General features: G+C 45.8%; 3 protein-coding genes across 6 annotated transcripts; 2 read left to right on the top strand and 1 right to left on the bottom strand.

Annotated features, from left to right (window-relative positions):
* Window positions 1–2781: 2781 nt before the first annotated feature.
* Window positions 2782–22266, bottom strand: DNAJC8 (DnaJ heat shock protein family (Hsp40) member C8). The gene is made up of 9 exons (XM_039511899.1): window positions 22111–22266; window positions 18908–19009; window positions 17072–17128; window positions 15899–15965; window positions 11953–12047; window positions 10785–10856; window positions 6545–6636; window positions 5879–5954; window positions 2782–3562 (listed from the first exon to the last, which is right to left on the bottom strand). Exons 1-9 carry the CDS (start codon window positions 22177–22179, stop codon window positions 3440–3442), a joined length of 753 nt encoding a protein of 250 aa, XP_039367833.1. The 5' UTR covers window positions 22180–22266; the 3' UTR covers window positions 2782–3439.
* A 28486-nt stretch (window positions 22267–50752) lies between these two features.
* On the top strand, window positions 50753–52550 carry ATP5IF1 (ATP synthase inhibitory factor subunit 1). Its single transcript, XM_039511151.1, has 3 exons — window positions 50753–50980; window positions 51129–51241; window positions 52260–52550. The coding sequence occupies exons 1-3, from the start codon at window positions 50891–50893 to the stop codon at window positions 52402–52404; spliced, it is 348 nt and encodes a 115-aa protein (XP_039367085.1). The 5' UTR covers window positions 50753–50890; the 3' UTR covers window positions 52405–52550.
* A 19582-nt stretch (window positions 52551–72132) lies between these two features.
* On the top strand, window positions 72133–134372 carry HNRNPR (heterogeneous nuclear ribonucleoprotein R). 4 transcript variants are annotated; one of them, XM_039511618.1, is made up of 12 exons: window positions 72256–72362; window positions 78751–78861; window positions 84167–84332; window positions 86724–86842; window positions 87252–87359; window positions 88841–88954; window positions 106474–106650; window positions 115952–116087; window positions 121470–121675; window positions 129618–129767; window positions 132795–132916; window positions 133097–134372. In XM_039511618.1, the coding sequence occupies exons 2-12, from the start codon at window positions 78820–78822 to the stop codon at window positions 133704–133706; spliced, it is 1950 nt and encodes a 649-aa protein (XP_039367552.1). In that variant the 5' UTR covers window positions 72256–72362; window positions 78751–78819; the 3' UTR covers window positions 133707–134372. The 4 variants fall into 4 exon arrangements, with proteins under 4 accessions (XP_039367549.1, XP_039367550.1, XP_039367552.1 ...); XM_039511615.1 differs by lacking the exon at window positions 78751–78861 and having other exon boundaries at window positions 72133–72362; window positions 84164–84332; XM_039511616.1 differs by lacking the exon at window positions 78751–78861 and having other exon boundaries at window positions 72134–72362.
* The last annotated feature ends 9807 nt before the right edge of the window (window positions 134373–144179 follow it).

Raw genomic sequence — 144179 nt, 5'->3', positions numbered from 1 at the left:
CATGGAGCAGCAGCAACTGCATTTGCTCAGCTCTTCACCAGTCTGACTCTGCACATTAATGCCCATTGCGTCTGCTTATGGAATGAAGTGCCAAAGCAGTGACTTAGAGAAGGGATCTTCATTCTCCAGAGCAGGGTTTGGCAACCTTTCAGAAGTGCTGTGCTGAGTCTTCATTTATTCACTCTAATTTACAGTTTCGCGTGCCGGTAATACATTTTAATGTTTTTTTTAGAAAGTCTCTATAAGTCTATATATTATATAAATAAATTAGTGTTGTATTGTAAAATAAACAAGGTTTTCAAAATGTTTAAGAAGCTTCATTTAAAATTAAATTAAAAATGTCGATCTTACACTGCTGGCCCGCTCAGCCCATTGCTGGTCTGGGGTTCTGTTCCACTAGGCCGGCAGTGGGCTGAGCGGGGCCTGCAGCCGGGACCCCGCTGGCAAGGGTCTGGCAGCCAGAACCCCAGACCGGCAGCGGGCTTCTGCGGGGCTGGCGGCCAGGACCCCAGACCGGCAGTGGGCTGAGCGGGGCCTGCAGCCGGGACCCCGGCTGGCAAGGGTCTGGCAGCCAGGACCCCAGACCGGCAGCGGGCTGTGCGGGGCTGGCGGCCAGGACCCCAGACCCGCAGTGGGCTGAGCGGGGCCTGCAGCCAGGACCCCAGACCGGCAGCGGGCTGTGCGGGGCTGGCAGCCAGGACCCCAGACTGGCAGCAGGCTGTGCGGGGCTGGCAGCCAGGACCCCGGACCCGCAGTGGGCTGAGCGGGGCCTGCAGCCAGGACCCCGGCTGGCAAGGGTCTGGCAGCCAGGACCCCAGACCGGCAGCGGGCTGTGGCTCAGCCCACTGCCGCTCAGGGGTTCCATGTGCCGGCTCCTGCCAGCTGGGATCCCGGCTGCCGGACCCGCTCAGCCTGCTGCCGGTCTAGGGTCCGTGCCCACATACAGTGGGTACCTACCTTCTCCCTGGTTCTGGCCCATTCTCTTCCTCTCTCTGCACTGAGCTGAGGGTGGGAGTGCACTGAGCACAGGGCTGGGGGTGAAGGGTCTGGCCAGGAGCTACAATAAGGGAGGGGGCTCAGGGTTGGGGCAGGAGGTTTGGGTGTAGGGCACTTACCTGGCAGCTCCCATTTGATGCGAGCGGTGCAGGTGGGAATGTGGGGGAGCGGGGTGCAGGAGCTCCCATTTGGTGTTCTGGGTGGGGGTGGAGAGGTGGGGACTGGAGATGTGGGGGTGCAAGAGTCAGGGCAGAGGGCTGGGGGCATGTGAGGGGGTGCAGGTGTTAGGGCAGGGGGGGGCTGGGTATGTGTGGGGGTGCCAGAGTCAGGGCTGGAGTTGTGGGGAGGTGAAGGAGTCAAGCAGAGATCTGGGTGTGTATGAGGGAGGTACAGTGCTCAGGGCAGGGAGTGTGCGGGGCTGCAGGGCTCAGGGCAGAGGACTGGGTGTGGGGGGGGCGGGGTCAGTGACTGCCCTCTTCAGAACCCCCAACTCCCCTGCTCCTTGTCCCCTGACTACCCCCTCCTGGGACCCCTGCCCCTACCTGCCCCCCAAGACCCCATCCCCTATCTAAGCCTCTCTGCTCCTTGTCCCCGGACTGCCCCCCAGGACCCTACCCCCTACCTGTCCCCTGACTGCCCCAACCCTTATCCACACCTCCACCCCCAGACAAACTCCCAGGACTCCCATGCCTATCCAACTGCTCCCCACCCCCTGACAGGACCCCCAGAACTCCCGACCCATCCAACCCTCCCCCTGCTCCCTGCCTGCCCCAACCCCTCTCCACACCCCTGCCTTCTGACAGGACCCCGAGAACTCCTGACTCATCCAATCTCCCCAGCTCCTTGTCCCCTGACCACTCCCTCCAGACACCCCCCCACCCTAACTGCCCCCCCCCAGGACCCTCCTTGCTCCCTGTCCCGACTGCCCTGACCTCTATCCACCCCGCCCCTGACAGACCCGGGACTCCCATGCCCCATCCAACCCCGCCTCCCTGACCACCCCGAGACCCCACCACCCCTAACCACCCTACTCGGGGTCCCACCCCCATCCAACCCATCCTGCCTTCTGTCCCTTGACTGCCCTCACCCCTTATCCAACCCCCCCAACCCCAGACCCCTTCCCATGAAGCTCCAAGCAGAGCCAGATACGCTGCCCTGCGGAAGCGCACAGCCTCACCCCTGAGCACTGCGCGTGCGGCAGCAGGGCTCCGGTTGAGCGGGGAGTATGTCTGCCTCCCCGTGGAGCCAAACACTGCCCCGCAGGAGCGCGCAGCCCCGGCCCCCAGAGGACTGCGCGTGTGGCAGCAGGGCTCATGGGGAGGGAGGAATGCAGGGGAGGAGCTGGCAGCTTGCTGCGCTCAGCCGGGGACTCGGACCCCGTAGCTTGCTGCGCTGGGAGAGTGGGGCAATTTGCCCACCCCGTGCGCACGGCTATGCTTCTGCTCCCTGCCCCCACAGGGGAAGTGGAGGGCAGAGGAAAGCGAGCCGGGCTGAGCAGGATTTTTAATGGTATGCTGGAGTCCCGGCAGGCAGCAGCGTGCCATTAAAAATCGGCTCACGTGCTGTCTTTGGCATGTGTGCTATAGGTTGCTGACCTCTGCTCCAGAGTCAAGTCATAGCAATTTCTATAGTGACCATCTAATGAGTTTGCAAGCAGATGGGGGAGCAGAAGCTGGCCTGAGGAAGCATTCACACCAAGCAAAGAAGTGCCAAGTACCAGAGGCTGATGTTCTCCCTCAACAGCTCAAATTTGCATCTTTGAAATAATTCTGCGCAAGAATCAAATAACTTGGGTAAAAATTTATTTTACATACAGAACAGATTATTTTCTTTACAGGTGACTAGCAAGTCTGAGATTCCCAGAGCTCTGAACTGGAGAGCCAGGAGATTGCAGTTTAGGAATCAGACACAGGGGGTGGCTTTCAGCGCCACGCACTTTGATGGGGAACTGCAGAAGGTTTAACTGCCCAACTCCAAGTCAGGCTCAAGCCCCCACCACCTGTGTCGGGCTGACAAATGACCCCCGGCTGGTAGAGATCTTTCCAAAGTTTGACTCGCTGAGAAGGACGAAGCCTGGGAAGGTGCCAGGCACCATTTCAAGCATCTTGTTTAATTCGACTCTCACAAAACTATACATGAAGGTGGTGGAACAACACAATCTCTGTGAAGTACAAAACATTAAGTTACGGGGCTGCAAACAAACAGGACAGCAACAACAGCAGGACCCTCCTAAGCCGGTTATTCTATGAGCAGCTGGTTCATGACTGATTTTATACCACGATCCTAATTCAAATGTACAGAGTACAAAAAATACTTTGACCAATATTCAGTTGTACCGGAACCAAGCAATCTACTAAAAGCAAGTATTACTCTAGAGGCCAATAAGTCCTTAAAAGCAGGGATGGGGCTGAGGAGACTTGCTCGTGCATAGCTGCCGCCAGACTTATTCGCGCTGCTCCATTTTTACTTTGGGAGGTCTCAGGAAGGTCCTGTTTTTTTTTTCTTTCTTCCCTTTTGTATTTGCCTGGAAGTTTCTCCAGCTGTCCACACGGCCATCCCGACTCTCCTGAACAGGACAAAAGAGGAGGAAGGGTTAACAAGAGCCAAGAATGGGTCATCTCCTACCAACTCCAGCAGATTGCTGGCATTTTCCTCTTTGCCCAGCAGAGGGCACTCCCCACGGAGATCACCTAGCACAGTGGTCCCCAAACTGTGGGGTACACCCCCCCAAAGGGGGCATGGAGGAACTGTCACAGGGCACCGGGGGGTCCTTGGCCAGCCCCCACAGGGAGTGGGGAGGGAGCACCACCCGGCCCTGCTCTTGGCCCCGACTCCTGACCGTGCCTCTGGCCCCGCTCTCGGCCCCGGCTCCTGACCACAGCTTCCGAGCTGGCAAGAAGAAGGCTGCTAATTGGACGTATACACCTACCTAAAAGGTATCAAGCACTAATAGTATAAACAGGTGCCAGGATGGCACCAGAACAGTCCGGTATGAACACATTCCACAGAGATAAGGAGGTACAGGCGGACCCATCCTAAACAACAGGGTCAAAAGGATAATACGATGGATAGACTTGTTTGTTCAAACCAACATGTACCAGGAGAGAGGCAGCATCCCAACACGCAGAGGGGTTGGACCTCGATGCATCCGGAGGGCTGTGTAACTTGTTTGTACTTGTGTATAAGAATACATCCCTGGGGCGGTGTCTTTGTCCGGCCTAGGGTGCAGTGGAGTGTCCCACCACTGACTGAGCCGGTCCATTGTCAGGGGCACATATTCGTAGTATGTCCTGTAGAGTCTGTGGGAAACTATTACTGTGCTTCATTTGACAATAAACCTGGCCGGGTGCCTTTATACCTTATGTCTGGGTCACTGAGGGTTCTCTCAGGGTTTGCTGTGTCAGCGATCTGCAGAGCCGGGCCAGCACACAGAGGGAACACACACACACGCAGCCGACTGTTATCATCATTGAACAGTGCAGAGCACCACACCACTGGCGTCTGACGACATAGGAAACCATTTCTCACTGTCCAGGGACAGACAAGGCACTAACTGATCCTTTCCTGACACCTAGAATTCTAGGCAGCAGACTCAGACTGGAGCATGATGCAGCAGAGAGGAAAGCAAAACGTACATGAACAAACACTAGCGAGTCACATGGAGATGCAGCAGGAGCATTACTAGAAAAATTAATCCATCCTAAAATACAAATGTGGGTCCAGTTTACATATAAAGTGCAGTTATTGTCTGGAACGCAACTGAATAAACGCAGTTCCTACTCCGGAGACCTGCTCCCTATGTGAAGCTGTCAGTGCTACTGGCTTCTGTAACACAAAATGAGGTTAAATTACCCTGCAGAGCCTCTCAGCTCTGGGAGGGAAGCTGGATTCCCCTTTGGCTCTCAGGCCAGAATGGTTCACTACATTCTGATTACCAAACTTTTGTTGCTGGTGTTGATGCACTTGCCAGAAAGAGCCTCGAGTGACCAGCCGGAGCGTATACCACTGGCTGACAGAAAGAGCTTTTTATTTGTGAACTCGGTGGGTTTGAAATGGAATCAGAGGAACATGGAACTTTAGGGTGCCATTTTCAGGGTCACTTTCCAGGTCCGAATCCCATTTGAAGCAAAAACATTTGTCTTGCAGCACTGAGAACTCAGAGGAGAACCTCTCCTAGAAACAAGAAACCTGAAACAACCTCAGCAAGGGTCTCCCCTCCAACAACACACACAGGCTCTGACCAAGAATTCACATGCTCTTCTGTCTCAAAACCTTCTCTCCCAGCTAGAGAGGGGTGTGTGTGTGGGGGGGTGTCAATTACTCCAGTTCCAAACATTAGCACATCTAGAGGGGAGCTCCACCTCTGCCCCCATTTGGTCTTTGATACTCTGCGCCTCTGGCAATCTCAGCAAACTGAGATGGCAATTTTTGTGATGCGAGCACCTGACCACCTGAAACTAGCCTGGGACCCACCAACTAATTCCACACTGGTTGTTGAACAGCCATCAGAGGTTAACTGTTATTGGTCACCAATGACCTGGGCTCAGAGGCAACCCAATCTCCTGGCTTGGGGTAGATATCAGTCGGTGACCTGGAGGTGAAAGACACTGGACTGCAATTCACCAGACACCTACTCTCCGAAGGGGCAGTGAGACACCCTTCAGTACTCATGAGATACGCATGGGTCTGGTTCCTGCCCATCAAGAAGGCAGAAAACAGGTTCCTGTAGGATTCTTCACTAAAATGTGCCTACTTGGAGTGCCTCGTGCCTTTAGCAGATGGGGTGATCTTCCTTGTTCTTCATGTACATGCTCTGCAGCCTACCCAAGAGCGGATATGACTTTCTAAATGCAGGTGGCAACTGGTTATGCTTGCAGATTACCTCAAAGTTCTTCTGCCATTCTCGCTCTCGCTTGGCTTTCTCTTGAGCCTCGATTTCCTCCTCTCTCTGTCGCTTCCTGTACAACAGGCCATAAAGCAATAGTTATGGACCCACCAGCACCTACATTAAAAAGACACACAAAACCCCTCACCACAGAGACATCTGCTCTGATTGTAAAGGGGAGACTAACTGCTTATCAGAACAGATGGATGAAATACTCACTTCTAAGCATCTAGTAGAAGAAAAGTGCAATCTAATGTAGCATTATTGATACAAGACCCTACTTGCAAACCATACAGATGAAAAAAAAAAATTACACACACACACACTCACTCACTCACTCTAGACCATATAAAAAACTGACTGGTGAGCCACCAGGACATGGATGTCACCAAATGACATCACACAACACCCAAAAGATTTCAGGCACATAATTAACATTAGGAATTTAGTCTTTTGCACACAAACATACATGCCATTTTATTTAATTGTTCCTCTGGGAAATGCCAGTATCCTCAGTTTAAAATAACATTGTCTTTACAAACCAAGTCTCCACACCATAAATTTACACACACAGAATTCTGCAGTCATGACACAGTCTCTCTTCTCAGTATACTTGAAAAAAGATCCTCTTTCACACAGACAGAACTCCGGTGTTGCTCATACCTTTCATGCATCTCTTTAGCTTCTCTCTCTTTCCTTTTAATTTCCAGTTCAGCAAAGAGCTTCATTGTTTGTTTGTACACAGCCTGTTTGAACTGTAAGCAACAGAACTTTAGTTCAACAACATAATGTATCGTAATGTGGTTACATAAGCCTCTGTTCTACACTAGCCCTTCAGGTCTACAGTCTAGCATCCAGGGGTTATTAGGGACAAGTAAGAAGCTCCATATTAGGGACAAGTCAAAGGGCATTAATCATAATCATAGAATCATAGAACTTAAGATCAGAAGGGACCATTATGATCATCTAGTCTGACCTCCCGCAAGATGCAGGCCACAAAAGCTGACCCACCCACTCCTGAAATAATTCTCTCCCTTGACTCAGCTGTTGAAGTCCCCAAATCCTGATTTAAAGACTTCAAGTAGCAGATAATCCTCCAGCAAGCGACCCGTGCCCCATGCTGCGGAGGAAGGCGAAAAACCTCCAGGGCCACTGCCAATCTACCCTGGAGGAAAATTCCTTCCCGACCCCAAATATGGCGATCAGCTGAACCCCGAGCATGCGGGCAAGACTCTCCAGCCAGACACTCAGGAAAAAGACTTTCAATATCCCAACATTGACCCTCGGTACTAATTACCAGTGGTCGCACGTTATTGACCTATTGACTAAATCACGTTATCCTATCAAACCATGCCCTCCATAAACTTATCAAGCTTAATCTTAAAGCCAGAGAGGTCCTTCGCCCCCACTGTTTCCCTCGGTAGGCTGTTCCAGAATTTCACTCCCCTGATGGTTAGAAACCTTCATCTAATTTCAAGCCTAAACTTCCCGACTGCCAATTTATATCCATTTGTTCTCGTGTCCACATTAGTACTGAGATGAAATAATTCCTCTCCCTCCCTGGTATTTATCCCTCTGATATATTTAAAGAGAGCAATCATATCTCCTCTCAACCTTCTTTTGGTTAAGAAAAACAAACCGAGCTCCTCAAGTCTCCTTTCATACAACAGGCTTTCCATTCCTCGGATCATTCTAGTGGCCCTTCTTTGTACCCGTTCCAGTTTGAATTCATCCTTCTTAAACATGGGAGACCAAAACTGCACACAGTACTCCAAATGAGGTCTCACCAACGCCTTGTATAACGGGACTAGCACCTCCTTATCTCTACTAGAAATACCTCGCCTAATGCATCCCAAGACCGCATTAGCTTTTTTAACGGCCACATCACATTGCCGACTCATAGTCATCCTGCGATCAACCAGGTCAGCGAGGTCCTTCTCCTCTTCCGTTACTTCCAACTGGTGCGTCCCCAGCTTATAACTAAAATTCCTGTTAGTCATCCCTAAATGCATAACCTTACACTTCTCACTATTGAATTTCATCCTATTACTAATACTCCAGTTTACAAGGTCATCCAAATCTCCCTGGAGGATATCCCGATCCTTCTCCGAATTGGCAATACCTCCCAACTTCGTGTCATCCGCAAACTTTATCAGCCCACTCCTACTTTTGGTTCCAAGGTCAGTGATAAATAGATTGAATAAGATCGGACCCAAAACCGAACCTTGAGGAACTCCACTGGTAACCTCCCTCCAACCCGACAGATCACCTTTCAATACGACCCGCTGCAGTCTCCCCTTTAACCAGTTCCTTATCCACCTCTGGATTTTCATTTTGATCCCCATCTTTTCCAATTTAACCAGTAATTCTTCATGCGGTACCGTATCTAACGCCTTACTGAAATCAAGATATATTAGATCCACCGCATTTCCCTTGTCTAAAAAATCTGTTACTTTCTAATGTCGTGTGGCACAAAAGCTCAACTCTTGGCATCCAAGTTAATGCATTTCCATTGACCTCCACAGGAGCTGACAAGTCAGCAGGCCACTCCAGCCTTCCCTTGCTAGGGGGACAATTACCCTTTACCTCAGGATCCCTGTTACTAGCAACTGCAGAGCCAGAGGAACGGGATAATGCTGCACAGAAACACTCTGGTCACACAGCCTATTGGGTATGGATGGCTGGAGTGAAGAAGTGCACCCCACTTCAGTTCTGCCATTAGTGGGAAAGGAAGGGGAAAGCATGCAAGAGGGGGTACTTCCCCACAACGCCACTCTGCCCACAATCCCTACCCAGCACCTCCTTCCACTGCAAGAGTCAAGTATCACCCAAGGTCAGAATCATGTACCTTTTGGAGGCCCACAGGACAGAATTTTAATGCTCAAAAAATTGTAATGCTCTCTTATTTACAAGGCAGCCAGCCTTAATAGCAACCCAACCTAACGGGAGGCATTGAGGAGCCATCTCACATTATGGCCTGCATCAGAAAAGAGCTTTGTTAGCCTGCCATAGTCTTTTTTCCCCCACTTTATTACTAAAGCAGAGTCGGAATCAAAGCTCTCACTGACAAGCCCTGCTACCCTTCTGTTGAGTCCTGCAATGTAGCCTTGTCTGCTGCTACAGAAAGAACATGAGGTCACTACCCAGGTATTATGGACTTCACTGCAAAATCATACACTAAAAAACATGCTGAAAAATGGGAAACCTGGGTTTAAATAAAATAACCTTTAATAACTAACATATATAACAAGGAACTTCTAGAAACAAATGGAAAGTAAACAATGGTACTTCCAGGGGTGAAAGTAACTGACAGGACTTTACCCGTACTGCTGGAGTCCTGAGGGGGCGTGGCCTCATCCAGAAGGGGCGTGGCCTCTCAAGGTTTAAAGGCCCTGGGGCACCAGCTGTGGCTAGGATACCCAGGGCCTTTAAATCAACCAGGGTCTCCCAGCTGCAGAGGTAGCTGGGAGGCCCCCAGAGCTCAGGGGCAAATTAAAGGGCCCAGGGCTCCGGCTGCCACGGGGAATCCTGAGCTTTGCGGGGCTGGGGCAGGTATTTAAAGGGCCAAGAGCTCCTGCCGCTAAGGGGAGCTCCAAGCCCTTTAAATCCTGGCCCCAGCCCGGCCACCGGAACCGCGGCTGGGATTCAAAGGGCTCTGGGCTGCCCACAGTGGCAGGGAGCTCTGAGCCCTTTAAATCTCAGCTGCGGTGGGGGGTTTAAAGGGCTCTGGGCTGACCGCAGCCGTGGCAGCCCACAGCCCTTTAAATCCGGCCCCAGCCCAGCCGCCGGAGCCGCGGGCGGGGGGGGGGGGGGGGTTAAAGGGCTCTGGGCTGCCAGCTGCGGCAGGGAGCCCAGAGCCCTTTAAATCCCCGCAGTTAAAGCCAGTGCAGTCCGGCACGGCATACTGGCTTGTACCGGCTTACTTTCACCTCTGGGTACTTCACTAAGGGCTCTTTATTAGCTGTCAAAAGAAAGTCCCTTTGTAAGAACAAGAGACTGAAACTAGAAGAACATCCTTTCGTTTCTAAATACCTATTGAAACATACGCTCTTCCAAGTCACAGACAAGTGTTTCTGTATCATTGTAGAAATAAAAACTGCTTAATAGTCCTAGATTCCAAGGTCAGAAGGGACCACTGTGCTCACCTAGTTGACCTCTAGTCTGGAGTCATTGTGGATAGTTCTCTGAAAACATCCACTTAATGTGCAGAAGCAGTCACACAAGCTAACAATGTTAGGAACCATTAGGACAGAGATAGATAATAAGACAAAAAACATCTTCACATACTATATAAATCCATGGTATGCCCACACCTTGAATACTGAAAGGAGTTCTTGTCGCCCCATCTCAAAGAACAGATATTAGAATTGGAAATGGTATAGAGACAAAAATGATTAGAAGAACAGCTTCCATACAAGGAGAGATTAAAAAGCCTGGGACTGTTCAGTTTAGAAGAGATGACTAAGGGCTGATATGACAGAGGTCTTCAAAATCATGAACGGTAAGGAGAAAGTGAATGAGGATGTGTTATTTATCCCTTCACATAACAACAACAACTAGGGTCACCTGATAAAATGAACAGCCAACAGGTTTAAAACTAACAAAATGAAGTACTTCTTCACACAATGCACAGTTGCCATGGGATGTTGTGAAGGCCAAATATAACTGGATTAAAAAAAGAATTAGATAAGTTCATGGAGGATAGGTCCATCAATGGCTGTTAGCCAAGATGGTCACAGATGCAACCCCTGTTCCAGGTGTCCCTAAACCTCCAAGTGCCAGAAACTGGGATGGGACGACTGGGAAGGGATCACTCAAAACTGCAGAGGGCCAAGAACAGATTCCTCTTTGACTTTCAGCCCCTTTAAACAGTCCCAAAAATATCTGCTCTCATGCAACTTACTACTTCTGGATCATCCTCCTCTACGTTGGTTGGCTTTCCTTCCTTCTTTAACAACTTCTTTTTTTCTTTCACCTAAAGAGCGTCATACATCAGAACAAAAAGAGCATTTTATTGGTGTTAGGTTAGGGGTGTCCAACTAATTCTGCAACCCCGACAAACCATGTAACTAAGTGTTTTGCAGAGAGACCTTAACCTGGATTTGTGTTTTACATTACATCCAAGTGTTAAGTATCAGAGGGATAGCCGTGTTAGTTTGTACCCACAGAAACAACGAAGAGTCCGGTAGCATCTTAAAGACTAACAGATTTATTTGGGCATAAGCTTTCATGGGGAAAAAGCCCCACTTCTTCAGATGCATGGAGTGAAAATTACAGATACAGGCATAAATATATATTGGCACATCAAGAGAAGGGAGTTACCTTACAAGTGAAGAACCAGTGTTGAAGGCCAATTCTTCACATGCCAATATATATTTATGCCTGTATCTAATTTTCACTCTATGTATCTGAAAAAGTGGAGTTTTTTTACCCAGGAAAGCTTATGCCCAAATAAATCTGTTAGTCTTTAAGGTGCCACTGGACTCCTTGCTATCCAAGTGTTGTGGCTCTATATATACACACATACACATACACACACACACACTTACTTTGTACCAGTCTACTGAGAAGTTTCCCCCAATCGCTATCAGAACAGATGAGTTTCTTGGTTTTGAGAGCCACTGAGGTTCCCCTTATCAGCCTCTCTCTCCAGTTTAGTGTGTGTATGACTAAGCCTACCTTTCAGCTTCCTCCCTCACTTTAAACAGGGCTTCTTCCCAAAACAAACCTGCCCCACTACACATCCAGTCCTAACCACCCTCTGCCTCCCTGTGTTTGTTCAGTATCATTCATTCTTAGAGTTTAAGGCCAAATGGGAACATTAGACCATCTAGTCTAACCTTGAGTATATCGCAGGCCATTACATTTCACCCAGTTACCCCTGCACTGAGCCCAATTATTTGTGTTTAAGTTCATTCTCGCTCATGCAACTGGACTGTAGCTCCTTGGGGCACAGATCTGTTCTGGGTTTTGGACAGCTCACCTATTCTGCCTTTAGCATACACTGTGCTGTACAACTAAATGACAACAATTCTCTAAGCACCAAGGGCTGTCACACATGAAGTACTTACAGTATGTTCCACATATTCTTTCCCTGCCTGTATCACATCCAAGGCCCTCTTCTTTTGCTCCTGGTCCAGTAGCAACTTGTATGCTTTGTCCACAGCTGACAAGAACATAAAAACATAAGAGTGCCCATACTGGGTCAGAACAAAGGTCCATCTAGCCCAGTATCCTGTCTTCCAACAGTGGCCAATGTCAGGTGCCCCAGAGGGAATGACCAGAACAGGTAATCATGAAGTGATCCATCCCCGTTGCCCATTCCCATCTTCTGGAAAACAGAGGCTAGGGACACCATCCCTGCCCATCCTGGCTAATAGCCACTGATGGACCTATCCTCCATGAACTTATCTAGCTCTTTTTTTAACTCTGTTATAGTCTTGGGGTTCATAATGTCTCTGGTAAAGAGTTTCACAGGTTGACTGTGCATTGTGTGAAAAAAATAATTCCTTGTGTTTGTTTTAAACCTGCTGCCTATTAATTTCATTGGGTGACCCCTAGTTCTTGTGCTATGAGGAGGAGTAAATAACACTTCCTTATTTACTTTCTCCACACCAGTCATGATTTTATAGACCTCAATCATATCCCCCCTTAGCTGTCTCTTTTCCAAGCTGAAAAGTCCCAGTCTTATTAATCTCTCCTCATATGGCAGCCCTTCCATATCCCTAATCATTTTTGCTGCCCTTCTCTGAATCTTTTCCAATTCTAATATATCTTTTTTGAGATGGGGCGACCACATCTGCATGTAGTATTCAAGGTGTGGGCGTACCATGGATTTATATAGAGGCAACATGATATTTTTCTGTCTTATTATCTATCCCTTTCTTAATGATTCCCAATATTCTGTTTGCCTTTCTGACTGCCGCTGCACACTTAATGGATATTTTCAGAGTACTATCAATAATGACTCCAAGATCTCTCTCTTGAGTGGCAACATCATTTTATATCTATAGTTGAGATTATGTTTTCCAATGTACATTACTTTGCATTTATCAACATTGAATGTCACCTGCCATTTTGCTGCCCAGTCACCCAGTTTTGAGAGATCCTTTTGTAGTGCTTCGCAGTCTGCCTGGGACTTAACTATCTTGAGTAGTTTTGTATCATCTGCAAATTTTGCGACCTCACTGTTTACCCCTTTTTCCAGATCATTTATGAGTATGTTGAATAGAACTGGGCCCAGTACAGACCCCTGGGGGACACTACTATTTACCTCTCTCCATTCTGAAAACTGACCATTTATTCCTACCCTTTGTTTCCTATCTTTTAACCAGTTACCAATCCATGAGAGGATCTTCCCTCTTATCCCACGACAGCTTACTTTGCTTAAGAGCCTTTGGTGAGGGACCATGTCAAAAGCTTTCTGAAAATCTAAGTACACTATGTCCACTGGATCCCCCTTGTCCACATGCTCAGTGAGCCCCTCAGAGAATTCCAGTAGATTGGTGAGGCATGATTTCCCTTTACAAAACACACGTTGACTCTTCCCCAACAAATTATGTTCATCTGTGTCTGACAATTTTGTTCTTTACTAATATAACAATAAAATAAATAATAATAATAATTGGAGATATACCTATCTCCTAGAACTGGAAGGGACCTTGAAAAGTCATTGAGTCCAGCCCCCTGCCTTCACTAGCAGGACTGATTTTTGCCTCAGATCCCTAAGTGGCCCCCTCAAGGATTGAGCTCACAACCCTGGGTTTAGCAGGCCAATGCTCAAACCACTGAGCTAGTTTCAACCAGTTTCCTGGTACTGAAGTCAGGCTTACTGGCATGTAATTGCCGGGGTCACCTCTGGAGCCCTTTTTAAAAACTGGCATCACATTAGCTATCCTCCAGTCATTTGGTACTGATTTAAATGATAGGTGACAGACTACAGTTAGTAATTCTGCAACTTCACATTTGAGTTACTTCACAACTCTTGGCTGAATACCATCTGGCCCTGGTGACTTATTACTGTTAATTTATCAATTTGTTCCAAAACCTCCTCTAATGACACCTCAATCTGGGACAGTTTCTCAGATTTGTCACCTAAAAAGAATGGCTCAGGTTTGGAAATCTCCCTCACATCCTCAGCCGTGAAGACCGAGGCAAAGAATTCATTTAGTTTCTCCGCAATGGCCTTCTTGTCCTTGAGTGCTCCTTTAGCTTCAAGATCGTCCAGTGGCCCCACTGGTTGTTTCGCAGGCTTCCTGCTTCTGATATACTTAAAAAAAAAAAATTTGCTATGACTGAGTCTTCAGCTAGCCCTTCTTCAAATTATTTTTTGGCCTTCCCAATTATATTTTTACACTTCATTTGCAAGAGTTTGTGCTCCTTTCTATCTTCCTCACTAGGATTTAACTTCCACTTTTTAAAGGATGCCTTTTTGCCTCTCACTGCTTCTTTTACTTCGTTGTTTAACCACAGTGGCACTTTTTTGGTTCTCTTACTATATTTTTTTAATTTGTGGTACATATTTAAGTTGGGCCTCTATGGTGTCTTTAAAAAGTTTCCATGCAGCTTGCAGGGATTTGACTTTTTGCACTGTACCTTTTAATTTCTGTTTCACTAACTTCCTCATTTTTGTGCAGTCCCCCTTTTTGAAATTAAATGCTGTAGTGTTGGGCTGCTGAGGTGTTTTCCCTGCCACAGAGATGTTAAATTGAATTATATTTTTTCACTATTACCAAGCGATCCAGCTATATTCACCTCTTGGACCAGATCCTGTGCTCCACTTAGGACTAAATCAAGAACTGCCTCTCCTCTTGTGGATTCCAGGACTAGCTGCTCCAAGAAGCAGTCATTTAAGGTGTCAAAAAACTCTCTCTGCATGCTGTCCTGAAGTGACAAGTACCCAGTCAACGTGGGGATAGTTGAAATCCCCATTGAGTTTTTTATTTTAATAGCTTCTCTAATGTCCCTGAGCATTTCAAAGTCACTATCACCATCCTAGTCAGGTGCTCGGTAGTATATACCTACTTCTATATTCTTATTATTAGAGCATGGAATTACTATCCATAGAGATTCTATGGTACAGTATGGTTCATTTAAGATTTTTACTTCATTTGATTCTATCCTTTTTTCACATAGTGCCACTCCCCCACCAGCATGACCTGTTCTGTCCTTCCAATATATTTTGTACCTTGTTATTACTGTGTCCCATTGATTATCCTCATTCCACCAAGTTTCTGTGATGTCTATTATACCAATGCCCTCATTTAATACGAGGCACTCTAGTTCACCCATCTTATTAGACTTCTATCATTTGTATATAAGCACTTTAAAAACGTGTCACTTTTTAGCTGTCTGCCATTACGTGATGTAATGGAATGGGACTTTAATTTGACAAAAAACACATTCACAAAACACTACGAGTCTTAGTTACTACGTGACTTTTGTATACCGTTTCCAGGGATCTCCTAGGTCAGTCACAACTTGACTAGCTAGAAGAACTTATCATCAATACAGACTCCAATGGCAAAGACTTTCCTTGGGCCACATTTAGGATTCATTAGGCTTGAAATTGTCAGTCCCAGTAGGTGGTGGGGTTTTAGAGCACCAGGCAGTTAGTTTTATGCTGCATGACTCCTACTGGCTTTAGTGCAAAGTGTGTGGCTAAAACCCACAAAACACTGCCCTCACACTGTGCACATGTTTTTCTACTCCAGTTAGAGAAGTCCCACTAGATCTATACAGCCACTTGAGTTTCAATTTGTCTGTTATCAGACTGTAACAAAGCAACTGCTGCCACCTAGAGGAATTCTGCAGCTATAAGAGAAAGTAATCATACTGAATATCTGTATTTCTCTCTCTCTCTCCAAACGCATCTACACTCAAGGCCCAGTTTGCAGTCCCTCACCATCCAGGGAAGAGAACAAGTTCTCTCCTGATCTAATAAATTAAAGCATCAAAACCAGCTAAGGAGAAACACCAGTACAATAGCACCAGATGTGACACTGTCAGGGATATTACCTTCAAAGGCCTTCTGGGCTCTTTCAGCATCATCTTGATTTTTGTCAGGATGTACCAATATGGATAACTACAAAGAACGAGAAAGTATTGCAAGATTAGAATAGTTTTTACAGATAATGGATATTTCATAGATGCCTCCATGGAAAAAAGCACTCTCTCTGAGGTAAGCGACATCCGACAGGAGAAAAGCATCAGCTAAAACGGTATCACACTGCTTATATAGTACAGGATTCTCTCCTAGTGAAGAGAAAATTGACTCACTGGAGCTTCCCCACTTAGTGTAGTATCAGTAAAGGTCTGAAAAGGACATTCTAACCAGTGGCAGCTTTATGGCTAAATTTAGGTGGGCATCATGATTCCACAGATCCACATGGACTCAATAAAAGCACTTCTGACAGAACACTCAGTCCTTAGCTTGTGCTGATTACAGTGTAGAACAAACACCCTTCCTTAAGTCCCGCTGCTCCAGAGGCCCCTGTCCACTGCCTAGCTCAAAACTCTGCTGCACACAGATATGGCCTGCTTCTCAGTGAGGTTATTTCTAGGGCACAGGATATTTCAGTTGAAAGGCCTGAACACCCTCACTATGCAAGGGATGCGAAGTGCAGAGAATTAAGATCAGCAAGTCATAGACATTGAGAAATAACTCCAGGCATCCTGACTCCCAGCCCCATACTCATTTCCTCAGGCCATAGGTGTATTTGGGGGAGATGCAATGCAACCGTTGGGAGTAGAATCCCCTTCACCACATCCTGTTCTCCCACAATACCGGGAAGTTCCCTGGCAGGGTACGAGAGTTGTTCTGCAAAAGTCAAGTGCTCACTGGACTCCTTAGCTACACATACAATCCATCATTGGGGCAGGGTCATGGACTTTGCTAACATAAATATGCACTGGGCACTTCAACACTCTCTTGGTCAAACCAAGACCAGTTTCTTCTCAGACCAGGCCACGCACTGCTCTGCAGCAAAGGCTATTTCCCCGCCAACATGCAGCCTTCATACCTCGGCCATTACAGATAACGAGAGCTGCTCCAAAAAAGTGCAAGAGCTAGTCCCTAATGGGCATTCTCCTTATGCTCATACACAGCTGACCCAGCTTTGCTCAAGTTCTCAAGGTCCCTCCAGAGACATTCGGCACTACCAGAGCTAGACCAACACAATGGCCACATACCTGCCGGAATCTCTTCTTTATTTCTTCATCTGTGACATCAGGATCCATCTGTAGTACCTAGAAGTACCCACAGCAGAGAGAGTTTCATGACAGGCACCAATTGTCAGGTTCCCTGCGGCCCAGCCCTGTAACACCTGTTTCACTGGCATACAGGGACAAAAAGTCAGTCAGAGGGGGCATGGCTGGAGCATGTTGCTGTTCCAGTCTCCAGCTGGCCCCAGTATCTCAATGATGCAAAGGTGCCAGGAAGCCACCTTTAGCTGCTAACTCAATTTCAGCCTTGCAGTACAGCTCAACTTGTCTAGAATAGAAAATTGGAGTGGGTAGTATTTAGTGAAATACTGGCAGGTTAAGTCATTTTTAACAACCTGTTTCCTGCCCAAAATTACTAATATCACTTTTGATTATTGATCTGATGGAATAACTATGACAGTCTCTACCATTAATACTGTTTGTTTAATGTACGCATTTTTCTCATCTTGAAATGAAAACAGACTGGTGAGTTTCACTGCCTGGTTCTAGAGCAGCAGTCGGCAACCTTTCGGAAGTGCTGTGCCGAGTCTTCATTTATTCACTCTAATTTAAGGTTTCGCGTGCCAACAATACATTTACGGTTTGTAGAAGGTCTCTTTTTATAAGTCTATAATCTATAACTAAACTATTGTTGTATGTAAAGTAAATAAGGTTTTTAAAACGTTTAAGAAGCTTCATTTAAAATTAAATTAAAATGCAGAGCCCCCCGGACCGATGGCCAGGACCCGGGCAGTATGAGTGCCACTGAAAATCAGCTTGTGCGCCGCCTTCGGCACTCGTGCCATAGGTTGCCTACCCCTGTTCTAGAGTGACAGCCTTGCGGTCCAGAGTTTGGAAATTTGTCAGAGGAAGTTCCCACTACGGTGTATTTGAATTTAGGAAATCTCTCTTATGAACTAGTCTGCTGAATGAAAGATCTGGGGAATTTCTGTGCTAGCTCAACTCTTGAGTCTATAGGGACTGCCATGGATGATGTTAATTAAAGAAATTGGAAATTAACTTTAATTCCAGGAAGAAAGCCTTTGTGTAGCTGTTGGATTTCACAGGGTTTTCTGAAAAAAAAAATGTGTCCACTTTCTAACCAAGTGTCAGGATTCTGTGCAGAACTATTCTGCAGACTCACCCTGGCAGACAGAGCAATTGGGCTCCTCTTTAGCTCAAACTCAGGAACATGGAAGGCTGAGAGTTTCTCAGGCTAGAGACAGGAACAGGAGATCCTGCACAAAGGCACCCTCAGAAGAGCCAATTCAGGCTAATGTTTGTTATATGTACAGTACAGCTTCAATGCTTTGCTACACCATGAATGCATGATGCAGTGCCCAAGGGGGCACACCCTCATTTCACATATCTTGTTGATCCTCTAAAGTGCCACAGCTGACTTGAATTTGCTTACTGCCCTGAAAATTACATAAAACTTTATTCCAAGAAGCAATCTGTTCTAAAGCTTTGCTTCAGACATCCAAAATAAAATGCACAAGCAGTAAATACCAATGGAGTCAAGAGTCTGATAAGACCAAAAGCTGGTGAGACAGTCGTGTTATACCCTCACCCAAAAGATGCCAGCCATAAACCTGCCAAGTCTCCCAGTGATACAGCATACCAGTGAAACCTGCCAACAGGAGGTGTGTGTACAGCTTGTGCCTCCTATTGGCTGAGCAGGGAATGTGAGGACACAATCCGTCTGGTGAACCCTTGCTATCTGGAACTATGCCTGGATGTATTTTTCAACGGTTATTAAATATCCAGTAGGTACACAAGGATCTCTAAGAAGGAATCAGTAATACGGAGAGGGCTCAAACTTACTTCAAATGGATTCAAGTTGAAATAGGAGGATCCAGGTCGGGTCAGTCTCTCAATCTGGTTTTTTGGCGTTAAAACAGAGTCACGCTTCTCGATCTGCTTCACCTGGAGAGGACACTTCATTAACTGAGTGATCACCACATAATGTGTTGCATTCTCATATGACCACCATGACAGAGGGTTTCATTCAAAGGCAACCTACACAACATCCCACCCAGACTCAGGTCTGCAGCCACCAGCTCAGTGGGGACCTTCCTTGCTCAGGTATTTGCTAAGCTCACTTTATTCTTTTGCTGCATAATGCTATAGAACAATGCTCTCTCTTCACCTTCTCTATCTCCTCAGCCACAACAGTCCAGATACTGCTTTTGCTTCTTCCTGCACTAACCTGTTCAGCAGCTGTGCCCTAAACCCCAGACCACCTGATTCCTGACATCCTAACAATGCTGCTCACCTTCAGCCTTCACCATTCTCTAAGCTATATAAACTGCCCCTTAAGGTCTTTCTACACACAAACCTTCATGGGTTTAACTAGAGGTGTGGTTTTAAACTGATTTAATTAAGCTGGCACAAATGTGTGTGCATATTTATTTATTTAAGAGTGGACTAATTTTGGTTCATCTTACTATTTTTTTCTTCTCCATAGGCTTAAGCTAAACTGAAATAAGAGTGTCCACATACATACATTGGTTCAAATGAACCAGTTTAAAAGTCAATTTAAGTTAAACCAACACAACATAAGAACAGCCATACTGGGTCAGACCAAAGGTCCATCTAGCCCACTATCCTGTCTTCTATTCAATTTATTCATAAATGATCTGGAGAAAGGGGTAAACAGTGAGGTGGCAAAGTTTGCAGATGATACTAAACTACTCAAGATAGTTAAGACCAAAGCAGATTGTGAAGAACTTCAAAAAGATCTCACAAAACTAAGTGATAGGGCAACAAAATGGCAAATGAAATTTAATGTGGATAAATGTAAAGTAATGCACATTGGAAAAAATAACCCCAACTATACATACAACATGATGGGGGCTAATTTAGCTACAACGAGTCAGGAAAAAGATCTTGGAGTCATCGTGGATAGTTCTCTGAAGATGTCCACGCAGGTGTGCAGAGGCAGTCAAAAAAGCAAACAGGATATTAGGAATCATTAAAAAGGGGATAGAGAATAAGACTGATAATATATTATTGCCCTTATATAAATCCATGGTACACCCACATCTCGAATACTGTGTACAGATGTGGTCTCCTCAACTCAAAAAATATATTCTAGCACTAGAAAAGGTTCAGAAAAGGGCAACTAAAATGATTAGGGGTTTAGTGAGGGTCCCATACGAGGAAAGATTAAAGAGGCTAGGACTTTTCAGCTTGGAAAAAAGAAGACTAAGGGGGGATATGATAGAGGTATATAAAATTATGAGTGATGTGGAGAAAGTGGATAAGGAAAAGTTATTTGCTTGTTCCCATAATACAAGAACTAGGGGTCACCAAATGAAATTAATAGGCAGCAGGTTTAAAACAAATAAAAGGAAGTTCTTCTTCATGCAGCACACAGTCAACTTGTGGAACTCCTTACCTGAGGAGGTTGTGAAGGCTAGGACTATAACAATGTTTAAAAGGGGACTGGATAAATTCATGGTGGCTAAGTCCATAAATGGCTATCAGCTAGGATGGGTAAGAATGGTGTCCCTAGCCTCTGTTTGTCAGAGGATGGAGATGGATGGCAGGAGAGAGATCACTTGATCATTGCCTGTTAGGTTCACTCCCTCTGGGGCACCTGGCTTTGGCCACTGTCGGTAGACAGATACTGGGCTAGATGGACCTTTGGTCTCACCCGATACGGCCATTCTTATGTTCTTATGTTCTCACCGTGGCCAATGCCATGTGCTTCAGAGGCAATGAACAGAACAGGTAATCAAGTGATCCATCCCATCACCCATTCTGGCAAACAGTGGCTAAGGACACCACTCATATGTAGACAGCACTCATGTTAAACTGATGCAAGTTTATGTGAAGATAAAGCTTAACAGTCAGGAAAAAGAAAAGAAAATCCTCTGCACTTGAGTGGGATGGCAGATTGTCTAAGAGGCCAAGTGATGAGGTGGAACAGGTTCAGCAATGGTGCAGTGCTCAGCGTGCACACACGAAGCCGCTTTCAGTGCAGGTATAATGAAAAAGAGGAGCTGCCTGAAGTGTACATTTCCCACTGAGTGTGATCCTCAAAATACAGTGTGCTGTATGTACAACTAAAATATCCCCTTCGTTTGCAACAAGGGTAGTGAGATGAGCCCCCTCTTGACAAGGAAGGGAAAGACCCCTCTGACCGGCAGCTTTTAGGTCACCTTGAGAGCTTGGAACAGAGATTCAGCACCCTTCATCTGTCCTCATCATTTACACTCTTCACTCTGCTACCCTATAACATGCACTCTGCTGATTGATCTCCTACTTCGTTACAGTGGCCAGTATACACTGGAATCTAATAAATGTCTTATCCAGTATCATGTTACTCGGACATAGGTAACTTGTTAGTTACCTTCCTTTGGGGTTTTGTTGGGGGTTTTTTGTTTGTTTTTTTTTTGGGGGGGGGGTAGCATAAGGATGTAGTCCACTTTAAAAAAACAAACAATCCATTCTTATGCCAGAAAAAAGTAAGTGGTGCATTTGGGCTGCTGGTTGGTCTCACTGGCTGAAACACTGTAGATAAATGTATAGTCGGATAGTTGCTGCCATTGACACTAATGCTGCCTCTCTCCACTTTGCTTCTCTTCTAGGGGTCTGTCTTTATGACCGAAGTCAGCGGGAGAAGGCGAAGAGAAGCTTCCCACAGTGATTCCAGCCTCATCCTCTGCAGGATCCAGGTTTGCATTGAAAAGAAAAACGAAGCTTTCGAGGCTGCAGGCGCCTGGAGCTGGAGGCCCAGGCCTGCGTCCAGGGGCCCGAACACCCGCAGCAGCAGCAGCAGCCCGCCGGCAGTGGGGGCGGGGCTGACAGACCCCACCAGCCCAGCGGGGCCAACGCGGGCCATGCCCCTGCGCCGCGCGGGGGAGGGGGCAGCGCGCGCCCAGCTCGCGGCTCGCAGCGGCTCTGCCCCAGCGGCGGCTTGCCCGGGAGGGGCGGGGGGGGAGAGGCGCGGGCCGAGCAGAGCCTCGCCACGGGCGGGGCCGCCCAGCCCGGTGAGCCCCCGACGGCCCGCGCGCAGGTACCTCGCTGTAGAAGGTGAGAAACGCCTCCTCGGCGGTGCCCCCGGCCCCGCGCTCCCCCGGAGCCGCCATCGCCCGCGCCACGTGACACAGACACCGTGCCCAACTGGGGCCGGCAGCCGTCACGTGATCGGAGCTCAGCGTACGCAAACAGGCCCCGCCCTAGCCGGGCCCCGCCTCCTGCTCGCGGCGGGGGGAGGGCGAAAGGCCCCGCCCAGCCCGAGACCCGGCCCCGCTTCCTCCGCCGTGGTCCCGTTCTGGGCGGGGACCAGTGATCTCCCCCGCTGCCCCCCGTTTTGTGAGCTAGTTACCTGCCAATGTAGGGGCTGTTCGGACATTTGCGTTGGAAGATGGATACACGCGTTAAACCGGCCGCCCCGAGCAGTCCCGGGTGTGAAGTGCTTCCGTTGGTGTTTTTTTAAAACCTGCTGCCCGTTAATGTCATGGGGTGACTGCTGGTTCTTGTGTTATGTGAAGGATTAAGTAACATTTCCTTATTCACTTTCTTCACACCAGTCAAGATTTTATAGACCTCTATCATATCCCCCCTTAGTCATCTCTTTTCTAAGCTGAAAATTCCCAGTCATTTTAATTTCTCCTCCTGTTTCATACCCCTAATCATCTCTGTATCTTTTCCAATTCCAATATATTTTTTTGCGGATGGGGTGACCAGATCTGCACACAGTATTCAATTCTATTTATATAGTGGCAATATGATATTTTCTGTCTTATTATCTATCCTTTTCTTAATGATTTCCAACATTCTGTTTGCTTTTTTGACTGCCGCTGCACATTGAGTGGATGTTTTCAGAGGCCTGTGTTGGTGAGTATCTGAGGGTACGTCTACACTACGGGATTATTCCGATTTTACATAAACCGGTTTAGTAAAACAGATTCTATAAAGTTGAGTGCACGCGGCCACACTAAGCACATTAATTCGGTGGTGTGCGTCCACAGTCCGAGGCTAGCATCGATTTCTGGAGCGTTGCACTATGGGTAGCTATTCCATAGCTATCCCATAGTTCCCACAGTCTCCCCCGCCCCTTGGAATTCTGGGTTGAGATCCCAGTGCCTGATGGGGCAAAAATCATTGTCGCAGGTGGTTCTGGGTAAATGTCGTCAGTCATTCCTTCCTCTGGGAAAGCAACGGCAGACAATCATTTCGCGCCCTTTTTCCCTGGATTGCCCTGGCAGACGCCATAGCATGGCAACCATGGAGCCTGTTTTGCCTTTTGTCACTGTCACCGTATGTGTACTGGATGCCGCTGACAGAGGCGATACAGCAGCGCTACACAGCAGCATTCATTTGCTTTTGCATGATAGCAGAGACGGTTATCAGTCGTTCTGTACTGTCTGCTGCCATTGTAAATTGGCAATGAGATGACGGTTACCAGTCCTTCTGTACTGTACTGTCTGCTGCTGTCATGGGTGCCCCTGGCTGAGGTCGGCCGGGGGCGCAAAAGACAAAAATGGGAATGACTCCCCGAGTCAATCCCTCCTTTATGGTATCTAAAAATAGAATCAGTCCTGCCTAGAATATGGGGCAAGTGTACTAGAGAACCAGTGTATCAGAGAACCAGAGAGCACAGCCGCTCCGTGTCAGATCCCATAGAAATGATGAGCTGCATGCCATTCATGGGGGGTGCCCCTGCAACAACCCCACCTGTTTGAAGAACGGCTAGCCAAAAACTCTAAAGGTAATAACAAAATGTTTTTTAAGTACATCAGAAGCAGGAAGCCTGCTAAACAACCAGTGGGGCCCCTTGACGATCAAAATACAAAAGGAGCGCTTAAAGACGATAGTCATTGCGGAGAAACTAAATGGATTCTTTGCTTCAGTCTTCACGGCTGAGGATGTTAGGGAGATTCCCAAACCTGAGCTGGCTTTTGTAGGTGACAAATCTGAGGAACTGTCACAGATTGAAGTGTCACTAGAGGAGGTTTTGGAATTAATTGATAAACTCAACATTAACAAGTCACCAGGACCAGATGGCATTCACCCAAGAGTTCTGAAAGAACTCAAATGTGAAGTTGTGGAACTATTAACTAAGGGTATGTCTACACTACCAGAGTAGTTCGATTCTACTTAAATCGAATTTGTGGAACCGATATTACAAAGTCGAACGTATGTATCCACACTAAAGACAGTAATTCGACTTTGTGAGTCCACACTAACGGGGCAAGCATTGACATTGGAAGCGGTGCACTGTAGGCAGCTATCCCACAGTTCCCGCAGTCCCCGCTGCCCATTGGAATTCTGGGTCGAGCCCCCAATGCATGCTGGGGGAGTTTTGGGTAACTGTCGTCATTCAACCGTCACTCCCGCCTTCCCTCCCTGAGAGCGCCGGTGGGCAATCAGTTCGCGCACTTTTCTGGTGAGTGACAGCGCAGACGCCACAGCACTGTGAGCATGGAGCCCGCTGCAATCATCGCTGCAGTTATGGCCGTTGTCAACTCCTCGCACCTTATCGTCCACCTTTTTCACAGTCAGATGCTGAGAAATCGGGAGAGGAGGCTACGGCAGCGCGGTGAGGACATGAAGTCTGAGAGTGGCACAGACCTCTCACAAAGCACGGGATCCCGCGCCATGGACATCATGGTGGCAATGGGTCATGTTCATGCTGTGGAATGGCGATTCTGGGCCTGGGAAACAAGCACGGACTGGTGGGACCGCATAGTGCTGCAGGTCTGGGATGAATCACAGTGGCTGCGAAACTTTAGGATGCGTAAGGGAACTTTCCTTGAAGTGTGCGAGTTGCTGTCCCCTGCCCTGAAGCGCAAGGACACCCGGATGCGAGCAGCCCTGACTGTGCAGAAGTGAGTGGCCATAGCCCTCTGGAAACTTGCAACGCCAGACAGCTACCGGTCAGTAGCGAACCACTTTGGCGTGGGCAAATCTACCATGGGGGTTGCTGTGATGCAAGTAGCCAACGCAATTGTTGAGCTACTGCTCTCAAAGGTAGTGACCCTGGGAAACGTTCAGGTCATCATAGATGGCTTCGCCGCGATGGGATTCCCAAACTGCGGTGGAGCTATAGATGGAACTCACATCCCTATCCTGGGACCGGACCACCAGGCCAGCCAGTATATTAACCGAAAGGGCTACTTTTCAATGGTGCTGCAAGCACTGGTGGACCATAAGGGACGTTTTACCAACATCAACGTCGGATGGCCGGGCAAGGTTCATGACGCGCATGTTTTCAGGAACTCTGGTCTGTTTAGATGCCTGCAGGAAGGTATTTTCTTCCCGGACCACAAAATAACTGTTGGGGATGTGGAGATGCCTATAGTGATCCTCGGGGACCCAGCCTACCCACTAATGCCCTGGCTCATGAAGCCCTATACAGGTGCCATGGACAGTGACAAAGAACTCTTCAACTACTGGCTGAGCAAGTGCAGAATGGTGGTGGAGTGTGATTTTGGACGTCTCAAGGGGAGATGGAGAAGCTTACTGACTCGCTCAGATCTCAGCGAAACCAATATCCCCATTGTTATTGCAGCTTGCTGTGTGCTCCACAATCTCTGTGAGAGCAAGGGGGAGACCTTTATGGCGGGGTGGGAGGTTGAGGCAAATAGCCTGGCTGCTGATTACGCCCAGCCAGACAGCCGTGCGATTAGAAGAGCCCAGCGGGAAGCGCTGTGCATCCGGGAGGCTTTGAAAGCTAGGTTCCTCGGTGAGCAGGGTAACCTGTGACTATTAAGTTTGTTTACAGAGAAGCTGAACCTGCCCCCGTTTCTTTACCCAGTTAATGTTGACTATCCTCTGCAGTTACATACCCCGTTCACCCCGTTTCCCCCCCTTCCAACACACGTTTAAAAATAAAATACATGGAACTTTGTTAATTAACACCGTTTTCTTTATTACTGATTTTGCGGTAAAGGGTTGAAACTGAGACGCTGACTGTGGTGGGTAGGGTGTGAAGTGATGTAAAGACCGCTTCTAAACTCGGGGAATGACAGGCTCCTGCTCCTAGAGCGGTCCGCAGTGGCGGACTGGTTGTTTCAACGGAGCCTGCCACCCCTCCTTTTCGGGACTCTGTGTGTGGTGGCTATGTGACTTTGTGGCGGGGGAGGATGGTTACAGGTCCCCTGCTGCGTGGCTCTGTGATCCAGGATAAGGACCGCTGCATAAGATCTCTAACCGCCCTCCCCTGCCACAAAGTCACATATCCCCCCCCCCACACACACAAAACATGAAAACCACCTCCCAGACTGACCAGGGTGCCTAGAGACTGCACTGTGTGTGTGACCTGCTGCTGAACCTGCCCCCGTGTCTGTACCCTGGTAAAGGTGACTGTCCTGTCCAATTACCAACCCCCTTCCCCCCCTTCAAACACAGTCTCCTCTAAAAGAACATGACGGAAACAGTAATTAACAGAAAAGTATTTTTTATTATCAACTAGACAGTTAGGGGATGAAACTGGGACGGGGGCTTGGGTGAGGCAGGAAGGAAAGGACTTATCAAAATTTTGGGAATGAGAGCCTTCTTGTACTTGAGCACTCTGCAGGGGTGGAGTGACAGTTTTCACGGCCCCTGCCGCCCCTCCTTCTTGGTACTTTGGGTGAGGGGGGTATGCGACTTTGTGGCGGGGAGGGCGGTTAGAGATAGACTACAGTGGGGCTCTGTCCTCCTGCCTCTGGTCCTGCAGAACATCCACAAGGTGTAGGAGCGTGTCCGTTTGCTCCCTCATTAGTCCAAGCAGCGTTTGAGTCGCCTGCTGGTCTTTCTGCCGCCACCTGTCCTCCCGTTCGCTGTGTGAGCGCTGGTACTGCGACATGATATATATATGCAAGCAAGAAGCAAGCTGCTTCTGGAAATTTCCACTACTTGCATCCGACGAAGTGGGTATTCACTCACGAAAGCTCATGCTGCAAAACGTCTGTTAGTCTATAAGGTGCCACAGGATTCTTTGCTGCTTTTACAGATCCAGACTAACACGGCCCCTCTGATACTTGATACAAATTTTGTATCTGTGCAGGGCTCTACCTTTAATTTACTAAAAGCACATTCAGCTGTCATTCTGCACTTGCTGAGCTGATCACTGACTCTTTCCTTCATGTTGTCAAGATGTCAGGCATATGGTTTTATAAGCCAGGGAAACAAGGGCTAGGCTGGCTCACCCAGAATCACTACTGGCATTTCAACATCACTAATGGTAATTTTCTGGTCAGAAGAGAAAGTCCCTGCTTGCAGCTTTCTGAGAGACAAGGTAGGAGAGATAATATCTTTTATCTGTGTGGCTCAAAAGCATGTCTTTTGACATGTCTTTTGACACAGAAACTGGTCCAGTAAAAACTATTACTTCACCCACCTTGTCTCTCTAATATCCTGGGACCAACAAGGCTACAGCTACACTGCTTGTGGCTTTCTGAACAGCCCTGTGTTCTCAAAGATGCACTTATACTATGCACTTTCCCTAAGCTGCCAACATTGATGTCGGTGAAGTATTCCTAGTGAAGAGGTGCCATTTAGGGGAGGCAGGGGATGGCTCTAACCCCCCCCCCCCGAGTTTCATAGGGGAGGTCTACTCACCCAAGCCCCAGACAGAGCTCTTAACTGCAACAGCTTGAGCGTGATACAGTGATTTCCCTACACCCCCCCCAAATTTCCCCAACACCCCCCCCGCAGTTTTGTGAACTAGTTACATGCCAAACCTGGTGGCTGAACTTTGCAACTTTGTCCTCACCCACAACTATTTCACATTTGGGGACAATATATACCTTCAAGTCAGTGGCACTGCTATGGGTACCCGCATGGCCCCATAGTATGCCAACATTTTTATGGCTGACTTAGAACAACACTTCCTCAGCTCTCGTCCGCTAACGCTCCTACTCTACTTGCGCTACATTGATGACATCATCATCTGGACCCATGGAAAAGAAGCCTTTGATGAATTCCACCATGATTTCAACAATTTCCATCCCACCATCCACCTCAGCCTAGACCAATCCACACAAGCGGTCCATTTCCTTGACACTACTGTGCTAATAAGCAATGGTCACTTAAACACCACCCTATACCGGAAACCTACTGACCACTATACTTACCTAGATGCCTCCAGCTTCCATCCAGGACACACCACACAATCCATTGTATACAGCCAAGCTCTAAAATACAACTGCATTTGCTCCAATCCCTGAGACAAACACCTACAAGATCTCTATCAAGCATTCTTAAAACTACAATACCCACCTGCTGAAGTGAAAAAACAGATTGACAGAGCCAGAAGAGTACCCAGAAGTCACCTACTACAAGACAGGCCCAACATAGAAAATAACAGAATGCCACTTGCCGTTACCTTCATCCTTCAACTAAAACCTCTCCAGCGCATCATCAAAGATCTACAACCTATCCTGAAAGATGATCACTCACTCTCCCAGATCTTGGGAGACGAGCCTGTCCTTGCTTATAGACAGCCCCGCAACCTGAAGCAAATACTCACCAGCAACCACACACCATAGAACAAAAACACTAACCCAGGAACCTATCCTTGCAACAAAGCCCAATGCCAACTCTGTTCACATATCTATTCAAATGACACCATAATAGGACCTAATCACATCAGCCATGCCATCAGGAGCTCGTTTACCTGCACATCTACCACTGTGATATATGCCATCATGTTCCAGCAATGCCCCTCTGCCATGTACATTGGCCAAATCGGACAGTCTCTACGCAAAAGAATAAATGGAGACAAATCTGACATCAGGAATCATAACATACAAAGACCAGTAGGAGAACACTTCAACCTCTCTAACCACTCAGTGACAGATTTAAAGGTGGCAATTTTGCAACAGAAAAGCTTCAAAACAGACTCCAACTAGAAACTGCTGAACTTGAATCAATATGCAAACTAGATACAATTAACTTGGGCTTAAATAGAGACTGGGAATGGCTGAGCCATTACACACATTGACTCTGTTTCCCCATGTTAAGTATCCTCACATCTTCTTGTCAAACTGTCTTAAGTGGGCTATCTTGATTATCACTGTAGTAAGATGAGGCCCTGAAACAAACTCTTGTGTCAGAGGCCTAGTCTGAAGCCTAAAAGCCTGAAGCCTGAACCAAAGTACTTCCAGGCACCATGGGTGGCAAGTTTGTAAAAATTTTGGTGGGGGGCCAGAACGCCGCCCCAACTCCCCCCCCAACTCCCCCCCACCTGCCTGGCTCTGGAGGGGGGGAGCGAGAGGAGGAGGTCTGGGGATCCTGGGCTGGGGGGGAGGTGGAGGGTGCAGGGGTGGTGCTGGGCTCTGGGCCTGGGGGGGGGGGGTGGGTGAGAGGGTGGTGGGGGCAGGGGGTGGGAGATGGGGTTTGGGGTTGGGAAGGGGTGGGTGGGAAGGGGGGAGGGGAGGGGGGAGGGGAGGGGATGAGGGAGGACTGTGGGAGGAGGGGGAGGGGGGGGATGAGGGGGAGGGGGGGGGGGGGGAGGGGGGGGGAGGGGGGGCTGAGGGGTGGGGGGCTGTGGATGAGGAGTGGATGGGGGAGGGGCTCTCGAGGGGGGAAGGGGGGGGGGGGGAGGGGGTGGGTGGGGGGGGTGGATGGATGGGGAGGATGATGCAGGAGGAGGGGGCAGGGGAGAGGGGTGGGGGGCGGGTGGGGGGGGGAGGGGGTGGTGGGGGGGGTGTCAGGGGGGGGGGCCCTGGAGGGGGGAGGGGAGGGGGGGCTCTCTGGCTGGGGCTGAGGTGGGGGGCTGAGGGGGAGGGGCAGGGGCAGGAGGGGCTCAGGGCAGCCTGCCTTGCCAGTGCTGGCAGTACTGGCGGCACAGCACACTGGGGCAGCGCGGCAGGCATCTGCTGGGAGGCACAGCAGCAGCGCGGCGGAGGGCGGGAGGGGGCGCAGGCAGGGGGGCGGGGGCTGGGCGGAGGCGCGGGAGGCGGGAGGGGCGGAGCAGGGCCAGGCGGGGGGGCAGGCCAGGCAGGGCGGGGCGGGGGCGGGCGTGGCCAGGGCCGGAGGCGGGGGGCCGATCCCAGCCCGATTGGGGCAGGACCGGCCAGGCACTGCTAAGCAAAAGCTGAGCTGTGGGCCAGAGGCAGGCCTCACTCACAGAAGTAGCGAGAAGAGGAACTTGTGACAAGATGACATCAGGACACTCCATAGACATAACAAGGAACAGGCAAGTACATCTTAAAGACAAGACAGCATGATGGATAGATCTGTATGTCTGGAACAACATGATCAAAGGGGAGACAGCACCCTAATGAGGCAAGAGGCTGTACCTCAATACATCAGGAGGGATGAGTAATCTGTCCTGTAACTGTAAAAGTAGGTCCCGGAGTGCGCATCTTTGGCCAGCCTAGGGGGCAGTGGAAAGTCCCACCACTGACTGAGCTGTGTCCATTGCCGGGGGGCACATATTCGTAGTATGTCCTTAAGAGTCTATAGGAAACTATTATTGTGCTTCATTTGACAATAAACCTGGCTCGGGTTTCTTCGTACCTTACTAGAGTCTGTGGTCTTTGGGGGCTCTCTCGGGGTTTGCTGTGTCAGCTATCTGCGCAGAGCTGGGACAGCACACAGAGGGAACACGCACGCAGCCGACTGTTATCATCATCGAACAAGAGCAGAGCTACACACCGGTAGCTACTAACAACAATCACTACAAAAGTTTTTTTTTTCTCCTGCTGACAATAGCGCATCTTAATTAATTAGCCTCTTACAGTTGGTTGGGCAACTCCCACATTTCCCATATTATATATATAATATCCTCACTATACGTTCCATTCTATGAATCCGATGAAGTGGGCCCATGAAAGCTTATGCTCAAACACATTTGTTAGTCTCTAAGGTGCCACAAGTACTCCTGTTCTTTTTGCGGATACAGACTAACATGTCTGCTACTCTGAAACATGCCAATTTAGTGACTGTTTGGAAATTTGAATTGAAATTGAAACATTAATACACACTTTAAAAGCATATACAGTGTATGATAAAATATGTGTATCTGAAAAAGTCTAATAGATTTGAAAAGTATGAACATAGACTAGCTTCCTTGCTTCCTTATACAGCTGTTGTTTTTTATGATGTCAGTGCATTCATTTTGGTGATGTTGGCCAACCTAATAATTTCAAATGATGATTTGTAAGCAAAGTCTAAATGAGCTCTCCCTGACAGCTAGTGATGAGCTGGGGGGATAGGCTTCAGGACCAGATTGTATTTACAGTCACACCTAATCTACCTAGGTAGCCAGCAAACAGAGCTGTAGCACAGTGCACACTCACCCCTGCCGCGCCTCCTGCTTGTGACTCCTGGGAATTAGCTCGTTCCAGCTCTGGGGCGCCCTCTGCAGGCTGGTGATCCATCTGTCCTCTGACCTCCATGTCCCTCCCTGGACCCCGGTGCCCTCTTACCTGGGGTACTGCCCCCTGGCAGTAACCCCTCAGTCTTAGGGTCTCCCCTCCCTGGGGAACCCCCACCCACTATTCCCACCTCACCTCAGTATATGGCTACTGCCAGTCATTGTCTAGCCCCTGCGCCCTGGGGCAGACTGCAGTATCAGCCTACTCATCACTGGCAAGGAGGGTTTGGACCTGCTGCCTTGGCCTACCCCGGGCTGCCCTCTGCAACCTCCAGTACCTTTTAGCCCAATGCTAGGCCGCAGCCTGGGGCTTTCCAGGCTGGAGCTTCCCAGCCTGTCCCCAGCCCTGCTCCACTCAGGTACTTTCTCTCTAGCTCCCTGCAGCCAGGCCCTTCTCCCTCTACAGGAAGAGGGAGATTGTTTGGGCTCCTGGCTTTTCTGCCTTTATAGGGCCAGCTGAGTCTGTTTGGGGCATGGCCCCAGCTGCAGCCACATCCCCCAACCAGCCAGGGTTTTACTTTGCCCAGCCCCAGCCCTCTGCAGGGCTTTTCCAACCCCTTCCAGGCTGGAGCAGATGGTCACCCTGCTACAAGAGCTGTGTTGCCCAAGTGATAGATTTTGACTGGAGTTGGGTTACAAATCACTTGAATGAGGGGGGGTGGGGGGGATAAAATGTTGTTCTTATTGTATGAGTAAAGGGCAGTAGAACTGTACTTAGCCTGTGCTGATTGAGGGCATCAAGAGAGAGGGTGGAGACCTGTCCCTCTCCACTGTTTAAAGAAAGAGCTGATTAGGCTCCATAGATAGTCTTCTGTTCTGTTAAGTGACCACTGCAGCTGAAATCACTGATAATCAGGTCTAAGTGCTTAGTCCTGCTGTGGGACAGTGTTCCTGTGGAAGAGACAACCCAGACTGCACTAGCAATCAGGTTCCTCCAATGAGAGCTGAGCTGAAATCACTGAGAGCTGATGGAACCTCAAGAGACCAACTCGCAGAGCTCACAGTGGCGGGTGGCAGCAGAAGGTGACTGTGCAGGGCCATTGGCAACAGAGTGGTGGAGTGAACGGTGGCACAACGAACAGCCGTGGCCAGAGTGAACAATGAGCAGCTGGAGGAACGAGTACACCTGGGAGGTGTACTCACGTGAAAGCACCTCTGAACTCTGAGTCTCCACTGACCAAGGACAACACCGGTGAGTAGGGTGTGATGGAGGGAAAAGTGAGGGCCACGTTAAATAAACATTTGTTTGTTGGACTATATTTTAGTGACTTTGCTCCAGAATGCTAGATTTGTGACTGGGAATGGAAACTTATATAAATATGTTTTCTAGTAGGCCAAGATTTTTTAAATGCATTATTTGCCAAGGTTGTTATCTCACATCGTTGCTATCTTGAGAGGTAATGATGTTGGGGAGTTTCTGTACTAAACATTTTTATTATTATAATTAATTTTTACATAAGAATGGTCATACTGGGTCAGACCAATGGTCCATACAGCCCAGTACCCTGTCTTCCAACAGTGGTCAAGGCCAGGTGCCTCAGAGGGAATGAACAGAACAGGGAATCATCAAGTGATCCATCCCCTGTTGCCCATTCCCAGTTTCTGGCAAACAGGCTAGGGACACTCAGAGCATGGTGTTGCATCCCTCCCCATCCTGGCTAATAGCCACTGATGGACCTATTCTCCGGGAATTTATCTAGTTCTTTTTTTAATCCTGTTATAGTTTTGGTCTTCACAGCATCCCCTGGCAAAGAGTTCCACAGGTTGACTTTACGTTGTGTGAAGAAGTACTTCCTTTTGTTTTTTTAAAACCTGCTGCCTATTAATTTCATTGGGTGACTGCTAGTTCTTGTGTTATGTGAAGGATTAAATAACATTTCCTTATTCACTTTCTTCACACCAGTCAAGATTTTATAGACCTCTATCATATCCCCCCTTAGTCGTCTCTTTTCTAAGCTGAAAATTCCCAGTCATTTTAATTTCTCCTCCTGTTTCATACCCCTAATCATTTTATTTGCCTATCTCTGTACCTTTTCCAATTCCAATATATCTTTTTTGGGATGGGGTGACCAGATCTGCACACAGTATTCAAGGTGTACTCGTACCATGGATTTATATAGAGGCAATATTATATTTTCTCTCTTATTATCTATCCCTTTCTTAAAAAATCAAAGGTTTCAGAGTAGCAGCCGTGTTAGTCTGTATCCGCAAAAAGAACAGGAGTACTTATAGCACCTTAGAGACTAACAAATTTATTTGAGCATAAGCTTTCGTGGGCTACATCAGATGAAGTGGGCTGAAGCCCACAAAAGCTTATGCTCAAATAAATTTGTTAGTCTCTAAGGGTATGGCTACACTTGCAGCCGGGTTGCTGGCGATCTCTATATGGGAAGCTGGACTTGGGCGAAAACAGCATCCCCACGGTTATATCTGCATGCTGTACCCTCCATAATATTTGTGAAGGGAAGGGTGAAAGATTCAGTCAGGCGTGGATCTCCGAGGTTCAATGCCTGGAGACTGAATTTGCACAGCCAGAGAGCAGGGCTATTAGAGGGGCCCAGCACATGGCTGCAAGGATTAGGGATGCCTTGAGGGAGGAATTTGAGGCTGAAAACCAACAGTAATGTTTGGTGCCCTGCACGGGAGTGAAGTGCAGTGGTTACAATGTTAGTAGGAATCTGTGTTTGCTAAGCTGATTTGCGGTGCTTGTTTCTTTCCTGGGCTAAGGTATCTTTTACTTTATGCAATAATAAAGACTGTTTTCAAAGCCAAAAAATCCATTTATTGAAAAGAAAATAAATTATTTTTTGGAAAGAAACACAATTTTTGGGGAATCAGAAAGGGCAAGGGGGTAGGGTGGGGAACGATACAATCACAGATTTGCATATGTCCTGTCTGGAGTGCTGTGCAATGAGTGCTGCACTTCAGGATGGCTATACTGCATGGTGATGGGGGTTGAGTGCAGAGGGTAAGGGTCAATGCTGGTTGGTGAACATACAGGTGTTGGAGGCAGCTGCTGGTGGTAAGAACCTGGATGTTGGGGAATGGGGGTTGGAGCTGACATGGGGGCACAAGGGAAAGAGCTTTGGGACAAGGGCTGTGGGTGGGGCAGGGGAGGTAGTGCTCCGCCTGCATGGCTAAGAGTGCCTGGATAGAGTCCGCTTGGCGCTCCAGGATGCTTATCAGCCGCTCCGTGCTTTGCTTCCGGTGCGCTGCATTTTCCTTGCGGATCCTGCTTTCCCTCTTCCTCCACTCCTGTGCTTTTTGATTCTCTGTGAAAGATTGATGCATCACTTCATGCAGCATGTGGTCTTTGCTTTTTCACGGTCTCTTCCGGAGTTTTTGCAGTCTCTCAGCCGGTGATAACACGGACAGCTGAGATCTCAAGGTTGCATCTGTAAAGGCAAAATGCAACACTTAACAGGGGCAGCACTGTTTATACCAGACAGAGTAATGATTCCCCCGCACTTAAAGAGGGCACACACAGTCTACACAATAGCATAATTTTCCTATACCAAAGAGAGCGCACATAACCCACGGGAGCCCTGAAATGGTGAGTAAGGAGGACTGATTGTTTCAGGGCTGTACTGTCCTCTGGGTTTCTGTGCCTTGGGGAGAGCCAACAGCAGCAAGGGGCACATACACTGAACACTATCCCAACATTTTCCACAGGAGTTTATCCTGGAAGCTATCTCGCTGCTGAGGGTGACCTGGGAAGCAAGGGAGGGTCTTCTACTGCAATGCGGCTTCCGCCCTGGCCCCTATGCAGTTTGCCTGTGTGCAGCAATGGTCCCCCCACCCCTCGCGGCACAGTGGCGCGGACACGTTAGCCTGACTGGGACAAGGACCACAGTGGCTCTCCCAATAAACCTGCACAAGCGCATTGCCCACGTTTTGGATGAGACTTTTGAAAAGATTACTGAGGCCGATTACCGCGACATGATAGACCACATCAATGCGCTATTCTGCATGTAGGCATGCATGCAGCCCTAACCCTCCTCTCCCGAAAAATTTCCATCCTGAAAATAAAAGCCGCTTACTGGGAACCTGCTCCTCTGTTTGTCCTCCACCAAGTACCGGCTGCTGCGACTGGCTACCTTCCTCCTGGCTTGAGAAGAGCTCCTGGCTGCATGCCTCCAGGGACTCCGGGGTGTCTCCCTCCACCCCAGTACCCTCAATCTCGCTTTCCTCCTCCTCCTCCTCCCACTCTGAAGTGTCCATGGTGGTCCTTGGAGTGGAGGTGGGGTCAGGTCATGGGGGCAGCACCAGAGCGGTGGTTTCCCTCGCAGGCTTCGCAGTAGGCACTCCGCTGCTCCTTCACTTTAACCTTGCACTGCAGTGCATCCCGGTCATGGCCCCTTTCCATCATGGCCCTTGATATCTGCCCAAAGGTATCGTAATTCCTACAGCTGGAGCGCAGCTGGGACTGGACAGCTTCCTCCCCTCAAACACTGATGAGGTCCAGCAACTCGCCATTGCTCCATGCTGGGGCTCGTTTGGCACATGGAGGCATGGTCACCTGGAAAGATTCAGTGATTGCACTCCACACCTGGCTGAGCAAACAGGAAGGGGATTTTTAAAATTCCCGGGGAATTTAAAGGGCGGGTCTGACGGTTGGTCACCTGACGCCAGGGCAGTAGAGTTTGAACTGATGAGCAGAGTGGCTAGAATAGCCATTCTGGGATCCTGCCAAATACTTCTGGAGGCCAATCAGAGCGCTTTGGGTGGCCACACTGGTGGCGCAGCGCTGCAGCAGCGGTGCTATACTCTTTATTCCTCTCGTGGAGGTGGAGTACAAGCAGCGCTGTAACCGCAGAGATGGACAGAGGACTGTTCTCTCGGGATAGACTTCACCTGAGTAAGGAGGGAAATAGACTTCTAGGATGGAGGCTCGCCTAACTGATTAAGAGAGCTTTAAACTAGGAATTTGGGGGCGATGGTTGGGAGATGTCCAGGTAATCTCACGCCGGAATTTAACATTGAGAGGGAAGAAAACAAAGTCAGAGAGGATACAGCTGTGGGCAGGAGAATGGACATAAGGAGGAAGGGTAGTGTAGATACCAGTCTAATAGGTAGAATATCTGTGTCTAACCGAGTAAAGAATGTCAGTGAAGCCAAACGGCAAAAATTAAGATGTCTGTACACTAATGCAAGGAGCCTAGGTAACAAAATGGAGGAACTAGAGCTACTGGTGCAGGAAGTGAAACCGGATTGTAAGGGTCCGGTGTGGGGGCTCGGCCGTCTCAGGTGCGGCCGGGAGCCAGGCCGCGTCACTCCACGGCCTAAATCCGCAAGTCAGTCTCCGAAGGTCCACGGGCTCAGACCCTCAGGCAGGGGCTGAGCAAAAACAAACAGAGTCAGTAGATTAGGCCCCAAGCCCTCAGGCTGAGCAAACAGAGTCAGTAATTTAAGCCCCCGGCCCTCGGTCAGGGCGAGGCAGCAAACAGCAGTTCTAGCTCAGACCCACAGGCAGGGGCTGAGCACACAGAGTCAGTAATTTAAGCCCCAGGCCCTCAGTCAGGGCGGGGCAGCAAACAGCAGTTCTAGCTCAGACCCTCAGGCAGGGGCTGAGCACACAGCAATAGTTCAGGGCTCAGGTCCTTGGCAGGAGCTGAGCAACCAGCTGGTAGGTCCAGACTTCTCTGTCTGAGCGCTGGGGTGAGGGGGAGACTGCCACCCGTGAGTGGGGTGGCAGGGGGGACACAGGCCCACCCACTCCACTGTGTCCCAGCCCGGGGCCCTAACAGCAGCAATTAGTCTGCTGCTGGGTCGGTGGGGTCCTGACCGCAACACACCGACATTGGCTCAACGTCTGCTGTAGCCAGACTGGGGTCAGCTACTCCCGGGCTACTTTCCATTTCCCCCTCCACGGGTACCTGCTCAGTACCGGTGTCCGGCGCTGGGTCCCACACCATGGGCTCCTCATCATGCTGAGTGTCGTCTAGCTCGGGCTGCTCCTCAGGACGCGGGTCCGGGTTACGGTCAGGTAGCTCCTCAGGGTACCGGGCCCGGGGAAGGCTCGGCCAGTCCTCCTCGGGGTACCGTGCTCGGGGAAGGCTCGGCCAGTCCACTTCAGGATACCGGGCTCGGGGAAGGCTCGGCCAGCCTTCTTCAGGGTACCTGGCTCGGGGCAGGCTCGGTCCAGCAGGAGCTCAGTGAGGAACGTCTGTCCTCTCCGGCCGCCGGGCTGCAACTGAGCGCTGGGCCGGGGCTTTTATACTTCCTGTCCCGCCCCTTGACTTCCGGGGGGCGGGGACAGGCGGCAATGGCTCCGCCCACTGTGGCGGCAGTTCTGGCTCCTCCCTCTCAGGTGCGGCCGGGAGCCAGACCGCCTCACTACACGGATATTATAGGGATAACAGAAACATGGTGGAATAGTAGTCATGACTGGAGTACAGGTGTTGAAGGCTATGTGCTGTTTAGGAAAGACAGAAATAAAGGCAAAGGTGGTGGAGTAGCACTGTAAAGAAATAAGAAGTGATGGAATGGATAAGACAGAGTCTGTCTGGGCAAAAATCACATTGGGAAAGAAAGCTACTAGAACCTCCCCTGAGATAGTGCTTGGGGTGTGCTACAGACCGCCGGGATCTGATTTGGATATGGATAGAGACCTCTTTAATGTTTTTAATGAAGTAAACACTAATGGGAATTGTGTGATCACGGGAGACTTTAACTTCCCAGATATAGACTGGAGGACAAGTGCTAGTAACAATAATAGGGCTCAGATTTTTCTGGATGTGATAGCTGATGGATTTCTTCACCAAATAGTTGAAGAACCAACAAGAGGGGATGCCATTTTAGATTTGGTTTTGGTGAGTAGTGAGGACCTCATAGAAGAAATGGTTGTAGGGGACAACCTTGGTTTGAGTGATCATGAGCTAATTCAGTTCAAACTAGATGGAAGGATAAACAAAAATAGATCTGGGACTAGGGTTTTTTATTTCAAAAGGGCTAACTTTAAAGAATTAAGGAAATTAGTTAGGGAAGTGGATTGGACTGAAGAACTTGTGGATCTAAAGGTGGAGGAGGCCTGGAATTACTTCAAGTCAAAGTTGCAGAAACTATCAGAAGCCTGCATCCCAAGAAAGGGGGAAAAAATCATAGGCAGGAGTTGTAGACCAAGCTGGATGAGCAAGCATCTCAGAGAGGTGATTAAGAAAAAGCAGAAAGCCTACAAGGAGTGGAAGATGAGCAGGATTAGCAAGGAAAGCTACCTTATTGAGGTCAGAACATGTAGGGATGAAGTGAGAAAGGCTAAAAGCCATGTAGAGTTGGACCTTGCAAAGGGAATTAAAACCAATAGTAAAAGGTTCTATAGCCATATAAATAGGACGAAAACAAAGAAAGAAGAAGTGGGACCGCTAAACACTGAGGATGGAATGGAGGTTAAAGATAATCTAGGCATGGTCCAATATCTAAATAAATACTTTGCCTCAGTCTTTAATAAGGCTAATGAGGAGCTTAGGGATAATGGAAGAATGACAAATGGGAATGAGGATATGAAGGTAGATATTACCACATCCGAGGTAGAAGCCAAACTCGAACAGCTTAATGGGACAAAATCAGAGGGCCTAGATAATCTTCATCCAAGAATATTAAAGGAACTGTCATATGAAATTGCAAGCTAATTAGCAAGAATTTTTAATGAATCAGTAAACTCGGGGGTTGTACCGTACGACTGGAGAATTGCTAACATAGTTCCTATTTTTAAGAAAGGGAAAAAAAGTGATCCGGGTAACTATAGGCCTGTTAGTTTGACATCTGTAGTATGTAAGGTCTTGGAAAAAATTTTGAAGGAGAAAGTAGTTAAGGACATTGAGGTCAATGGTAATTGGGACAAAATACAACATGGTTTTACAAAAGGTAGATCGTGCCAAACCAACCTGATCTCCTTCTTTGAGAAGTGTGGCAAGGCACCTTCTCGGTCTCCCCAGCCTCCGCTGCTTTTAGCCCTGGTAAGACAGGCTTGGGTAATCTGGTCCCCCTTGGGACACAGGGGAAGTCTGTTCCTTTCCTCCACCAGTCCTTTTTGGAGTATATGTCTCCCTTGTGGGAGAGAATACTGCCTCTCCTACTGGTGAGGCTCACTGTCTTGCTGCTCCTACCCTCCTGGCAGCAGGGCTCCTTCTCTCCCCCTCTCCTTCCTCCCAGGGGAGGGTATAAAAAGGTCTCAGGCAGCCCTTAGTTGGAATCAGCTGATCCTAATCAACTTCAGGTACCTCCCTCTCAGCTGATTCTAATTGATACCTTGGCAACTCCTCAGCTGAACCTGATTGACCCATAGTTACCCCCCAGTTGATAGGGAGGAGGGGCCTTTTAACCCTCTGAGACTGGTTTCTACCCCTCCCTTGTAGCTGTCTGTCCTGAGTTTATCACAGAAGGCAACAGATTTTTTAGACAAAGGAAATGCAGTGGATCTAATTTACCTCGATTTCAGGAAGGCATTTGACACGGTTCCACATGGGGAATTATTAGCTAAATTGGAAAAGATGGGGATCAATATGAAAACTGAAAGGTGGATAAGGAACTGGTTAAAGGGGAGACTACAACGGGTCATACTGAAAGGTGAACTGTCAGGCTGGAAGGAGGTTACTAGTGGAGTTCCTCAGGGATCAGTTTTGGGACCAATCTTATTTAACCTTTTTATTACTGACATTGGCACAAAAAGTGGGAATGTGCTAATAAAGTTTGCGGATGACACAAAGCTGGGAGGTATTGCTAATACAGAGAAGGACCGGGATATCATACAGGAAGATCTGGATGACCTTGTAAACTGGAGTAATAGTAATAGGATGAAATTTAATAGTGAAATGTGCAAGGTCATGCATTTAGGGGTTAATAACAAGAATTTTAGTTATAAATTAGGGACGCATCAATTGGAAGTAACGGAGGAGGAGAAGGACCTCGGAGTATTGGTTGATCACACGATGACTATGAGCCACCAATGTGGTATGGCCATTAAAAAAGCTAATGCAGTTTTAGGATGCATCAGGCGAGGTATTTCCAGCAAAGATAAGGAGGTGTTAGTACTGTTATATAAGGCACTGGTGAGACCTCATCTGGAATACTGTGTGCAGTTCTGGTTTCCCATGTTTAAGAAGGATGAATTCAAACTGCAACAGGTTCAGACATGGGCTACTAGGATGATCCGAGGAATGGAAAACCTATCTTATGAAAGGAGACTCAAAGAGCTTGGCTTGTTTAGCCTAACCAAAAGAAGGTTGAGGGGGGATATGATTGCTCTTTATAAATATATCAGAGGGATTAATATTAGGGAGGGAGAGGAATTATTTAAACTTAGTGTGGACACAAGAACAAATGGATGTAAACTGGACACTAGGAAGTTTAGACTTGAAATTAGACGAAGGTTTCTAACCATTAGAGGAGTGAAGTTCTGGAACAGCCTTCCAAGGGAAGTAGTGGGGGCAAAAGACATATCTGGCTTTAAGACTAAGCTTGATAAATGTATGGAGGGGATGGTATGATGGGATAGCCTAATTTTGGCAATTAATTTGGCAATTGATCTTTGATAATCAGCAGGTAAGTATGCCCAGTGGTCTGTGATGGGATGTTAGATGGGATGGGATCTGAGTTACTACAGAGAATTCTTTCCTGGGTGCTGGCTGGTGAGTCTTGCCCACATGCTCAGGGTTTAACTGATCGCCATATTTGGGGTCAGGAAGGAATTTTCCTCCAGGGCAGATTGGCAGAGGGCCTGGAGGTTTTTCGCCTTCCTCTGCAGCATGGGGCATGGGTCACTTGCTGAAGGATTCTCTGCAGCTTGAGGTCTTCAAACCACAATTTGAGGACTTCAATAACTCAGACATAGGTTAGGGGTTTGTTATAGAAGTGGATGGATGAGATTCTGTGGCCTGCATTGTGCAGGAGGTCAGACTAGATGATCATAATTGTCCCTTCTAATCTTAAAGTCTATGAGTCTATGTGCCTTGCCAGTGTGGACGGGGAGTGAGTTACAGCGCTATAAAGCCACCACCAGCGCTGTAACTCTCAAGTGTAGCCAATGCCTAAGGTGCCACAAGTGCTCCTGTTCTTTTTTAAAAAAGCAAACAGAATGTTGGGAATCATTGACTGCCGCTGCACATTGAGTGGATGTTTTCAGAGAACTATCCACAATGACTCCAAGATCTCTTCCTTGAGTGTTAACAGCTAATTCAGACTCCGTCATTTTGTATGTATAGTTGAGATTGTTTTCCAAAGTGCATTACTTTGCATTTATCAACATTGAATTTCATCTGCCATTTTTGTTACCCAGTCACTCAATTTTGTGAGATTCCTTTGTAACTCTTCACAGTCTGCCTGGGACTTAACTATCTTGAATAGTTTTGTATCATCTGCAAATTTTGCCACCTCACTATTTACCCATTTTTGCAGATCATTTATGAGTATGTTGAACAGTAATGGTCCCAGTACAGATGCCTGGGGGACACTACTATTTACCTCTCCATTCTGAAAACTGACCATTTATTCCTACCCTTTGTTTCCTATCTTTTAACCAGTTACTGATCCATGAGAGGACTTCCCTCTTATCCCATGATGGCTTACTTTTCAAAAGTCAATTTAAATTAAATACATTTTTTTTAAATTTATATATTTTTAGATATCTAGACCTGTTATATGTTTTGGTGTAACTTGCATTATCCTTATGTTAAATTTGCATTATCCTAACAAAATATTTACTTTATTCATATCTCTTTTATATATTTCATCGGTCCGGACATAAATTCGAGAATCCCCCCCCCTTATTTCAAGTCCTGGGGAAACCACTGGTGTGATATGTGATGAGTTCAGAAGCTGGGAACAGCATGGTTTTTGGGGCAGGGAGTTTGTTTATAAACAAAGACAAGGTGATAAAGATAACAAAAGACTTATCATTACAGTAAATTAAGGATCCTTAGATGATCCTGAAAGTACTGCCACACATTTCAGTTAAAAGATAGCAAACAAAGAGTAGGAATAAAAGGTGAGAATGGAAAGAGGTAAATAGTGGTGTCCCTCAAGGGTTTGTACTGGGACCATTAAATGATCTGGAAAAAGGATAACAGTGAGGTGGTAAAATTTGCAAATGATACAAAATTACTCAAGATAGTTAAGTCCAAAACAGACTGCAAAGAGTTACATAGGGATCTCACAAAACTGGGTGACTGGGCAACACAATGGCAGAAGAAATTCAATGTTAATAAATGCAAAGTAATGCACTTTGCAAAATATAATCCCAACTATACATACAAAATGATGGGGTCTAAATTAGCTGAACCCATCAAGAAAGAGATCTTGGAGTCATTGTGAATAGTTCTCTGACAATATCTGCTCAATGTGCAGTGGCAATTAAAAAAGCTAACAGAATATTGGGAATCATTAGGAAAGGGATAGATAAGAAGAGAAAATTATCATATTGCCTCTATATAAATCCATGGTACGCCAACATATTGAATAGTTCATGCAGATTTGGTCACCCCATCTCAAAAAAGATATATTGGATTTGGAAAAGATACAGAGAAGGGTGATAGAAATGATTAGGGGTATAGAACACCTTCAGTATGAGCAGAGATTAAAAAGACTGTGACTTTTCAGCTAGGAAAATAGATGACCAAAGGGGGATATGATAGAGGACTATAAAATCATGAGTGGTGTGGAAAAATTGAATAAGGAAATGCTATTTACTCCTTCACATAACAAAGAACTAGGGGTCACCAAATGAAATTAATAGGCAGCAGATTTAAAAATATATATATTTCTTCATAGTCAACATGTGGAACTCCTTGCCAGGGGATATTGTGAAGGCCAAAACTATAACATGGTTCCAATAAGAACTAAATAAGTTCACGGAGGATAGGTCCAGCAATGGCTATTAGCCAGATCCAACACCATGTTCTGCATGTCCCTCACCTCTGTTTGCCAGAAGCTGGGAGTTGGCAACAGGGAAACTTGATCATTGCCTGTTCTGTTCATTCCCTCTGAAGCACCTGGCATTGGCCACCATTGGAAGACAGGATACTGGACTAGATGGACCAATGGTCTTATGCAGTATGGCCATTCTGAGGTTCTTACATAGAACCCAGGTGTATCTGCTCCCCACTGTAACCCACTAGCCCCTGCTCTGCTCCAAGAGCTGGGATAGAACCTAGGAGTCCTGATGAGGTCTCTCTCTGCACAGAGTTAGTAATAAAGTAAGTATATACATTAAATTTTAAACCTAACCAGTATCCCTGAAGTGACTTGCCACAAGATGTCAGAACATGTTATTAGAGCTGATTGGGTCTAATATTTATTTAATTTTCTTTCTTTTATAAAGGAATTAGGTACAGGACTCCTGTCAGCTAATTACTAAATTATCTGCCAAAAACTAGAGTTTTCAAGTGCCTAACTAGCCCCAGAAATCACAGTTAAAGTTGCCCCCCCACCAAAATCTGAAATGGTGCCCCTGTCCCAGTGATCCACCAATGCTTGCATAGCCACAAAAAAGTAGCCTTTCCATTGACATATGCTACGTGCCTGTGACAGGGTGCTAAGAAAAAAACTGCTTAGCCAACCCTCTGTCACTCCAGCTCCAATTAAGGGAGGTGAATTGGAGCTGGGTAGACAACCTGGCCCTGATTGGGGAAGCTTGAACAGCTGCTGCCACATCAGGCTGGGGCTGGATAAGAGCCTGAGGGGAAGGAGCTGGAAAGAGGAAAGCTGCAGTAGAGGAAAGGCAGTGAGGGGAAGCAGAGAGAGATAGCTTGCCCTTTCTCTCCTGCTGGTGGACTGCAAGAAGGGGACTACTTGTATTGTGGAAAGGTGTAGGGAGCACAGCCTGTAAATAAAAGCATCAGGTGGGCACTGCACCAAAAGATCTCTGTGTGACTTTCTCAGCCCAGTGGCGGCAGGAGCCAGGAGGGCCCTGCAGGGAAGCTGTTACAGTGCCAAGTAGGGATATGCCTGCCATCTATCACTCCACTGCAATTCAGGTACCCCACTGTTTCCAATCATATAATCATAGGACTGGAAGGGACCTTGAGAGCCCATCTAGTCCAGTTCCCAGCACTCATGGCAGGACTAAGGCCTTGTCTACACTAGCAAGTTTCTGCGTAGTAAAGCAGCTTTCTGCCCTGTAACTCCCAAGGGGTACACAATGCCAAGCCAGAAACTGCGCAATTGTAGCACTCTAAAAAAACCATCCCGACGAGAGGTGTAGCGCTTTCTGAGCCGTGATTGGCCTCCGGGAGGTGTCCCACAATGCCTGTTCTCACCTCTCTGATAATTGGTTTGAACTCTACTGCCCTGCCCTCAGGTGACCAACCGTCAGCCCCACCCCATACATTCCTCTGCAAATTTGAAAGTCTCCTTCCTATTTGCTCAGTGTTGCGTGCAGTGGTCTCAGAGCATCTTTCCAGGTGGCCATGCCTGCTCCATGCAGCAGGCGATTCCCCGCTTGGAGCAATGCCAAGCTGTTGGATTTCACTGGCATTTGGGGAGAGGAGGCTGTGCAGTCCCAGCTGCGCTCCAGCCATAGGAATTATGATACCTACAGACAGATTTCACGATGCATGATAGAAAAGGACCATGACCAGGACACATTGCAGTGTAAGGTAAAAGTGAAGGAGCTGTGGAACACCTACCACAAGGTGTAGGAGGCAAACCGCCGCTCCGGTGCTGCTCCCATGAGCTGCCGGTTCTACAAAGAGCTGCACACGATACTCGGTGGCGACCCCACCTCCACTGCAAAGGCCCCTGTGGATACTTTGTTGCCAATCGAGAGTGGACTGAGCCAAGAGGAGGAAATCTTGGACGAAGAGGGAGAGGGGGACCCAGAGGCAGAGGATGATTCGGAGGCCAGAGATGCAGGCAGTCAGAAGCTCTTTTCTACCCCAGAGGAGCCCAGCCAGTCACAGCAGTAGGATCTTGGCGAAGCGCAAACAAGAGAGGAGGCCCTTGGTAAGTGGATCTGATTTGGGGAATTGCTGAAGCGAGTTGTTGGGGGCAGGAGGGTTGCAGAAAGCAGGCTTGTCTCTCAACGCATGCCTAGTCTGAGTGGTGGAATAGGCTGTTGATAGACTCCCTCCCTTCACGGGAATCTCCCTCAGAGATCTCCAGGAAACTCTCGTGGAGATACTGGGCAAACCCCTGCCACAGGTTCCTCAGCAGAGCTGCTTTATTTCTTGCCCCATTAACGGTAACTTTCCTGCACTACTTTGCCTTTAAGGGGTGGGAGACCATTGCTACACATAGGCGAGCCGCATAGGGGCCAGAGAGAAAGCCGCAGGCTTGGAGAAGACCCTCCCTTGATTCCTTGCTCACCCTCAGCAGCGCGATATCTTCCATAATGATCACCTCCTGTGGAAAGTGTGGGGAAAGGAATGATTATCAGCCCCCTCCCCACCCCCAGTGCTGGCTCTCGCCAAGATCCATGTGGCCAGTGTACAGCAGGGTCCAGGAAGAATGATTTACCCTGCCCCTGCGTCTACTCACAATTTTGGGGGTCTTGTGTGCTTTCCTGGGGTCAGCCAGTTAGTGACAGGTATGTGAGTACTGGCTGTGTTTTAAAGCACTGAAACTGTGTTGTCTATGTTGCAAACAATACTGCTTCTGTAAAATGTTGCATTTAAACTTCATAGAGATGACCTTGGGAGCCCAGCCTCCCTCTTTGTTGTCAGCAGAACATCTGCGCAGAATTAGAAAGCGGCCAAGAAGAACTAAGGAGGACTTTCTCTGTGAGGTTATGATGCACTCAGCTGCCGAGAAACAGGAATTGAAGGAGTGGCAGGACAGCAAGAAGAGGGACCGAAAGGAGAACGCAGCACACCAGAGAGAAGCCACGGAGCGGCTCTTAAACATTATGGAGCACTAAGTGGACACGCTCCAGGCGATGCTAGCTCTTCAAACTGAGCAGCTCCGTGCCTGCCCTCCCCTGCAGCCACTGTCACAAAACTCTTTCCCGTGCGCCCCACACACACTGCCAACACACTGTTATCAACCTCCTGGCTCCACTCTCTACCTGCAGCATTCCACTCCTCCCTCCTCACAGTCCAGCACTGTGGACTCCCACTACCCATTGCACTCAACATCCATCCCCCTCTCTTCATTTTGGCCATGCTGAAGTATAGCACGCGGGGCATTGTACTCCAAAGAAGAAAGTTGGGTATGATCCCTGGACATACATAAATCTGTAGCCATCCCAGGACCCCTCCTCCTCTTGAGACCTTCCCATTCCCCATCCCCCTCCCTGCTTATGAATTTTTTTGTTTGACTCTCTCCTCCAGTTGTTGTCCTTTTTAATAAAATAATTGTGTTTGTTTGAAAGCAATCGTTATTCTATTAAGTGAAAGCAAAAAGAGCACTGCAAAGCAACATACAATCATATTAAGGCCCCTTCTTGCATCATGTGCACCAATCACCTCCTAGCATTACAAGCGCTGCAATCCCGAGCATAGCAACAAATATTAGTGTCTTTCAGCTTCAAATTGTTGCCGCAAGGCATCCCTGATTTTTATGGTCCCGTGCTGTGCCCCTCTAATAGTCCTGGTCTCTGGCTGTTCAAACTCAGCCTCTAGGCACCGAGCCTCTGCAGTCCAACCCTGAGTGAGGCTTTTACCCTTCCCGTTACAAATATTATGAAGCGTACAGCATGCGGCTATAAGCATAGGAATACTGTCATTGGCCATGTCCAGCTTCCCATACAGGCATCGCCAGTGGGCTTTTAAACGGCTAAATACACACTCAACAGTCATTCTGCATTTGCTCAGTTTGTTGTTGAACTGCTCCTTGCTGCTGTCAAGTTGTCCCGTGTATGGTTCTTACGCCATGGCATTAAGGGGTAGGTGCAGTTTCCCAGGATCACAATGGGCATTTCAACTTCCCCTGCAGTGATCTTCTGTTCCAGGAAGAGAGTCCTTGCTTGCAACTTCTCAAACAGGCCAATGTTCCGAAAGATGCGTGTATCATGCACCTTTCCAGACCAGCCTGCGTTAATGTCTGTGAAACCCCCACGGTGATCCACAAGCACCTGGAGAACCACTGAGAAATATCCCTTGCGATTAATGTACTCTGTGGCTAGATGGTTGGTGCCAGAATTGGAATGTGCATGCCATCTATCGCCCCTCCACAGTTAGGGAAACCCATTTGTGCAAAGCCATCCACAAGGTCACGCACATTGCCCAGAGTCATGGTCTTTCGGAGCAAGATGTGATTAATGGCCCTGCACATTTCCATCAACATGACTCCAACGTTCGACTTTCCCACTCTGAACTGGTTAGCAACCGATCGGTAGCAGCCTGGAGTAGCCAGCTTCCACAGCGCAATCGCCACATGCTTCTCCAATGACAGGGCACCTCTCATTCTTGTGTCCTTGTGCCGCAGGGCTGGGGTGAGCTCATCACACAGTCCCATGAATGTGGCTTTCCTCATGCGAAAGTTCTGCAGCCACTGCTTGTCATCCCAGACGTACATCACAACGTAATCCCACCACTAAGTGTTTGTTTTCCGAGCCCAAACGCAGAGTTCCACTGTGGTCAGCACCTCCATGAATGCCACAAGCAATCTTGTGTCATAGCTACTACGCATGGCGAGATCAATGTCACACTCCTCTTGCCTTTGTAGTTTAAGGAATAACTCCACTGCCACTCCTGACATGTCAGTCAGAGCAAGCAGCGTTCTGGTCAACAGTTTGGGATCCTTCCTGCAGCCTGAAAGAGGCAGGGCACGCAGTACATAGACTGTTGAAAGATGGCACCAAATGCGGACAGAAGCACAGGGATTGCTGGTGTTAGGCCTGAATAAGGATATTGCAGACAAAACAGGTATGCCAACCTGACTGAAGTCAGGCTAACAGAGGTTTCTGGGTAATCCCAGAGTGGAAAAATACTGCGAAGCAGCATTGTCTCACAAAACCCTGGGAAAGAGTGAGATAAGTGAGGGGCTGGTACCAGCTGTGTTGTGTTAGGAACAGTGTTTGAAGAACTGATAAGAAACACAAGCATCCCACAGTTCTGACTCTAACTCCCTGGTTTAGTGTTTGGTGTGTTTTTAACTCCCTTACATTCCTAACTTTTGGCGCTTGTTAAAATATTAACAATTTAATGCTGTAGAGACTAGGCATGCGTATATATTAAAAGGTGTCTAATTTGTAGTTGTTAGACAAAGGGGGGTGGATTCCTCAAGTGAATGATCTATGACGTAATAAAACTGTCTATATAGGCTAATACTAAGCTGTAAAGGGGGGGCTGGTTCTCTCTGGAGCCGAGCTGCTCTCTATTGATGCGTGCACTTGTCAATAAAGAGCTTTTGATCGGACCTTGCTGGTGTTGCCTGTCTCTCTGCGGTCAGACAACGAACTTCGCTGTCAGGGTTAGAGTCCCTGACACTGGGATGCAAAGCAATGCATCACAGGGCATTGGGACTGGACCCAGGATGCCCCACGACCCCCTCCGCCTTCCCAGAAGTCTTAGCGGCAAAAGAAAAAAGTGTGAGATAGTTGCCCAGAGTGCAACGCTCTGAATAGCACAAGTGTGAACACGCTATTGCACAGGCAGCTTTCAGTGTGAACATACAACAGCGGTTTTCCTTCTGCACTCTCTGAGCAGCGCTGCCCTCTGTAACTGCCGGTGCTGTAACCTTGCCAGTGTAGACGTGCCCTAAGTATTATCTAGCCTATTCACTATGCCCTGCACTTTGCTAAGTCACAATCCTGTGACTGTGGCCCTGCACACTTGTATAATAAAATCCTGCACTGTGCATTTTTCACCTCCAAAATGATTTCCCACTGACCAGTAGCAATACAAAGTTGCAAGCTTACAGAGTGAGATGGCCACTCACTTGTCCACTGTTAGTGCAGCTCTCTTTCTGATGTCCCTGCACTGAAAGAGCCAGGATGAGCTTGGTGTACAGATCCAGGAATGTGACCTGTTGCATCTGAAAGTGCAGCCACTGCTAGTTGTCCCAAGCCTGCATTACAATGCGATCTCACCAATCAGCAGGGCCGGCTCCAGGCACCAGCAGAGCAAGCAGGTGCCTGGGGCGGCCAATGGAAAGGTGCAGCACGTTTGGCTCTTCGATAGCAATTCGGCGGTGGGTCTCTCAGTCCCTCTCGGTTGGAAGGACCTTCCTCCAAATTCCTGACAAAGAATGAAGCAGCGGCGGTAGAGCTGCTGCCGAAGTGCTGCCGATCACATTTATTTTATTTTATTTTATTTTGCCACTTGGAGCGGCAAAAACGCTGGAGTCAGCCCTGCCAGTCAATACGTGTTTCCATGGCTCCACAAGCACCAACAGCCTTGAAACATAGGCGCTGACTTCCCCTCTTTGCCATGGGTGCTTGACCCCCCTCTCGGCCCCCAGCCCCACCCCCACTCCACCCCTTCCATGAGGCCCTTCCCCAGCCCCGCCTCTTCCCCACCATTCCCCCTTCTCTGAAGTCCACACCCCAACTCCCCCTCCCTGCCCCTATTCCAACTCCCTCCCCGGCCCTGCCTCTTCCTCATCTCCACCCGAGCACACCATGTTGCCGCTTCTCCCGTGTCCCCAAGCGTGCTGTTTGGCAGTGGCTGGGTGGGAAACGCTGGGAGGTAGGCGGAGGAGTGGGGATGCGGCACGCTCGCGCAGAGGGGAGGGCAGGGAGATGCTGCTGGTGGGTGCAGAACACCCACCAATTTTTCCCTGTGGGTGCTCCAGAGCTGGAGCACCCTCAGAGTCAGCGCCTATGCCTTGAACTGGCTTTTGCTATATCCCACAGTAGCAATCTCTCCTCCACAAACTAATCATGTCCCACCACTGCTGCAATTTTTCTTAGAGCTCTGTAAATACGGGAGCATCATTCAGTCTATATTTGCACCACTCATGACAACAGTGCACATTATTTGGGCCCCATGCTCTGTTAGAGATGGTGGACAGTGAGAAACCAGCTCGGGGGATTTGGCAGGCGTGCAAATCATGAGCCACGGCTAATGCCACAGGATGCAAAAGGTTGTATGAGGAAAACTTGAGCAGCTGCTCCCAGTCACTCCTGCAGGACACCTCTCTGCCCCCCCCGCATTGCCAAAGACAGCGAGTGCGCGACACCGGACCGCGGCCTGCCCGAGGCATGGACACACACCGCTCAGGCAAGCCCAGCGGCGCGATACTGACCGCGGCTGGGACACGTCGACTCACGTGCCTCGGCCGTTTGCACGTAGCCATGGCCCCGCCCTAGGACCCCCAGCGGTGCCAGCGGCAGGGCTGCAGGCCGGGGGCTCTAGGCCGCACAGCCCCCAACCTCCCAGCCTGCGCGCGCACCCCGCGCCCTTCCAGGGTCCGCGCCTGTTGGCTCCGCCCCGCCCCGCAGGACACTGACTAGGACGTCACCCGGCGGAGCCGGCCCCTTCCGTCGCGGGCCGTTGTGCGACTCTCCCTGCGCGCGCCGCTGGTTGGCCGGGCCGGCCCCTCCCCCTGCGCGCGCCGCTGTAAGGCTGGGCCGCGGCGCCTCCCCCTTAGTCCGCTCCAAGGGCAGGCGGGTAATGGCGGCGGCGGTGCGCGGAGGCCTGCGCGCGGCCTTGGTGATGCAGCAGCGGGGATGGAGCTCGAGCTCGGGCTCGGGATCCGACCAGGTACCGCTGGGCCCGGGGGCTCCCCTCGGAGGCTGTGTCCCTGCAGCTGAGGGGGGTGCCGGAGGGGACACAGCGCCGGGGGAGGGAGGCAGGCAGGGGGGAGGGCCGGGGGTTTCCCTCATGTCTGTGTCTCTCCCTCTCTCTGCAGCTGGGCGAGCTGGGGAGCGGGGCTGGGAAGGGCGGCGGCGGCGGCGGCTCGATCCGTGAGGCCGGAGGGGCCTTTGGGAAGAGGCAGGCGGCCCTCGAGGAGCGATACTTCAGGTGAGTCTTTCCGCCCGGACGCCTGGGTTCTGTTCCTAGCTCTGCTGCCGCCTACCCACGTGTTCCTTGGTTAACTAAACCAGGGATAAGCGTGGCTGCCCCCGCCCCTGGGTCCTGCCCCGCTACTGTCTGTGTAACCTTGGGACACCCTGATTCCCTGGCTGGGGACATTAGCAGAGCAGCTGAACCTTCGGGGAGGCTGCCCGTGTAACGAGGTCATAGGCTTGCTGCTCTTAGGCTCTATCTTCTGGGTCTGGCTTCTGTACCTTCAGCTGCTAGGCTTTTCAAGCCAGTTGCAGTCATTCCCCATGTAGTGATAGTCCTGTCAACTCAACAGCTGATTAGCTGTGAGAATCCTCTCTAGCTAAATGCTGCATTTGCTCAGGTATTGGCAATCTATTAAAGAATAAGAGAAGAGTCTAGTTGCAACCATGAGATGGGGGGCAGGCAATATCCCAGCTGAGACATCAAATCCTCCTAGATGTTAACAAAAATCAATAACTGAGATTACCTTCTGTTAGATCTGTCTAGTAGTATCCAAGCACCTTATGTAGTGACCTGCATGTGTTGCAGACCCTACCCTCTCACCCATTACAACCTGATTTCTCTTTGTAAAATTCAACTAAGACCTGGTAAACTCTAGCCTCTTCTTTTTGAGCCACTGCTGCTAGATAGGGTCAGGTTTGGTAAATGTTAACAGCGGAGCAGTTCTGATTGTTATCCTGGGAGGGTGCCATACCTGCTTGATAGGGATTGTCAGTGTAGCTGAGCGCCCTAGCCTTCATGTCCAGTGGTGTCAATCAATCTATAGAGACTTGTGTTTCTATCTAGATGGAAACACTGTCTGCAGTTGTCCTGAAATGAAAGTGGTCCAATTAGCTATTTAAGCTTTGAAACCATTCTGTGCCTAGGAAGTACTTGGGGGGCGGGGTTTGACTTTGGCTTCCTTTAAGTAGGCTGTCCATCTCAAACTCTCAAATAACTTGGTTTGTCTGAATTGGTGATGTGCACTGTGCAGGGACAAGGAGAGGGAACAGCTGGCCTCTTTGAGGGAACATCATGAAGAAGAAATCGATCATCACAAGAAAGAAATACAGCGGCTGCAGAAAGAAATCGAACGCCATAAGAACAAGATCAAGAAACTTAAAGATGATGATGATTAAGCTGCTGTTGGTTGGTTTTTTTCATGTACAGTCTGAGTCTCATTGTAATCATTGCATTGAAGACTGTATGCTTTAGCCAACATAATCTAAATTTTCTCTGTTAGAGGACATACTACAAAAGTCAAATAAAAATCAGTCTCCTGTTCTGTTTTAGTGATGGTCTTATTTTAATAACATTTTTCTTTTTCAACTAAACTCTTGTTGGAGTTTCATATAGGAGCTCTTCATTCTAGAGTTTAAATGTTTTTTACACTTTTCTGTAGATGTGATCTAAATAAATCAAACTTAAGGTAACTAGAGCATCAGCTGAACCCCCACATGAGGTTATGGGCTGGAGAGTTATCAGCTAAATAATAATCATTTGGGAACTGGTCCTGCTTTGAGCAGGGGGTTGGACTAGATGCCCTCCTGAGGTCCCTTCCAATCCTGATATTCTATGAAAACCTAATACCAATGTTACTCAGTGTTGTACCTCCTTTTGTTGACCAATTTAAACTTGTTTCACTGCCTCAAACAAGCCTGCACCCTACTTTAAGGGAGATGTAACAGATAGGTGAAATAAAGTTGGGGTTGTAAGGAGTTTTTAATCAATGTGCAATTTATTATACACATTGTTAAAAAAACAACCCACCCCACGTACAGTTGAGTATTACTGGTTATGGAAAGTTAACCTGTTCGATCACATGTTGTGCTAATTTCCTTAGGTTAAATCTTTTGAATAAGGGAATGTTCTAACAATCAATTACTGGTTCTCAGTTTTTCAGCCTTTCTGAGTGAGTGTGTAAGTCCCCTTTCAAAGGGTGGGTTATGTTGGGCTTGACGTTTTACTGTTAGTGGTTCTATTTTGATGGTCAACAGACTTTTCTCCACATCTCAAATACCAGCCAACAACCTACTCAGCTAGTATGTAGCTTTCTGCAAGTAGGATGTGATGGGTTTGGTCACAGAGACCCCCTTGGGACTGTCACCTGATAGGCTCAGAGATAATCTCAGCACTTTTTTTGCCAGTTTGGGACTTAAGAACCCTGTCTTGTTTTGCAACAGACTGGCATGTCTGGCAACACAGATCCAGGGTCTGAACCATGCTCCCAAAACTGCAGACTTAACTCCTGTCTCCAGCACCCAGACACCCAGTTCCCAATAGGATCCAAACCCCAAATAAATCCATTTCACTCTGTATAAAGTTTATACAGGGTAAACTCAAATTGTCTGCCCTCTATCACTGAGAGAGGCACAGCTGTTTGCTCCCCCAGCTATTAATCACTTAATGTGGGTTAATTAATAAAAACAAGGCTTTGGAGCAGTGGAGCTGCAGGTTTTTGCCCAGAGCTAAAACACAGAAAATCTTGACTGCTCCAGCTTTTTTTTTCCCTTCATTTTCAATCCAAAGTGAATGATATTTAGCAAGAAAGTCCTAAAGGTGCCAAAAAGATTCAGATTGTATAAAAATTGACATCAACATTTACTTTACCACTTTACATAATCTGTCACAGTTATTCTCACTTTGGCCGAAATCAAGATTTAATGTACAGATTCAAAATTGTTTGGCAATATTCTTTATTAAAGAATCAGATAATTATCAGACATCCGGGAACACTGTAGACTGCTCCCACCCTTGTGCCAAGGTTAAGCGAATATGTAATCACATGGATTAGTATGTGTTGATACTTCTTTTGTAAGGGTTGATCAACGAGACGTGCTGCGATTATGGAAAAGTGTAACGCAAGACACAACATTTAATATATCACAAACCGGTATATTGCAAAAAAAAGTTTTTGTTTATTACAATATTAAGATACTGCAAGAGAGATTAACCACTTAAGCTTATTTCTCACACAGGCTCCAGTTACCGGTACATTTGTACATGCTTCCGTATCGTTCCGTATCCGTAAGTTCTGGTGGACTTATTTTATGTCATTTGTTCAATGGTCTTTTGGTATTGTTTGTAATTTAAAATTTACTGAAAAAGTCACGTGTAGCAGGCATATAAATATACAGTAAACATTTTTTGGCATAAATTAGGAGTGATTTTTGTGATATATCCAGAGTGATTGGAAAATGTCCAACACACCTTTGAGCGTGAATCCTTAGGTCATTTTAAGAAAAAACATTTCTGTGAACACATCCTAAAATTCTTCCTAAGGGAGCTACAGTCCCTTTAAGGAGGTGATAAGTTAATTTCTGCTATCTCAAACGCTTTAATATAACGTAATGAAATTGTCTATTTTAGTGTTAGTATGTGCTACCATATTACATTATCCAAAATTATTTAAACCATAGGTGTCCCGAACTGGCGGTTGGTCATTTTTATTTCATATTTCAAGGAAGGCTTGTCATCGTCTGCCCCTGGCTATGAGCAGTAATATTATTTTCCATAATAAGCTGTTAATTTTTGGTTATTATTGTGTTTAAAATTTATGGTTCCAAAGTTGAAAAGTAATAAGTAAAATTGCTTGTATCATTCTAAGCAGATTAAAAATTTTAAACAGGTTTCTCAGAAAGGGTTAATTATACAAAATAAACTAAGAGTACCATTTTAATGCATGTTTTAGCATGAAATCATATTCCAGGGTTGTATCTGTTAAAAAGTCAAAGACTTAAAAAATATTAAATAAAATTGGCCCAGTCCCTCCAGTTGACGACACCTGTGGTTGAAATAATTTTTTTTGGAATGATGTTGTATGATAGAACATTGGAAAGAAACGTTATCAGGAAAACGGATTCAAATTGCAAGCACAGTCCTTTTAGTAAAGAGCAAGTTTTCAGAAATATGTTTTTATGTGCTCTATACAAGATAGAATCTGTTATGTGCTCTATATCTTGTATAGAGCACATAAAAACATATTTCTGAAAACTTGCTCTTTACTAAAAGGACTGTGCTTGCAATTTGAATCTGCTTTCCCCTTAACGTTTATTTCCAACCTTGTAATGTGTAGCCTCCTTACTTCCCAACAATTAATGTTTGTAGAACAGCGATAGCACGTGCTAATGCTACAGCACATACCAAATTTAATTGATATCTATATTAAAGCATTTTTGAGATATTAATTAAAATCTTGGAAAATATTTTGAATATTTTTACTGCAACGTTTCATAAGAAACTAACTTGCAATTTATAAAAAATTTATATTATGTATATTAAAATATACTTTAATAATTTGTGTAAAAAGAAAATGCGATCATTTTTGTCCAGCAGCAAAGAGTCCTGTGGCACCTTATAGACTAACAGACGTATTGGAGCATGAGCTTTCGTGGGTGAATGACAAAGTGGGTGTTCACCCACGAAAGCTCATGCTCCAATACGTCTGTTAGTCTATAAGGTGCCACAGGACTCTTAGTCTGGATCTGTAAAAGCAGCAAATGCAGCTGCTACTCTGATTTTTATTTATTTATTTATTTTTTTTTGTCCAGAAAATCCAAAATAAATTCAGAGTACCTTAAGTGGTTAAGATATCACAAGCAGGTACATTTAAAAAAAAAAGTTATGCTTTTGTACATTTCTTATTATGATCTTCAAAAAGCAACATTTGGATGCAGTAGCAGGACAAGAAGATTTGGCCTTGGCTTCAACAAAAAAATTAAATCTGTGCCCTATTATTGATCTCAACGACGTCTTTACTTTTGAATTTGAAAAACCCAAATTTGGGCTTTGGGGAAAATCAAATAAGAAATTGGCAATGTGCAAGGTGGGAAAGGAAGTGAATGGCAAGCTCAAACCATGTAGCTTCAAGACAAGTGAAGCAAGTGCCGTGAAAAGTTTCAACTTTTGGCGGCATGTAAAATGTAACCATCCTGAAAACTATGCAGCTCTGGTTACAAAAAAGGACCAAGAAGATGAGGCAAAACAGAAAGCTGACGCAGAGCTTCATCTGAAAAGAAACCCAAAATTGAGGAAACCAACTTGACTCATATTTGAAGTCCTCAAAGGTTACAGTCACTATGGATGCGAATATTTTCCGTGAAGGGCTGATGGAAATTGTTTGCTTGAGTTCAACACTGCTCACTACTTTCAGGCTAAAGAACAAAGGATTCCAAAAAATTGCAGGTGAAATGGGTCAGTAGCTTGGCATTATGACAGGGCACGATGCGGTTCGTCATTTAGTTGTCAGCTCAGCTGAGTCTGGTCACGAAGAACTCAAGAAAGCTTTGGAGCAAAAATTGTGCTACCTGAAAATGGATGCGGCAACCCGTGGAAACAGAAATTTCCTTGCAATCAATGCTCATTACTACAAAGAAGGAAAAGATAAAGTGGTGGTAAAAACCTTGGACATAATCAACACTGAAGGGCATCACAATTCTTCATACGTGAAGAGTCAAGTAAAAGCTATTTTAGAAAAAATTGGGATCAGTGAAATGCAAGTGCTGAGCATCTGCGTTAACAATGCAGCAAACACGACGTGTGCCGTCAAAAATTTCAGCAAGGACAATGAAACCATTTCTGCCTCTGAGAACAGGGATGTGGACAGAACTTAAGCTATTTTGCTTGATGAAGGAACTAAAGGAATGGATGAAATCGAACTCACCGTGGATGCTGCTGCGCAATGGGTTAATGACCCTAGCCTCATACTTCCAACATGGCTTCATGAGAACGACTCAGAAGCTCAACTGATGAGGTGTAGTATTAACACTCTTCGGTTGGCAATCTGGGATGGACTGAACAAAACATGCGATGAAATTTCTAGCACAAATTTGACAAGTGGTTGTCAAACTACGAACCCCAAGTATTTGAAGTGTTCTGCTTGATCTACATGGGGTAACTCAATCATTGGATACTGTGACTTCCTGCGGTTCAACATTTGCGATGATGAAGCTAAGTGGTCAGCTTCTTGTTTTTCAGTCTTACTGTGAACAAGTGGCGGCTGCTGCTGGAACAAGAGAACTCAAGTTAACAAAAGCAGAATGGGACGAAGTGAAGAACCTGTGAGACCTCTTGGCAAAGCCAAACCAAACAGCCGTGAATCTTCAAGCTGTCGATGTAACCCCAGGAGTTTTAATGAAGGAATGGGTGAAAACTGTCAAAATTATTGCAAGAAAATGGTGGACAAATCGCAGAAGGAATTCTATCCTCCATGCAGAAGCACAAAGAGAAGCTTTTTGACAATATTTATTTCCTTGCTGGAGTTTATGTTGAGCCCCCACTATCGAATTCTTCTTACCTCAAGGAAAATACCAAAGGCAAAGGAAGGGTTCCTTGATATTGCTTGACTCAAAACAATCTATTGCTACATTTGAACTCAGCGAAAGAGGTTGAAGAAAACGAAACACAACAAAAGGAGTCCTCAACAATCGAATTTGCGGTTTCGGAAAGTTCACATCCTTCAGAAATAGCAGCCTGTTCTCAAACTTGTGTCTCCACTGTGAACTTGTTTGAGCGTCCATCCCTGAGAGGTCTTTAACCATCACAGGGAAATGGAGATAATTCAAGCATCAATTCTTCAGAAGATGACTTCGAAAAGAAATTGGATGAACAAAGACACCGGCAAGTTTCTGCGATTCATAATTGTAATGAAGCATTATTCGAGAGAAACTTTCGGGAAGATTGTGAGGTGATGGAGTCTGTTGGTAGGCTAAAAGTTGTCTGTTTTTTGAGGCCATTCACAGCTACCCACACCGCATTCAGGCTGCCTGTAGAATTGCTTTGAGCATGCCAACAACTCAAGCTAGTGTAGAGCAACTGTTTTTGGCTTTAATGTATCAGAATCATAGAATCTCAGGGTTGGAAGGGACCTCAGGAGGTCATCTAGTCCAACCCCCTGCTCAAAGCAGGACCAAACCCAACTAAATCATCCCAGCCAGGGCTTTGTCAAGCCTGACCTTAAAAACCTCTAAGGAAGGAGATTCCACCACCTCCCTAGGTAACCCATTCCAGTTCTTCACCACCCTACTAGTGAGAGAGTTTTTCCTAATATCCAACCTAAACCTCCCCCTCTGCAACTTGAGACCATTACTCCTTGTTCTGTCATCTTCTACCGTGGAGAACAGTCTAGATCCATCCTCTTTGGAACCCCCTTTCAGGTAGTTGAAAGCAGCTATCAAATCCCCCCTCATTCTTCTCTTCTGCAGGCTAAACAATCCCAGTTCCCTCAGCCTCTCCTCATAAGTCGTGTTCCAGCCCCCTAATCATTTTTGTTGCCCTCCGCTGGACTCTCTCGAATTTATCCACATCCTTCTTGTCCAGTTTTGGGCCCCACACTACACAGTACTCCAGATGAGGTCTCACCAGTGCCGAATAGAGGGGAATGATCACATCCCTCGATCTGCTGGAAATGCCCCTACTTATACAACCCAAAATGCCATTAGCCTTCTTGGCAACAAGGGCACACTGTTGACTCATATTCAGCTTTTGTCCACCGTAACCCCCAGGTCCTTTTCTGTAGAACTGCTGCCCAGCCATTCGGTCCCTAGTCTGTAGCAGTGCATGGGATTCTTCCGTCCTAAGTGCAGGACTCTGCACTTGTCCTTGTTGAACCTCATCATATTTCTTTTGGCCCAATCCTCTAATTTGTCTAGATCCCTCTGAATCCTATCCCTCCCTCCAGCGTATCAACCACTCCTCCCAGTTTAGTGTCATCTGCAAACTTGCTAAGGTTGCAGTCCGCAGCATCCTCCAGATCGTTAATGAAGATATTGAATAAAACCGGCCCCAGCACCGACCCTTGGGGCACCCCACTTGATACCGGCTGCCAACTAGACATGGAACCATTGATCACTACCCGTTGAGCTCGACCATCTAGCCAGTTTTCTATTCACCTTACCGTCCATTCATCCAGCCCATACTTCTTTAAAAAGACCAATCCCCAAATGGCCCCCTCAAGGATTGAACTCACAACCCTGGGTTTAGCAGGCCAATGCTCAAACCACTGAGCTATCCAGCTGAACCAATTATAAATTGTAAATTATAAATGATTTGCAGCAGGCTATGAAAGATGACTTGCTGCAATATTTTTTTACAGAATGAATTATGAATTATTCTAGTTTGTATCATTGATATTTAAATTGTTTTAAGTCAGAATATAAATGTTTTTTCAAAATTACAGTATGCACTTTTTAATTTAGTTAAAAATTAATTTGTCAGGGAGCGGAGCTGGAGCAGTCGCTATTGGTGCCAGAGCAGAGATGGAGCAGAGCAATTCAAAAAAATTGATTGCTCCAAATCCCTGAATTAAAGAAGTGATTTTTATTAAGTATAAAACGTAGGGTTTAAGTGGTTTCAAGTAACAGAACAAGGTAAGTTACTTAGCCTTGCGTCTATTGATTTATTTTACTAACTTAGCACCCTTGGATGCATTAGATCCTTAGCGTATTGAGGGAGTTGGCTGATGTGATTGCAGAGCCATTGGCCATTATCTTTGAAAATTCGTGGTAATCGGGGGAGGTCTTGAGTGATTTGGGCACTATATTTGCCTTTTTCCATATTTTTAAAAAAAGGAAGAAAGAGAATCCAGGGAACTACATACTGGTCAGCCTGATTTCAGTCCCCCCAGCAAAATCATGGAGCAGGTACTCAAGGAATCCATTTTGAAGCACTTGGAGGAGAGGAAGGTGATCAGGAATAGTCAACATGGATTCACCAAGGGCAATTCATGCCTGACCAACCTGATTGCCTTCTATGATGAGTTAACTGGCTCTGTGGCTATGGGGAAAGCAGTGGATGTGAGATCTTGACTTTAGCAAAGCTTTTGATAGTCTCCCACAGTATTCTTGCCAGCAAGTTAAAGTATGGATTGGATGAATGGAGTATAACATGGATAGAAACCTGGTTAGATTGTCAGGTTCAGCAGGTCTGATAAATGGCTTGATGTCTAGTTGGCAGCCGGTATCAAGCAGAGTGCCCCGGGGGTCGATCCTGGTGCCAGTTTTGTTCAACATCTTTATTAATGATCTGGATGATGGGATTAATTGCACCCTCAGGAAGTTTGCAGATGACATGAAGCTGTGGGGAGAGGTAGATACTCTGGAGGGTAGGGATAGAGTCCAGAGTGACCTAGACAAATTGGAGGATTGGGCCAAAAGAAATGTGATGAGGCTCAACAAGGAGAAGTGCAGAGTCCTGCACTTAAGAAGGAAGAATCCCATGCGCTGCTACAGGCTGGGGACTGACTGACTGTCTGTCTGAGCAGCAGTTCTGTAGAAAAGGACCTGGAGATTACCATGGACGGGAAGCTGTATAGGAGTCAGCAGTGTGCCCTTGTTGCCAAGAAGACCAACAGCATATTGGGCTGTATTAGGAGCATTGCCAGCAGATCGAGGTTAGTGATTATTCCCTTTATGCAACACTGGTGAGGCCACACCTGGAGTATTGTGTCCAGTTTGGTTGTCCCACTACAGGGATGTGGACAAATTGGAGATTGCCCTCCACTGGACTATGAAAATGATTAGGGGGCTGGGGCACATGACTTACGAGGAGAGGCTGAGGGAACTGGGGTTATTTAGTCTGCAGAAGAGTGAGGGGGGATTTGATAACAGCCTTAGACTACCTGAAGGGGGGTTCCAAAGAATCATAGAATCTCAGGGTTGGAAGGGACCTCAGGAGCTAGAAGATGGAGCTAGGTTGTTCTCAGAGGTGGCAGATGACAGAATGAGGAGCAATGGTCTCAAGCTGCAGTGGGGGAGGTCTAGGTTGGATATTAGGAAAAACTATTTCATGAGGAGGGTGGTGAAGCACTGGAATGGGTTACCTAGGGAGGTGGTGGAATCTCCATGCTTAGAGATTTTTAAGGTCAGGCTTGACAAAGCCCTGGCTGGGATGATTTAGTTAGTGTTGGTCCTGCTTTGAGCAGGGGGTTGGACTAGATGACTTCCTGAGGTCTCTTCCAACCCTAATAGTCTAAGATTCCTTCACCCATACCTGCCAGCTGTGAGAAAGGGTAAGTAGGGGCTGAGTCCTTGCAAATGAGGAAAACCTTAGCTCTCAGAAACACAGGCAGATGACAGCTTTTATTGCAAAAGTTGTTACTGCATCAACAGCAGCACAATGTGACGTTCACAGCCCTGAGAATGAGGCAACATTACTAATCCATGGTGTTTTATGGAGTTGATTTCATTGGGGATACTGATTTCAAGGCATCTAAGGTACTTTAATTAGAGACTACATATGTATATATCATCCTCATACAGCTGAGGTAGCTTTGCAGGCGGTATATGGTAAGGCAGCATGAACAGAAAATGTATTTGTTTTGAAATTGATGTCCATACAATATGATATGCCTCCGAAAGGGCTGCTGGACAAAGCTTTGCCTCTTCACCTGCATGCAACAGACTGGTATGTATGCCTGAAAATCTTACCCGGGAGAAGCAGCAAAGAGTCCTGTGGCACCTTATAGACTAACAGACGTTTTGGAGCATGAGCTTTTGTGGGTGAATACCCACTTCGTCGGATGCATGTAGTGGAAATTTCCAGTGGCAGGTATATATATGCAAGCAAGAAGCATGCTGGAGATAACGAGGTTAGTTCAATCAGGGAGGATGAGGCCCTGTTCTAGCAGTTGAGGTGTGAAAACCAAGGGAGGAGAAACTGGTTCTGTAGTTGGCAAGCCATTCACAGTCTTTGTTTAATCCTGAGCCAATGGTGTCAAATTTGCAGATGAACTGAAGCTCAGCAGTTTCTCTTTGAAGTCTGGTCCTGAAGTTTTTTTGCTGCAGGATGGCCACCTTAAGATCTGCTATTGAGTGGCCAGGGAAGTTGAAGTGCTCTCCTACAGGTTTTTGTATATTGTCATTCCTAATATCTGATTTGTGTCCATTTATCCTTTTCCATAGAGACTGTCCAGTTTGTGCCTGTATGCCTGATGGCAGCCTGGGCTCAGCCCCGGGGCGGGAGGGTGAAGCAGCAAAGGATACCGAGCTGCTTGGTCCGCCTCATGGTGGTGGAGAGTTACAGTTCCCCACAGAGACCCCCGTACCCTCTCCCTCACGCAGAATGCACCGTGCAGGTGCATTTGGCTCTGTGAATACAGCCCCTACCTAAGGAGACTGCAGAGCGCACTGGGTGTGCGGGAGCCAACCCGCTCTTACCTGCTGTCAGTGGGTGAAGCTGCTGCTTGGGCAGGCTGGCTCCCCAGCCCGCCTCTTCTGCCTGTGGCCTTGCCCATACTCCACCCCTGCTCTGCCCCAGGCCCCACTCCCACTCCGCCCAGGCCCCATCCTCTCCCAACATCTCCCTCCTCTCTTCCCTCCTGCACCCTGCTCACCCCTTCCAGCCAAATCCCTGAACCCAAATGAAACAAATGACATTTAAATAAAACACTCTTGTGCAATTTCTTTTTAAAGAAAATAGATCATGTTTTCCACTGCATGTGAGATGGTGAAGATTGGACATGCAGAAGGTACCTAATTAAAAGCACTAAATTTGAGAATAAAAAATGTCAGTCACAGGTTTTTTGACATGCCCTGAAGTTTGTCAGAGATTTAGTTGCAAAAACTTTGTAGTAAGGGTAAGTTAGCTGTCTTGCTGAATACAAAATTAAATATTATGAAATACATGATGCAACTCTTCTCTGATTTACATTTTCTTAATCCGTATTTCTAAGCTGATTTTATATTTTAAATGTACGCTTACGCCTTCATAAGGTAATCATTCCAGATTACTACATATTTAACTCACTGAAACAAAGACATTTTAAATTAATCAGTCACAGAGGTTTAGTGCATTCATAACAATTTTCATTCCTTTTAGAAAAAGGGAACACTAATTTACTTTGATCTCCATAACAACAGACATGTTTATGAAATTTCACCAACTTTAAAAAATATGTTTCCAAAGATGTTAGGCTTAACAAAGGATTTTATATCTTACTAGGTACTGATTTTGCTGGAGGGTTCTCTTAAGACTAGTTCATCAGATAGAAGTGTTAGGTAAAAAGCAAGTCCTTACTCACCTCTCCAGCACCCGAGTTCGTGCGGAGTTGGTATGGGGCTCACAATCTGTCAGAGACCAGACACCAATTCGTTGATCAACGGGCTCACACTATCCTTAGCTTAAAAGGCTTCGGAGTAAGTGTGGCAAGTTTATTAGGGGTGAGCATCAATATTTATACACAGAAGTAAACAAAGTGATTAACAGATCATAATGGTCATGCATAATCAATCAAGATTCTACAGGATAAAACAGGTTAAAATGTAAATTTAAAAAGACAAAAGGGGAGATGGCTACTTAAGGGGAGGGGGGGTGTCATGAGTAGTTCGCAGGTCAGAGCTTCGATTAAAAGTTTCAGACAGAGACATCAAGTCTGGGTTAAGTTTAAGCTCATCAAAAGTTCAGACTCAACAGAAGTAAAGAAAGGGAAACTCTTTGTCTAGCTATCTGGAAGGAAAGGGGTGTTGTCCCTTTAAGAACTCTCTTCAATGGGGGGTGGGGAATGGGAGAAAGAGAGGGACAGAAAGGACAGGAAGACTTTGGAAGCAAGTTTTTTTTTTACTATAGTAATTAACATTAAAATGTGCATTTTAGATAAGGGTGGTCTTTTGAAGGATTTATTTAAAAAACTATATGTCTGAAGATCCAAGCATTTAAGGCTAAAGATGATTATGCATCGAAAAATCTATGCAAGGATTTTTAGAGATGTGATTTTGTAATCTTCACCCACTCACTAATGAAATATTTTTAAAACACATTTTAAACTAAAGTCCTGTAGACTAACATTTTCTGAGTAAATATGACAGTAATGCACAACTGGTTTTGTCAGTAAATTCAGAAACTGACAATATATACCTGGGGGTTGGCAAATGCCTGTTAAATGGCTTCATTACCCCTTGAATGGCTCTAACAGTTTCAGTGTTGTGCTAATAGGTCTGGCACGTAGGAGGCTTTTTCACTTTTAAGTTACTAGATCCCCTCTGGAGTAAGAGTCACCAGGCTGCAGCAGCTAGGTATGGGAGCCTGCAGGAAGGGTCAGAACACGGATAGGAAGAGGTGGAAAGGTGGACACTAAGACCCAGGGGTGCCCCAATTTTTCAGGTGCCCTAGGCATACTAGGCTAGGTATCCCTAAGGACGGCCCTGTGGTTTATATAGATCTCCCTTGCTGCAGATTAAGCCCTTTATTTCTTGTCCTTCCTTCTATGCACATGGAGACCAAAATTGATCACTGTCCTCTTCATAACAGCCATTAACATATTAGAAGACTGTTATCAGGTCCCCCATCACTCTTCTTTTCTCAAGACTAAACATGCCCAATTTTTTAACCTTTCCTCACAGGTCAAGTTTTCTAAACCTTGTCATTTCTGTTGCTCTCCTCTGGACTCTCTCCAATTTGTCCACATCTTTCCTAAGGAGTGGAGCCCAGAGTTGGACACAGCACTCCAGTGTCGATGCAGGGAGGGAGGTAGGGGCTGTGTGCGGGCAAGGGGGTAGCTCGGGGTACAGGGAGCGGGGTAGCTAGGGGCCATGTGCCGGGAGGGCTCCCTTTTAGTCCCTGTTCCCCAAGGGCTCAGCCAGCCATGGAGCCAGGTCCCCCAACCCAGTGGCTCTTACTGGCTGCCTGAACAAAGGGGACTGGGAGCTGAGGAGCAGCTTCAATCCTCTGCAGCAGCAGGAGACAAGAGAATGCCATGGCTGCTTGCTCCATGGCACCAGCCAGAGCAGCAGCTGTCCCGCACTGCCTGGCTCTGGCTTCCCACCTCCAACATGGCAGGGGGTGGGGAGAGAAGGAGGTGGAGGGGTGTGTGTGGAGCTGCCTCGGGACTTCCCTGCTCTTGCAGTGTAGTTTCTGGGGAGGGGCAACATGGGCGCAGGGCTTCTGCCCCATGGGGAACACTGGGGCTCGGGCGTTCATCCCCGCTGCTCCCAGCGTCAGGCCTGCAGGGGTGCCTGAGATCGGGGCTTCAGCCCCGCGGGAGCTGCTGGGGCTGGGGCTCTGGGTTATAGCCGCAGCCCCCCCCCCAAAAGGGTTTGCGGACCCCCTGTTGAGAACCACTGCATTAGATCATGCTATGCGTTAGACTACTTCCACCCTGGCAGGTTAGAGCCCATTCCAACTAGGCTTATGCATCTTCTGTGGCTTCCCTGAGAAGCATACTGTGACAGTCTGGATCAGTTTGTGAATTCCACTTTGTTTTATGAACACCACTTATAATTATAACCTTTACTGTGGATTAGAGCATCCACTTTGTAGCAGAGGTTTGACACCTAGTGGAGAGACTTTAAATGAGAAGCTATGACAAACCAATGCAGGCCCATCAGCCCTGAATCATAGAATCTCAGGGTTGGAAGGGACCTCAGGAGGTCATCTAGTCCAACCCCCTGCTCAAAGCAGGACCAAACCCAACTAAATCATCCCAGCCAGGGCTTGTCAAGCCTGACCTTAAAAACCTCTAAGGAAGGAGATTCCACCACCTCCCTAGGTAACCCATTCCAGTTCTTCACCACCCTACTAGTGAAAAAGTTTTTCCTAATGTCCAACCTAAACCTCCCCCTCTGCAACTTGAGACCATTACTCCTTGTTCTGTCATCTTCTACCACGGAGAACAGTCTAGATCCATCCTCTTTGGAACCCCCTTTCAGGTAGTTGAAAGCAGCTATCAAATCCCCCCTCATTCTTCTCTTCTGCAGGCTAAACAATCCCAGTTCCCTCAGCCTCTCCTCATAAGTCATGTGCTCCAGCCCCCCAATCATTTTTGTTGCCCTCCGCTGGACTCTTTCCAATTTATCCACATCCTTCTTGTAGTGTGGGGCCTAAAACTGGACACAGTACTCCAAATGAGGTCTCACCAGTGCCGAATAGAGGGGAATGATCACATCCCTCGATCTGCTGGAAATGCCCCTACTTATACAACCCAAAATGCCATTAGCCTTCTTGGCAACAAGGGCACACTGTTGACTCATATTCAGCTTTTCGTCCACCGTAACCCCTAGGTCATTTTCTGCAGAACTGCTGCCCAGCCATTCGGTCCCTAGTCTGTAGCAGTGCATGGGATTCTTCCGTCCTAAGTGCAGGACTCTGCACTTGTCCTTGTTGAACCTCATCATATTTCTTTTGGCCCAATCCTCTAATTTGTCTAGGTCCCTCTGTATCCTATCCCTACCCTCCAGTGTATCTACCACTCCTCCCAGTTTAGTGTCATCTGCAAACTTGCTAAGGGTGCAGTCCACACCATCCTCCAGATCGTTAATGAAGATATTGAACAAAACCGGCCCCAGCACCGACCCTTGGGGCACTCCACTTGATACCGGCTGCCAACTAGACATGGAACCATTGATCACTACCCGTTGAGCCCGACCATCTGGCCAGTTTTCTATCCACCTTACTGTCCATTCATCCAGCCCATACTTCTTTAACTTGCTGGCAAGAATACTGTGGGAGACTGTATCAAAAGCTTTGCTAAAGTCCAGAAATAGCACATCCACTGCTTTCCCCTCATCCACAGAGCCGGTTATCTCATCATAGAAGGCAATTAGGTTAGTTAGGCATGACTTGCCCTTGGTGAATCCATGCTGACTGTTCCTGATCACTTTCCCCTCCTTTAAGTGGTTCAGAATTGATTCCTTGAGGACCTGTTCCATGATTTTTCCAGGGACTGAGGTGAGACTGACTGGCCTGTAGTTCCCTGGATCTTCCTTCTTCCCTTTTTTAAAGATGGGCACTACATTAGCTTTTTTCCAGTCATCCGGGACCTCCCCCGATCACCATGATTTTTCAAAGATAATGGCCAATGGCTCTGCAATCTCATCGGCCAACTCCTTTAGCACCCTCGGATGCAGTGCATCCGGCCCATGGACTTGTGCTCATCCAGCTTTTCTAAATAGTCCCGAACTACTTCTTTCTCCACAGAGAGCTGATCACCTCCTCCCCATACCGTGCTGCAGAGTGCAGCTGTCTGGGAGCTGACCTTGTCTGTGAAGACAGGGGCAAAAAAAGCATTGAGTACACTAGCTATCTCCACACCCTTTGTCACTAGGTTCCTTCCCTCATTCAGCAAGGGGCCCACACTTTCCTTGACTTTCTTCTTGTTGCTAACATACCTGAAGAAACCCTTCTTGTTACTCCTAACATCTCCGGCTAGCTGCAACTCCAAGTGTGATTTGGCCTTCCTAATTTCACTCCTGCATGCCTGAGCAATACTTCTATACTCCTCCCTGGTTATTTGTCCAATCTTCCACTTCTTGTAAGCTGTTTTTTTGTGTTTAAGATGAACAAGGATTTCACTGTTAAGCCAAGCTGGTCGCCTGCCATATTTACTTTTCTTCCTACACATCGGGATGGTTTGTTCCTGTAACCTCAATAAGGATTCTTTAAAATACAGCCAGCTTTCCTCGACTCCTTTCCCCGTCATGTTATTCTCCCAGGGGACCTTGCCCATCAGTTCCCTGAGGGAGTCGAAGTCTGCTTTTTCTGAAGTCCAGGGTCTCTGTTCTACTGCTTTCCTTTCTTCCTTGTGTCAGGATCCTGAACTTGACTATCTCATGGTCACTGCCTCCCAGGTTCCCATCCACTATTGCTTCCTCTACTATTTCTTCCCTGTTTGTGAGCAGCAGGTCAAGAAGAGCTTTTCCCCTAGTTGGTTCCTCCAGCACTTGCACCAGGAAATTGTCCCCTACACTTTCCAGAAACTTCCTGGATTGTCTGTGCACTGCTGTATTGCTCTCCCAGCAGATAGCGGGGTGATTAAAGTCACCCATGAGAACCAGGGCCTGTGATCTAGCAACTTCTGTTAGTTGCTGGAAGAAAGCCTCGTCCACCTCATCCCCCTGGTCTGGTGGTCTGTAGCAAACTCCCACCACGACATTACCCTTGTTGTTCATACTTCTAAATTTAATCCAGAGACTCTCAGGTTTTTCTGCAGTTTCATACTGGAGCTCTGAGCAGTCATACTGCTCTCTTACATACAACGCAACTCCCCCACCTTTTCTGCCCTGCCTATCCTTCCTGAACAGTTTATATCCATCCATGACAGTACTCCAATCATGTGAGTTATCCCATCAAGTCTCTGTTATTCCAATTACATCATAATTCCTTGACTGTGCCAGGACTTCTAGTTCTCCCTGCTTGTTCCCCAGGCTTCTTGCATTTGTGTATAGGCATGTAACATAACTCACTGATCGTCCTGCTGTCCCAGTATGGGGCAAGAGCCCTCCCCTCTTGCACTCACCTACTTGTGCTTTCTCCCAATATCCCACTTCCCCACTTACCTCGGGGCTTTGGTCTCCTTCCCCCGGTGAAGTCTTCCTTTAATGGAACGATGTTTTCTATCAACAGGACACACACAAAATGACCTTGCCTCCTGCTGTTGCTCATCAAAATACCTTTTTGATTAAGGGAAGGTGCACTAGGCTGGGCACCAGAATGCCATAAATTAAAGTCACACTTTCTATTGACTGGTATTATTGCACTGTGGTAGCACCAAACAGCCTTGGTCCTGAATTAAGACCCCGCTGTTCTATGCTCTGTTCAAACACACACAATGATGTTCCCTATCCCCAAAGAACTTACAATAACTCTCTGCACTTCAAAACAGTTCTGTAAGGCCCGAGACTTTCCCTAGAACGGAAGCAAGCATTTTACAGACAGAGGCTGCATAAGGTAATATCTGTCCTACCTGAGAATAGAATGTAAGTCTCTAATATGACAAGCCAAAGTCTCAGCCATTTACTTACACTGCTTCTCAAAAAGAACCTGCAAAAACTATGCTATGTATCCTGCCTGTAAAATAGGTCTTTGCTTGCTTACAAAACCCACTGTTTCAATGTTTGTGTAACCCACACATGGTTACATTTTCATTTTGCATCCCTTCTAATGACTGGTTAAAGAGGATAACAGTCACTGCTTATGCAAGCTAATGTAATGAGTCCTTTAGCTCAAGCAGTAGAGGCTTGTGCTATAGCGGTAAAGGCGTAATCCTACCGTTGACCTATGTGAGAAGTTGTTACAGTTGCACGTGATCAAATGTGTTTTTTTAAAAAAAAAAAAGAAGAAAAACCTAGAAAGTTACATATACAATTATATTAAGGACTTTTAAAAACTGCAAAAGTCAAGTATTTAATTGTTAAAAATACTAGAATTAATGTTGCCCATCCAATCCTAAATCTGCACCCTTTGTATTCATTATATAATCTTTAATTATTTGATAGTCCCCCTACTGTGATGTCTATATGGAGATAGCTTTCAGGTCTGAGTCACAGCCATGAAAGATATAGACAAACTGGTCGCCTATAGTTATGGCAATACAAATTATCAATATGGGTTGAGACTGTTATAAAAACATATTCATTGACTACTTATTTGAAAAAAACATGGATATTTATATTAAAGGTACACCATGGTCAACTCAAACAGGGCTTCAGAGTTGCATTTTTTTAATATCAAACTCTTAGCCCTGGTCTTCTCACAAACATATATAACTACATTGTTCAGGGGTGTGGATTTTCCACACCCCTGAGCGACGTAGTTACACAGACCTAACACCCCATGTAGATAGTGCTATGTCAATGGGAGGGCTTCGCCTATTGACACAGCTACTGCTTCTCAGGGTATGTCTACACTATGAAATTAGGTCGATTTTTTAGAAATCGATTTGATACAGTCGATTGTGTGTGTCCCCACTAAACGCATTAAGTCGGCGGTGTGCATCCACAGTACCGAGGCTAGTGTCGACTTTCGGAGTGTTGCACTGTGGTAGCTATCCTACAGTTCTCACAGTCTCCACCGCCCATTGGAATTCTGGGTTGAGATCCCAATGCCTGATGGGGCAAAAACAGTGTTGTGGGTGCTTCTGGGTAAATGTTGTCAGGCCTCCCTCCCTCCGCGAAAGCAATGGCAAAAAATTGTTTCTCGTCTTTTTTCCTGGGTTACCCGTGCAGACGACATACCACGACAAGCATGGAGCCTGCTCAGCTCACTGTCACCGTATGTCTCCTGGGTGCTGCTGGCAGATGCCGTACTGCAGTGCTACACAGAAGCATCCCCTTGCCTTGTGGACGGCAGGCAGTGCAATACGACTGCTAGCCGTTGTCGTCGTCCCGTGGGTACTCCTGGCCAGCCTGGACAAAAATGGGAATGACTCCAGGTCATTCTTTTCAAGTTTCGTCTAATGGAGATTCAGTCCTGCCTGGAATATCATGCCAGCTGGAGGCGGGATGGGAGGTTGAGGCAAATCGCCTGCCTGCTGATTACACGCAGCCAGACACCAGGGCAGTTAGAAGAGCACAGCAGCGTGCGCTGTGCATTGGAGAAGCTTTGAAAATCAGTTTAATGACTGGTCAGGCTACGCTGTGAAAGTTCTGCCACTCCTCCCCCCGCACATCTCTTCCCCCCCCCCCGCCGCATCCCTGCCTGAAAGAAATCGGCACACATCTTTCCCATGCCTGCTTGTGTAGCACATTCCTAGATGGAGTGGTATCCTACACTTCACCTGCTGCCGGCATCAACTGCTGTGTGCTGCCCCAGGGTCCTAGTGCCACCGATCCACTAATGGCAGGGCAGGCTACCCTTCCAGAGCCTGCACCCCTCACCCCCTTCTACACCCCCATCCCAGAACCTGCACCCAAACTCTATCCCAGAGCCTGCACCCCTCACTACCTCCTGCACACCCATCCCCTGCCCCAGCCCAGAGCCTGCACCCAGCACTCAAACTCCATCCCAGAGCCTGCACCCCAAGGCCCCCTCCCCCACCCAAACTCCATCCCAGAGCCTGCATCCTGCACCCTAATCCCCAGGCCAAGATCTGCACCCCAGACCTCCTCCCCCAACCCAAACTCCCTCCCAGAGCCTTAGGCAGGTTGGGAGCGGGGCAGAGTTGGGGGGAGGGCGGGTTCTGGGCACCACCAAAATGTCTACAAACTTGCCACTCATGGCCACAGGACTCTTTGATGGCTGGACAAACACCTGTCAGGGATGGTATAGATCAGGAGCTGGCAACCTTTCAGAAGTGACAAAGAGACCTGTGGCACCTTATAGACTAACAGACGTATTGGAACATGAGCTTTCGTGGGTAAATACCCACTTCGTCAGATGAACATGCATCCGATGAAGTGAGTATTCACCCACGAAAGCTCATGCTCCAATACGTCTGTTAGTCTATAAGATGCCACAGGACTCTTTGTTGCTTTTACAGATCCAGACTAACACGGCTACCCCGCTGATACTTTCAGAAGTGCTGTGCCGAGTCTTCATTTATTCACTCTAATTTAAGGTTTCACGTGCCAATAATATATTTAAACATTTTTAGAAGGTCTCTTTCTATAAGTCTATAATATATAACTAAACTATTGTTGTATGTAAAGTAAATAAGGTTTTTTAAATGTTTAAGAAGCTTCTTTTAAAATTAAATTAAAATGCAGAGCCCCCCAGACCGGTGGCCAGGACCCAGGCAGTGTGAGTGCCGCTGAAAATCAGCTCGCGGGCTGCCTTTGGCACGCATGCCATAGGTTGCCTGCCCCTGGTATAGATAATACTTAGTGGTGCATTGAGGGCAGGGAACTGGGATGGAGTTTGGGTGCCGGGGCAGGAGCTAGTGAGGGCAGGGGAGTGGACTAGAGGGAGGGGAGCAGAGAGACAGCATCCCGCCCAGGATGGGGACAGAGACCTGGAGGGGTGGACAGACTCCGTCCCGCCAGCGGGCAGCCCCGCCCAGCTCTGGGAGGCCTCTCGGTAGTAAAGGGCAGGGCCCGTCTCACCCTCCCTTTGTTTAGCTAGGTGGCGGGAGGAACGCAGCTGCCTCTTTAAATCCCTGATCTCTGCCCCTGCTTGTGCGTTTGCCTTCGTCGTTGCGCGGGTGATCTCGCTGTCTTCTCTAATTGGCCAGCGGGAATAAGAGAGTCTCGCCTCCCAGCTCTAATAGGTTTCGCATGGTGCTTGTCTGACGCCCAATATGCTGATTGGCTAATACAGGGATCCCTGGAAGCAGTTCCGGGAAACCCCGCGTGTTGCCGGGGTCGCGCCGCCGTCCATGAGGAGAGAGGAAGTGCGCGCGCGCCATTTGCAGTCGCTGCTTAGGCCTCAGCCGCGCTGCGCAGGCCGCGCTCCGGTGAGTGTCGCTGAGCTGCCACCGGGCGGGGGCGGAGAAGAGCCGGGCTGCCGCGCTCCGTGGCGGAGAGTCCCCAGCCGGGCCTGCGCCGATGGGGGATAGCCACAGGCTCTAGCGAGGCCCGGCGCGGCCGGGGCCTTGTGGAAGGCGGGGGCTGTAGGCCGCTGCTGGGCACCTGGCTTGGGATGGTGGGGCCGTCGGGGAGTGGGGCTGCTGAGGCGGCCAGCGGCGCGTGGGGCGTAGGCCGGCGCTGCCCGGTCTGTAGTGCGCGGGGCACCGTGGCTGCTGGGTGGCTGGTTCCCTGCGGTGTGTGCGGCGAGCCGGGGGGGGAGGTCCGCTTCGCTTTGCGTACGGGTCGGGCCTAAGGACGGGGGTAGCGGAAGACTGACCACCTCCGCTCCGCTCGACCACGTGGATTGGTTCTTGTGTGTAGGTGACGAGAGGCAGGTGGTGGTTCCTGCTCCGTGTTAGGCTTAACGCCGTCCTATTGCATTACATCACCTGTGGGTAAAGCGCAGCTCTCTCCCTCTTCAGCCTGTACCACTATATAGCAGCTCAGGGAAGGTGCCTGGAGGCAAAGCCTCATGGCTGCTGGCCACATGAGACCCTTTATCTCCACTACAACGTGTGCATGGGTTGGTTAGGAAATACTTTGACTAAATGCTGATTTATCTGTATTGCCATGATGATGACACATCTGTTCTCTGTAAAACCACCCGTAGGAAGTATTTGGGTTTTAGTAACCTAAATTTTGCATTAAACCTATATAAAATAATTAAGTTACCATTTATCTACTTCGTTCCAGATGGTAAATCTTGTTTAGTGCGAGAAAGATAAAATTCTCTAGGACCTGATTACTATGAATGTGCATTTTCTTTTGTAAACCTTACTGAACTTCTGTTCACTAACATTAATTAAAAAATACATGTTTTTAAAGTGGATTTAGTTACTGTATTTTAGTGGCTTTGTTATCCATTACACTGTGAATGTAGCCAGTTACCCTACTTGACCTATGGTTCAACATAGGTTTATTTAGAGGAAGTTGATTAGGCTTTTCTTTATCTTTTTTTGTCATCTCTCCCAGTACTGAGCAAGAAGATTCCATCAGCTTTGATACTATTGTGCTGTGGAGAGCATTGGGAGGGCCTCAAACTTTTTGGAGTCCTATTTATAATGTATTACAGAACAATTACTAGTGTCATATACAGTGTATTTTTAAGGAATAAAAAAGCTTCTGTAATTCCTAACTACAGTGCTTTTTTAAATCCTTTCTGTGAAGTGACTGGCTTTTCTGTGTAAATTATAGGGTTTGCAGACTAGCAAAATTCTACTTAACCTTTTTATTCTAAAAGCCATGTTTCCTAAGAGTATTTAACATCCCTGCTCAAGTGTCTGTACACAAGTATTATTTTATAGACTAACAGATGTATTGGAGCATGAGCTTTCGTGGGTGAATACCCACTTCGTCGGATGCATATAGTGGAAATGCATCCGACGAAGTGGGTATCACCCACGAAAGCTCATGCTCCAATACATCTGTTTAGTCTATAAGGTACCACAGGACTCTTTGCTGCTTTTACAGATCCAGACTAACATGGCTACCCTTCTGATACTTGACAAGTATTACTGGGATTCACACCAAAAACAAATGGATTTATTCTGGCAGTATCACTGTGTGGTAGATAGAGAAGTGAAGTGCCCTTTTGGAAGATAAATTCATGGATATTAGGGCATGTCTTCACTGTAGAATTAATTTGAGTGATAACTCAAGTATTGTCCCTAACTTGAGTCCCATCCACACTCAAACCTTTAACTTGAGAGTGGTCCTGTTTGTAACTTGAGTTAGCTGACCCATTTGTGGAGTGTGTGTGTGGGGGGGGGGGGGGGGAGGAGTTAGCACAATTTGTCAGCTGCTAGTACAATTACTGAAGCTTGATATACCGACCTAAATTTCTAGTATATATAACTATCGCTCAGAGGCGTGAGAAAATCTATCCCCCTTAGCAATGCAGTTAAACTGACCTAAGCCCCAGTGCAGGGTCACTGGTAGAAACTCTCCAATTGGCATAGGTAGCATCTTAACTGAAGCCTTCCAGTGGTGCATCTGCAGCATTTTTAGTGTAGACAAACCCTCAGTCATTCTATGCATCTGGAGTGTTGTTAGGCTACCTTGAGAGGGAGTTGACTCAAATATAGATAATGTAATATGAGTTAGTTTTGCAGTGAAGTTGTAGCCGTAGGCGTTCATACCATGATGGCAGAGCATATAGATACTCTTGAACACAGTCTCAACCTGGGGTTGTAATGACATCCCTCTAGATATAGGGGAGGTGTCCCTATGCTTTCCCATATCATGAGGTCATTTTATGGGAAAAGTTGAGAAGAACTGCTCTGGAGGGGTGGATGTGTTAAATACTCATTGTAACAATTGTATTTACTGTAGTAGAAGTTAGACTTTGGATCTTGGTAATCTGCAAAGCTCTTAATTTGCATGAAGGCAGTAACTTCATAGCAAAAATTTAGTCCTGTCGCTTGTTCACTACTTTTACACTGTCATAAATAACTACTCACTTGTATCACAAGTATTGCTTAAGGCAGTAGTTTTCAACCTTTTTTTAAATTTTGTGGACCCCCTGCATTTCAATTGAAGGTCTGGACCCCTTTGGAAGTCTTAGACATAATCTGCGGGCCCCTCAGGGTCTGCAGACCAAGGTTGAAAACCACGGGCTTAAAGTAAACTGATGTATTACAGTTTTTTTTTTTTTTGGTGTGTAGAACTTGCAAAACTTTCTTCTGGATTGCTAGTCAGTAGTGTGAGCTAGTGAGGTTCTTCGGTAATTCAAGTCACAGTTCAACTTCCATTATAAACCCTTGCATTCCCTCACATCTTCCTTAAATTCTTCTTTTGGGTTTAAACTTTCCATGATCTAAGGATATGTCTACACTAAGTTTTTTTTTTGTATACAGTCGATTGTGTGTCCCCACACAAAATGCTCTGAGTGCATTAAGTCGGCAGACTGCGTCCACAGTACCAAGGCTAGCATTGACTTCTGGAGCGTTGCACAGTGAGTGGCTGTGAGTAGCTATCCTACAGTTCCCGCAGTCTCCGCTGCCCATTGGGATTCTGGGTTGAGATCCCAATGCCTGATGGGGGCAAAAACAGTGTCGTTGGTGGTTCTGGGTAAATGTTGTCAGGCCTCCCTCCCTCCGTGAAAGCAATGGCAGACAATCGTTTTGTGCCCTTTTTCCTGGGTTACCTGAGTAGATGCCATACCACGGCAAGCCTGGAGCCTGCTCAGCTCACCGTCACCGTACGTCTCCTGGCTGCTGGCAGACAGGGGACTGCATTGCTACACAGCAGCAGCTCGTTGTCTTTTGGCAGCAGATGGTGCATTACGAATGGTAGCCTTCATTGTCATATTCCTGGGTACTCTTTTAACCAACCTCGGTGTGAACGGTCGGGGCGCCTGGGCAGACATGGGAGTGACTCAGCTAGGTCATTCCCATCTTCTGCCGAGCACCCAGGAGCTGACAATGGGTAGCAGTCAAACTGCACCCCTAAAGATGTAAAAGATAGATGGAGTGGATCAAAACAAGAAATAGACCCGATTTGTTTTGTATTCATTTGCTTCCTCCCTCCCTCCATGAAATCAATGGCTTGCTAAACCCGAGGGGGCCATTCTGTGTGTGACAGTTGTTTGTGTTTTTCCTTGATGCAAAGCTACCCCCTTTGTGGACTGTAATTCCCTGTAAGCCATGTTGTCAGTCGCCCCTCCCTCCCATCAGAGCAGACAGTCGTTTGTGCCTTTTTTCAGCCCAGATGCCATAGCACTGGATCATGGAGCCCACTCAGATCAGCGAGGCAGTTATGAGCACTGTAAACACCACACACAGTATCCTGGAGTATATGCAGAACCAGAACCTGCCAAAGCAAAACCAGGCCAGGAGGCGACAGCAGCGCGGTGACAAGAGTGATGAGGACATAGACATGGATATAGACTTCTCGCAAAGGACGGGTCCTGGCAGTGTGCACCTCATGGTGTTAATGGGGCAAATTCATGCTGTGGAATGCTGATTCTGAGCTCGGGAAATAAGCACAGACTGGTGGGACCACATAGCGTTGCAGGTGTGGGATGATTCCTAGTGGCTGTGAAACCTTTGCATGCGTAAGGGCACTTTCATGGAACTTTGTGACTTGCTTTCCTCTGCCCTGAAGTGCCAGAATACCAAGATGAGAGCAGCCCTCACAGCTGAGAAGCGAGTGGCGATAGCCCTGTGGAAGCTTGCAATGCCAGACAGCTACCGGTCAGTTGGGCATCAATTTGGAGTGGGCGAATCTACTGTGGGGGCTGCTGTGATCCAAGTAGGCCACGCAATAAAAGATCTGCTGATATCAAGGGTAGTGACTCTGGGAAATGTGCAGGTCATAGTCGATGGCTTTGCTGCAATGAGATTCCCTAACTGGTCGGGCAATAGACGGAACCCATATCCCTATCTTGGCACCAGAGCACTAAGCCAGTGAGTACATAAACCGCAAGGGGTACTTTTCAATGGTGCTGCAAGCACTGGTGGATCACAAGGGATGTTTCACCAGCATCAAGGTGGGATGGCCAGGAAAGGTACATGACGCTCATGTCTTCAGGAACTCTGGTCTGTTTCAAAAGCTGCAGGAAGGGACTTTCTTCCCAGACCAGAAAATAACCGTTGGGGATGTTGAACTGCCTGTAGTTATCCTTGGGGACCCAGCCTACCCCTTAATGCCATGGCTCATGAAGCCATACACAGGCAGCCTGGACAGTAGTCAAGAACTGTTCAACTATAGGCTGAGCAAGTGCAGAATGGTGGTAGAATGTGCATTTGGCTGTTTAAAAGTGCGCTGGCGCAGTTTACTGACTTAGATAGACCTCAGCAATATTCCTATTGTTATTACAGCTTACTGTGCGCTCCTCAATATCTGTGAGAGTAAGGGGGAGACGTTTATGGCGGGGTGAAGGCAAATCGCCTGGCCGCTGATTACATGCAGGGTGTAATCCTGCACTCCAGGGTGGTTAGAAGAGTACAGCAGGACATGCTGTGCATCAGAGAAGCTTTGAAAACTAGTTTCATGACTGGCCAGGCTACGGTGTGAAAGTTCTGTTTGTTTCTCCTTGATGACCCTCCCCTCCCTTGGTTCACTCTACTTCCCTCTAAGCTAAACACCTTCCCCGCCCCCCTTCGATCACCACTTGCAGAGGCAATAAAATCATTGTTACTTCACATTCATGCATTCTTTATTAATTCATCACACAAATAGGGGGTTAACTGCCAAGGTAGCCCGGGGAGGGGTGGGGGCAGAGGGAAGGACAAGGCCACACCTCACTTTATAACTTAAAAACTTATTGAAGGCCAGCCTTCTGGTGCTTAGGCAATCCTCTGGGGTGGAGTGGCTGGAGGGGCACGCCCTCTCCCCCCCCCCCCCCCCAGGTGTTCTTGGGCGTCTGGGTGAGGAGGCTATGGAACTTGGTGAGGAGGGCAGTTGGTTACACAGCGGCTGTAGCGGCGGTCTGCGTTCCTGCTGCCTTTCCTGCAGCTCAACCATATGCTGGAGCATATAAGTTTGATGCTCCAGCAGTCGGAGCATCGACTCTTGCCTTCTGTCAGCAAGCTGATGCCACCTATCCTCTTCAGCCCGCCAGCTCTCCTCGCGTTCCTGTTGTGCTTTCCTGCACTCTGACATCGTCTGCCTCCACACATTCTGGTGAGCTCTGTCAGTGTGGGAGGACAGCAGTAGCTCTGAGAACATCTCATCCTGAGTGCGTTTTTTTTTTCCTTCCTCCCCCTTCTAATCTTCACTAGCCTCTGCAAAGGAGAAGCATTTGCAGCTGGGGGGGGGGGGGGAAGGAGGGAGATTTTAGAGAACAATAGGATCACTCTTTCCCATTAGACCTTGCTGTTCACATTACACAGCACATGTGCTTTTGTTACAAGGTAGCATTTTGCCTCTTATATTGAGGGCCTGCTGGTGTGGTGTGAGAGATCACTCCCGCCGTGCCAGGCAGTAGAATTCGTTTTGCAGGCAGCCATGGTAAGCCACAGTCTTTTGGCTTCTTTAACCTTCATAACATGTGGGAATGGTTTCAAACAGCAGCACCCTCGTTTCCCATACCAAGCAGCTGTTGGGTTGGCCATTTAAAATGGGTTTGCAATTTAAAAGGAGGGGCTGCGGTTTGTGGGTTAGTGTGGAGCACAAACCCAAATAGCCCACTCCCATGCTATTCTGTGGGATGATCACTTCACCCCCTCCCCCCACCGCGTGGCTAGCAGCAGGGAACATTTCTGTTTAGCCACAACCAAGCAGGAACAGGCACCTCTGAATGTCCCTTTAATAAAAGCACCCTATTTCAACCAGGTGACCATGAATGATATCTATCACTTTCCTGAGGATAACACAGAGAGAGAGAGAACAGGTGTTGTCTGAATGCCAGCAAACACCGGGATTTCCGCTCCATCTGCATGCACGGTAACAGACTTTTGCACTAGCTGTACTGGCCGTGAATGCCAGGGCAGATTAATCATTAAACATGCTTTATTTTAAACCATGTGTAATATTTACAAAGGTACACTCACCAGAGGTCCCTTCTCCACCTACGGGGTCCAGGAGCACGCCTTGGATGGGTTTGTGGGGTACTGGCTCCAGGTCCAGGGTGAAAAACATATCTTGGCTGTTGGGGAAACCGGTTTCTCCGCTTCCTTGCTGTGAGCTTTCTTCAATCTTTGTCACCATCTTCCTCGTCCCCAAAACCCTCTTCCTTGTTGCGTGATTCTCCATTGACGGAGTCAAAGCACAGGGTTGGGGTAGTGGTGGCTGCACCCCCTAGCATAGCATGCAGCTCAGCGTAGAAGCAGCATGTCTGCGGCTCTGCCCCGGACCTTCCATTTGCCTGTCTGGTTTTGTGGTAGGCTTGCCTTAGCTCCTTAATTTTCATGCGGCACTGCTGTGCGTCCCTGTTATGGCCTCTGTCCTTCATGCCCTTTGAGACTTTTTCTAATGTTTTGGTATTTTGTTTACTGGAACGGAGTTCAGCTAGCTCGGATTCGTCTCCCCATTCGAACCTCCCATTCGGTCCATGCTGGATCTCTTTTGCGATCTTGGGACTCCATCATGATCACCTCTGCTGATGAGATCTGTACCTTACCATGCTAGCTAAACAGGAAATGAGATTCAAAAGTTTGCGGGCCTTTTCCTGTCTACCTGGCCAGTGCATCAGAATTGAGAGCGCTGGCCAGAGCGGTCACAATGGAGCACTCTGGGATAGCTCCCGAAGGCCAATACCATCGAATTGCGTCCACACTACTCCAAATTTGACCCGGCAAGGCCGATTTCAGCACTAATCCCCTTGTCAGAGGTGGAGTAAAGACATCGATCTAAAGAACCATTTAAATAGAAAAAAAGGGCTTCATCGTGTGGATGGGTCCAGGCTTAAATCGAGGTATCGCTGCTAAATTCGACCTAAAATAGTAGTGTAGACCAGGCCTTAGACTGAAGGTAACTTTTTTGAGGGGGAGGGATGGATAAATCTGTTCTACTGTGCTTCAGTAAAGCTACTGTTAGGATATAATTTTTCAGTTTTTAAAAAAAAACTTTTTTTTTTTTGATTAATTGATAAATCAAATGGCTGAACTTCAAAATGTTCAATGTAATGTCTTTAAACCTCCAGTGAGGCATTAGCTGTCTAGTAGGTGGTGATGGCAGGGGGGTGGGGGGAATTAGGGCAGGTCTACACTGTGGGGGTAAATTGACCTAAATTATGCCACTCCAGCTACGTAAATACGTACCTTAGGTCATCTTACGGTGGTGTCTACATGGCGCTGGGTCGACGGGAGTTTCTCCCAGCGACTTACCTTATGCTTCTCATTCTGGTGGAGTACCGGAGTTGACGGGAGAGGAATCGGCGGTTGATTTAGCAGGTCTTCACTAGACTCAATAAATCGATTCCCGATGGATTGATCGCTGCAGCGTCGATCCACCGGTAAGTGGAGACAAGCCCTTAGAAATGGCTTTGGTGCAGGCTCAATGCAAAATTATCCATAAGGTTTTTAGTTATGCCTGCTGCACTTTAAAGTTGACTAAGTAAAGATTTGCTGCCCCTGGTACCAGAAGTGTTGTAGCAAGCTGAATAGCAGTCCAGGACAAGTCTCTGTTCTCAGCTGCTGTATCATCTTGTAGTTGGACTTATACTAAAGGAGAACTACTTTTGTGGAAAAATGTAGGTTTAACTACTTGAATTACTTGAGTATAACCCCCCCCCCCTCCGGTAACTAAAAAGCACCCAGAGTTCCAATTTTGCATGTGGCTAGACCTCAATGAGGATTATAAGACTTTGAGATATGTGTGGGCAGGTAATTCAACAAAAATACAGTGCGGTCTTCAGTTGCATAGTTGGCAGTGCCAATATGGAGTCTTGTGTAAAACACCATTCTGCAACTTCAAAATGGTGCAGTTAGGTAATGGCCTGGACACCAATATGGATTCTACACTAAACATCCACACTTACAGTCTACAGTTGCTCCCAAACTTTGCATACTGCTGCTTGCTCAATAGGCACATCTTTATAGGTACGCACTTTCTGAAGTCCACTCATCTTTGCACATTCTACATATCTCATACACTTCCAGAAGGATCATTTACGTTAGTATGCATCTCTAATCTTTGCATACATCTGGGTTAAAGAATTTCCCTGTCCCCCAGAAACTTGTTACTTGTGCACATGAAGAAATTGCACAGTTTCTTCAGTTTTTATATGTACATTTTGTGCTTTCACATATGGCTGTTTGGTAGTTGAGCCACATCATGGATGTGATCCATGTGCAAACTCAAATATCTTTTTTTTTTTTTAACACTTGTTTAACTGCAAAGTTCTTTTCTAGTCTGAATAATTAAAGTAAACATGTTACCTTCTTAATCAACTGATCTTACAGCATATTCGATTAACTTTATTTTGGTGACAAATTTGACTAGTGTTTACTTCTGCTGTGTTTGCATATCTGACACAGTTAAGTGGAAGAGAGCTGGATTATCTTCCTCTTTGTGCATCAGTATGACTCTTGAATTCCAGTTTACCTGTGCAGCCCCATTGAAGACAATGGGGTCATAAGGGTGTTTCAGAGGATGTGATTCGGCTTGTGTGTTGAAGCATGAAAGAAAAATCACCATTTAACACTCAGATTCTAATCTGACTTTGCAAAACAAGCAGAGATTTTTTCCCATCTGCTAGTAATTGGAATGGTGTGCATGTCATCTGGAAATCACTGAGACAAAAAATACTCCTACCATAATATCTTAATGTTTCAGAGTAGAATCACACTTAAAGAAGCGTTTGCAGTTAGACACATGACAGGAAATGCATAGTTAAGGATGAATAATTTTAACTTTGCTGGCTTGTGCATATGCATTACAATAGTCTTAAATTATGTGATCTCATGAATTCTCAAGTTTTTTGCAAAGATAAACGTAGAACATGAAGAATACACTTACGTGAAGTGAAGTAAAATAGGCTTAAAATTCATACTAAAAGTGCATTCTGCATTGGAGTAATACTGTAGCAAAAATTTATTGGATTGTATACTCCTACATAGATACCAAGCTGATAGTGATACTAAATATTTCATACCATTAGGTTACAAAAGCAGAACTTCATAGTTTGAGAAGCTTTAGCTGTGGAACTGCAAATGCATTATGTTTGCAGCCAGAGGTGCACAGCCAGTGATTCTCAGCATAAGTTTTAGTCAAGCTTGAGAACATGACTAAAGTCTTCAACTCTCTCCTGATGGAAGATGTTAATGCTGTGTGAAAATGACTTTTGAAGTGTTAATCCAGTTTTAGGAAAAGCCTCTTAAAGGGACAACATCAACTTAAGCTACACACTTGTGAACATTTTTACTGTGAGAGGTAACACAATTACTGAGGCTATTTGTCTATTTCACTTGTTTACTTTGTGTAATCAGTTTCACACTTTCCCTGTATATTCAATTTCCTTATGCAAAACCCTGTAAGTGAGAGACACTAAAGTAAAGAAATTTTTTTGTCAAGCTACAAAAAACTGGCAAAGGGGTTGGGGGGAGAGAAGAGATGAGATTCAAAGGCAGATACCTAACACAAAGCAAATTTTTAGCCTTAATTTTGCATTTATTGACTTTTGTGTAATTCACTGCACAAACTTAACATTTCAGTAATGTTTTGGGATTTAATATAACGTGAGTTTGGTTAATATTGTGGATAGTGGTGCGTAAGCATGGTTCTATTAACATGTTCTGTACAGTAATATTGTCACTGTAAATAGAAACTATACATTATCTTATTTGAATTTATTAGAAAGTAATATGAGGCTTGATCAAGAACAGAATGAATAGTCTAAGTGGATACATATATACCATGCAGCTGCAGAAGTTGGCTTTGTTATATAGCTTGCATAAGGGAGTGTCACTTTAGTCTTGTCCCTTCCCAGTCACCACAGTTCTCTCAGTCCATTGCAGAATCTCTTGTCCATCTATTAAGAATGATTTGTCTCAAGCCAGCAAATTTGTCCTGGTGCATTTTCAGAACAGTGCACAGGCTTTGGTTTAGAAGCTTTGGATATGTTGCTTGTCTGTCTTGGGTGTTTAGGAGATTTGTTCTGTGGTAGCTGACTAGATATCTTGAGGCTTTAACATTAGAAACGGTTTATTCTTGAACCATCTTCATATCATGTATTCCAGTACATATTGCATTGTTCCTGTCACGTTGCATATGTCTGTGTAGTTACCATTCCATTGCTGATACATGCATCATCAACTCTTCTTCCGTGTCTTATACGGCCCAGCACCATTTGAATCTCTGCTGATCTTATACAGTTGACCATCCTAATATCTCTCCACTGGGTAGTTGGTTGCGACCTCAGCCATGAAAGCTGAGGTGAAAACATCTATTGGCTGGCTAATAGAGAAATTGAGACAAAATTTACAGTGAATTAGGCAAAGCCCATTGGAGTTGTCTAAGACAGTAGCTGTGCCTCTTTTGAATGCACATCCTTGCAACCTCTGTATTGATTGTTGCATCAAGTCTTTTACTAATATCAGAAATTCAAGATGCAGTCATGGCTTCGTTTGAAACTAGTAAAATTCCAAGTATCTTGTTATGCTACAATTTGCAGAATCTAAAACATTCTACCTGAAGTGTGTTTCACTTTCAGATTTGTACCACTATGGATTGAAATTGGTAATATGTCTTAGTATGGCACTTTCCCTGTTTGAGTTCTGAAGCATGCTGAGCAAAAGAGTATTGCCCCTCATGTAACATTAAGTTGAGTTTGAAAGAAGTCATGACAGCAAGCCAGGAAATTATGTGAAAGTTGGCAAACGTGTATTGACATTGATATGTTAAGATACCCTGCATAAAAATAATCATTTTAAGATTAGAGGAATGGGAGATGAAAATAGCAGTAGTTCTGATGTGGCTTATTGTTCACGAATTGAAGGGTGTTATGTAATACACCAGTACACTCCAGCTGCTATGGTAACCAGATACCTTACTGAGAATCAAAGTTAAGTTTAGATCTGATGTACATGAAGTACTTAAAAATGTAAATTCTTCCATGTACATGTTCCACAATGTTACAGGACTGTACTTATTGAAACTTAGATCAGCTGCATCCCAAAAGCATTAAATACAATTTTGATACAGGTCATTTGCAGCATGTATACTAATTAGTTTAGATAAATCATGCATTGTCCTACAAACTAGTTATTTCTGGCTTAATGTAATATAGCTCCTGAATTTTTTCCAGCAGCATAATAAAATGGCTAATCAGGTGAATGGTAATGCGGTACAGTTAAAAGAAGAGGAAGAACCAATGGATACTTCCAGTGTAACTCACACAGAACACTACAAGACACTGATAGAGGCAGGCCTCCCACAGAAGGTGGCAGAGAGACTTGATGAAATATTTCAGACAGGTATAATATACATTTCTTGTTTCTGATTGGTTATGAAAGTGAGGGCATACCATTTTCAAATTTTATAGATTAAGGTTTAAAAATTCTCACTGTGTTTGATCTGTGAAGCTCTGAATGTATTGCTACTTTCACTTCCCTGAAGGCAAATTTGGGTTTGACACTGACTCTTTAATTATTGGAATCATCCTTAGTGTTGAATGATGTCCTAGTTGCTTCAGGAGACAGTGCATCAGTTTGTCTTAGACTTTCACAAGTAAAGATGTATGTTCCAGCATACTAAACTGCACATTTTTCTTAATCCAAATCAGTCATCACTTTGCTTTTACTTTTCTACTGTCAACTCCTTACAGTGACTCTTAAAACACTTAAGGGCTGTGTAGATGGCTCAATGGGGAAAGCAATTAGCTTGTCTTGCCTGGGACGACATTTGAACTCCAGTCTGCCTATGGATTTTATGTTCTGTCTAGTTCCAGCTGAACAGTTTAATCCATGTCAGTCATTACACTGAAGTTTTCACTCTAACTTCATTTTAACCCAAGTCCAGGAGTAAGCTATTCAGCAAATTGAATAATATGGTCTCTGGAAATCCTAGCGAGAAAGGGTCCCTTTGCAGGAAGAGTTTTTTGTTTTTTTTGGGGGGGGGGGTAATTTCTCCCCTTTATTTTGGTCTTACAAATGGAAACTTCCTCTTCCTCTTCAGAGTGTTCTTTGAACAGGCTTAGACATAAATGGAACTGCTTCATGCACTTACCTGAATACCTCAGTGACAAGATGCCAGTTTCTCCTTTTAAACAATCTAAAAATTCAACAGACCAAGTGAAGGCAGTTCCATCTTCAGTATGTTGATATTCTGGCTCGTGTGGACGATCTCTTTTGGAAGTCAGTCCAGTGAGTTTCTGCCAGCTTTTATTTGCTTAGAGATGCATTTCTCTAAGTGTGGGTTATGATGATAGCCACATCATGGCTTGAGGGTAGATGTAAATGGCTGGGCAAGGGACTTGTGGGACTCTAGTCTAGAAGGTGGTGCTGTTACGTTGTGTTGTGAGGAGTTCTCAAGTAAGAGTATTTTAACCCAGTAATTGACTAGCTAGTGTGACTTGCATGGGTAACTTTTTTGAAAACACATTTGTTCAAATTTCCTTAATACCAACTGAAGATGTTCTACACTATGCAGAATTTTATCAGCTCTATTAGTTGCTTTTGATGCCACAGCCAAATTTGGGGATGTACTTTGGGATTTTTAATCTGCTCAGTCTTTTCACTTGTGAATGATACAGGTGCCTTCCAATATGCAGGATCATTTCTGAAATGCAGTCTTTGTGCTCTGTGTTATTGTGTTTCTGAACTCCAGTAGAGATTAAGGAGTGTGCAGTAATTTAAATTCTAGAATGCTCAAAAGTGTTGTGAGGAGTTCTGTATGTGGATTCCCACTGAAGTCTGTTAAATATCAGCAGGTTTCTTGAAAAATGTAATCTTTGTCTGTAACTGGCAGCACTCCACAGCTTCCATAAAACCACGGATATTCAAAGAGGAAAAACTTCTAAATCTCAAAATAACATGCGCTTCAGAACTGGTCCACTGTCTTTGGGTCTGTACCTGTAAAGCTAATAATAGTGTACTTGGGGTACATAACAGGGCTCGAAATAATGTGTCTCTGGATTCTGGCTGCTAAAAACTGGGTGGGTCAAAATGTTTTTTGTACTTTCCCAAGTGGAAAATCCACTGTAATTGCTACTCTTCCCACCTTCTTCAAGAAGTAAACGAATTGTTCCATCTCTAATGCTTTTTGAGCTGAGGTGGGAGGTGGCTATAAGTGCTCAGATCCTCAGTCAAGTAGCTACTTTTGCATATTAAGGGTAGGGTATAGGCAAGTGAGTAAGGTATAGGCCAGGGGTCTACAACCTCTGGCACGCGGCTCGCCAGGGTAATCCGCATGCCAGAGGTTGCTGACCCCTGGTATAGGCAATGTTCCCCTGTCAGTGTATTTTAGAATGGCTCCATTCAAAAAAAGGAAACTTAAAGCTTTGGGTTCCTAGATCTGTTGGAAATATGAGCCAGAGTTCATTATTTCAAACCCTGGTATGTAGCATTGCTTTATGCAGCAGACTGGATTCCCAAAGCTTCTGAAACTATTACACTCTTGGTTTAATATTGCAGTTAATATACTTTAGTGCCTAGGTATATACATTTTAATTTCTTTTTCATTCGTATACCCATGTCCTTTCATATACTTGTATAGGAGTATGTAGTTAATATTAAATAATGCATATTCTATTTACTAATATGAAGTATAACCGTTGCTTGATTTAAAAGCAAATAGCTTAGTTGTTAGCCATCTTGCTTTGTATAATTAAACAGAAATCTGTAACTTTTCTGTCTTTAACTTTTTAGGGTTGGTAGCTTATGTCGATCTTGATGAGAGAGCAATTGATGCTCTTAGGGAATTTAATGAAGAAGGAGCCCTCTCTGTATTGCAGCAGTTTAAAGAAAGTGACCTGTCGCATGTACAGGTAAGGTGAGAGCTCCAGAAGTGTTGAGCAAATAAGTATAATAGTATTTTGGCACTTCTGACTTCCCATAAAGCAAATACTTGATGTTGCAGATTCTAATGTTTCAAACCCAAATTGGAAGTTTGGCATATATCTTTGGTATTGGTATTTTGAGTGCAAGGCAAAATCCTCTAATGTTGGAATGCTCATTCCAACATTATACTGAGTGAATGTGTGACCTGTTAGTGCTAGCTGGAGCCTTATTGTCTCTATCATCATTTTGTTCTGATGTACATAGCTGAGATGTTGTTAATGTAATAATCAAAATGCCAAAGGAATCCTTAACATGACGCATTGCAAAGATCCAGTGGCTTTAGTTGGCTTTTTATAATACGCTCCAATTGAATTACTTTATAAATTGCGTCTACAGAACAAAAGTGCATTTTTATGTGGAGTTATGAAGACCTACAGGCAGAGAGAGAAACAAGGAAGCAAAGTACAAGAGTCAACAAAGGGACCAGATGAAGCAAAGATTAAGGTAATGTATTTAGATATACCTGTTCCTCCATTACAAAATGTAAGCTGTATTTGTGTCTAGAAAGAGATGGGGTAAATTTGAGTGTGCTCATAAATTCTCTTCAATACACTGAAGTAGCATACCACACTGTTCGGCAGCTTTCCATGCTGACATTGCCAGCAAATGCACATAAGACAAATACTGAAGAGGCATGCTTCCCCTAATAAACTAGCAGGTCTTTCAAATTAAATACTTGATATGAAACTTTGGTTACTGTAAGTATGTTACTTTGAAGGACTAGACTGAGGTCTGTCTGAAGAGAACATGCCTGCGTGACTTTTTTTTTCCATCAAATTCTGTGGTAATATAGATATTTCTGGACACTTTAAAATAGAGCGCACATCTTAAGCAGCTGTTATGAATGGGGTCTACTTAAATCGTGGAAAAATCACACATTTTTCTCAGGTTGATCAGGGCGTAAAGAGCAAATTTTGTGGATGTGTTCATACAGTACGTTCCATACCACCTTTACTTCTGCGCTGCTGCTGATGGTGGCACTGCCTTCAGAGCTGGGCAGTGGGAGAGTGGAAGCTGCTGGTAGAAGTAAGGGTGGCATGGATATACAACTACACCTCTGCCCTGATATAATGCTGTCCTCGGGAGCCAAAAAATCTTACCGCATTATAGGTGAAACTGCATTATATTGAACTTTCTTTGATCCGCTGGAGTGCGCAGCACTCCCCCACCCCCACCCGAGCGCTGTTTTACTGCGTTATATCTGAATTTGTGTTATATTGGGTCGCGTTATATCAGAGTAGAGGTGTATATGAACACAACTGTGAAATTTGCTCTTTATGCCCTGACCAACTTGCGAAAAATGTAACCCTCCCCCCCACACACATGTTTAAGTACACCCATAGTCATAACTGTTGCATGTGAAGTGCTGGGTGTTTTTTTTCCCCAAGTTTCCAGAAGTATCTATATTACCACAGAATTTTGAGGAAAAGTGTCATACCAGGCATGATCCTATAGCATAGGGTAAAAGTAAACAAAAGACAAGATTTCACGGTCCATGGCGTGTTTTTTCATAGCCACGAATTTGACAGACCGCCTAGTTGATGCCCCCCCTCCCTCTTCTCCCCCCCCTGGAAAAAAAAAAAGAAAAGAAAAAGGGAAAAGTAGTGTGCTGTTCAGTGTATCATACAGAATGCAGCAAATACTGGAAATATGTTACATTGACATGGTGTCCCAGAATTAACATGCATCTGTTTAAAACAGAAGTGTGTTCAGTCTTCCTTTTCTGAAAAGCAAGCTAAACAGTTTTTTTTGTTAACTTTTCTATATAATGTAACACTTCTGTGCCCACTGATAGTGACCTGCACAGCTTCCTGAGGAGGCCTGTAGCTTGTTCTACAGTCCTGGCAAAGTGCAGATTAGGAAATGTCCGTCCCAATTAACCATCATTAAAACCATCTAATGTGACAACTTTTTACAATTTTCAGGCTTTGCTAGAGCGGACCGGTTACACTCTGGATGTGACCACTGGACAGAGGAAATATGGGGGCCCTCCTCCAGACACTATCTACTCAGGCATTCAGCCTGGTATTGGAACAGAGGTTAGTGCAGAGGTCGGCAGCCTTTCAGAAGTGGTATGCCGAGTCTTCATTTATTCACTCTAATTTAAGGTTTCGCGTGCCGGTAATACATTTTAACATTTTTATAAGATCTCTCTCTAAGTCTAAACTATTGTATGTAAAGTAAACACATTTTTTTTAAATGTTTAAGAAGCTTCATTTAAAATTTAAATTTAAAATGCAATCTTATCAGTTTAGTGCAGTGATTCTTAACCGGGGGTGTGCACACACCCTCGGGCAGGGCCAGTGCAAGGATATTTTGCGCCCTAGGCAAAACTTCCACCTTGCACATCAGTTCATTGATGGGCAAATCCCCAACAAGTCTTTATAGATCCCAGGGGCCAGCCATGCCCAGGGGCTGCTCTCCAGACCAGGTTCCCCCCTCCCTGCCCCCTGAACTCCCCTGGAGGGTGCACAGCCCCCCCACGAGTCCTCCCAACCCAACCCAGGTGGCCCCCACCCGAAGTCCACTCACTGGCTTTGCCGGGCATGGGCCGCTGCAGCAGCTCGGCAGGGAGGAGCCTCCTTCCGGAGGCACCAGAGAGTCAGAGCATCCCGTTTGCGGCAGCAGCGAGCCCCAGCCATGGAGGAGCCAGCGCAGTGCAGGGGGGCAGCAGCCCTGCAAAGGTGGCAGCAGCACCGCTAGCGGGGAGCAGCTGAGCCCTGCCTCTCCTGCTCAGTCTGCGGCCCGGTGCCCCCCCAGGGGCTTCTGTAGGCTGCAGTGGATGTATGTGGGAGCCCCCTGGCTCCCCCCTCGCCTAGGGTTACCATATTTCAACCATCAAAAAGAGGAGAGACTCCTGCCCTAGCCCCATCCATTCCCTCCCACTTCCCATCCCAATTGCCCCAGTCAGAAGCCCCAACCCCCGCTCCCCTGCTCCTTGTCCCCTGACTGCCCCCTCCTGGAACCCCTGCCCCTAACTGCCCCCCGAACCCCGCCCCCTGCCTAAGCCTCCCTGCTCCTTGTTTCCTGACTGCCCCCCCCCAACCCTACCTGTCCCCTGACTGCCCAACCCTTATGAACACTCCTGCCCCCAGACAGACCCCCGGGGGACTCCCACACCCCATCCAACCATTCCCTGCCCCCTGACAGGACCCCCAAACCTCCCCACGCATCCAACCCTCCCCCTGCTCCCTGACTGCTCCCCGAGACTCCCCTTACCATGCCCATGCCGGTCAGACGCTGCCTCCATGTGGAGTGCGGGGTGGGAAGCTGTGGGAGGGACAGCAGCGGCGACTCACAGTTCCAGGAGCCGCAGAACCTGAGTGCGGTGACGGAGGGGACACGGGGCGCGCCTGCCTGGGCTGTGGCCCAGTGGCCCCCCGGGGTGGGGGGCTCCTGAAGTGGATGCATGCTGGCGGCGGGCCCCATGCACCCCCCGGCTCCTCCCTCGCTGCGCTCAGGCTCTGCAGCTCCCAGGAGTGTGAGCTGCCGCTGCCCCTCCCGCAGCAGGCTCAGGGCCCCGTGCCCCGGCGTCTCTCATTCCCGGGAGCCGCAGAACGAGTGTAGTGAGGGGGGAGCCGTGGGGGGGCACCTGCTGCCAATCTGGGGTCCTGGCCATTGGTCCTGCTTCACTCAGCGGGCCGCGACCCCAGCTGGCAGCCGTGTGCCAGGCAAAATCGGCTCGCGTGCCAAAGGTGGCTCGCGTGCCGTAGGTTGCTGACCCCTGGGTTAGTGTATGCAGATTATTCCACTAGGCCTTTTTTTTGTTATGTTCTTACTAAGAAATTCAGGAAATTAGAATGACTAAAGTAAACGATACAACAAGTAAAGGCATAGAGCAGGGGTTCTCAAACTGAGGGTTGGGATCCATCAGGGTCACAAGGTTATTACATGAGGGGTTGCGAGCTGTCAGTCTCCACCCCAACCCCCTCTTTGCATCCAGCATTTATAATGGTGTTAAATATATAAAAAAGTGTTTTTTAATTGTATAAGGGGGGCTTGCACTCAGAGGCTTGCTATGTGAAAGGGGTCACAGTGCAAAAGTTTGAGAACTACTGGCATAAAGCCTTGCAGGTAAGGCAGTATCAAATCGGCTTTCCTCAATTACGTTCTGCTTCTGCAGAAAATAACCACAGATGGCAGAAGAAGCAGAGATGGTGTAGAGAGTAAAATTACTTGAAACAAGCTTTTAAAATAGGATAAGATGACCAAACTGTCAGATGACTTAAAAAGTCTAGCCAAACAGATCTGATTGAAAAGAAACCATTTGACCTTTACTTACATTTGCACGCATCTGCATCATTTTTTGCATGTAGTCTCTAACAAAGCCAGTTAGTGTCCCTCAATTTACAATTGCGTTGTAAAGTATGAAGTGTATACTAAATAAATGAATATTTGTGGATGGGTTGCCTACATTTTGTGGATCGTTCACATACACTTTGTTTCAGTTACACAAGCATCCTGAAAACTTTCAGAGGACTACTATCAGAACTTCAGTTCTGTCAGTGAAATCAATTAGCACAGTTACTGAAAAGACAGATTTAATTGTTAATTGAAGAACTTTTCGTTCAAATAGTCTTGAATTTACTGTAAACATAGCAGCATCAATAGCTGCCCCACAGCATCTTAATAGAATCTTCCTGTAAATTGCTGTAGGGAACCCACTGGTGTTAACTGTCTTCCAACTAGCTGAAACATTAGTTTTAAGGTGGTTATTTTCACTTGCAGCAAAATTTCAAATTTATTACAGAACAGCTGGATGTGGACAAGCGACAGTGGACTCAACTAATCAATGTTTATTTACCTACTTCAGTCATTTCAGTTAATATTAAAAGGAAATGACAATCACTCAATTTATTTTTTTTAAAAATACAATTTTTTTTATAAACCTGTCTGAGCCCTAAATTCACCCTGAAGTTATACACCTCTATCCCGATTATAACGCTGTCCTTGGGAGCCAAAAAAGCTTACTGCATTATATCAAACTTGCTGTAATCTGCCGAAGTGCGGAACCACCCCACCTCTCCCACTGAGTGCTGCTTTACTGTGTTACATCCGAATTCATGTTGTTGTAATGGGTCGTGTTATATCAGGGTAGAGGTGTAATTCAACAAAGCAAAACTGAATGAAGTTGGATATTTGTGATTGGAGTGGCTTTGGGTTTTTATTCAGGACATTTATGGTTGCTGTTACCAAATTCCCTCATCCCCCTCACAAATGTGTGTAATTTAACTGAATTTTATACCAAATCGCATTCTGGCTAAGAGTTTGTATGCCAAATTGTAGCCTAGATTGACATTGTTTGCCTAAATTGAAGACCCTGTGCAATGTGGATGTACAGCTGAAACTGCCATACTGCTCCTGTAGCCAGGGCCGGCTCCAAACCCCAGCGTGCCAAGCGCGCGCTTGGGGCGGCATTTTGGCGGCAGGCGGCTCCGGCGGACCTTCCGCAGTCATGCCTGCAGGAGGTCCACCGGAGCCGCGGGACTGGCGACTGCCAGAGCGTGCCCCGCGGCGTGCCACCCTGCTTGGGGCGGCGGGATTCCTAGAGCCGCCCCTGCCTGTAGCAATTTACAGAAATAGAATTTATGTATCCATTTTATGACACAAAATTTCAAATTGTATATGTTGGTATGTATATCAGGAGTCTATTACTATCCTTTACATTTAGAATCTATTAATGTTATGTAAGTGGTGGTCTGGCTTCTCACTTCCTCTTCTTAGCTCCTCCACTCTAGCCATATACAACTGCTGGTACTGCAGACTTCCTTTCTACCTAGTGTAGAAGAATGATTGCGAGTAATACAGTGAATGGGAACCCCTATGAATCTACATTGTATAGTCGAGAGGGTTTAAGAACAGACAACCTGGTGAGCACTAATTTCATCTTGTATAAACATGCAGAGAAACTCTTCAGTCTCCTTCTCCTGAGATGGAGTTTGAATTAGGCGTTAACACAGCTTACTTGTATACTAAATGCATGAAATGGCACTGTGAAACAAAAGTCAAGAAACGCTAAAGTTAAGACTGAACTCACAATCTTGTGCATATGCAAAAGGATACAACTTGGGTCTTAAATTCCATATAATCAGGCCTTAATGATTTGTGTATAGAAATAGTAATATTCATAATAGTAAATTGCCTAGAAATGGAAAAAGGCAGGAGATTGTTATTTTGAAGGCTGGATCTTTCATCTGTTTTCAGTGCGGTCTTATTTATAGGTATTATAGGGCTGCTAAAACTTATACTGAGATTGGGGTCCTGTTGTGCTAGGCATTGTACACTCACTTAGTTTAAACAGGCAAAGCATGGGAGGGGAAATTGGAAGCACAAAGGTGAATGAGTTCATTGTGTGGTGCTGCTGATGTGATTACATGACAGTATGAATGACAAATATCTATTGATCCCTCGGGACAATATAAAGTAGTGTTAAATAGCTGTATTATGACTCCTACCTGAAGGCACTCCCTTTGAGTCTTGGGGTTGAGGGGGGACTCAATCATCCTTGTTCATGAAGCCACTAGGGAGACAATGTCATGCTAGTGTAATCCGCTCTTTATACTGCTGTTTACCTCTTCTGATACCTTGTGTATGTTGGGACCTGAATGAAAATCAACTTGCTGAGGCTTCTTTACAATAAGGAGATAATGCTGATTTGCAAGAAGAATTATTTTGAAGACTTCGCAAAATCTCTAACAGGCCCTACATAGAAGGCATTTTCTTGCCTTACGGTCTCATTAGTCTGGAGATCTTGTTAGATTTGTTTTTTAGACCCCCAGATTTCTTCATTTGTCCAGAAATACCCTTTTTGTCAATGGATGCTGACAATTGCATCCCCTTTCCTCCCACAATCCCCTTTTCTCAGTCGACCTATAATTTTGTTACCTTTTAGTCTTGACTGTTGGGATGGGCTATACGTCAGGCCTAATGAGAGCTCGTCAGGAGTTCCACCTTCTGAATTGGGTAGGCTGGCAAGAACATTTTGAACTTGATTGCTTCTGGAGATTCAAGACCAATATCTAGTATGAACTTTACACTGAATGAAGTTCTAAAGGCTTAGCTGACAGCCACACTCCTGGCTATAGGGGAGTGTGGTATATCTACTTCTATTGGGAAGTTGATCTTAAAGCAGCCTATGACACCATTTGGCAGACTGGTGTGCTGTATAAGAAGTCAGGAATTCTTCATAGATTGTCATGGCAGCTAGTTAAGGCTGTGAGGTAGATGGTTTTTAAGTGGCTCTAACTGGTGATTCTAGAAGAACAGACTTCTTCAAGGCACAGTGCTAGCACCAATTTTATTTAATGTCACCAGTGACCTACTGAATACCTCAAGGCAGTTCATGTACACCAGTATTTGTTAGCCCACAAGGGCAAGGGACTGTGATTTCAAAAAATTGAAGAGAACCTGAACAGGAGATGGCTGACATGGAGACTGAAATAAAGAATATTACTTAATTTGCCAATAAGTTTTCACTTTAATATATTAATACTCTTATACTCTTTCTTCTGCATCTTAAAATATGAATACTTAGAAAACTTGTAATTGCTAGTTCTAAAACATTGGATGCTTTGTATCTAAGCCTGTGATTGCAAAGTCAGACATTGTTTGCACAAGAGGCAGCTAAAGACGTACATCAACCTTTAACTCTTGTATTTCCTAACTTCTTAGTACTTATTATGAAGCCTTTTGCTTGGGATTTTTTGAGTTTAATTTCCTAGGTATATCTAAAGGAAAAGTGCCTAGTTCTATAGCAGACACCTGTCAGTTACAAATCCACTTGTGTAAAATAGCTGTGTACTTAGCCTAAAACTAATACTTCACATCGTACTATTTGGATTGAGGATGTAACATCCACCATCACCCTGCTGTGCTGATTGTGCAAAACTCTTGCACTGTGTACAGCTAGCACCACATCAGTGTGCACCTAACAAGCTGGCAGGTTCTGTTGACAAAGCTTTCTTCATAGCTAATCAACTTGCCCTGCTTCTGAAGCTAGTAGGAAGATGGAGCTTAGTTGCTTAATTAACTACTGCGCGCGCACATATACTTCATACATAAGTGCTCAGTTGGTGGCTTAGTGGAATCATCTACTGAATGTGCTAAGTTCCACACTTTCAAACTCGCATGAAATTTAAGCCAAACTTCATTAAACTTGGCAAAGCACTTACTGCTCCTCAAGGCCTATTTACAAATTCAATTTGACGTTACATAGCTCAGATGTTTGTGTTATCCCTGAGTGGGGAAAAGTGGCAGCTGCTTTGTGGTGAGGAAAATGCTTTTTATGCTCTCAATTCCAAAACAAAGGAATTCTGCTCAAACTTTTAAAAAATCATCTTTTGGCAGAGACTGTATGTTTTGAGAATAGAGATTGTAATGGAAACTTATTCTTAAATATACTCATTGGCTATTAAGTGACTGCTGTATCTCTCTTCCAAATGGGAAGAACTCTTAAAACGTAAATCTGGATTTTTAAAGATACATGTGAAAACTACTGTTTTACCTGTTAAGTATCTCAGATAAACTGTGTGAAGAATATTTGGCATGTTTAACTTTGTTTTCTTCTGAGTTACCAAACCCCATGTTTTGTTTGTGTGCCATTCAGTGCATGATAATCTTAAATTGTGTTGGAACCCAACTTCAAGTATTGCTTGTGGGTCCTGTGGGCCAGAATTAGGGTATTTGGTATCATGTCCACCTCTGTTTGGATGGAAATTCAAATTAAAAATGGACAAACAGTTTTATTTCATGTAAAATATCTTGTGTGTGCTGGATAACTTTTTAACACCTAATTTCCGTTCATACATTGGATGCAAAAAACAAACATTCCTGCTTTTTGGCTCCAGGGTTTCTTAACTTTGAATGAACTAGTTAATTAAATAAACTGAAATGGAAAAAAATATTCTCCCTGCACCTTCAGAATAGGCCACTGCTGTCAAAGCTTTTTTAGCACTTCAGTAAACCCTGGTTCCTGGTGCTTAGCCAGTGACTTCCACCAGTTCGTTGGGTCAACTATCTTTTAAAAGTTGGCTGCAAACATGTACAGCTTAATATCTTATATTTCATTTAAATTATTTTAATATATTACATTGAGTTTAGGCTGTAGATCCCTGCAGCTCCTGGTGGCGGCTGAGGGACCCTGAAGCTGCTCAGCGGCTGGAGTGGGGCCAGTGGGGGGGAGGGAAGATGCTGGACACTCTTTCCTCACCATTTTGTCAGGGATGGTTTTTAGTAAAAGTCAGGATTATTGCATATGATCTGTCCCTAACTTTTACTAAAAAATATCTGAGTCATGTATCTTCAGGAACTTGGGCCTGTACAGAAAGCTGTAAGTGGAGACTTTCTTTCCAGACCAGAAGATTAAGGTGAGGGATAAAATGCCCGTGGTGATCCTGGGAGATCCTTCGTACCCCTTAATGCCATGGCTCAGGAATCCTGGATAGCAGAAAGGGGCGATTCAACAGTAGGCTGAGTAGGGGCAGGATGACCGTGGAATGTGCATTTGGCAGATTAAAAGTGCACTGGTGATGCCTTTACGGCAGGTTAAACCTCAGTGAGGATAATGTTGCCATGGTCATAGCCGCGTGTTGTATGTTGCACAGTATTTGTGAAGGTAAGCATGAAAAGTTTGCTCAGGGTGGACTGCTGAGGCAGACCCCCTGGCTGCTGATTTTGAACAACTATATATCAGGGCCATTGGAGGGGCACAATGGGGGGCAATTTGAGTCAGGGAGGCTTTGAGGCAACACTTTGAAAATGAGAACTAGTAATGTATATTACTATGCTTGGAACTGCAATGCTTAATGAAATTAGTTTTGCTAGGAAGTACTTGTGACTTTTGCTTACTGAAATCCTAGGCCATATGATTAAACTGCTTGTGTATGTTTTGCTGCCACCCACTATCACAATTTGCAGGAAACAAAGTTTACTTATTAAGTCTTGCTTTTATTGCACTGAAAACACACCGCCCCAACACACACCTTTACTGGGTGGGAAAGGAGGTACCAGAGAAGGGCTGACTTTCAGAGCTGTGCATAAAGTCCAGCTATGATTTGAAAAGGTGTCCATGGGCGTGGAATGAATGGGAAAGTGGAAAGGACTGTGCAGGTGGTATTTGGGGAGGGCATGAGAGAGTTCTGAATGTGCTGAAGGAGTGCAGGTACATATCTGCTCAGTCTGGAGCAGTGTGAAGAACTTCAGCATTTCAGTTTGCTCCTCTATAACTTTAATCATCCCCTCAGTAGTGTACTTAATAAAGCCCTCATTTTCTTTTCTGTTCTGCCTTTTGATTTCCTTTCACTCCATGCATTCCCTTTTTTCTGCATCTAAATATTACAGCAGCTCCTGGAACATGTCCTCCTTGCTCTGTCTCAGGAGTCTTCTTATCTGGTGGAGCCCCTCAATGTGTAAAGCAGGGGTCGGCAACCTTTCAGAAGTGGTGTGCCAAGTCTTCATTTATTCATTCTAATTTAAGGTTTCGCGTGCCAGTAATAATTTTAATGTTTTTAGAAGGTCTCTTTCTATAAGTCTATAATATAACTAAACTATTGTATTTAAAGTAAATAAGGTTTTTAAAACGTTTAAGAAGCTTCATTTAAAATTAAATTAAAATGCAGAGCCCCCTGGACTGGTGGTCAGGACCCAGGCAGTGTGAGTGCCACTGAAAATCAGGCACGCGTGCCATAGGTTGCCTACCCCTGGTGTAAAGGGTGCCTCTGAAGGCCACATCTGCAGAAGCACAAGGAACAATACACAGAAGCATGATTAAGTATATGCTCAGCACTGAAACAGTACAGTAAAATACACCTCTCATAACATGCTAATCATTTTCTCACAGACCCATGACAAGCACTCATGTCAGCAAATACCCCAAGCATGTTGAGTTTACCTCAGGGTGAGGGGGCATTCTACATGGGGAGAAAAGCAATAAGAAACAATCGCGGGGCAGTCAACTACGGACAATATGTAAATTTCCCACCTTTTTCCACATCAGTGGTCATTGTAGCAGATATCTCACTCCTGAGAGGAAGTAAGGGTGCATCTACTGCACGCTTGCGGCTTCTGACCCGGTCCTTATGCTGTTTGACTGTGGGCTGCTTTGGTCTCGGAGCAAGTGATTACAGAATGGTGTGGGAAAGTTTCCTTCAGTGGGGGAAGGAACAAAGCAACTCTGTCAAGGATTCTTCAGAAGAGGGTTGCTGAGTGCCTTCAGGAAAGTTTTTTTTCCTAGAAAGATGACTGGAGGAGTCCTGAGAAATCTCTGTGTGCATCAACATCCTGCTTAGCTGCACAGGGAAATGTTCAGGACACAAAAACACAGCCAGCATGTACGTTTCTATGCGCTCATCCCACCTCCATGCTTCACAAAGCAAAACCACTTACCAGGGGTCTCCTCTTCTGCTTCTTGCTCGCCACAATGTGACTGCTGAGACTGGCTAGACAGCTCCGGAGTGGAGAACTAGACGCGCTACCATGCAACCCTGTTGTCCTAACTCCACCTCTGCGTCATTGACTTTGTCCTCTGGATGACTGCTCACAGGACTCTTGCATGGAGACATGACATCACCATCACCACCCCCACCCCCACCACAGGCGTGAGGCCAGGAGAAGGAACATCAGTCTCCGCTACGACCTAGCAGCAGCTTCCAGGATCCAGAAGCTACTAGTCAAACTGCCCTAAGGCTAGGAGAGTGATCCCCAACGGGCCCTCATCTTACTGTGCAGTTCCATCAGAGACTATTCTCACATGTCAAGAGGGTGTTTGACCGTGTAGCTCAGAACGATGCACAGCGTCCATAGTGTCTTCATCCTCTGCCCTGTGTTGACTGTGCAGGGGACCTGGAACAAGACTTTACATCATGGGAAGTAGAGACCAGACTTACAAAGACCAAAAACACAGCCCCAGGAAAAGATGGCATTCGCTATAACATCCTGAAAAAATGAGATCATGACTGCTTGGTATTAACTGCGCTTTTCAACAAATGCAAACAATTCTGCCATACCCCCAGCTCCTGGAAGAAGTCTATGACAGTGCTCGTCTACAAGAAAGTTGAGCGAGACGACCCCAGCAACTGGAGACCCATCTCTCTCTGCAAAGTGTAAGCCAGGTGCCTCATGGCTAGGATAACAAACTGGTCAGTGAACGGAGGAGCCATCAGCTCTATCAAGAGAGGCTTCATGTCATGCGAAGGCTGCTATGAACACAACTTTTGTCTTTCAGTCTGCCATCCACATGGTCAAGAGGGCATGGTGGCAGTGTGCCATAGTGTGGCTCGAACTGGTTAATACTTCTGGATTGATGCCCAATCAGCACATTTTTGCCATGCTACAAGAGTTTGGGATGCCTGAAGACTTTCTCCATCTGATCCAGGAACTATATGAAGGCTCCACCACCACCACCATCTGCTCCATGAAAGGAGAGAGGCCTGAAATTCCTATCTGTAACAGCGTGAAGCAAAGTTGTCCCCTCAGCCCCATCGTTTTCAACTTAGCCATCTCCTGTGGGCTACGTGATTTTGACCTGTATGGCAACAGCGTGAATATCCTGGCCTATGCAGACAATCTGGTTCTGATCGCAGACAACCCCGAGTGACTCCAACAAATGCTCGACATCACCAGCCAGGCTGCCAACTGGACAGGACTTGACTTCAGTGCTAGGAAGTGTGCATCCTTGCATATCAATGGCAGTAGAAGGGACTCAGTGCAGGCAATGTCTTTTTCAGATCCAGGGTGAACCTATGATCTTCCTCGAGGACAGGCAAGCATGCTAACATCTCGGCACGCCCACGGGTTTCTGTGTCCAGCAGACACCTGAGCATACCATTGTGGAGAACCTACGAGATGTGGCCATGCAGAAGTAACAATTACTGAGGGACAATCTTCACTCATTGATGTACGTGCTTTCCACGACCAGCTCTCTGTATAACTTTTCAAGAGTGATGTACCTGAATACTCGGATGCTAATATCTAAACTGTATTCTTAAATTTACTCACCTAAATTTGAGTTACTGCTGATACACTGCTCTACAGCCAAAATGCTTCTGAAATAAATGTAGTCGAACTTTACTAATTCTGGGTCACTGAGAACGAAAATGATGCTTAAAATTGTTGATTGGCTCTAGTTTTCAAGATATGCTATTGGGTCAGTATATACGACCCTTGACTTGGGAATAGCGGAGGATAAGTGAGTTATAAAGGGAAGGGATCTCAATTTAAACCAGAAATGACTAAAATACATCTTTGACTGGATCTATGAATAAATCTGACTGGGTTTGGACTGTACTTGCTTTTTAGGCAAAACAATGAATGATGCAATCTGAAGCGGGTATTGCGTCATACATGATATGAATTGCATCATGTTATTCCTAGAAGTCATGGATGATGCAATCATAACGAAACTTACATCACTCTGCTGAAGAAACTGCCCTATATCAGCTCTAGAAATCATACAGTGTCGTGCTCTTTTATTTGTGAGTGTTTGATTTTGCAAAGGGACACATTTCTGTTTAGCCAAAGTGAGCAGAGATGCCTCGTACTTGTGTGAACAGTGCAGATAACTTCTGCTATGTTTGTGGTGAAGTGACTTTTGCATCACAAAAGCGCAGTATAACCACTATGGTTAAGAGAGCCTATCACCTTTATTTTGGCTGCAAAATTGGAGATCAGGACAAGAGGTGGGCCCCACACATATGCTGCAACACTTTTGTGCAACAAATCTTCGCCAGTGGTTGAACAGGAAAAGGAAATCTATGCCTTTTGCAGTGCCAATGATTTGGAGAGAGCCAACAGATCATACCAGCAATTGTTACTTCTGCATGGTGCCTCCAGTTGGGAAAGGTGTGTCAAAGAAGAAAAAGTGGACTGTGCATTATCCAAACGTTCCATCAGCTATCCGCCCAGTACCCCACGGAGAAGGACTGCCGGTTCCTGATGCACCAGAATCATTCTCACTTGAGTCAGACGAGGAAGAGGATGAAACTTCTGGTCCTGAACCATCAATGTCACAGGACCCACATTTTCTCCCATCCTCCTCTGAACCACACCTCATAACACAAGGTGAACTGAATGACCTTGTCAGGGATTTGGAACTACCCAAGAGTAAGGCAGAGCTGTTGGGCTCCAGACTACAGCAGTGGAATCTCCTGGCAGGTGATGTTAGGGTTTCCATGTTCCGTGACTGTCAAAAGGATCTTGTCCCATTCTTCTTCATGGAAGGTGATCTTATAGCCTGCAACAACATCGATGGTGTGATGGCAGCCCTCAACATCGTTCACGATCCAGATGAGTGGAGACTGTTCATTGATTCATCGAAGACGAGTCTTAAAGCTGTTTTACTGCATAATGGCAATGTTTTGCCATCAATTCCAGTTGGTCATGCAGTCCATATGAAGGAAACCTATGACAACATGAAACAACTTTTGAGGTGCATAAACTATGACCAACATCAGTGGCAGCTTTGTGGTGATTTGAAGGTTGTTGCTCTCTTGCTTGGTCTGCAGACTGGATACACAAAGTACTGCTGTTTTCTCTGCGAATGGGATAGTCGTGCAAGAGATTCCCACTACATCAAGAAAGATTGGCCACTCCGACAGTCATTGGAGCCTGGGAGGAAAAGTGTTCAGCATCCACCACTTGTTGAATCAAGGAAGATTTTGTTACCACCCTTACCCATCAAGCTGGGTCTGATGAAGAACTTTGTCAAAGCCATTGACAAAACACAAGCAGCTTTCAAGTACCTCCGTGGAAAATTTCCAAGGTTAAGTGAAGCTAAGATAAAGGAAGGTGTCTTTGTTGGTCCTCAGATTCGTGAACTTCTTCGAGATGATGCATTTGACCATGCACTGCGTGGCAAGGAAAAGACGGCATGGAAAGCCTTCCAGTTAGTGGCAATAAATTCTCGGAAACAACAAGGCAGACAACTACAGGTTGTTGGTGGGAAAACCTCCTCAAGGCATACAAAAGCCTTGGTTGCAACATGTCACTAAAGATGCATTTTTTGCACTCTCATCTAGATTTTTTTCCACCGAACTGCGGAGCAGTGAGCGACGAGCACGGCGAGCGATTTCACCAGGACATTGCAACAATGGAGAAACGCTATCAGGGCAAATGGAGCCCATCAATGCTTGCAGGCTATTGCTGGACAGTGACAAGAGATGCTCCATTTAATGAATACAAGAGACAAGCCAAGAAGCGCCGAGTAGACACTGAATAGGACTAAACTATGTACATAATAGTTTTTTGCCTTTTGTTTCATAATGCATTTTATTTATATAACCCTTTTGCTGATTTTTTAAAGTGTTACATAAACAGGACAGGTGAAATATTATCATGTAAAGCAACCATAAACACATGAAAAGACCTAGGTTTACAATTTATGATTAAAACTCTATCTACACAATATACATAGACATAAAATGTAAAAACTTAAATATCTTAGAAACAGTAGCCAATCAGTTGTTTTAATTGTCATATTTGAATTCAGCACATCAAAATACATAATAAATAGCACATTTTATCTCTGAAGCAGACGACTTCTCAAAAATTGTTGACCAGTGTTATGCACTATATCTATCTTAGGACTTTATCCACAAATACAAAGTTTGTTTTCAATCTAAGCACTATACCAGATGTACAGACACTCTTTTCTCAACTTGTGTATTATATAATTTTTTAACATTAGCTTTAATAAAATATTTAAATGATTGAGATTTAGAAGAGCTCTACCTCACACACCTCTGTACACGTGGGTGAGTCATGGTTTTCAGTTATAACACAGGGATAATAGCTGCTTCGCTTGGCTGTAGGAATCTTAATTCACTAAAATTTAGATTGCTTTGTCAGGTGTTCTGCAAGCATGTATGGTGTTGCTGTTTCTTGGATGGCAGGGTGATGATGCATGTGCTCACAGGAATTTGCTTTAGCTGCCAGTCTGATTTTTGTATTTTTTTTTTTACTTCATTTATAGGAAGAAACCACCAAAAAACCTGTCAGTGAACTCTACAGAAGAGATTTTTGCAAGTGCCCAGAGACTTACAAATGCCTCTGTTCACTGTTGTGGTCTATTTTCTATATTTAGAGACAAAAACAGTGCATTATAAGTACAGTGAGGCATACATGTACTCCAGTTATTGAAAGGTTGCACAAAATATGAGAAATGTTTGACTTCCAGGACCTTTCTTCCCCCTAACTTTTCCTATATCATTGGTACCACTGGCCTCAAACGTTCTGCAAATTCTTTAATTGATGAACAACTGCATTGTAGAACCTGTCAGGATATGTGTAACGTATGTTGGGGATTGATCTGGGTAGTTGGGGATGGATAGGAGTTTGCACCCAGAAGGGGTGTAGAAACTGTGTTTAGTAGGCTGGGCATGCATGTTGGGGAAAATCTTTCTCTAATTTAGTTAACCTCTATGCTCTTAACATATTCTCATAGGTACTGATGATGTGGCTAGTGCCACAGCTGATCAGGGTCTTTGCATAATAGTGTGATTTGAATACTGCTTATCTTTAATATATGGTGGTAAAAGTTTTTTGTTACTCTCTATGGCTGAAGAGTATTCTAATCATACTTGGGCTCCTTCTTGTTTGAGAAAATTAGGCAAATAATTGTTGCCTTGGGTTTTGTTAAAGGGAAATGGTCAACTTGAAAATCACACCTATTGGAATCTACCTTCTGTTAAAAGAATCCCCTATGATCCCTAAAGCTGAAGAAGATTAGAGGAAACCTTTCTCTTCTTTCACTGTCCAGTCCATTTCACAGTCTTGTTAGTCATTCACACGTCTTATCCTAGCATATGTCTAGCCAACGGCTAGGAGGTGGGATTGCTAGCTCAGGTAGACATGCACATACTAGCTCTGCTTGACCAAGAGATGGGGTTCTCACAGCAATTTTTTTTGGTGGCTTCAGAGTGCGGCCATCAACTCTTGCTGGTGACTGCGCTGACAATTTTTTCCTAAAATACTTAATTCACTTTAGGAAAAACAAATATGCACATGTCCAAATAATTGTACTTTATGTAGGGTTTTTAAACTCAGTAATAGAAATAATTTACAGTTCTCTATTTTTTTTACTGGACCAAAACAGAATACAACACAAATAAGGTACTTTGCATGATCTTGTCGTTTTGTTGGTTGGTGGTGTTTTTTTCTGCTTTTTTGGTTTCACTTTTTTCCCCTAAGACTTGCAAGCTAAGTCTTCTGCTGTGAAAAGTGATATTTGTATGTTTGTTAATATCACTTTTCACACTTACTCAGCGCCGGCAAACCATGGGACAAATTAAGCCCTGGATGGGAAGGTGGGCAGGGAGGCAGTGGAGCCCAGGGACCATGACGGGTTGTGAGCCGGGGGCTGGAGCCTGGAACCAGAGCTTGCCACTGTGGATGGAGCCCGAAGCTCCATGGCCGAAGCCTGCCTCCCCTACCCCGGGAAAGTGGGGAATTCACCAGCTGCGTGAACATCCAGGATTTGTGTCTCCGGAGGGAGGCAGGGCCCAACTGCTGCTAGTGGCCCTGGGAGAGGCTGTGGCAAGAAAAGGTCCTTGTGGCTGCATTTAGAAACACTGATATAGAGTGCTAAATATAGTGGTATGGTCACTGCAGCCATCCTGCTATATTCAGCATGGTAGCTGAAGCAGAGCTAGTGCGCATATGTCTATCTGTGCTGTTGTGTAGACATATACCCTAGGCTAAAAAGTATAACGTTAGCTAGCTCATTCTGACTGACAAAAGCTTAAGGTAGATACGACACACTGCCTCTAATATGCTGAGATGATCGAGTTTAAGCCTTGCCTTTAATTATATCAACTTAGTATGTGTTTAAAGGTACACTGCCTTAGCTAACAGCAGGTTGTCCACACTTAGACTTAATGTGATGCACAATGTCTTTTTTTAATCTTGGTCTAGATAAAGGCTGTGAGAATGTGAGGGTGGGTATGCCTGTGACTAGAGTACTTGATGTTTTTCGGTCTGCTCCTAAACCCTTGTACTTTTAAAATTGCCTTAAAAAAATTCAAGCCATGCTACTTTGATTTTTAAAAATCCATTGTTTGAAAAAGAACTTGGGTGGACAAGTGTCTGTAAATTGGTGGTAAAATCTTGATACTTCTCTGCTTAGGTATACATTGTGTGCATCTTCAAAACCGTTTTTATAATAATACTTGTGTTCGGATGCTCAGAGCTCTCAATAACATTCACCTGTGAGTAATGAATTTGTTTGATATGCGTCCAAAAGTGACTTTGGGAAATCAATCAATTTTTGAAAAATGGCTTAATTTTGAAACTTAGTTTAGGAAGAACAACATTTTAAGTTTAAGCGTCTGCCATTCACTACATTTAGCAAAAATCTGCAAAGTTGTTTTCTAAATAGTAAGTTTTATCATGGGTCTATATTTACAACTTATATCTTAACAACAAAAAATCCACCAGCCAACAAGTACAGCAAGGGTGAGAACTTGTTTCTTTTCCACAGAAGCTACTACAGTTTAGACTAGGGTGGCCAAGCTGAGCCTGAGAAGGAGCCAGAATTTACCAATGTACACTGCCAAAGAGCCATAGTAATACATCAGCAGCTCCCCACCTCCCACCCACTGGCAGCCCTGCCAATCAGTGCCTCCCCCTCCCTCCCCACACCTCCTGATCAGCTCTTTCGTGGTGTGCAGGAGGCTCTGGGGGCAAGGAGTGAGGGCACAACAGGCTCAGGGGAGGGGATGAGAAGGGGTGGAGTGCGGGCAGGGCCTGTGGCAGAGCCAGGGGTTGAGCAGTGAGCACCCCCCCGCACATTGGAAAGTTAGCACCTATAGCTCCAGCCCCGAAGTCGGTGCCTATACAAGGAGCCGCATATTAACTTCTGAAGAGCCACATGTGGGCCCCCCCCTGGTTTAGACTCAGGAAATGGAGAAGTTCAGATGTGAATAGCTATATCACCTCAGTTGTGTTTATATGTTAAACCTGTAGTGTTTTCTGTTTTTCCTTGTTAAGTACATATTTAAATCTCTGTTTTATGTGATATGTTTTAGGTTTGGATTGGTCATGTTAGTTATGAATGGCAAAGCCAGACAGACCAAAAATGGAATATCTTTGTACCAACAGTGAATGGCTTGGAAAACTGAAGGCTAAGTTCACTCTAAAAAGTTAAGGTGACCGAGCTACCCCTTTCATTGGTGCGAAAAATCCATGCCCCTGCTTGCCGTAGTTAAGCTGACCCGTCCCCCAGTGCAGATAGTGCTAGGTCAGTGGAAGAATTTCTTCCATCAACCTAGCTACTGTCTCTAGGGGAGGCGGATTAACTACTGGGATAGGAGAACTGCTCCCGTTGCTGTAGTGCTTCAGTTTAGCTACTCACTAGAGCTGCAGCTGTGCTGGCATAGCAGTTTAAATATAGGCATATCCTAATTGTGAAATGAGTCTATAATGGATAGATGGTATTACAGCCATAAGTAGGGGTTTCTTCTATAGTTCATAAAACATGCAGTGTTTATTCCCAGAGAACTTCATTTAAAATTCCAATTCCAAGTCAGAATCTGTAAAGGCTTCTAAGGAGGTTTTGTTTTCTCTCCAGGTTTTTGTTGGCAAGATTCCCAGAGACTTGTATGAGGATGAATTGGTGCCACTCTTTGAGAAGGCTGGTCCAATTTGGGATCTGCGCCTCATGATGGATCCTCTGTCTGGTCAGAACAGAGGTTATGCTTTTATTACCTTCTGTGGCAAAGACTCGGCACAAGAAGCAGTTAAACTGGTGAGTTAACTCATTCTGGACACAGCAGGTTAATAGTATTACTCCACCAGGTGTAACATACGTCTTTAAAATCCCTCCTCAAAGCTGTTCATGCAGTGAATTGCCATATGACAGTGGCTATGTGATCATTGATTGGTTACAAATTGTGCACACCTCCAGTCTGTGCTAAAACATACTGTTACTCCCTCTGCTGCCCCAACACCTTATGTACAGATACAAACATGCTTTTTCGTCCACCTGTTATGTTTGGTTTGGGGCTCTGCATCTAGGGACAGTCCTGGTACAATGAGGCTTCAGCCTGCTTGGACCTCTAAATTGTATCACAATATAAGAGTTGTAGGAAAAATAAAGTATTAGTTACTAGGTTACACCTGTGAGCAGTGACTTTCACTACCTGTTATGTCAACACAGTTCCCCGCAGTACATAGAATCCAAACTCTTCCTGGGGTTTAATTTTTTATTTATTTATTTTTTAAAGAACGCATTAGCTCAGACTTTATCCCTGGACTTGGCCGTTTCTAGAGTTCTACTCTTAGGACTGTTAAGCCCTAATCTAGACCTATAGTATCCAATCTATGGCCATGGGGACATACAAGTCATCCTTGGGGGCAACTATGTTAAGAAAACTGCAGTTTGATTCCATATTAAAAAAGTAACTTCGTTCTGGAGCTCAGGCAACATCCAGAACAGAGTAAGAGAACTGAGACCTCAGGAGAAATGGCAGACTCAGTGCCCCAATCTCCCTTTCTTCTGTCACCTAATCCTCCTCGGTACATGGCCATCTGAAGAGACAACCTCATAAGACCACAGGGCAACTTCATGTGACATTGCTGCTGTTTGCAATCAAGTTTCACTATGTGACATTTAAATTGAAGTGTCTAAATCTGCCTTCTCGCTACAGAGGGGTGGGTGGGAATACTGTCTCCTACTGCTTCCTCTGCAGTCCCAGGAGAGCTCTACTCAGCTACTTTACCTTTTCCTGCTGAGGTATAGCAGCTCTTCCTCTATATTCCTGACATCAGGGAGAGCGGGATAGATACTTGATTGACTCAGCCTGAGCCTAGAGGAACTCCTAGTAAGGGATGACTCCCCTCCCCCACAAAACCATGTGGGGCAGCCCAAGAGGGAAAGGGTGAAGACTGCTAATTGACAGCTGTTGCCAAAAGGCTATATGCCAGCTATGGAGAACTAGAATGGAAGCTGTATATTTGCCTATGACATGCCTCTCCACAGCCCAATAATATCCTCTGTACTGGGGCTACAGGATATGAGTCACAGGAACTGAATGCTTTGGTTTTATTCGCTCTTGGGTGAATCCTCAGCAGGTGACCTGCAGGTGCCTTCTGCTCTCCTTGTATTGCCTAAGTAGTCCAAATGGAGCAGAGCAGGCCAGAGAATTCATCCCACTTTGGGGGGAGGGGAGTGATTGGCCCTCAGGCTGAAAAGATTGAATACTACTGCTATATATATGTATAGCCTCTCTCCAGCTTCATCAAAACCCACTTACCCCTTTCCTAATAGGATCAACACCTGTTAACAGGGTGAGGTTTCAAGCAAACACTGGCAGCTTATTAGCCTCACTGAAAAGAACTCAGCAGTCATAATCTAAGAATTTGAACAAACATATCACTGTATAAGATTATCTTGGGCTCTTCCAGGACTCAAATTCCCAACAGGACATGCATAATTGATCTTTTCCAATAATATGGAGCTGAAATTCATAGCCCTGAGGGGCCATGAAAAGTCCAGCTTTGAAGTTAATACTTCTAAAAATCATTGTTGGCCCACTCCTGTTTCTTGTGCTGGGCCTTGAGACAGTAATTTGAAGCAAGAGAAAACATTCCTTGGGCAGGTTAGTTTAAGAAATTCCACAAAGTTCTCTCTGAAGCTGCTCAAGATATGGAAATGTTAAAATAACTCTCGGCTGTGGCTTAGTGGGCAGGTGATGGGTCACTGGTGAATGATTTATCACAGTTATCTGCGATTTATCACATGGATGTTTTCCCCAGATGTGCATTGTGTATGTATATAAATTTCAAAAGTGTGTCCTATCCAGAATTTTGAAACCCACAATGTTTGTACAGGCAGGCCTTGACTTTACAATGTTCAACTTATGACAAATAGCACCTATGTTTCTTATGAATTGACACCCCAATTCAACTTTTGACAATTGATTTTGACGGTACGAAGCTTGGTCCCACAATGGAGTGGATTGCGGTTCCGAGTTACGACATCTTGGCTCACAACACAATTTTCAGGAACCAATTGTATTGCAAGTCTGAGGACTGCCCGTATTAGTGTTTCATCTCTTTGCCAAGTATACATTCAACCATGAAACCTGCTTTTGAGAAATAAAATGTCCTTTCTGCAAGATATTGGGGGGGAAAAATCAGTCTTCGAGCTTGGTATTAACTATTATTTTTAGCAAAGATTTGAGTTTCCATTACGATTGAATTAAGATCATTAAGCTTCAAATAGTATGGGACAATGTTGACTTGTGTAGGCTTCAATCATAGGGTATGATTCTGCTTTCATTAACATCAGTGATGAATTTTTTAATGACTTCAGTGGGAGCAGTCTTGAATTAAAAAACAAAAACATAATCAACACCGTTGAAAAACAGATTCTGAGTTCACTTAAACTTCTAATAAGTTTCTATTAAATATTGTATTATGAATCACTCTATTTGTATTGAAACCAAATTTTCAAATGAATTTGGATCAAATATTAATCCCTTCAATAAACTGTTCTTTGAGTTCTTTCTCATTACAATTCCATTCTAGGTGTGCGCGTGCGCAGTCATCAGATTTTTGCCAATCTGTAAGTTTGGCTGTGGTGCCCCCTTAAGTGCTGCACCCATGCGCTGGTATATCCGGCGCCGCTGGCCCTACACCCTCTCAGTTCCTTCTTACCACCCGTGGTGGTCAGTCAGAGCACCTGTCCTTGCTTGACAAGGACTAGCGTTTTTCCTCCCTTGGTCTTTGTGCCCTGAGGCCTTGTATATAGTTATCCTTAGTACTTAATACTAAGTACCTGTTAATAGTTAAGAGTCCAGGGGGTGCCCCAGTCTCCTGGTTTCAAGCCCTGCACAGACTGAAACAGGCCTGCGCCTGTTAGTGACTCTCATGGCAGTTGTCTTTGATGTGTGCCTTGAGACAAGTGCTGTATCTGCAAGAACTTTCAGCCTCGTCCGCAAAAAGCATGGAACATTTGGCTCCGGGCTCTCCTTATGGAGTCCATCTGCGCCTCCTCGGCATGAGTCACCAAGCACCTCGGCATCGGTAAAAAGTACACCGGCACTGGGCTTTTCCCAGCATCACTCCCTGTCACCAATACCGAAAAAGAAGACGCAGAAGCACGGCTCCCCAGTGTCAGTGAAGAAAAGCCAGGGGACTGCAGGCAAAGGAACTGCCTTGGGCCATCCACTCACTCGGCACCCCACAGTTGGCTTTCTCCAGCAGGGGCCGTTAGCCCAGTAAAAGGTCCTCCTCTGACTCCTGTGAGCAGTACTGGACCATCTTCCTTGCAGGCACCAATGCCAACACATGCTCCCCAGGCATTGAAGGAGCACAGGCCTCCGCCCGCACAGCAGGTGCCAGAAGCTTCTGTGAAGGCTCCCCAAGAGGGCGCCGCAGATTTCCCCGGGACAACAGCGTGCTCTCCTCCACCACACCGATGCACACCGGAGCCTCCGTCCAGGCCAGCAGATGCTTGCGGTTGGTCACTGGCACCACGGTCTCTGTCACCTTCGCACCAATGCAGTTCGCCAAGAGGAAGGTGCTGTTCCCTCTACTACCAGCACCGATTGCCATGCTGCAGGTCATCTTCTCATTGCCAATCGCTGATGCCGTGGCAATGTTCTCCTTCCCGCCTCCGGTCCCCTCTGGCACTGACACAGGTCTCCATGGTGTGGGTACTGGCCCCCCCATGTAGGGCACCAGTCACTGTTATCGGTGGTCTCAAGGCAGACTTGGCCATCTAAAGCCCCTCCGTGGTCTCCAGAAGGAGGTTACTCTGGAACAGAGGGTCACTTCAGCCCATTGCCTAGACCCCAGAGGCAGGAATGGGTTACCGATCCGGCATTGACAGCGCAAAGGCAATGGCAGCCGGGTCAGTGGCCCGTGCAGTGGCCTTGTTGGAATGCATGGGGGGTTCATAGCAATTACTGGACCTTTTCATAGGCTCCTCCCTCAGAGCAACCGGCACCGATGGCACTGAGCTTGGAACCAGAGACACACCCAGAAGCTGAGACTCAGGAGGTGGTCCCCACCCCAAGCCACCCTCCCCGACAGAGGAGGACCAGGGCCCCCCTCTGGTGGGACAGTCATAACCTTCATCCCTGGACGAGGTGGTTGCAGGACCCTCCACGGCCAGCATGCCCGACTTTTTCAGGACCACCAGGCCTTGCTCCGGTGGGTGCCCGAGAACTTGTGCATCGATGTGAAGGAGGCGGTCGAACAGGTGGACACTTTATTCAGTGTCCTGTCGGCCTCTACCCTGATTTGTGTGGTGAATGATGAGGTCCTCAAAATTGCCAAGGCCATCTGGCAAACACACTCTCTCCTCCATCCTTCCCACCTCAGAATGGGTCAAAAATAAGTACCTTGTCCTGGCCAAAAGTTTTAAGTATCTTTTTTTTTTTTTTTTAGTTTTGAGTATACCCCCCTTCCCCCTGGCTCGCTAGTGGTCTCCTTGGCCAATGAAAAGGGAAAAACAGGGGCCATTACCTTTCTTTAATGGCCTCCTCCCCTACTGTTCAGCCTAGTTGTGGCTCACATCGGATTGCGGGTCCTGGACATAATATTTTGGGGCTATACCCTGCAATTTATGGCCACCTCTCCTCTCCCCCTCCACCCCCAACTTCCCTGTCCCTCTTCATGGACCCTTCTCATGAGCACCTACTTGTTCAGGAGGTCGAGAACCTTCTGTGCCTGGGGGCAGTAGAAGAGGTTCCTCGGGGCATGAGAGGAAAAGGGTTCTACTCCTGGTACTTCCTAATACCAAAGGCAAAAGGGGGCCTCAGACCCATCCTGGGCCTGCGTCGCTTCAACAAGTCTCTCAAGAAACTGAAGTTTTGCATGGTTTCCCTGGCTTCTATCATCCCCTCCCTGGATGCAGGAGATTGGTTTGCTGCTCTCAACTTGAAGGACACTTATTTCCACTCTTCTAGATTCCCGGGCCACAGGTGTTTCCTCCGGTTTATGATGGGAGGGCGCCGTTTCCAGTTCACAGCGCTACCCTTTGGCCCTGAGGGTGTTCATAAAATGTGTGGCACCAGTGGTGGCTTACCTCAGACATTGAGGGAGCTATCTGTTTCAGTACCTCAGCGACTGGTTCATCAAGGGGGCAGATCTCCAGAACAGGTACAGAGAAGCCTCGAACTGGTGCATTCCACCTCTCGCCACCTGGACCTGTTGATAAACATGGAAAAGTCAACGTTAACGCCTGTCTAATGCATAGAGTACATCAGAACAGTTCTTGACTCCAGGTGATCCAGGGCCTGCCTTCCAGAAGAACGCTTTCAGGCCTTGTCATCCCTGATTTGTCTGATAAGGGACCACCTGCTCACTACGGGCCACATCTGCCTACACCTGTGGGGTCAAATGGCCACTTGCACGTACGTGGTTTCTCACTCTCAGCTAGATCTACGGCCTCTCCAAGTGTGGCTGGCCTCGGTCTATACCCCAAACAAACATGCTCTGCACTGGATGGTCAGAGTACCGAACCACATCATACTGTCTCTGCGCTGCGTGGTTGGCTCTCTGATCGGTGCTCCAGGTGATCCCCTTCGCAGTTCTGTCCCCATTTCTAACCCTGGTCTCTGACTCATTGGATTTGGGGTGAACTTCACACACAGGGCTGCTGGCTGCAGGATAACTTAGCCCACCATATCAATGTGAGGGTGCTTAGGGCAGTCCTCTGGCCTGCCAGGCGTTCTTGCCCCACTTGAGAGGCAAAGTGGTGCAGGTCCTGATGGACAATACAGCCACAATGTATTACATCAGCAGGCAGGGAGGTACCAGATCCTCAACCCTTTGTCAGGAGGTGCTCAGCCTTTGGGACTTCTGCGTGCAGCATACCATCCATCTGGTTGTTGCTCACCTACCCAGCTCCAGGAACCTCCTGGCAGATCAGATCTATAGGACTGTCTCATCTCTCCATGAATGGTCTCTCCATCCCCGTGGTTGACATAATCTCCCAAAGGTGGGGAACTCCCCAGGTGGACTTGTTTGTGTCCAGACAGAACAGGAAGTGCTACAAGTTCTTTTCCATCCAGGGTCTGAACAGCCTCCACCTTTGGTTGGGGGTGCTCATGTATGCCTTTCCACCGGTGCTGTTAATCCACAGAGTCCTGGTGAAAGTCAAGCAGGGCAGAGCAAGGGTTATCCTCATGGCCCCATCAGCACTGGTTCAGCATGCTGTTGGATCTTTCGGCAGTTACCCCTCTTCCCTGCCTCTTCAGCTGGACTTGCTTTTTCAGAACCATGGCAACCCGCTGCATCCGAACCTGACAGCGTGGCCCTTGCATGGCTAAGCGCAGAACAGGCATGCTTGGTTTTGGTCCAGCAGGTTTTGTCGGGCAGCAGAAAGCCCTCAGGGCGCTCTACCTGGCAAAGTGGAAGCAGTTCGCATGCTGGGCTTTGGAGCAGCATCTTCAGGCCTAGCTGCAGGATGTCTTGGACTACTTGTTGCATCTCAAGCTTAAAGGGTAGTCCCATCTTCCATCAAGATCCACCTGGCAGCCATCTTGGCATTGCATCCTCCACTCCAGGGCAGGTCTCTTTGGCCTATGAGGGCAAGGTTTTTAAAGGGCCTGGAGCACCTCTGTCCACATGTCTGGGACCCTGTCCCTCCCTGGGACTTGACCCTTGTGCTGTGCAGGCTCATGGGGAGTGTCCCCTTCCCCTCTCTGGTTCAGCTCAAGAAGTTGATTGCGTAGGCTGCTCTGCTGCTGGTGGTTGTTTCTTGAACAACGTGATCAGCAACTGTCGCTGTTGTCATTTGAGCTGCTCAAACATTTCTTGATACAGTCTCAAATAGTCCGTAATACTATGTGATTTTGAGGCTTCGTTCCATAGAGGGGTCATATTCAGAAATTAAATCATGCAGGTGTTTCGCTGCTTGGAACACTTCAACAAATTTATGAAGATTTCAACTTGCTGGCTCTTCCTGTTGTCATCTGCGTTTTCTGTAGATGATTTTATCAGTTCCTCTAACTCTTCATTAGTCAATGTTTCTCTGTGGCCCTCAATTAATTCTTCAATTTCTTCCTCAAGGATATCGACAAAGCCATCACCACCCACTTGACTGGCCACCTGAACAGTGCGTTTCACTTCTTTGTCAATGGTTGGGAAACCCTTAAAATCATTGACATTTTTTTCCATAAGTTTTGCCAACATGCATTGAATGTTCAGGCTTGATTGCATCCATTGCCTGTTTAATATAAGTGATGCAGTTGGCAATGTTGAAGGATTTCCAACACTCCATCACATTAAGATTGGGATCAGCATCCATAGTGCTACATATCTGTGAGAATGTAAGCCTCATGTACGTGGCCTTGAAACAGCGAATCACACCTTGGTCGAGAGGATGGAGGTGGTATTGGGGGGGGAGAAAGGTGACTTCAACATCATTATATGCAAACCAGAGTGCCATAGGGTGGCCAGGACTATTGTCTACGATTAGTAACACTTTAAAGTCAAGTCCTTTCTCTTCGAGGTACCGCTTGACTTCTGGAATGACACACTTGTGCAGCCAATCCAGAAATAATGCTGCCATCACCCAAGCCTTTTTATTTGATTGCCAGAACACAGGCAGGAGACTTTTGTTCTTGCCTTTTAGGGCACGGGGATTTGCAGCCCTGTAGAGCAAGCCTAGCTTTATTAAATGTCCAGCCGCATTGCCACAAAACAACACAGTCACACGGTCTTTAGCTGCTTTGAAGCTAGAGGCTTGTCTTTCTGATTTTGAAATGTAAGTGTGGTTGGACTCTTCTGGAAAAAAATACCCAGTCTCGTCAGCATTAAAAACTTGTTCCGGAAGATAGCCCTTTTCTTCTATGATTTTCTTTAATTGTTCAGGGTAGGCTTTTGCTGCCTCTTCATTGGAAGATGCAGCTTCACCAGTAGTCTGCACGTTTTTGAAGTTGAAGCAGTTCCTAAAACTGTTAAGCCAACTTTGGCTGGCTTTGAATTCCTTCTCATCAGAAGGCTGTCCGTCTTCGGCAGGAGGTTTGAACAGCACGTAGAGGCTAGGAGCCTTTTCTCACAACGCGTTGCCATTGATAGGCACTCGTTTACGGTTCATGTCTTCCAGCCATAAGTTTAATGCCTTTTCAGTCTTCACTAAAGTCTTATCACACACCTGGCTCGTCACCTTAGCAGTTATTGGAGCACTTGATGCCACGGCTTGACTAATTTCTCTCTCTCGAATCTTGATGGTACGGATGCTAGATTCGTTGCGGCCATATTTACGCGCCATGTTGGAGACCGACATACTGTCTCCCAATAAGTCCAACACAGCCAGTTTTTCCTCCAGCGTTGGAACGATCACTATTGCTTCGGTTGAGCACCAGATGAAGTAGTTGGCTTGCATTTAGGGGCCGTGTTGTACAAAAAATATGTATCTTTGAACACTAGAATCGCACTCAGGGAGGTGAGATGCTCACACTGAGAGGCACATGGGAACTGAGACCGACTGAGGGAACAGCAGATTCACGTCTCCCAACTTATGCTCACTCCGGGGCATATGCTCATTGGGTGGAATTGCCAGCACTATTCACAGATATCTTATGATTTTTCTTTTTTCTGCCGAGCGCGTATAGTTGAATTAGCGTAAGTTAAATGCACGTATGCTGCAACTCCCAACCTTATGTTGTTGTGTTTGCACCCTCAAGACTGTTTCATAATTTAATTGATTTGATTCTGTTTCACATCAGGCTAATATAACTGGTGTGTGTATTCTGGTGGCAGCCACAATATTCAGGATACTTTCCAGGTGCAGGAAAAAATTTCTTTTGGCCTAAGAAGAAAAGCAGCATATGAAGGGCAATGTGGAAAGAAATGCTATCAAAATATAGCTTTGTCTTGTGGCTTTTCAGAACTTTTCAGTAAGCTCACGAATTCTGGCCAATATAGCATGATTTCTATTACAATATAAAATCTAAAATTGTGTGTGTGTGATATAAAATTCCCTAATAGAGATGTTAAGTTAATAATTTTGGCTATCTATCCTTTTGATCCATATTGAATTAAGGAGTTAAAACTGAAATATACTAGTGGCATCTCTTCATATTCCCCAGTGTGACAACTATGAAATCCGTCCTGGGAAACACCTTGGAGTGTGCATCTCTGTGGCGAACAACAGACTGTTTGTTGGATCAATTCCAAAGAACAAGACCAAGGAAAACATATTGGAAGAGTTCAGTAAAGTCACAGGTAAAGAGCTTCTGCTTAACAAAGAGTTTGTATGGGTAAAAAATTAGTGCCAGAAATTAACTTTCATAGCACGATAGCAACTGATAGTAAATTTTAAATGCCAGTGATAATGAAAGATGACTTCCAAATGGAGTTCCAGGTTCATTGCTGGTGGGAAGTACCATAGGCTTTATGAACTTCCAGATTGATAGCCTGTATGAAAGGTTCATATTTCTTTTACATTCACCATTCTCTACCTGCTGTGCATTCTAGATGTGACTGCTAACAAAACTTTTTATATGGGGGGAAACTGAGCATCAGAAACTAACTTTTAAAAGGCCAAGCTCAGTTTTTTGAAATACTTCTTTATTTTTATTTTTTTTAATTATTAAACAAAGTGAGTGGGGAGGAGCTGGGTCAGTTAGAATTGATCTACCTTTAAATAAAACTTATTTTTATTCTGGGTGACTTTGAGTGGTCAAACTCAGATCTTATAACAGAGGGAGAGGCTCTGGGGCAGCCTCTAAAGATGGACCATCTGGTGAAGAATGTCATGGAAGCAGCACCTAGAGTCAATTGAGAGGTTGGAGGGAATGATCAAGCAACTTTTTGGCCCACAAAATATGGAGTTGGTGAGGGGTGGGAGTAGCTGCGTCAGGTACCAGTGCTAACCCCATTTGTTTTCTTTCCCCCCTCCCCCCCCCCCCCAAATCATAAGCAGAGGTTATGAGGAGAAAGCAACCCACCATCACAAAGCTGGAGAAGATGCAGGGAGAGTTGGTGCAGAATTATTGCTCTCTTGCAATTCTCCTGCAGGAAGGGAATGTCCCAGTGCTTCCTTACTAGGGTACCAAGTTATAAGAACTACAGGGAGCAGAGAGGAAAAGAGTTGAGTCTGCCCCGCCCAGCCTCTGACTCTGAAAAAAAAGAGAGAGATGGGGAAAGGATCCCTTGAATTCTCTTCTGGGACAGAAGGGATTGGCATGTTAAGTATTTTTTCAGAAATGAAGAAAATATAAGACAAAAGGTAGAAACTAAAATTGATATTGTATTGGAGTTTTTCATGTTTGTTTGGTGCAGCTTGGATTGATACACAGAATACATAGACTTCAGAAGTAGGATGATTAAGTATTTTGAGAGAGGCTCCCACACGATGCTTTTTATTGTAGGGGAAGCTTCCTTGACCTGAAAACCATGAACTTCTACCAACTGCTGTTTGTTTATATTTCCATGTATGTCCCCACCCTTGATATTGGCCTGAATTGAGACCCAAACTGTATCAGCCAGCCAAGTATGTACCCTATCACACTCTAATGCAGTGGTGGGCAACCTGCAGCCCATCAGGGTAATCTGCTGGCAGGCAATGAGACAGTTTGTTTACATTGACCATCCACAGGCTCGGCCGCCCGCAGCTCCTAGTGGCCACGGTTCGCTGTTCCCGGCTAATGGAAACCGCAGGAACTGACAGCCAGCGCGTGCCACTTCCTGCAGCTCCTATTGGCCGGGAATGGCGAATCATGGCCACTGGGAACTGTGGGCAGCTGTGCCTTCCAGACGGTCAATGTAAACAAACTGTCGCGCGGCCCGTCAGCGGATTACCCTGCCGGGGCGCAGGTTGCCTACCATTGCTCTAATGCAAAACCTTAATGATGACCTAGGTAATATTAAGGCAGATTAACAGACTGCATAGATGTGGTGTCATACTTTTGCATCAACACAGTTCTGTGTTAGAATACAGGTTGGAAGCTGGGATATATGTTGCTTTTCAGTATCTGCTGGGGAATGGAAGTGAAAGTCCTATGGACTCCTGAATTGTGTGACCAGCTGAGCTGTAATGCAGCGTGGAAGTGTCAAGGAATGCAGGAGACTCTTCCTTTAAGGATTTGAATGGGTCAGATGCATCACGTTGCAACCTTAACTGTCACTAAATGTTTTGTTAATAATGTCCAATTCAGGGCTGAAATGGAATATTCTATACATCATATGCCCCATCCTCCTATCCACTTTTAACAATTAATAGGTCTGGTGTGCAGAATCCAGGAAGGTGGATCTGATGTATGGGAGTGGTGTGTAGGGTTGGGTTGGGTTTTTTTAGTTCCAATTTCTGATAAACTGACTTTTGTGTGTGGGTAAATTGTGTTCATGTATCTGATGGTCTTACAGAGGTACTTGGATGCACTTAGTTCAGTGTTCAGCTGTTGAGTCTGCAGAGACTTGATGGAAACATGTTGAGAGGTGGCTTGTTCACTGTATGGGTACTTGCACATGGAAAAGATGTGGTAATGCAGAGCTTTTTAATCTTGGTGATAGAGGCATAACAAAATCATATGGTTGCAGGGTGGATTTGATTTAAATCAGTTTGATTTAAATCATGATTTAAATCACTAGTCAGGAAGACTCTAATCATGGTTTTCTACTTAAAGTGCATTCTTGTTGGTTGTTATAACCTTAATACACCTCTACCTCGATATAAGGCAGATTCACATACAAGGCAGTAAAGCTCCACTCCACCAGCTCTCAGCTGTGGCGCTTCGCTTCCCGCCACAGGTGAGTGCGGAGGGTGTCCTTTCCCCAACCTCCTTGATATAAGGTGACCCAATATAAGGCAGGTTCTCATACTTGGCAGTAAAGCTCTGAGGGTGCCGGGCCAAGGGGTTCGATAAGGGGCAGAGGATCTCGGGGGCGGTCAGGGGCTTCCCCACCCCCAGGAGCTGTGGGAGGGCACTTTTGGGGGCCCACAGTCCCAGAGTGGCCCAGGGGATTAGCAGGGGCCCCACTCTGCTTCCCTGGCCTCGGCCCCAGCCGTGTTGCTCAGGGGAGGGGGTTTGGGGGAAGGGATCCCCCCGCACTCACCAGCAGCGGCGGAAGCGGAGCAGCCCAACCTGCTCCACTCCGCCAGCTCCCAGCCTCAGTGCTCCGCTTCCTGCCGCAGGTGAGTATGGGGGGCATCCTTTCCCCAACCTCTCTGTACTCACCTGCGGCAGGAAGCGGAGCAACATGGCCCCAACCCGCTCTACTCTGCTAGCTCCCAGCTGTGGGGCTCCACTTCCTGTCGGGCAGGTGAGTGCAGGACCTTTCCCCAGCCGCCCCCCCAGCGACACGGCTGGGGCCGCGTTGCTCTGCTTCCTGCCACAGGTGAGTGCGGAGGGGCATCCTTTCCCCAACCTCCCTGCTCTCACTGGCAGCGGGAAGCGCATGGCTAGGAGGTGGTGGAGTGGAGCGGGCTGGGCCTGGGCTGTTCTGCTTCCCACCGCTGCCAGTGGGTTCCTGTCAGAGGGCAGGGGGGCGATGGATAGGGGTTGGAGCAGTCAGGGGACAGTGGGGTTTGGTAGGGGGTGGGGTCCTGGGGGTGATTAGCAACAGGGGTCTCTGGAGGGGGCGGTCAGGGAACAAGGATCGGGGAGGGGGGTAAAGCAAGTTTGATATAACATGGTCTCACCTATAACGCAGTGAGTTGTTTGTTTTTTTGTCTCCTGAGGACTGCGTTATATCGGGGTAGAGGTGTACATATTCTTCACAACTCAGATATAGGTTTCATTTTTAAAAGGTACACACTATGTTTTTAAACAGTGATTTATTTTGAAGACTTTTCAGATTAGTTTTACAGATATATCAGAAAATGAATGATTGTTTATTTCATTTACCAAAGGTAATTGGGAGGTGACCTATCTACTTCAGTGACTTCATAAATATCTCCAATTCAACATTGCTATTTGGAGGATTTTCTTGCCATCCTGTATTAGGAGGAGAACATCACCAGACAGACATTTAAATTATTTTATTTAACTAAAACAACAGCATTAAGAATTCTGGATTTTTTTCTTCAACAGCAAACATATAATTTTTTAACAAAACAAGCATGTGTCCCTCGCCTCTCACACTTATCTCCAGACTTCTTCATGTCCAGATCTATTCTGCCCCCAACAATCTTCGATTCATTGAACTCTTTGAAATTTTGCACTTAGAGGTAAGGGATTGACTCTGTGTACACAAATTTGCAGAGGGACAGTAGAGTTGAGGTCTGTTATTTCTCACCTCTATATATTTTTTAAAAACATTTTTGCTGTTAACAAGCATGTTACCTCTGCAGACACACATCCACAGTTTGAGAACTGCAAAACTAAGGATCTCTGATGGCCTCTTCTAGACTGAGCACTGAGTTTCATTGGGTAGACAGAAAGATTAACCTAAATAATCTATACAGAAGCCTGTGGAATGCCATAAAATTGGGTCCCTAATCTGTGAACTATTGGAACTCATTTACAAAACTTTTCCTAAACATTACATGCATATATTGTCTAATACTGTAGAATTAGAATTTATAATCCCTATTACATTATAGCTCAAAGATATCTCATCATGGATCTTAATTTAAAACAATCTTTAGATAAGTTTTTTTCCCCACAAAAAGCATTTTATCAAAAACAGATTTAAATAAAAAAAAATTGATTTTTATCCACCCTGCCTGGGTCTAAAGTTGAAGATGCACAAATTCAACCCTGAAATGCTGTAGTTTCCTAGTAGCCCGAGTGATCAAATAGTGGAACACTTTACCTGATAAGGTGGTGGACTCTTGTATGCTTTAAGATTAGAGAACTTCCTGAAATACATGTTTTAATCCAGTTTATGGGAGAGGTTTTGTGGCCTGTGTGCTGGAGTTGGGCTGGATAGTCATAGCGGTCTCTTATCTGACTTGGGAATCTGTGAATTCCTCTCATCATCCCCTTCCCTTGTAGGGTTTGGGGGATAATGAGACTGGCTGCATTTCCCTCAAAATCCTCATAACACTTGTAGCTCTGTATTATGATAACTATATAATCTGATCTCATGCCTCAGATGGCTGCCTGCAGGGGTCAGGAAGGATTTTTTTATCCCCCAATACCCAATTGTAATATGGATTTTTCTCTCCTTCTGAAGCATCAGATCTGCCATGGGTAGAGATGGACAGGGTGGGCCAGTGCCCTTGAGATGGTATAGAAAATTCTGTCTTAGATGCCTGGCTGGTGTCTTGCTCCTATGGTCAGGATCTAATCGATTGCCAGTTTTTTTGGTTGGGAAGGAATCTTCTCCAAGTCGGATTGGCAGGTACCTTGGTGGGTTTTTTGGTCTTCCCCTGAAGCATTGATCTTCATTTTCGCTTACCTCACCTAATAAATTCCCTGTCATTGCTGGGGCCTCAAGCATTGGTGGCACCTCGGTTTCTCCTGTTTTCTCCATGTGGCATATACCAATTCAGTATCCTGAGGAATAAAATGCTTTGGTTTTAACTGAAGTTGCTGGGCTCAGTGCAGGGGTATTTGGGTGGAATTTGTCTGAGATATACAGGAGATCAGACCTAGATAATTTAATGGTTCCTTCTGGCCTTAAATTTTATGAAACTATATCCAGCTGTTGGTTTTACAGAGGGTTTGGTTGATGTAATCCTTTATCATCAACCTGATGATAAGAAGAAGAACCGGGGATTCTGCTTCCTGGAATATGAAGATCACAAGTCTGCAGCACAAGCTCGACGTCGGTTGATGAGTGGGAAAGTAAAAGTCTGGGGAAATGTTGTGACTGTGGAATGGGCTGACCCTGTAGAGGAACCAGATCCAGAAGTCATGGCAAAGGTAGGGATGGCAGAGCTACTCTGCATTCTGTGATGATTTTATTTACACCTTGGTGGTGGCAGGTGTGCTGCCTCTGAATGATGTCACTGTTCAATTGGTTGAAGAATCTCTAAAAGTTAGATGGACTTACTTTTCTGTGAGTTGAGTGCACTTTCATCCAGTACTCCAGCCCCTCAAGTGAAAATAACTAGCACTAGAAATCAAACGTACCTGTCCGGTATGACAGTTCAGGGCACTTCTACTAGAGAGGCCATTCCCATTAGTGTAGAGTTAGATAGGAGGAAGATGAATCTACCCATTACTCATTGACCCCAAGGCATGTGGCTTATGTCAGCAGTACTCACTCACTCACTCTGAGGGCTGGATTGTCTGCTGCATCCAGTTTCCCTGGGCACACTGAGTATGAGGGAGATGTGATTGGACCACAGTTCTGAGAATCTCACTCCAGCCGTTCCCCCTCCATGTGTTGGAAGGAGCAAGCATAAGAGCCAGTTCTGTTCCATTGGTAATCCCTAGCAAGGGATTTGAGACAAGTTCTCCTTCGAGTGCTTGCTCATGTCCATTCCATTGTAGGTGTGTGTGCTCGCCACATACACCGGTGCCAGAAGTTTTTTCCCTCAGTGGTATCCGTAGGGGAACAGCTTTGGCGCCCTCTGAAGGCGCGTGCATATGCACCAGTATAAGGGGTGCCGCCAGCTCCCTCCACCCTCAGTTCCTCCTTACCGTCAGTGATGGTGCTGGAACATCTCCTTGCCTCGGCAAGCTTACCCTTTCAACCTTGCCTAGTTGTGAACTTTCTTTATATAGTTTAGTTTTATAGTTCCCTTAGTGTAGACTAGGTGTTAGTTTGTTAGTCCCGAATGGGACTTAACCCAGGGACGGGGCATGCCCTGGTCCCCGGGCTTCAAACCTTGTGACTGTTGCAAGAAACCTGTGCCAGTCAGTGATCCCCAGAGAAGCTGTTTGAAGTGCTTAGGGGAAACCCACGTTAGCCACAAGTATCGCATTTGCAAGAGCTTCTGATTGCGGACCAAAAAGAAGCAGGACATTCATCTCCGAGCGCTCCTTATAGAGTTGGCCTTTACACGGGTCTCAGAGCCAACCAGATCGGACTCTACTCCCAGCCCTGAGGCCTTGGAGCGGAGTGTGCCACTGGCACCATCCTCAGACCGGCACCGATTCCCCATCCCTGGTACCAGCTAAAAAGCAAGAGAGGCTGGGAGGGGACGTCACCTTATACACCATAAAGGGGAGGAGAGCAAAGATCCATGAGGGACAGCTCTTCCCCTCCAGATGGAGGTCAGGCTCCAACTTCGGAGCAGCAGAGGCACTCAGCACTTGATGGTGCTGTCCATGCTCAAGGCTTTTCAGGCCGCAAAGGACATTCTGTCCCTGTCGGTGCTGCCTATGCTGGTCGCAGAGGTGCTCCGTTCAAGGAGTAAACTTGCCTTGGGACCCTTTCAGTGGTCCCTATCAGTACAGCACTGCTCCTTACTGTAGGGGGTGCCCTGTCAACACTCACCTGAGCAGCGCCACCAGACACGGGTCAGCTTGCCTGCCAGAGTTCCCGGGGTCTGCCCCTGGACTCCAGGCAGCGTTCCTCAGGCTCAAGGCGGTGATAGCCAGTCGGCTAGCACAGACCCGCAGAGACGCGGTACCAGTCCCCAGAGCCCTGATGCTGGGAGTGCCCGAGCCAGTCTCCCAGCTCACAGCACTGCTCTGGAGAGTCGAGATGTTGGTCCCTGGAGCCCCGTCACTGATCGCTGGATTGCTGGTGCAGTTCACTGCAAGCACATCAACTGTCTCCAACACGTGGGTCTGCTCACTCACATTCCCGCTCAATGGAGCGGCATTGCTTGCTAAGTGTAAGGCATTGATCGCTGAGTACTATTGCTGATCTGCCGAATGCCGTCACTGGGATCATGGCACCGAGCGCCATCACCCTTGTACAGGTCCTCAGTGGAGGTCCAGGGCCAGAGTCGACGGGATAGGGATAGACAGGCAGCCTTCGCACCATCCTGGTTCCCCAGACATGTGTCCCCCCCCCTCCTTGGGCTCCGACAGCGAGGAGGAAATTATCCCCGCTCGCCAGGGTCACCCATCAGAGGCACTGGTATTCTCTGCTGGGCCACCAGTGGCAGCATAGGCCCCTGGCAACTCTGGAATCCCTGGGGATTTCCCCAACCATTGCAGGGTCATAGGTCGGCTTTGGTGGCATCTGACAAATGGTCAGCGACAGTCTCCCACCCACCCTCTGATTTGGACCCGGAGTCAGAGCGGTCTCCCCAGGATCAGCCAGTCTCTGCTGAGGCCCCCATGGCGGAGTTGCCTGTACCTGTTTCCTCATCATCTTTGCCTGATGATGCAATAGTGGGGGCCCTCTCACCCAGTTCCCCAGGACTAAGCAAAGGCTCACTAGTTGCTCCTGAAGAGGGTTGCCTCAAATCTGGGGCTGGAAGCCGAGGAGCTAGCAGAGCTCTTGGACTCCCTATTTGATGTATGGGGTGCTGCAGCCCCCGCCAGGGTGGCATTTACGGTGCACGAGGCCCTGTGGTAGACAACCTCCACCCACATCTTCAAGCGGGCAGAGCAAAAATTCTACGTCCCCTGCTTCAAGCTCACTGGTTGTGTCGGCAGCCAATGAGCATGACAGACAGGGTCAACCGAGATTGACGCCTAAGAACAAGGAGGCAAAGAGGTTCGATCTCTTTGGTAGAAAAATGTATTTTACATCCCAGTATCCAGCTGAGTGTGGTGAACAATCAGACCTTGCTTGGCCGTTATGACTTTAGTGTTTGGCAGTCCATGAAGGAACTCCTGGCTATCCTCGATGAAGGGAGGGCGATGGCCAGGGTAGCCCTCCAAGCGGCCCCAAATTCTGCGGCCTGAACCATGGCCTCAGCCATTTTGATGAGGCAGGCGTCCTGGTTACAGTCGTCGGGCCTTTCAACGGAGGTTCAACAGTCCATCCAGGACCTCCCATTCGATGGCCCGGCACTGTTTTCCGAGCAAACAGACAATAAATTGCACAGCCTGAAAGACTCGAGGGCTACCTTGTGCACCCTGGGCCTGAACGTACCGGGGCCGGTGAGGAAGTGATTTAAGCTGCCACAGACCAATTGGTTCAGGAGCCAACCCTGGTAAGAGCTCTTTGCAAAAAGGGAAAGGGCTACAAGTGCCGGGAAGGCCACCGTCTGGCATCCTCTGATCACTCAAGCTCCACCTGTAACCAACCGGGTGGGAAGCAGGCATTTTGAGGGTACACTCGAAGGTGACCTTCCAGTCTCTGTCCTGGATCCTGCTCCCCCTGTTTTCCAACTGCCTCTTCCCCTTCCTCCCTGCCTGGGCCTCTCTAACATCTGACTGGTGGGTCCTCAGCACAGTAGCAGGGGGATATACTCTCCAGTTTATCTTTCTCCTCCCCCGCCCCCGTCCTCCTTCAGGACTCTTCTCACGAGCATCTGCTTGCTCAGGAGGTACAGAGCCTTCTGGGAGTGGGAGACATGGAAAAAGTCCTGCTACATTTAAGGGGCAAGGGGTTTTACTCCTATTTTTTAATCCCAAAGGGGGTGTATGGCCCATCCTCAATCTGCAGACCCTCAAGAAGTGGAAGTTTCACATGGTCTCCTTGGCCTCCATCATTCCTTTCCTAGATCCGTGAGACTGGTATGCCGCCCTCGATTTGAAAGACATTTACTTTCACATGTCGGTATTCCATGATCAGATGGTTCCTACGTTTCGTATTTGGGACCGTCCACTACCAATTTTCAGTGCTCCCTTTTGGCCTAGAAACAGCACCAAGAATGTTTATGAAATGCATGTCGGTGGTGGTAGCCTACTTCAGGCGTCAGGGGTATCCAGATTTGCCCGTACCTGGTCCAGGTCCAGTGCAGTGTCGAGATGCTGCAAGCTGCTTGTCGAGCTGTGGGCCTGCTGATAAATGAACAAAAATCAAAATTAATCCCAGTCCAATGGATTGTTTATTGGGATGGTACTTGACTCTACCCAAGCCAGAGCATTTCTGCCAGAGGCCAGGTTCAAGGCAGTGTGACATCTAATTGCCAGCATCACCGCACATCTGCTCACCACGGCCTGGGTCTGTCTCAGACTATTGGGTCACATGGAAGCATGCACATATGTTGTCCGCCATGCGAGACTCAGGCAGTACCCCCTTCAGATGTGGCTAGCAGCAGTCTACTCTCTGGCCAGACATCACCTGGACAAAGGTCATCAGTCCCTCATAGAATATCAGGGTATGAAGGGACCTCAAGAGGTCATCTAGTCCAACCCCCTGCTCAAAGCAGGACCAATCCCCAACTAAATCGTCCCAGCCAGGGCTTTGCCAAGCTTGACCTTAAAAACCTCTAAGGAACGAGATTCCACCGCCTCCCTAGGTAACCCCTTCCAGTGCTTCACCACCCTCCTAGTGAAAAAGTTTTTCCTAATATCCAACCTAAACCTCCCCCACTGCAACTTGAGACCATTACTCCTTGTTCTGTCATCTGGTACCACAGAGACCAGTCTAGATTCATCCTCTTTGGAACCCCCTTTCAGGTAGTTGAAAGCAGCTATCAAATCCCCCCTCGTTCTTCTCTTCTGCAGACTAAACAATCCCAGTTCCCTCAGCCTCTCCTCATAAGTCATGTCATACCTCCGAGGGTACTTACCTCTCTGCAGTGGTGGACTGATCCGAGGTTGGTGTTGTAAGGAGTGCCGTACGAGAATCCACGACCCACGGTCTCCCTGATATCGGATGCATCTGACCTTGATTGGGGAGCACATCTTGGTACACTGCAGACTCAAGAGTTACGGTCTTGAGAGGTGCTTGCGTTACATATAAACATCAGGAAGCTCAGGGTCATCCATCTAGCCTACGGTGTTTTCCTTCCCCAGCTGTCCAATCGGGTAATGCAGGTCTTGATGAACAACATGACCTCAATGTTCTGTGTCAACAGGCAGGGGGGAGCGTGCACATCGGCTATCTGCCAGGGTGCCCTCAACCTGTGGGACTTCTGCATTCAGCATGTGATCCACGTGGAAGCCTCGTATCTCCCCAGTGTCCAAAACATGCTGACGATCACCTCAGCAGGTTCTTCTCTCACCATGAGTGGGCACTCCACTTGTAGGTCATCAGGGCGCTTTTCCAGAAGTGGGGGGCTCCCTCAGTGGACCTGTTTGCCACCAGACTGAACAGAAAGTGTCATCAGTTCTGCTCTCTCCAAGGCCTTGGCAGAGGCTCCCTTTCCGATGCCTTTCTTCTGTCATATTTGGGAGACCTGATGTATGCCTTCCTGCCAAATCCACTTATCAGCAAAGTCCTCTCAAAAACCAAGAGGGGCAAGGCACGAGTCGTCATGATCACCCTGGTGTGGCCTTGCCAGCTTTGGTTTGGCATGCTCACGGACCTCACTGTGGCAGCCCTGTGGCTACAGCCCAGCCACCTGGACCTACTCTCACAGAATAACAGCTCCTGAACCCAAACCTCACCTCTCTCCACCTCACAGCTTGGATGCTGCATGGCTGAATCCGGAGGAACAGGCCTGCTCCAGTCAGGTACAGCAGGTTCTCTTGGAAAGCAGAAAGCTCTCCACCAGAGCGACTTACCTGGCAAAGTGGAAGTGGTTTTTTCCTTCTGGGTGTCTGACTGCAACATCTCCCCTACCCAGTCGTCTGTGTACTCCATCCTGGATTACCTGCTTCACTTAAAGCACCAGGGCCTTGCCTTGCCTTCTCTTCGATCCAGGTGCACTTGGCAGCCATATCGGCCTTCCATCCTCATGTCCAGGATAAAGTGGTATTCTTGCATGAGATGTCAATCAGGTTCCTGAAGGGCCTTGAATGGCTTTTTCTGCCGATCTGGGATCCGGTTCCCCACTGGGACCTCAACCTTGTACTCTCCAGGCTCACGGGTTCCCTCTTTGAGCCCATGGCTTCTTGTTCCCTTTCCCATCTGTCGTGGGAGGTTGCATTCCTTGTAGCGATTACCTCGGCAAGGCATGTATCTGAGAGCAAAGCCCTCACTGTGGAGCCACCGCACACGGTATTCTCCAAAGACAAGATCTAGCTGCAGCCCCATCCAGCTTTCCTGCCTAAGATGGTGTCGCATTTCCATGTCAACCAGGATATCTTCCTCCCAGTGTTCTGTCCAAAGCCTCACTCTATCAATGAGGAGAGGTGGCTGCATGCTCTGGATGTCCAGCAGGCCCTGGCGTTCTATCTGGAGCATACCAAGCCCTACCGCAGATCAACCCAGCTCTTTATTGTTTCAGCTGACAAGACGAAGGGCCTTCCAGGGTCCTATCGGAGGATTTCGAATTGGATCATCACCTGCATCCATACTTGTAACGAGTTGGTGCAGGCTTTGCCTCCACTGATAGTGAAGGCTTAGTCGACTAGGGCTCAGGCGTCTTTGGCTGCCTTCCTGGCACATGTCCCTATCCAGGACATCTGCAGGGCCACAATGTGGTCTTCAGTATGCACATTCACAACACATTACGCTATCACTCAGCAGGCCAGAGATGACGCAGGCTTTGGCAGAGCTGTGTTGCAATCGGCACGTCCATGAACTCCTACCTGCCTCTAGTGGTACTGCTTGGGAGTCACCTACAATGGAATGGACATGAGCAAGCACTTGAAGAAAAAAAGACTGTTACCTTTCGTTACTGTTGTTCTTTGAGATGTGTTGCTCGTGTCCATTCCATGACCTGCCCTCCTTCCCAACTGTCTGAGTTTCCACCAAGAAGGAACTGAGGGTAGGGTGGGGGGAAGCCGGTGGTGCCCCTTATACTGGTGCATAGGCACACCACTTCAAAGGTTCCCCTACAGATACCACTGAGGGAAAAACTTCCGGCACTGATGTATGTGTATGTGGCGAGCGCGCACACATCTACGACGGAATGGACATGAGCAACACATCTTGAAAAAGTTACTTTTTTATAACTGTCTTTTCTCTTGCACCACCTTAGTGTCATTCAAAAAACAGAATAGAGTGAAGAATGTGCCCCCAGACTCTAGAGTTCCCAGTCAGAAACCCTGATGATCTTGCACATGACACTGGTTGCCAGCAACGTTCTCTCTAATTTTTTTTATCCGTGTGCGGAATGAATTTTGTTATGTGCATCAATATCAAGGTAATGTGTGGATGTGCGCCACCAGTGGAAACAAAAGACCAAGATATAATATATATTTTTAAAAAGTTACTATAGGGATAATTACTCCAGCCAGGACAGGTTAGGCATTTTAGAAGTCACTACACAAGGAATTACATTTTAAACATAAGAGAAATAAAGTTATGAAATGCATAGACCAGTCAAAAAACTAAAATAACAGCACTTTGAAAGAATAAAATTACAGAGAATATAGGTGCATTGCAGGAAGTACTAAGAAGTAACAATACAAGTATGTATTGGGAGGTGAGTGACAGAGACTGTGTGTGCGTGCACGCTGGCTGCTGGGGAAGTGTATGAGACTGTGCATTGTCTCTTTAAGCAGAGAGACACTCACAAGCAGCTCTGTCCCGCTCCTGAGCTGCCCTGTTCTTCTTCCCCTGCTCTGTGAAGATGGGGTACGTGGATGGGGGCCTCCTTCCCCCTCCCTTACCCCCCGCCATAGCAAGCAGGAGGGTCCCGGGAGCAGCTGTGTGGGGCTCGACTAATCAAGTGCCCAGTACTTGATTGACTCTCGAGCGGCTGTGCAGCTTAGAGGGAACACTGGTTCCCAGCAAGGAAAACAACTAAACTGAAAACCCCCAAAGGATATGACCTGCTTTCTTTTGGAAAACTCAGTGCCCATTTTCAGACTTAACTGAAATCTGTCATTAGGAAGTAGAGCATAGTGGAGGAATGGGTTTGTTTATTGGAAGTCAGCTAATACGATTGTTCCCTTGGATGTCTGTTTAGTTCTGGAATTACTTTCATCTTTGTCTGATACTTATCTTCACTAGGTGAAAGTTTTGTTTGTGAGAAACTTAGCCACTACAGTGACAGAAGAAATCCTCGAAAAATCCTTTTCAGAGTTTGGAAAGCTGGAAAGAGTGAAGAAATTAAAGGATTATGCTTTTGTTCACTTTGAGGATAGAGGGGCGGCAGTAAAGGTAGGACTGTGGTTTTCTTACCTTTTGGATGGCTAAACACTAACTCTAGCCTTTGGTGAAAAATATGTAGAAAGTGTATGTTGGTAAGATGTTTTTTTTTCCCCCTCAACTTCATGGTACATTGCAGTGTACATTTAATTCTATATAGTGTAGGATCTGTTTGATGTTGCTCCTGCAACAGGAAAACTCCAGTAATTTATACTAATCATTTCAGTAGCTAGAAAGGTTCAACAAGCATTGCTGTTGCAGAAATTCCTTTTTAAAAAGCATTTACTACTCCTGGAGGAATCTTGCACCAAAAAAAATTTTTTTTAATCTGCACACATTTTAAAATTCTGCATATTTTGTTTGTCAAAATAACAATAGAATCACTCCTGTTTAAATTATTTTGGTAATTTATTTCAAAATATCTGTCAACACATATGTCCATGATACAGATTTTGGGGGGGGAGAGATTCCCCCAGAAGTAGAGAGCGAAATCCTTATGATGACCCAGTTCCAGTTGGAGGACATCCCCTGATCCAAGACGCTTGCACGCCCTCCCTCCCAGAGCCCTTAGTCCCCTCAGCTATTTTACTGTCCCGCTGGGAGATGTGGTGTGGTGCGGCCCTGCCCGTCCTCACTCTTTGCCAGAGCCGGGTCTCCCAGTCTGTCTTCCATCCCTGAGCGGATGAGGATCAATCCAGGCAGCCAGAGCATGCAGAGCCTCCATCCCCATAGGGCTGGGTGCTCCACTCAGTGCAAGCTGGGCTCTGCAGAATACAATGGCCCCTAATGGCTGCCAGCAGCTCTGCAGCCCCAATTCTGTGAGGGGAAACAGGAAATAGTGCACAGAACATTAATTCTGTGCAAATTCTGTATTGCACAGGGATGCATAATTCCCCCAGCAATAATTTTCTGGCTCTTGTTGGCTGCATGCTCTCCCATTGACGGGAGGTCGAAAGAAGCTTACTCATTTAACCAGTTGAGCCCTTGCCCTGCTACCAGAGTCTGGAGCAGTGTGCATGGTGGCTGCAGATTCATTCTCTCATAAGTAGCTTTTGGCAACAGCCTGTTGAACGGGCACTCAACTTTTTACTATTGAACCAGTGCCTGGGGATGAGGATACAGCTTGTCTCCATCAAAGCGTAGCATTTCTCAAATGTGGCCATTGTGGCTGCATGCGGCCACCAGGAGGTTTTCCTGAGGCCACGACAGCCTACTGGGCACAGGTGTGGGAGGGGGCAAAGCAGCAGCTCCTCCCTGCAGCGCCTAGCGGGAGGGCTCTGGGAGAGGTCTTCAGCCCCCCCCCCCTCTTGATTTCAGCCAGAGGTGGGCTTCAGGCATGCGCAACCCCCTTTCCCCAGCCCGGCTTCAGCTGTGGGACTCTGCGGACAGGGCATCAGCAGGGCCAGTCCTACTGGGTTCCCTGGCCAAGAGGCAAGGAGTGGGCTGAGCCTGGGGTGTGAGGCTGTGGAAAGGAGCTCAGGACGATGGGGGGCAGGGAGGAATGGGGCCTGGAGGGGACAATGGGGCACCCAAGAGGGTGGAAGGAGGCAGCAGGAACCAGAGTTTGATGGGTTGAGAGGCAGCTGGGGCACTCTAAAATACAACTGTACATTATTTTTATTATTGACTCTGCAAAAAAAATCATAGAATCATAGAATATCAGGGTTGAAAGGGACCTCAGGAGGTCATCTAGTCCAACCCCCTGCTCAAAGCAGGACAAAATCCCCTACATAAATAAATTGCAATGATTTGGACATGTATATGTGCATATTTATTTGCTTTCTCTAAAGTTAATTAAATATTTTAGGAAAATTTGTCAGCGCTGTCAGCAGCAAGAGTTGGTGGCTGTACTGAGTCCACCAAAAATTTTGTTGTGAAAACACCTGTTTAGCTGTACCTTGTAGTTTATACGTTGAGAGAGTCAAGCAAAAGGGAGCTCTGTTTTATAGAAATTACTGCCCAAGAGAATTAGTGAAATGATATTAAATCAAGAATAAAATTTGAGCAATTGAGATCGGAAATAATTTAGTCAGATTTAAGGGTTTTTTTATACGTCTACTTCAGTTACTAAGATTTTCTTTCTCCAAAATGTTGGATTCCTCTTTCAAGTGAGGTTTGAGAGATCACAATAAACACTGTCCAAGATCCCCTCAAGTCCTGCCTTTCACAGGGATCCTTTTCCCACCTTCCAGCCAACCCTATGTGACTTCAGGAAGTTACAACTTGCTCACTTTTCTTTTTTGTTGTGGAGCATCCCTGGAGGATCCCATGAGCAGCATTTGCCTGGGGATCTCTTAGCAGAATGTCCTTCTGCTCCTCTTTTTACCATATACCTTTCAGAGAGAGGACCAGACTTTGAAATGTAGTCAGTGTGCACATGTGGTCTAGCTGAAGACTACTTTTTTGTGCACAAATGCCTGATATGCATGCAAATCAGGTTTTCATAGATGTTTGTGGGTTTTTTGGTGGGCATGCTGTTCATACCTGTAGTCAAGAACTTACTTCTGTGCATCTATCCAAAATATATGTTTCGTTTTTAAAGAAAGTAGGAGTATTGGCTCTATGCAGTGTACAGTTCAGTTGCTTCTTATTTTTTTAGTAAGTTCTAGACTTGGCAGAGATCAGATTTCTTATTGAGGGGCTCTTAAAAATTTTATTTTGTTTTTCACTTTATCATACAAAGACAAGGAGATCAAAACAAATGTTTCAGTTGTAATGATAGAAGGATTTAGAATGGAATTGACATGTCATCTTTATAGCTAGTGTAAAAATGGGAGTGTTGAAGGAAGTTTTTAACTTCCAGTGGCACAAGTAACCTAACAATTCATAACAGATGCAGAAGTTAAAATTTGGGGGTGAAAAGTCTGTTAATTTGTTCAGCGTATCCTACAATGTGAAATCCCTGAAAGGATTGATTATATTTTCCCTTCAATTTCAACTGCATCTTTTTTGGTGAACCAGTGAACATTTTTAGAAAGGCTTAAAAATTTTCTGATGTTTGGAAGTAAACTTAAATGTGTTTTTCTGACTTTCATGCAGGCCATGAATGAAATGAATGGAAAAGAGATAGAGGGGGAAGAAATTGAAATAGTGTTAGCTAAACCACCAGATAAGAAAAGGAAAGAACGCCAGGCTGCCAGACAAGCCTCCAGAAGCACTGCGTAAGTCTTCACTTCTGCAGTATTGTAATGTACAAATAGCAGAACTTCATGCTGCTACAGAACGTAAGCTAACAGAGGCAGTCCTTCCCCAGCCCATGTATTGTTAAATTTAAGCAGAAAGTAATGGTGGTTTAGGAGACTCTTACAAGACAAATTAATGCATGTTTCTTTTTTTATTAGGTATGAAGACTATTATTACTACCCTCCACCTCGTATGCCACCTCCTATTAGAGGCAGAGGTCGTGGAGGGAGAGGTGGATATGGCTATCCCCCAGATTACTATGGCTATGAAGATTATTATGATGATTATTATGGTTACGACTATCATGACTACCGTGGTGGCTATGAAGATCCCTATTATGGCTATGATGATGGCTATGCTATAAGAGGAAGAGGAGGAGGAAGGGGTGGGAGAGGTGCTCCACCACCACCTAGGGGGCGGGGAGCACCACCACCAAGAGGTAGAGCTGGCTATTCACAGAGGGGGGCACCCATGGGACCACCAAGAGGAGCCAGGGGTGGGAGAGGGGGTCCTGCACAGCAGCAGAGAGGACGTGGTGCTCGTGGAGCCAGGGGCAACCGTGGGGGCAACGTAGGAGGCAAGAGAAAGGCAGATGGGTACAACCAACCTGATTCCAAGCGCCGCCAGACCAACAACCAGCAGAACTGGGGCTCCCAACCCATCGCTCAGCAGCCGCTCCAGCAAGGTGGTGACTATGCCGGTAACTATGGTTACAATAATGACAACCAGGAATTTTATCAGGATACTTATGGGCAACAGTGGAAGTAGACAAGTGAGGAGGGCTTGAGAATGATATTGGCAACATAGAATTGGCTATAGCGCTACATCCTTTTAAAAAAAAAAAAAAATTGGCTTAATGTTTCATCTTTCAGTAGCAATTGGCTGCCATTTGTATTGGGCTGAAATCACTCTATTGTGTATATATTCGAGTCTTTTATTTTCCTTTTTCATAAACGCACTTGGACATTATTGGGCTTGCAGAATTCCCAAACTCCATTTGGGGTTTCAGTGCTTTTATTGTTTTAGGTTTCATTTTAGCAGTTTAAAAGCAGGATGGGCACACTGTTCAATCATGATTTTGCAGAACCTCTGGTTTTGGACAGTTTCCTTTTTTGGATTTTGGGTAGACTACATAGGAGTATGCTGTACATAAAAGTAAAAGCTAGTGCTTTGTCTTAGTAGTTTTAAGAAATTAAAACAAAAAAATTAAGATTTCTTGTATTGAAAATAACATGATTGTATGTTTTGCATTCCTAGAAGTAGGTTAACTGTGTTTTTAAATTGTTATTACTTCACACCTTTTTGAAAATCTGCCCTACAAAATTTGTTTGGCTTAAACGTCAAAGCCGTGGCAATTTGTTCCTTGATGTGATTGTATTTCCAATTTCTTGTTCATGTAAGATTTCAATAAAACTCAAAAATCTATTCAAAACATTACCTATTTCAAATTCAATTGTGTCCTAAAACATTATTTCATTGGTAATTCTTGGAAGAAACATTGTTTTCAAAGTATAACTGCCTATGTGAGTGATCAAATTCATTCAAATTTCTTGTGCTTTCCAACATGTAGCATTGTGGACATCAGACTGAAAGCTAGGCGAAATTACAAATAGTCTAAAGGGGGCACTGTTATTTAATTGGTGTTCTATAACCTAATCACATCTAGTTCTGATACTTACTGCTTTGTTTTTTAAAAGGGTTCAAATGCATCTGAATGTTCTTGCAGAGCTTTAACAGTTATTAATTATAATTATCTCATATGGAGAAGGAATTTGGAGACTGCAATTTGTTAGCCCCTGTTCCTTACTGTTACTATTGTGTATTGTGGGGGCCTCTAGCAGCCCCCACATAGGTATCTGTCCTTATTGTACTATGTGGTGTGCAAACACATAGGAAGAGAGTCTCTGTCCCAAGAATCTTAGTTTAGGTCAAATGGTTAAATTTGTGCTAATGTTTATGATAAGGTTGAGACTTGTAAGTTAAAGTGCTGTGGCAATATAGACTGAGCTTGCTACAGACAACACAAACATGTTCTCTACATTCTGCTTAATTCCGTCACTGGCATTTCGATATGCCATGGTGAACAATTTGCCTTAGAATTCTCATGCCTTGTAATAATAAAGGCTTAAATTTTAAAAAAATGCTAGTCACCATCTTTCTGGGTGATTACTAGCTATGTGTTTTTTGGAGTATTTTGTTGCTTTTATTGACTTCTACCTTTGACAATCCTGGAGGTCTTTTTGACTGTCAAGTCATGAAATTAGTTTTCTCGGTATCTTTTGGGCTATGCTGTACCCCAGTAAACACTTGCTTTTCAAGAAAAAAAAAACAAAAGGATTAAAACTTCTGTTACAAGGAAAAAATATCATTTCTGGACCTGCTGAATGTCCAAATTAACACTCTCCTTCAGATACTTTGATCAAACTATATTACAATACTCTAAACACACAAATTTTGGGGGACATTAAACTTCAGTGGGCACATGTTCCCTTTGCCTCTCGGAGCTGTTTGCTGTCTTTCATAACAATTGTATTAGATCAGAATGTAGAGACTATTTCTTCCCCCAAATACCGTTTTGTTTTTGTGAGTCTGGTAGACATTTGCATGGGTTTTATGGCTTCTGACCTGACCGAACTGGAGTGAGAAAATGTATACCTGCTTCTCAAAATGAGTTTTCCCTTTGTGTCCATGTACTAACTTAAAGGGTACAGATCCAATGAAAACATCAGCCATATAACAGTCCATAAAGCATTTTTTAACTTACATTCTAGTTACAGTATGCCAGTTTATTTAAAAAAAAAAAAAAACCTGCCTTAAATCATTGGGCCAAATCCTATAGTCCTTATTCCTTACTCGAACAGTGAAGTCAGTGAGAATATGGCCTAGGTAAGGGTTGCAGGTTTACGCTTATAGTGACTATCTGGCTTGTAATTCTATTAATACAAGAAGCGTACATCTTAACCTCTTCTATCAGAGTCTGGCTTTTTAGTAGTTAAAGAAATTGTCATGAAAAGATGTCTCTTTTCATTTTGATGTAACCAAACAAAATCCCACAGCCCCAAATAGTATTTTCATTTTAGTAAATTATAAAGATGGGGGGAGGAAATCTGGTATAGATAAACTGGATTCAAATTTAAGTACTGCCTTCCCTCCCTGGAAGGAACATAACTTTTGCTTAATGCACATTTCAGACAGCTTAGAGACCCTTGACAAAGGGAAAGTGTCAAAATATTTGTTTATAGGGACAAAGGCTAAAGTTACTCTAATATAATCTGTTACAGAAAAGAGCAAGGAACAGAAATAACATTAAAACAATGAGGAGTCCGGTGGCACCTTAAAGATTAACAGATTTATTTGGCCATAAGCTTTCGAAAGCTTATGGCCAAATAAATCTGTTAGTCTTTAAGGTGCCACTGGACTCCTCGTTGTTTTTGTGGATACAGACTAACACGGCTACCCCACTTGACAACATTAAAACTGTTTGCCTGAACTACAAAGCTGCATCTTTGGATACCTTTACACCAAAATACAAGTTATTCTAATGCCCTGATAGACACTGGAAGTCAAATGATCTATTTTACACAAATTTAAAATGAAATTCAGTTAATTTTGATACTTGCAAGACTTACAAGCTGCACTGATTTCTTTATGCAACTTGTGGATGCCCAAATGCATCAGTTAAACCTTGCAAAAACTCTTTAAATAAAACCCTTCTTTTTAGAAGACACTATGGGAAAGAATCAGTGGTATACATTGAAGTTAGAGAAAACTGCATCAAAAGATATCGCCATAAACATACCATAACAAAATGGAAGAGCATAGCATGTTCAGTGACAAACACACAGGAAGAATTTTATACCACCTTTCCAGTACCATTTTGACAGAACCAAATAGTAAAGAAAATTAAAAAAAAAAAAATACTCTTGCACATCTGTGTCTTGACCGTTCCTTCTGTATAACTTGTTGAAAAATCCTGCTATACATTATTTTCTATCTTGAAAGTGGGTTTCATCTCACACACCAATGTTTAAATTCAATTGTGCAAGTGTCCTGCTGGGGTTGGTGGGGGAGCCATGAAATGGGATTCCTATAATTATTTGATCACTCATTTATAGCAGTTGCTTAAATGTCTGTATTGATATGAAGGTGTTTGACTTTAAAAAAAAAAAAAATAGGTTGCCAGATTTCTAGTAATTCCAAAACTTTTTGAGCAAAAATGTTAAAGCGATTATGTTCTGGTAGACTTAATTTCATATTGAAAAGGTTAAATTCTTAACTTTAATTTTAACAATTTATTAAGGTTAGTCTGCATTTACAAAGGGGTAAATGTCTTTTCTAGTACTATAACTTATTCAAACAGGACTCAGTTTCATTAGTATATATTGATACAAGATGACAATCTTTCAATGAGCATACTGTTTTAAGTATTTTTTCAAAATTCTTAAATCCAAAAGAACTAGGAGAGAGCCACATGAATGTGATTTTGTATTTATGGACACGGTTGTATTTTTGCCCCCTCCGCATTTGGACCCTATTATCTAAGCCCATTTGTTATATTTGAATAATAATAAAGTAAACACTCTTGCTATAAGGCTAGTAATAAAACAAAGCAAAGTATCGCGAGGGAATCTTAGTTTAGTATAGAAGTAGTATTACACTAAGCACCCAATCCTGGAGTCCTAATGCAAACAAAACCTCGGTTCATTTCAACAGGAGTTTTGCTTGGTGAAGTACTACAAGGTTGGGTTCTTACTGTTTTCCTAAATATAGGTCAAATCCTGAAAATTTCCTATATGTAATCTTTTCTAACCCATTGACTTAAATAGAACAATTTGTGTGAGTAAGGCTACTTGAATTACTACAGCTTGCAAAATTGGGCTCTCAATCACTCAAGTGAACTATTTGTGAGAGTAGCCAAGAGCCTTATAGAAAGAGTGCACTGGGTGATGCGTGTTTTCCTATTTCTCTTAAAAAATGGGAGCTTCTGTTAACTTAAGACTTGTATGAAGCTGCTTTGTGTGTAATGAATTGGCTTACTTAATCTGTCTGGACAAAGTCTAGAGTTACAAACTGGTATATTTTAATTTAGCATCTAAAATCTATTGCGTAGAAAAGAGTATCTCAATCTTTAAAATGAAAATCTTGATTGTAGTTTTTATTTTTTTTAAAGCAAAACATTACATGGGCAAAGTGTATCTGTCAAATAACTGAGTATCGGTCAGGAACCTGTGAAATTTTTAACGTAGTTGAGTCCCTCTGGAGAAATATTTTAACATCTTGTTTGGAGGTTACCAGAAGCTCTGAGTGACAAATCAGAATATATTGCATCATATTTTCTGATGTTATCCAGAAACCTGTAAGTGTCCCTTTCCTGTTTTAACTCCTTCCTTTTATTACCTGACTATCAGGGAAGCGTGGTTGAGGCTGCCCTGACCTGACATGTCATGATGTCGACTTGCTAGGTGGGGTTCGCAGGGGACATTAACCATTGGAATTGTCGGTAAGAGAACTTTCTTTCTAATTTTCTTCAGTAAGATGAAAGGGCTTTTGGGGGTGGAGGGAAGAACTAGGCTCTCGTGCTTATTATAAGCATTTGTCGAGGGCCATCATTTCAACGGAGAGTTTCCAAATGTAAAGGTAATGCTTGAAGTTAAATCATCATGTCCATATCCAAGAGGTAAGCGTGACTTGGCTTCTGCAGTTGAACTTCTTAGCTAAATGATCTTTGTTTTTTCTCTTCCAAATTATTTAGGATTGCTTAATATTTGAAAACAAACTATTCTATAGGTGTGTTAGAAAGAGACATAGGATGCTCTAGGTTCTTCAAAAGTGTAGCCAAAATAAACTTGTTTTAATTGATACATCAGGAACAAGCTAATGAAGCTTATAAAATGATTCTTTACCAGTCTCAGAAAGCTGACGAATTTTTCCCTTTTTAAATTCATAAAACCATAGTTTTAAGAGACCTTACTAAAACAGAGATGGCAATAGCATAGTGCATGTCCCTGTTGAACCTAGACACCTGAAAATGAGTTGAGGTCTCAACTAGAGACTGTCCTAGAACATTTAAGCACCTAGCAAAACCACCATGCAATCTAGAACAGATGGGCATTGTTCACGGAAAGCCTGTAACTATACAATGTTGTGACAAAGTTGAGCTATGTTGGCAAAACTTTGAGGAAATGAGTTAAATAGAACGTGCTGCACGTCAAGATTGAAACTCATTGTCAAGATTGAGGTAGGAATCCTGTACAATACCTGCTAGTACTGTGCTTGGCTTGTGCAATATCTGCTTCCCTACATAACATAAGAATGGGCATACTGGGTCAGACCAATGGTCCATCTAGCCCAGGGTCCTGTCTTCTGACAATGGCTAATGCCAAATGCTTCAAAGGGAATGTACGGAACAGGGCAATTGAGTGATTCATCCTCTGTCATCCATTCCCAGCATCTGGCAGTCAGAGGCCCTGGGACACCCATATATCCCTGACCATCTTGGATAATAGCCATTGGTGGATCTATCCTTCATGAACTTATCTAATTCTTTCTTTTAATACAGTTACAGTTTTGGCCTTCAGCATCCTCTGGCAACAAGTTTCACAAGTTGACTGTGCATTTTGTGAAGCTTCCTTTTGTTTGTTTTAAACGTCCTGATCTCATGACTGCTTAGTTTGTTTAAGAGCTTTTTGTGAGGGCCCTTGTCAAAGGCTTTCAGAAAGTCCATGTATGAGAGATTCATTGGATCACCCTTGTGCACATTTGTTGCCACACTCAAAGAATTCTAATAGATTGGTGAGCCATGATTTCCCTTTACAAAAGCTGTGTGGATTCTTCCCCAATGAACTGTGTTCATCTTTGTGTCTGATCATTCTATTCTTTACTACTGGTTCAACCAGTTTGCTTAGTACTGAAGTTAGGCTTACTGGCCTGTAAATGCCAGGAGTGCCTCTGGAGCCTTTTTTTTTTTAAATCAGCTTTAATTAGCTATCCTCCAGTCATCTAGTACAGAAACTGATTTAAGTGATAAGTTACATACCCCTCTTAGTGGTTCTGTAGTTTCATGTGTGAGTTCCTTCAGAATGTTTGGATGAATACCATCTGGTCCTGGTGACTTTAATACTGTTTAATTTATCAATTTGTTTCAAAACTTCCTCTATTGACAATTCAATCAGGCACATTTAAGAACATAAGAATGGCCATATTGTGTCCGACCAAAGGTCCATCTAGTTCAGTATCCTGTTGTCTGACAGAGGCCAATGCTAGGTGCTCCAGAGGAAATGAAGAGAATAGGTAATCACCAAGTGATACACCCCCTGTCACCAGTTCCCGGTTTCTGGCAAACAGAGGTTAGGGACACCATCCCTCCCCATCCTGTCTAATAGCCATTGATGGACCTATCTTCCATGAATTTATCTAGGTCTTTTTTGATCCCTGTTATAGTTGTGGCCTTCACAACATCCATTGGCAAAAGAGTTCTACAGGTTGCCTGCTTTGTGTGAAGAAATACTTCCTTTTGTTTTAAACTTGCTGCCTATTAAATGTCATTTGGTGACCCCTAGTTCTTGTTCTGAGAAGGAGTAAATAACACTTCCTTATTTACTTTCCCACACCAGTCATGATTTTATAGACCTCTGTAGACTGTTCCTCAGATTTGTCACCTAAAAAGAATGGCTCAGGTGTGGGAATCTCCCCTGCATCCTCTGCAGTGAAAACCAATGCAAATAATCCATTTAGCTTTTCTGCAATGGCCTTGTCTTGAGTGCTTGTCCTTTAGCACCGTGGTCATCCAGTGTTCCCATTGATTGATTGTTTGCCAGGCTTCTGGCTTCTAACATACTTTAAAAAACAATTGCTGTTAGTTTTTGAGACTTTTGCTATCATACTTGTCTTGCCAGAGTTTATGCTCCTATCTATTTTTCTCAGTAGTATTTGACTTCCAATTTTTAAACAATGCCTTTTTGCCTCTAACCGTTTTTTACTCTGATTAGCCTTGGTGGCATTCATAGACTCTCAGACTTTTTAAGGCCAGAAGGGACCACTGTGATCATCTACTCTGACCTCCTGCACTTAGCAGGTCACAAAGCCTCACACACCCACTCCTGTAATAGACCCGTTACCTCTGGCTGAATTACTGAAGTTCTCAAACCAAGATTTAAAGACTTCAGGTTACAGAGAATCCATCTCTTACTCTAATTTAAACCAGCAAGTGACCTGCAGAGAGCTGAAAAATCTCCAGGCACTCTGCCAATCTGACCTGGGGGAAAATTCCTTCTCAACACCAAATGTGGTAATCAGTTAGACCCTGAGCTTGTTGGCAAGACCCACCAGTCAGACACCTGGAAAAGAGTTCTCTGTAGTAACTCAACCGTCGTTGACAGATCCCCAGGAAACAACCTGGAATTGTGGGACCACTGTACTCTCTTGACTCTCCAGCCTGGGCGCGCTCTCATGACGTTTTGCTAGTGTCAAGTAGCAAACTCATTCAGGTGCTGTGATCACTCGGTCAATAACATGCTGCAGGGACACACCCAGCTAAGTTGTATGAATGCTCTCTAAGCCACTCATGAACCCCCCACAGGAAAACACAAGCAAATACCCCATGTTGCACCCCAGAAATATGCCATCTTACACTGCTAAAGACCTTCTATTGAACAATATAAAGTAATTAATTCGTTCACCGCTTTATCAAAAGATAGTGGACCTGCACCAGCCTTTGTCATCTGAGCAGATTCCCCAAGCACTTTAGACAAAGTCATTGGTAAAGATAAACCATTAAAATAAGTTTAACTACAGAAAGATAGATTTTTTCAGTGATTATAAGTGTTACGCATAGAGGTCATAGTTTGTTGCATAAGAAATAAAAGGTAAAATTGCAGTCTATATTCTGAACGATATCAGACCAAGCAAGATTGAATCACCCTGCTAGATGTTGCAGGCAGAATTCTATTCACAGTTCATACTAACTAGAAAGCATTCTAGCTAGTACCATCCCTCCTCAGTTCACTGATGCTTCTCTTTTCCAAAAGTTCTTGTTTCCAATTGTTGAGATGGAGATGCCAGTGTCCCTTATTTTATACTCTGTTTGAGCTAGTTATTTTTCCAGGCACATGGAGAGTCAAGCATCAGGTGTTTGGGTGTGCCTTGCTGAGTCAGAGAGTTAAGCAATCCCTACCTATTGTGTGGAGCTTGAGCAATTCTCTCCTGTTGAATTGTAAATCTGTTTACTATTCCCTGCTGGCCAGTGGCTGGTGAGGGTCTCTTAACAGCTGTTTAGGTGTGGGCCACCTCTCTTGTTGCCCCTGTGGGAGCTAGCTATGGGCGTCTCCCAGACTCACAACCTATTTGATTAACAACCATATAGCAAAATCTCAACTCCATATACAATGATATGTGTATATTGACAGAACAAAGAGTTTCAGCAATCATGACTTTTCATGATTACTTTGCAAAGCATTCTTTGTACAAAATATTATAACCATATAACAGGGGTACAGGGTGCTATTTTGAGGTACATTATGTCACACCCTCCCCATCTAGTGCCCCATCTCTGGCTGTTAGGGATATTTGCCTGTAGCAGGTATAGATGGGCCACATATAATTATAGGCAGTCTCATCATACCATCCTCTCCATAAATTTATCCAGCTGGATCTTGAAGTCAGTTAGGTTTTTTGCCCCCCCACTGCTCCCCTTGGAAGGCTGTTCCAAAACTTCACTCCTTGATGGTTTGAAACCTTCATCTAATTGAAAGCCTAAACTTGTTGATGGCTGGTTTGTATCCATTTGTTCTTATGTCAACATGGGTGCTTAATTGAAATAACTCCTCTCCCTCCCTGGTATCTATCCCGCTCATTGTTTAGAGAAAGCAATCGTGTATCTCATCAGTTTTCATTTGGTTAAGCTAAGCTTGCGAAGCTCTTTGAGTCTCCCCACATAAGGCAGGTTTTCAATTCCTCTGATCATCCTATCACTTCTCTGAACCTGTTCCACTTTTTTCATCTTTCTTAAACATGGGAGATGAGAAATGCACACAGTATTTTAGATGAGGTCTCACCATGTCTTGTACTAAGGCTTTCCTGATCGCATTAGCCTTTTTCACAGCCACATGAAGTTAGCAGCTCCTAGTCATCCTGTGATTAACCAATATACCCAGGTCTTTCTCCTCCCCTGTCTCTTCCAACTAATAAGTACTCTTATTTTGGTCCTCTTACTATTCTTTTTAATTTGTGGTATACAAATGGTGGGTTTAATATTTCCATGCAGCTTGCAGGCATTTCACTCTTGTGACTGTTCCTTTTAACGTCTATTTAACTAGCTTCAGTTTTGTGTAGTTCCCCTTTCTTAAGTTAAATGCTAGTGTGGTCAGCTTCTTCAGTATTTTTCCCCCCAACAACAATGTTATGTGTAATTACTGAGCAGTTCAGCTATATTCACCTCATGGACTAGACCCAGTGCTCCACCTAGACCTGAATCAAAAATTGCCTCTTTCTTTGTGGGTTCTAGGACAAGCTGCTCCAAGAAGCAGTCATTTATGGTGTCAAGAAACTTTGTCTGCATCCTGTCATGTAGTGACATGTACTCAAATATCCCCATATTTGTGTACATCTGCCATTACTGAGTTTTCTATTTTTATAGCCTCTCATATCTTCCTGAGCATTTCACCATCCTGGTCAGGTGGTCAGTATTCATACTGCTATACTCTTTCCTAGTCAAGCATGGAATTTCTTATATAGAGAGATTCTGTTATAGTTTGATTTTTACTATATTTGACTCTACTTTCTTTCACATACACTGCTGGGTGGTTGGCACTACTCCCATCGTTGCTGTATAATTTGTACCTGGTATTAGCGTCCCATTGATTGTCATCATTCCACCAAGTTTCTGTGATACCTACTATCTCCATATGCTCATTTAATATCTGGCACACAAGTTCATCCATCTTAGTATTTAGACTTCTAGCATTTGTATACATGCAGTTACAAAATTGGTCAATATTTGTCTCCCTTAGTGTGATGTAATTGAATGGGACTTTTTTTCATTTGACTGTTTCTGTTCAGTTTGTACCTCTACTTTATTAACTTCTATCCTCTCCTCCTTACTAGGATATAGAGAATCCCTGTTAATATATCCTCCTCTATTGGATGTCTCTGTCCGAACCATGTGCTCCTCCGCACCTTTCCCCTAGCCTTTTAAAAAACCCTCTTATGACCTTTTTAATTTTGAATGCCAGTAATCTGGTTCTG

This window comes from Mauremys reevesii, linkage group 23 (genome assembly GCF_016161935.1).
Source record: "Mauremys reevesii isolate NIE-2019 linkage group 23, ASM1616193v1, whole genome shotgun sequence".
NCBI lineage: Eukaryota > Metazoa > Chordata > Testudines > Geoemydidae > Mauremys > Mauremys reevesii.
This window is presented reverse-complemented; position numbering and strand designations above follow the sequence as displayed.

Coding starts and splice junctions, on each gene's coding strand:
- HNRNPR (XM_039511615.1), top strand. CDS start 72,285: ATGAGGAGAGAGGAAGTGCGCGCGCGCCATTTGCAGTCGCTGCTTAGG. Junction 72,363..84,163: donor GCTGCGCAGGCCGCGCTCCG/GTGAGTGTCGCT, acceptor AATTTTTTCCAG/CAGCATAATAAAATGGCTAA. Junction 88,955..106,473: donor AGCCTGGTATTGGAACAGAG/GTTAGTGCAGAG, acceptor TTTTCTCTCCAG/GTTTTTGTTGGCAAGATTCC.
- ATP5IF1 (XM_039511151.1), top strand. CDS start 50,891: ATGGCGGCGGCGGTGCGCGGAGGCCTGCGCGCGGCCTTGGTGATGCAG. Junction 50,981..51,128: donor CGGGCTCGGGATCCGACCAG/GTACCGCTGGGC, acceptor CTCTCTCTGCAG/CTGGGCGAGCTGGGGAGCGG. Junction 51,242..52,259: donor CTCGAGGAGCGATACTTCAG/GTGAGTCTTTCC, acceptor TGCACTGTGCAG/GGACAAGGAGAGGGAACAGC.
- DNAJC8 (XM_039511899.1), bottom strand. CDS start 22,179: ATGGCGGCTCCGGGGGAGCGCGGGGCCGGGGGCACCGCCGAGGAGGCG. Junction 15,966..17,071: donor TAAAGAAGAGATTCCGGCAG/GTATGTGGCCAT, acceptor CGTTCTTTGTAG/TTATCCATATTGGTACATCC. Junction 5,955..6,544: donor GCTAAAGAGATGCATGAAAG/GTATGAGCAACA, acceptor CCTGTTGTACAG/GAAGCGACAGAGAGAGGAGG.